The sequence below is a fragment of the Platalea leucorodia genome (genome assembly GCF_965183815.1).
Source record: "Platalea leucorodia genome assembly, chromosome: 1".
Lineage (NCBI taxonomy): Eukaryota > Metazoa > Chordata > Aves > Pelecaniformes > Threskiornithidae > Platalea > Platalea leucorodia.
In genome coordinates, this window is record NC_138823.1 from 86,968,166 (window position 1) to 87,112,344 (window position 144,179).

General features: G+C 36.8%; 1 protein-coding gene across 1 annotated transcript; it reads right to left on the bottom strand.

Moving 5' to 3' along the window:
- Nucleotides 1-4,775: 4,775 nt before the first annotated feature.
- CDH10 (cadherin 10) lies at nucleotides 4,776-79,491 on the bottom strand (the record flags this gene model as incomplete). The annotated part of the gene is made up of 11 exons (XM_082310056.1): nucleotides 4,776-5,269; nucleotides 6,136-6,387; nucleotides 8,351-8,459; nucleotides 19,299-19,420; nucleotides 21,724-21,860; nucleotides 25,179-25,432; nucleotides 28,972-29,159; nucleotides 33,750-33,917; nucleotides 34,534-34,653; nucleotides 47,517-47,811; nucleotides 79,261-79,491. The coding sequence occupies 11 exons, from the start codon at nucleotides 79,489-79,491 to the stop codon at nucleotides 4,776-4,778; spliced, it is 2,370 nt and encodes a 789-aa protein (XP_082166182.1).
- Nucleotides 79,492-144,179: the final 64,688 nt, after the last annotated feature.

The following is a 144,179-nucleotide window of genomic DNA, read 5'->3' on the forward strand; positions in this document are numbered from 1 at the left end:
GCCATTTTGATTTTGGTTGACTATATTCCTTTAAAATGAAAACAAAAATAGCTGTGAAGAAGAGAAAACAAAAGAAAATCTAAAAAAAATTAGTTCTATCTATCTGGCTTATTGTATTTATTGATTCCCATGTTGTTATTACTATATTTTGCATCTTCATTTACGTGGAAAGTGATTTTTCAACCAGTTCAACTGTATTAGAACAAAGTTTGTGTAAGCCCCTGAAAAACTGGAGAGACAATAGAGAAGGCCATGACATTTTGTTGGCAAAAAAGTTGTATTCACATGTCTCTTTACATTTGCTATTATCTCCTTATGTTTACTATTTACATAATGGTTTTGAACATCATAGCTAACACTGTTATGAATAAGTGAAATTGTTTTAGCTTGAACATGTATCTATCTGCTCATCTTGCTGTGAACAGATTACTGTTGAGTGATTTCTGTGCTGTTCAAGTGAGTCTGATAATGATAATACAGTGTTTGAAGGCTTCTGGTAACTTCTATAGTCAGATCTCTAGTTCACTCATTTGACAAAAAGCAAGGAAGCCTAAACTCTTTTGTTGACATGCTTATATCAGATACATGTTATTAACTAGCTTCCTAAAAAGTTCATTGATTTTTCTTTTGAGCAGTTAGTGACAGGCCAAAAGAAAGTATTTACTTTTCCCAGATGTTGGATAAACCTAGAGGAAGACTGTCAAAGAATTTGACTTCTGTTAGAATAAAGGCAAACCAGTCTGAAACAACATGGAGCAATAATTGGATTTAATTGTCTCCATTATTCACGATTAGCATAGTGAGCAGCTCTGTAGCCCTTAACAGGTATTTTAATAGTTACTCCAGTAGAAGCAAATTATAAGAAGAGGTTTGAAAGAGAATAACGTAGCAAATTTGGTGCTTTTTCTTCTAACTTTGTGTTATAGGTAGCATAAGAAGAATTTAAAAAAACATTATAGGAACATCAGATTCAAGGGCAATAGAGTCACACTGGACAATGAGTGAGAGGAATGAAGGGTAGAGTCTTGACAGACAGTAATGAAATTGATAAATAGTTTGGCCTGGGAATAGTATTACATGCAGTTGAAGGAGAAATGATGGAAATGTGACACCTCGTAACAGTGAATGAGTGAAAAACATCTGCATATACAGAGCTGGCAGCTGGTGGATACTGACCTGATGATGAGCAATGTGAGGATTTTGTTGATTTAGGTGCTTGTTTTATTCCCTGGGTTTTTTCAGTCTGCTTTGACAGTTCTTACCATCAACCTTTTCCTTGAAGGCCTTATGAAATATTACTATTTTTGTTGTTGTTAACATAAGATCTTGTACACACCTCCTTTCACAAAGTCCCTTTTTTAAAAAAAAAAAAAAACACACAATAATTTTTTGCAACAGACTCTAAGAACTCACTGTTTCCTGGGGGTCCAGTGGCTGCAATAGTTTTGGTAAGTTTCTGAATTTTTAAACATTCATAAGGTCTGTCTTGTAAGTCATTTGTAGGTTCCACTTGAAATGCAATATTAATGTATTTTCTCTTTGTTTCGCGTAGTCCTGTGGCATTTTTGTCATAGAAAATTCATTCAGACTAAGCAAGACCTGGGTCTTGTTTACTACATGTTGTTACATTTTGTTAAGTTTCACACAATTTCATGTGGCTAGGCTTAGCAGGTACTACTTGGGAAGCAGGTGTCCTATTTTACATTTTCTCCACTTTTAATTGTCTGGGAGTTTCATTTTCCAATTCCTCACTAGTGTAAGGGCGTAAGAAAGTCATTGTGATAGTGCCCTTGATTCCTTTCTTATGCCTGTCCATGACATCTGATACTCATGGCTTTTATGTTTTACTATATGGCCTTTCATTTGACTAAGCTGTTATGACTCATCTGCGGCATGTAAGAGCATGGAGAACATTGTGGACTATTCTGTGACTGTGTGTAATATTAAGGACTAGACTCAGTTGCTTAAATGATCCAGTTCCTAGAATAAATTAGATACGACAATGAATTATGACTTCCTGAATGCTTTTTTATGATTTGCCTGCAGAGGTGACTGCATGTTCCTATGCCCACTTTCACTAGGCTGAAGTATTTGTACAGTAAAATGGTATATATTTGTACAGTGAAAAGCTATTTACACAGCAACATCTACAGTGCTGAAATGGACTTTTTTTTTTCCTTTTCCTAAAATGTATTGGGAAATAAAACTCTAAGGATATGGCAAGTGGTAAAAAAAATTTTCATTTATAATATTTATATAATAGCTTCAGCGGTATGTTTATATATTATTATATACTTCCACAATGTATAATACTATTTTATTTAATAAAGCATACAGGATTCAATTTTAAACATTAGGTTCAGATTCTACTGAACAATTACAAAATGACTTCCTTAAATGTAGTGATAAGATAAATATTTCCACATAATTATTGCTCAGAAATAAGTACTGCAATGCAAATCAAAATAATAGTGTCTTATTTGACATTTGCTTATATGTTTAAGGAGTGAGGGAGCTGTGTGTGTTTGTTTTTTCTTTCTGGAAACAAAACAGAGATTCTTACTGAGTTATACATAAAAGTGTTGGCTGGACCTCTTTAACCGAAATCTTTTTTTTTTAACAAAGAGCTAAAAAACAGCTGTATTACAGCCTATTTTATTTTCTGCCCTAATACATGCTCAGTTAAATATGTAGGGTGTCACTGATCTCAGTGCTGCTGCAGACAGAAAACAATATTGGAAGAGTGCCTTTTGGCTATTTATGTATTTAATGGATGCATTTTGTTTGTTTGTTTCACCCTATTACATACTGTTGAAGGACAAATGGAGATTAAGAAGGAATTAAAAATAAGGTCCCTTTCACTAGATAATCATAAAGAAGATCAACTGTTTGTACAGCCTGTAAGACTTCTACAAAGCTTTGTAATGCTGATTATCTAAGATGCTTCTTAATATTCTCAGAATTATTTTCTGTTAAGGAATATAAAAATTCCTTAGTTAATGAAAGTATTATTGAGTGAGATCAAGAAAAAATCCATAATCTTCACAGTTTCGTGATAGATCAAATAGTTTAACTTGTTATCAAGTCAATAAAAATTTGGTCTCCATTGCACCAAAATAGCTTGCATAATGGCACTGTATTCAGCTTTCAGCTTCATTGGCTTTAATCACTCCATTAAGGAGAAGAAATATCTGATCAAATAAGAATGCAGCATTGAACTTTTCGAAGGACTAATATATTTTCGATGTCGATTTTATGCCAGTAAGAACTTAAGAGAGACAGAGGAGGGATTATCCCTCAGATGTGTTTCTTCTACAATAAATAAGTAAATACAGACCCTACGACATCTTGCTTTTGCTCTGAAATTTTCATCTCAGCAATGTTTCAAAATCATAGTGTTTGTTTACTAAGTAGACTAGTGCAATCTAAACATTGAAAGAAAAAAGAGACACCTTAAAATGCCTTGGGATACCTACTTTGTTTTGTGATAGCTAAAGTATGATTTCTGTTACAGTTGGCTAGTTGCTCAGGTTTTTTACTAGACTTTTCCAACCTATCTGAAAACTTAGTAAATCGGGTGGGGGGTGTGCTAGTTTTACTGACACTTTGTCAGCCTTCAATCTGACAGCTTTAAAGGAGATTAGGTTACCCTCAGATGGTTGCAATACAACACACAGTGGTTTGTCATCAAATGACTTGTCTTCAGAAAGGATGGTGCTTAAAAATGATGATTTGGACATCTTTTTACACTTTATCCATTGCAGTTACAGATCACCCCTAATGATGCAATTATGATTCAGAACAGAGAACTATGGAACAAATAAATTCAGTTTTTGAAATTAATTTTATGTGTTTGGCTGGATTAGTTGCACTAGCACGTTTTTAGAATAAAGTAATTCAAGTGGAGACAAAACAGTAGTTCATCTTTCTAGAATCGAATATCATTAGTTCAGCTCAAAAATAAAATAAAATTTCTCTTAAACATGACAACTGTAGGAAGTAGCACTTTTGAGCAAGCAAATAAGTCTATAACTTGTTCCTCTCCCTGTGAGCACAAACACTTCAGAATGTGTTAAATGTATATAGAATATTGCAGCATAGAAGTACTAGCAGTTGGCTGTGCTGTCATCAGAGAAATTTCATGTTCTTTTCAAGCCTGGAATTGATGGCCAGAACAGGCAGGCAAGCATCAACATAGTTGTAAAAACTGGTTTATTTCTTAAAAATAAATACAAAAATATAAATATAAAACATTGGCAGATAGAATTTGATGAAATGAAGTTGCACAAACTTTTTTTTAAACCAGCTGCATATTACACTTATTAACACCACGTGTACATTTTGTTTCAATTTTAATGTACAGAACAGGACATACCGGATTTTTTCTTCTTTGCCATCTTAAAAGCTGCACTTGCAAGGATAGGACATGTACCTAACAGAAGCGGCTTGTACATGAGGTTGCTTAAGGGATTATCACCCTGTTCAAATTTCTGAAGGTAAGATATTGTTTATTTTACTTACTAAAATGGACAACACTGAATTTCCATAGCTTTGGCTCTTGGAAGGTGATTAAATAAAATGCTGTATATATTCCAAGTGGCATCCTACTAGAAAGAATGAATGACATTAATGGACAAATTTAAAACAAAGTTTAAAAGGAAACCATTGTGCTGAGTGGCAGGAAAATCTTCCTGAATGTTAAATACTGTTGAGTGCAGAAGGTGTCTGTAAAATTACTTCCGCTCAAAGGAAACAAAAATGTAGCCTACTGTAGGTTAAGAAGTGTCTTTGTCACTTTCTCCTCCACCATACATTTCAGCTAGCTTATTAAACCGAGGGCCCCATTCTCGGAGGTAATCATAGTTTTGGTCTCCTTCGGTAGTACCCGACTCTAAGGAGCTCAAGGATTCAGCTATTGAATCATTTCCTTCATAGGCATAGGTTGCAAGCGAGTCATACGGTGGTGCAGAAGGATCAGTATCATGCTCTTTTAGCCTTTGGTTAATGAAATCTCGGACATCTGTGTTATCTGGTGCTGAAGGAGTCCTCCGTGGTACAAATAATGTTTCGGGGATAATGTCTCGTCGAAGCTTCTTATCTTCGATAGCTGCAGGATTCCTCAGTGTGCCAATATCAAAGGCCTGGGTGTCTTCCTCTCCACCGCCTTCATCGTTATAACTCACAATGTTGTCTCTGATGTCCTCTTTAGAGAGGATCAAAGGCTCCTTCTTTCGTTGCCTCTTCAGAGCAGCAAACAGCACCACTATAACTTAAAGAGAGAAACAAAGAATGGGTAAAGATCTCTATTTAACAATTTATTAGTAGCAAATCCACCAGGTACAAGAGCTTTATTTCAGCTACACTTCAGCAATTCATTTCTGATAAATGGATAAACATCTCTATCTGTATTACGGTAGCTCAGTAAGGTCTATATCAAAATGTGCTATTTTGCACACACATTGTCTGCTCTGCTTTACAGAACTGTGAGCTTGTCTACATGCTCCTTCTGTATCTTCAATGAGTTTTAAAATAGCCAGGTCTATTCTGAAGACCTTTTCCCTTTTTAAAGCTCAAAGTATACTATTAAAAACTCATTTTGAGGTGAATTATAGGTCATTAAATGATATTCTGAAAACTTCAAAATGGAGGTTTTACAAAATTTACATTTTTTTTATTACAGCACAGAAACCTCTGGATAGACAGTGCTTTAATATAGTAAAAACACTATTTACTGGCATATTCTGTGTGAAATATATACTGCATATTGTCTTCCGATAGTTATTTAAATAAAAAATATACATTCCCTCAAAAAATTTAAAATGAGAGACATGAAAGTGATTTTTGACTATGCTATTCTTCCTCTCCAGTCTTCTTTTTTGGACAACTTAACAAAAGAACAAAAACGAGCGTCTGGTTCCACACTGATAGTTTTAACAGTTTGGGACTTCTTACTTATATTGTCCAATTCCCAGACAAACAGATTTTGCCTTTTTTTTTTCTTTTTGTTTTAAGTTGCAGTTAAATTTTTCTTGCAAAATCCATGATCATTAATTTTACCAATCTGCATAGTTTTGTAAAATGAGTCGGGCCTGAAGCACTTGTTCATGGGGGAAAAGATGCATTTATTTTCCTTACCTAGCAGGATAATGATGCAGAGGAGAATGGCAACCAGCGCCCCTGTGCTGAGGCCAGCAGGGAGGAGCAAGGCCTCAGCATTGCAGGACTGCATGTTACCCCGGCTGTCGCAGGCACACACTCGAATGGTCAGTGTGCCAGTGCTGCTCTGGATCGGGTAGTCATTGTCTGATATCACCACTGGTAGAAGGTAAGTACTTATTTCATGTCGACTAAAGCCATTCCTTCTTGTCAAAATTCTGGCAGTGTTATCTAGATTGATTAAAATATACTGTTGTATAGTATATCAATATAAAAAGGGTATCATTTATAGTACATGAAAACCATCATATTTTAGAACACTGGTAGCATTTTGAAACTGTTCCTGATATCATAGTGATATCTCTCTTTCCCTAATGACATTTCCATTTGATCAGAAAGTTATTTAAATTTTTTTATGTACATCTGGCCTGTGCCTCTGTGCCTCTGCAGCACCTTCAAGTGTGATTTGAGAAGAGGATTTCTCAAAGCTTAAAATGTTTTATAGATTAATGCATGCAGTGCATGACACAGTTCCAGTTCAGAGCTAAAGCCCTGGAACAAAGTGGCCAACTGAGAAAAATAACCTTCCACTTCATGCTGTTCAACAAGTGCTCTGTTTTGAAAGATTATTTCTATGGATCTTCTGTGACAACACCCATGGGAATGCTATCTGTAAACTCAGTATGAGATTTTCCACACCAAAACACTTTCAACATACTGTAGAACCATGAATTATGTACCTTAGCACATAGAATAAATTTTCTGGTGAAAAATTGTCTTAGGAACTCAGAAAATGTGAAAGACAGTAGGTATTCCTGCACAGTTTTGAGACGTGAATTTACTAAACTGTATTTGTAGCAGACAAATCTTAGCTCTATGCAGTATACTTCAGCATCAAAAGTTGTTCACTGAGTGGCCAGAGGGAAGGGAAGGAAAGGAAGGCATGAATAACAGGGAGAGACTATTTCTTCTATTATTAGGGCCAGTACACTAGAGTGGGAGCCAACACTAGAGCTGCTAACTTTTTAGTCCAAAAGAGAGAAAATACAGATTTAGTCTCCATTAGGAGGGAAAATTAATTTTCGTCATACTTGTGGATCTCTTCAGGTAGGTGGTTAGCTATCTTGCCAGCCAACTTCAGGCTGAAGATGTGCAAACAGAAAGAAAATAATTACAGACAGAAAAGAAATAACAAGGTCTATACCTCTATACACTCAGGACCTAGTCACCAGGATATAATCTTTACTTAAAATATTAAAAGATGTATTTTTTTCATAGCCTCTATGATGTGAAACACAAAGTTTTCCTTTATTGCATCTCTTCATTGGTTTTGGGTATTTGAATGCTATTTGTTTTCACTCATCATTAACAACTGTGTCTGACAGATCTTTAAATACCTCTGCTGCTAGTGATTTTATACGGTACCCAAACAATTTGATTTCAAGTCTTCATTTTCCCTACTGTTAGAATTTTTTCCTTTATCTAACCTAAAATTCTTAATGTTGTTTGCAGTGTATTACTTCCTGAAATCTTCATCAGGAAAAGAGGATTATTCTGATTGCCTTTATGCTTTTAACACATTTGAAGGCTGCTACCATGTTCCCCCTCATTTATTTGTTCTGTACTCTAGAGCCCTCTCAGTTAGTCATACACATGATGAAGGCCAAAATGGTTGTATAGTCCCCCTTCTCCAAGAGAATCTTCTGAAAATTTTCTCTGATAAAGAAAGATTGACAAAGGATCAAAAGAAAAGCCAAAGTGGTTATGCACTCAGAGCCATTAGTTTCATTAGTGGTCAGAAAGAAGCAAAGCAGAAGACCAGGGGAGTTAGAACTATATGACAGAAGGCTAAAGTGAAAAATCTGAACTTGTCAGCTGAAGCCATTTTTTAAACCTTTTTTTTCCTCCTTCAGTCAAGCATTTCAGCTGGCTACTCACCCCAAACCAACACTTTTACTGATTTTTTTTATAATTTTTTTACCCCATTTTTGCCATGATAATTTTTGCCTCCCTTACACAGATGAAAATGCAGAAGTCCTAAACCACAAACATTCAGATAAAATTATTATTCTTCCTAGCAGCCACTTCAACGACTTCTCTACGTATTGATAGACATCAAAAGCAAATATACTTCAGGAATGTATGCCAGGCAGCAAAGATAAAACTCCTTCCCTGGAACAGGCATGGATTTTACCTTCATTATCCTGAACAGTGAAGTTAGGGTTAACAGCAGCTAAACTGAAGAAAAATTTTTGTCCACCAAGAGGGTCATCTTTGTCTACCGCACTTATGGTTTGAATAAGCTGCAGGAAAAAAAGCAAGCAAACAAACAACAAAAAAACCAAATGCACCTAGGTTTTTGATACAGCTGTCTGATTACTTTAAGTAGACTAGAAGTGTTAAGACAACTTCATATTCAAACTATACATGTATTGACTTAATCTGTAGAACATATTAACTGAACAAATGTTAAACGAGCGTGTCATATAAGTTTTTCCAACAAGAGCATCCATACATGTTTCGTGTTGTGGTACATGTACACGTGTAAAATGGCCAGCTTCTGCCTTAGTCCTCCTCTATTTCTTTTTTTCAATACATATTTATATATTTTCGTAACTACAAAGAGGACTACATTTGCCAAAAATAGCTTTATCCTTGGCCTAGGTCATTTATATTCTTCATTTTTGATCCATCATTTTAAATTCAAATCAATACCTAAGACAGGAATTCAGAGGATATTTTATATTTTCGTGATAAAAATGGTATTTTATCAAATACATGTTTCTGATAGGGATGTTAAAGTTTCAACTTAAATTTCAAAATAAAAACATTTGTTTCTAAGCCAAGACTTTTCTAGTTATTAGTATAGCAAAATACACCAATAAGATCCCTGAGATGAAAAATGCCAGTTATATTATACAGATATATACTTCAAGTCTTGCAAAACATTGTAGCATACTCTACAGATGCACCATCTCAGAGTGGGATGAGAATCTGGTGTCAAAATTCTCAGAGTAAGCTGCATCAGGTCAATTCAATGCTTGGATTGAGTGCTTCCTGCAATGTCTACAAAAAAGTTTGGGTGTTTTCGGGGGAAGTAATGGCAAGCCCTTTATCAACATTTGTTTATCTGTCAGGTAGATGAATGTGTAGCTTTTTTTCACTGAAGTTTCTACACTTAAGGGTGGCAAAATGTCATTTCCCAAACAAAATCCAGTTTTTGATATCTTTATTTCTTTATTTCAGAATGTTTTTTTCATACTGTAGTAATAAAAACTGTACCTATGGCTGAATTTTTGTGCATGCATGCATGAATGTTCAGTTATGTTCTTAAGTTTAACTTCCAAAAATAGGTTAATCTTTAGCCTAGGTCATTTTTATTCTTCATTTCTGATCCATCATTTTAAACTGCAATGTTTTTTCAAGCATGGAATTACATTTAATTTTTGACACTACTCCTTCCCTGTGGCATACTTGTTAAACCCCATTTGTTTTTCCTCTTCCAGTTCTTCCAAATACAGCCATTTCTCTTCATATCACAGCTTTTGTCAGGACTGATCATCTTTAACATCAACAATTGCAATGTACTACTCTTTGCCTTAAAAAATGTGTGATTAACCCCTGACTTTTCTCTTGTCCATCCAGCATACAGCAACAAATTTCTTCATGAGACAGTATTGGAATTCTTTTAATACAGCAGCTTGCTTGCTTTCTCAACTGGAGTTTTGTCTTTCTCTAAATTTGTTTTCCCACATAAATCTTCAATAATTTACTGGATGTTTGCCTTAAAAAATGTGTGATTAACCCCTGACTTTTCTCTTGTCCATCCAGCATACAGCAACAAATTTCTTCATGAGACAGTATTGGAATTCTTTTAATACAGCAGCTTGCTTGCTTTCTCAACTGGAGTTTTGTCTTTCTCTAAATTTGTTTTCCCACATAAATCTCCAATAATTTACTGGATGAACAAAACAGAAAATACAAGCATAGAATATTATTTGTTTTTAAAGAATGACCCTTTTAATTATTTAGTGATTAGTCAGTAAATACATCTTTAGGGATTTTTGCAAAATTAAGTCAAGAGAACACTAGTCCATTTTACTTCACAAGTGGAGATCGTGAAAGCAGTCAGTTGTTGGTGTTAAGCTGATGAAGACCAACTCTTCCACTTCTGAGTGTCCATACCCGTAGTTTAAAAGGAGCATGTAGAATTTTTTATAGCCTAAAATCTTTTCTGGTTTACAGGGACTGTTCGCCTACTATGGCACTGACGACCAGTGTCCCTTAACATAGAATCATTTAGGTTGGAAAAGGTCCTTAAGATCATTGAGTTCAACCATTAACCTAGCACTGCCAAGTCCACCCCTAAACCATGTCCCTAAGCACTACATCTACACATCTTTTAAATACCTCCAGGGATGGGGACTCAACCACTTCCCTGGGCAGCCTGTTCCAATGCTTGATAACCCTTTGAGTGAAGACATTTTTCCTAATATTGAATCTAAACCTCCCCTGGTGCAACCTGAGGCCATTTTCTCTTGTCCTATCACTTGTTACTTGGAAAAAGAGACCAACAGCCATCTCTCTACAACCTCCTTTGAGGTAGTTGTAGAAGGGAGTCTGTAGCGAGGTGGGTGTTGTAGCAATTGAAGGTCTCTGGGAATTTCTCTGTTCAAATACTGATCATGTTTAACTTTATGATACATTTTGCAAGCAAATTCAGCTAATTTGCTTACATTAGGGATAAAAAAAACCTTGCTTTTGTTTTTTTTATTGCAAGCATCATTTAAATATTAAAATGTAAGGATAATTTAAAAATGCCAGAAAACATTTGACTGACTAAATATTATGCAATTTCAAGTTACTTGCTGATATGTTTCTTTAAAAGGCAAAGTTTTAAGGATGGTCTTAGTGAAACAATGTTTACAATGTCACATTTACAGCATCTCTAAATTAAATCGTAAAATACATCACAAACAAAAGCATGATTTGTTTTCCTATTCTCAATTAGAACCTAAACTTTTAAAATATTTCTAAATTTTTTTGCAAATAAGGATATTACTGGAAGTTCACACAGGAAGTGCATTACTAGCTCCTTTTCAAATGAGACTGTGTACACATTCTGATAGAGCAAGTACTCATCACCTCCTGTGTGAGCCTGGAAAGTTCCCTTTGCTGTATCGCTGGTGCACTTGAGTTCCTCCTGTATGTCATCACAGGGAACATGCTATTCACCAGACTGAAAGCTCAGTGTGGATGAAGTTTATTTAGAGTTGGCCTTTGGTCTTTGGAGGGAGCACCATCTTCCTGTTAACTTTTTGAAGCACTGCATGAACTTTTGGGCTCTTTCAAGGTCCGGATGTAAAGCAAGCTTCAGACAACACATGAACACAAAATACAAATGAGGAAGGGGGAAAGCAGATTCCTCCTGCATTGCTGAGAAGCAGTAAAAGTACAGCTGTAGGTCACAGTCAATGATATAGGTTGTTTTTGTGATTTCTTTGCTTACCTACTCCATCTCTCTTGCAGACAATTACAGCAGTATCACAGGTTTGAGTGTCCTAAATAGGACGTATTTGACCTGCTGATTGTTGACTTGAGCAAAAAGAGTTATCACAACTTCTGTTTGAGAGTACATTGAGGTCCGGAATCCCTCTCAGCTGCATTCCTTTTTATTTTTTTTTTCTATTTATTTTCTTTTTTTTTTTTTTTTTTTGTGATCAAAATGAAGGTGAGGAGACACTAAGGATCCCGGTGTGGCACAGGGAATTTTGTTTTCATGACCTTTCCAGACTACCCATTTGGAGTCTAAGGATTCTGCCTCTTCTCTAAGACTTGTCTAATCAAGACTTGGAGTGGAGTCAGACCTTTCCATCCCATAGTATTTATATCAGACAGTTCTTTGTGTCTGACTCCTCCTTTTGTTCCCTAGTGCAACCAATTGCAACATGTGACAAAAAGTCTTTCCTAAAACTGATACACTATATTATCTTCTGGACTTTCAGTGTATTGTGCTTGCTGCTCCACATCTTGTTCCTCTAGCGTTCCAGTCTCGGCCACCTTGGGGCACCTTATGAATCTCATGAAAGTGGGTCTTTGTTTACTCAAATTTTTAATTATTTTCACAAATCTAACCACTTTAAGCAGACTGTACCACAGTCTGACAGGTAAATCCAATAACTCTACAGTTTTTATCCAGTTATTATCCAGTTGTTTGTGGGCACAGAACTGATAGGAGTAATTAAGATTGTAACTAACCATGGGAACTGTTTTGCACGAGCTTTCCCTTTTGTGCAGTTGCTAGGCAGCCACTTGCAATACTATCTGTGTTTTACCAAACCTGGACTCATATTGAAGCTTCAAGGACCAATAAAGCCTTCAGTATACTAGTTTTTAGCCATTGCTTGCTTGATTCAACCTCTGGGCCATAATTGATGGCAGGGTAACTACTTAGAGTCTCTTAAATATATGCAAATCCACTTGAAGAAAAAAGAAACATTTCTTACTGGGTACACCTCTTTATTTGTAATCAATATGTACATTAGCAGCCTTTTCTCTTTGTCAGTGGCTTTCAAATATAAACCTACAATTGAGAGGAATTGAAATGGCAGAGAGTAAACTCTGCCTTATAGGTAATCTACCACCCAGTGTTACATTGTAAATATAGACAATGGGTATTGCAGATAATCTACTACTGTTAATGTACAATTTTTTTTATTTCTTAGTAAAACTGAACAATACTGAATCATTAAAGGTTTTAGTCCTCAGTTTCTTAAATTTGTCTATACCGTTTTGTACAATGGTTTTAAAAAATGTAATCAAACAAGCAGCAGTAACTATCCAGGAAAGAAGTACTTAGGTCTCATTAGAAAATCCTGTTTGGTTATCAGGGATCCTTTGAAGGAGGAAGTAAATGTGATTAACTTCTACTAACACCCTTCCTTTCCATAAGAAACTGACTTAAAAAACCAGACTTTTAGAAAGAAAGTGACAGACTACCAGGAAATATCTATTTGTCTGAAGAAGGTTAAAAGTTATCAATACTGTTCCACAAATGGAAATCTGGGAAGTCTTTCGTTTCCCTGGAATTCTCATAAAATTATTCTCCATAGCCTTTATATCTAAAGCACCTATATTGGTTATTGTACTGACACAAACCAGTATTAATAATCTAAGGGGGTTCTTACATGACATAATGTATACCAGTATGTACATGATACTTGCACAAACTTATTTGATGTTGGAGTTTTGACAAGAGGCAAGCCTAGTTAGTATTCCATTGCTCCAGGCAATGTGTTCAAATACATAAGCTATTGTTAATCCTTCTTTGTTCTGTTTGACTCCCATGGGACAGGGCAAGGGGAGTGCTTTTGGTCTACATTAAAAAAAAACCACAAATAAACAGAAGTTGAAAGCATTATATTGCATGTTTTGCATACTATTTCCTGATGATATTAGTAACTATATTAATGTGATATATCCTATTTTACACGTAGTTTTATACAGTGCTGTTTTCCCCTTAGACCAATCAACCACGGGATATGCCCATTAGACCCACAGTATGTTGCTTCTTGCTAGCAATGCCACAAAACACTAACAACTGCAGGGAAGCCAAGGATGTTACTCGGTCAGAAAACAGCCAGGAAAGTACGGGCCCAAAAGTAGACAAAGAGGGTTGTTAGCCACTAAAAAACAATAAAAGAGTAGAAACAAATTTGCTGTGTAGGCTGCTTATTCCAACAAAATTCACCTTTATGCTTGGTAGCTCCTCTTTGAGCATGATTTCTACCCACTGTTTAAGGAAATGTTGTTTTTTTTTTCTAATAACACTATGTATTTTATTTTAAATTCTGTGCAAAGAACAAAAAATATAATTTGCTCTTAAGAAAAAAAAAAAAAAACAAAGCTATTTGGAAATCCTATATTGATTTGCATTACAAAAAATTTCTTTTACCAGGTTAAAAGAAAGTAAAACTTTGAGAGTTCTTGAAAAAAAGTAAAGCAAGAAGAAAATTCTGATACTACTAAAAACGCTGGAAGATATAAGATCTATGGAAATATACTGAAGGAACTAAAGTAAGAATAAAGAGACAGAAAAGGAAAAGAAAAAATATTCAAGTAAATTGAACACAAATTTTAGTACGACAAAAGAAATGAGGGAGATGTAAAAAAACAAAGCTAAAATAACCCTTCAGGATCAAAGAATATAAGAAAGTTCCATAAAAAAAATCTAAAGAAAAAGGAGGGAAAATTGAATTCCTAGAAAATAAAACAGCAAGGAATTTGGGTTTTCAATAGATACATATTTTAGCTATTTTTTCAATAAAAGGAATAATGATTAGAAAGACAGCTGGTGAATATAATAAGGAAATTGCTGGAAATATAAAGATACCAAAAGCCATATTTAAACAAGGTTATTGTGGGAAAAAAAAAAATCCCTGATAAAGATTTTTATATGGGTCAAAAGAGTTGATAAGAAGAGGAGCAACATAAAAAGAACTGGTTCAAGAAACCTAGTGTGTTTATATCATCTATGCTGAATTAAGATATAGGGAAAAGAAAAAAGAACAAACAATTTATATTTTAAAATGTCATTGAAAGAGAATCCATGATGAGCTAGACTGATTTATTTAACATTGGGACATGTGAAAAGGGAGTGGGCATGTATAGATTTGGTAAACTGAAGGCTAATAACAGCAAGATTGTAGCAAGCATGCTTGGAGACCCAAACAAACGAAAACACAACTTTCCTCATTACTTTTGAGGCTTTGAAAGCTGCAGGGAACCATGCTGTTTGGGCCCCTCACTACAAGAAGGACATTGAGGTGCTGGAGCGTGTCCAAAGAAGGGCAACGAAGCTGGTGAAGGGTCTGGAGCACAAGTCTCATGAGGAGCGGCTGAGGGAGCTGGGGTTGTTTAGCCTGGAGAAGAGGAGGCTGAGGGGAGACCTTCTTGCTCTCTACAACTACCTGAAAGGAGGTTGTAGTGAGGTGGGGGTTGGTCTCTTCTCCCAAGTAACAAGTGATAGGACAAGAGGAAACGGCCTCAAGCTGCACCAGGGGAAGTTTAGGTTGGATATTAGGAAAAACTTCTTCACCAAAAGGGTAATCAGGCATTGGAACAGGCTGCCCAGGGAAGTGGTTGAGTCCCCACCCCTGGAGGTATTTAAAAGATGGGTAGACGTGGTGCTCGAGGACATGGTTTAGGGGTGGACTTGGCAGTGCTAGGTTAACAGTTGGACTCGATGATCCTAAGGGTCTTTTCCAACCTTAACGATTCTATGATTCTATGTTTACCTACTTCCTACCTCTGGCTCAGGCAGGTAGTCCTTCAGAGAAGTACATGATCTTTGAAAGGAACTGAATGCCACTGGGCACCCATGACGGTATAGGTCTGTTAATGCAAGGCCTATGTGATTTGGTATATGTTTGTTACTCAGTATTTTTTAAATTTTATGTATATAACCACCCAGACACGTGTATATATATTACAATGACCAGAGTAGAAGAACATGGTGTATGACCAAAGAGAAATAAAATAAAACTAAACTAAACAGTTTCCCATTTAAACATCAGAACATACTTGTCTCAGGTGCAGGCGCCCAGCTGCTGGCGGCAGCAGCAGCAGCGGGGACTGCAGGGGCGGCCCCTGTGAGGAGCGGCCGGGGCGGCCCCGCGCCGGCCCCAGCCGGTTCCCGCCGGCTCCAGCGGCCCCAGCGCCGGGCCCAGCGGAGCCCCTCAGCCCCGGGCGGGCGCCTCGGGGAAAGCCTGGGTGAGGACGGGCAAACGCTGCCCGGCAGCCGGGGCTGAGGGCGGCAGGGTGAGAAACGGCCCTGCGAGCCCCGAGGGGGGAGCGGGAGGCGGGGAGGGGGGGCTCCGGGCGCCCCGGCAGAGATTCCCCTGCGGCCCCGGGAGAGGCCCCGCTGGGGCAGGTGTTTCCCTGCGGCCCCTGGGAAGGCCCCGGGCTGGGGCAGGGGAGAGCGTGGGGAGGGAGGAGCGGCAGGGGGGAGCTGCGGTGGGCTGGCCGCAGCCCCCCGTTCCCTGTCTCCCTGCGCCACTGAGGGTGGAAGAGGTCGAGGAGTTGGGGGGGTGAAGGTGAGTCTCGGAAGAAGGGGGGATGAAGGGAAGGTGATCTAGTTATTTTGTCTTTGTTTCTCACCATCTTACGCTGTTTTTAACTGGCAATAAATTAAATTAATTTTCCCCACGTTGAATCTGTTTTGCCAGTGATGGGAATTGGTAAGTGATCTCCCTGGCTTCATCTCGACCTATTTTCTTTTCCGTCTTATTTTCTTCCCCTGTCCTGTTGAGGAGGGAGGCACTGGACGAGTGGGTACCTGGCTGCTGTCCAAGCTCAGCTCATGCTTTCTTTTCTTTTGGCAGGTCATTTACAAAGGGAGAAGAAGGGTCCCTCTTCTGATCATTACTATAGGGAAAGTGAATATGTAGAAAAAACACACTAAGCTTCCATGTAAAATCTCTCTAAAGTAGGACTGACTTCTACTTTCTACACTGATTCCTGTCTTTTATATTGGAGGATCTTCAGAGGCTGGCTGCTGAGCTGCCAGAGGTGTGGCAGCTGGGAGCTGACAAAACCAGTGGGAATCCATCTGCCCAGACGCCCAGCTCCTGGCTCTTCCCATCTGGGAGTGGAGGACAGCTGAACTTTGCATACAGGACTGCAGCAGTCTGAGCATTTCAATCCTTTGTTTCCCTCAACTCCTACTGAGTCAGCCTTGTATAGCCCACGTGAATGCCTGTGTCCCCTTTATGCCATCACACCAAGATTGTCCTCATATTTGGGGGGTCAAAAGAACAACAGCCATCAAAATGGCATTCTGCCACAGGTGCTGCTTCTTTGTAGCTTGAGCTTTTTTGGAACAGGGTTTTCCCGTTGTTTGGAATGTCATGGTACAATCTGACATCAACAGTAATAGTAAGCAGGAACACAATCACAGGCCCTTTGAGTCACTCAGACCCCCAAAATAACATTTCATGAAAAGTACTCATCCTCTCTCTCTTGCTGTATATATGCGTGTGTGTGGATGTATACACACACGTGCACACACACACACACATATATAGTGTGTCTACAGATGTAAGTATATATATGTGTATATATTGATTTAATATATACTTCTATATGAATTAAGTAAATGGAAGTTTTAAGAGAAAATAAACTGGAAAACTCTCACATTCATTAAAATGTTTGTCAGTGGGAGATAGGAAATATTTAAATGAATACCAGAGGATTTGTGACTGATGAAGTATCATAGTAGTTTCAGTGACCTAATGAAAGATTTAAACTTGATCATGGATCAAATGTCATTATAAAAACCTGAAAGGAAAGAAAAATAGCATAAATGTGGGAGGAACCAAACTTAGAGAACCATGTTCAGTATGGATTGACTAGATTTAATCCCTCAAGACAGACTGAATTCCACATAATGTCTTATATATGGTCTACCAGTAAGCAAGAAGAATATAATTGCATTCAAAAAAATTATTGATGTTACCCTACACTGCATTTTTTCTCTTCCTGTGAATTGTTTTCTTTAGACAATCATTTGAAACTCAGCGTTTTTTTTTTTAAATGGTTATAATTATAGCCCTTTTAGTAAACTTGGCAATTTTTTCTTTTAAGTGAGACACTACTGAGCTTGATAACAATTTAAATAAACATTTATGGATACATGCACTTATTTAGCTTCTCATTTATTAGTCATAAATTATTAGTGTGTTTTTTTCCAACTTTTAAACTTACAGCCTTTTCTGAATGTAAACAGAAAACCAGGGTAAGGGAGAAATAACTTTTAGATTTATTTTTAAATTATTTCGACCTCAATATTCTAGACAGCTCAGAAAAGTAGAGTTCCTCAAAATATGTTTACATGAAAATATAACTGTTCTATTAAGCATTTCCTGTATCCTCTGTAGTTAGCAACCTGGGCAGAACAGATTCTAAACTTCAGAGTAAGATTTGTGGATTAATGCGTTTCAATTTTTTTTACCCAAGAAATTTTCTGTGAAACTGGAAGAGGAAAATTCAGTGTTCTACTTTTCCAATTCTTAATCCATACCTCATACTGGATGTGATTAAAATATTATTTTAGCATTTATAGAAGACACTACAACTATCAGAAATTCTAGATGTTTTGCCAGTGATTTCTATTTATCCAACAGCTTGAGTTAGCTTATAACTCTCGTAGCAGACAAATGCCCTTGCTCAGTACCAGTATATATTTTATGCATTATAAATTTGGGCCTTTAATCCTCTGTTCTAATTTCCAACTGATGGTACTTCAGAAAGAAGAATGGCAACCTAACTTTGATATTTCTAATACAACCTGAATGTCATACCTGTAGGACTGAAACAGTTAAGACAAACTGGCACTTCTCCCACATTCTATTCAAAGTTGTTAAAATGATTGCACTGAGGTACTCCTGCTACTATTTTAAAGGATTTACTATTGGCTGACTGTGCTCTGGGACATGCTGTACTGTAACAGGAAAACATTTTTTTAACAGTTCTAATAAACAGCTGCACATTAGGAACTAGATATTAAGCACTGCAGTCATTTCACTTAAATTGAAGTACATATTCTGTAGCCTTTAAGAAGCAAAACAAAATATTATGATGTTACCCATTCAAAAAATGTACGTTTTGTATTTTCTTTTCCAAAGTTTTTGGTGTGATAATAAAAGGTAAGCCTAATCAATCACAAAAAAAAAGGTGTGACGGATCTAGATGTTTGTAATCACCATCAGCATGGATTGAAATACATTTGAATTTTGCTATTTGAGACTTATTGAAAATGTATATCAAACTTTTTAGTAGCTACATATAACATTTTACTTTATGAAGATAACGGCAAAACTAATGACCATGTCTCTTGGACATATCTAGTCAGGATTTAACAGTAGTACAGGGTTAGGTAAAGAGAAGTGGTAATTCACACACTGATGCTGTTGTAACATACTGATATTTCACTCTAAGCCTCACCTACAGAGATACTTTGTTTTCATTTTTAACATTTCAAAAGCTATTTTGGACATGATTTCTTCCAAGCAACAGGCAAGAACTGTCTACAGTTGAGTGCCGTAGCAAAATTGGATAGTGGAAAGTGTTTCTCAAAGGCATACCTGTCCAGCTCTTGCATTTTCACAGACAAAAGTATCGTAGAATACAGCAAACTGTGGGGCATTGTCATTAACATCCAAAATTCTTACGTAGACAGGTACACGAGTAGTATCTTTGGGGTTGTCTGACAGGAGAAGAAAGAAGAAGAATGAGTTTGTTTTCCTACTAAAAGTTTTCTGTTTTCTTCCAAATTCCATGAGCAATAGACATGCAAGATTAGGCATGAAACTGGTCAAAATTTAGTGTACAAACTGATACCAGGTAAGAATCAGGCCTCCTGAAAAATTAGGAGATGTTTTGCTTAGAGTAAAAAATAAAGTAAACTATTGGTATCTAGTGAGTAATTAAGCTTTCACATGAAAATAGGGGCTGCAACTGTTAATAATCTATGCAAATATAGTATATGAAAAGTATGCCCATTACTGTCATGACAAATTTGATTATTTGGTGGGCTCAAGACTATGAGTCTGCTGTAAGGTTTTGATTTTTAATTTTAAAATTATTTGTGATCTGTTATTTTACACAGAAAAACACTGTTGACTTTGTGCATACATATTTTGAAAATTTTTCAAGCCTCACTTTCCTCTCTTGTGCCTTAATAAATAGGGAGAAATTCCAACAAAGCCAATGAAAGTATCCCCCAATAATCTGGTAAAGAATTTATTAGATTTTTTATGTTTAAATTGCCTTAAAAAATATGAATGTAGATTTTCAGACCTTAGGTTACGAAACAAGAGTAGTAACCTCACCCTTGCCAAATGTCAAAACCCTAGTATTATTTAGAGTGCCCTCTCATTAGTATAGGTTAATTCAGGAATACAAGTGTTTCTGTTCCCATTTGCTGATCTAGTTGCCATACCAAGAATCTGAAATAATGCCTGGGAGTAAAAAAGTGCAGCCATTTCTTGGAATTCTGCTGGCTGGTAGCTAAATACTATATGATTTTGCAACCTTACTGGAATAGGAAAAGTAACAGTAGAGATGATTCAAAATTACTGTGTTGGTTTTTTTTTCCCTTTTAGGCTGCTTCAGATAAAACAATAAGCATTTAGGAGTAGCTGGCATTAAGTTCGCTTGTTATTAATAACGCCTTTGCTAAAGAGTGTGATGTGGATCTTTGTGACATCCTGAATTGTTTAAAATGGCAAGTTTAGGGCACTGTTTTTCATAGTCTTTTGCATTTTTGTAGCAACTTTACAAATGAGTTCTAGTCTTAACACTGCTGTCCCATTGTGTCATGCTTCACAGGTAATATTTTAAAGATTTAAAGACCTAAATCTAATGTCCCTCTTCACTTCTTTCTCCAAAACTAATGTACCTCTTTGAAGAACGCTAGCTACTCCAACTAGGTCCAGAATGTAAATTTCCTCAAAGTATCCTGACAAGGAAATACGTTTAGCACTATGATATCAAAGCATACAAGGATACTAAGTTTTTTCATCATATAAATACTTCTGAAAAGTATTCTTACAACATTGGACAGCACCGTGAAGGATTGTAAGCTCAGGACCATGCATCGCAAGGAAAAAGAAAAAAAAAAAAAAAAAGAGTTGGGGAAAAAAAAAAGTACAGCTACGGGGTGTGCTCAGTACAACCAGCCTGTTGCTCTGGACGACAGAAATGGGGACAGGCAGGCTGAGTGGTTAATTGGCTGGACACGATGTTCCATTTAGTTCTCTGCAGTGTAGTTCTTGCCAGCCATGTTTCACTGCTGATCAGCAATTTTTTTTCTTTTTTTTTTTTTTGACTGGTGTAGAATTAACCCTAAAAAAACAGTGGCTTTGAAAGCAAGTGATCCTCACTAGCTGATTTCAAAGATCAGACCTTTGTTCCTTAGGACATTTTTTGTCAGGTGATTAGAGTTAATCTCAATAATGTAGCAGGTTTAGGAGGATCTCTGCTTTCTTCTTTGTATTTTTAACATGAAAATATCTACAGAGAGCTGATTTAAATAGTCCAGGAAATGCTACAGCTTAGGCATCAAATTGAACCTAACTTATAAGATATATCGATTCCAAGAGCTGTAGGTGTAGATACCATAGGAAGAGATAACGAAATTATTTCTAAGGAAATGAAAAAGACGAGGGAGAGAAAAACATAGATTACCATCCTGAACTCTGCTGCTTTAACAGAAATATCGTGTCATTGTCCTCACAGAAAAGGAAGAAAACAGAAGTACTCCAGTGTTATTATTTAATTGGGTCACGCTTCAGAAGTAACTTGGATATTAAAGGCCAGTGGTGGAAGTAGGTGAGGAAAAAAGCAATGAGGAGACAGCTGCTGTTAGCTACCCCCAATTTACTTTCCCAGAATATCTAATAGAAAGGGGTGGGTGGGGAAGGAAGGGAGCTTTTTTCTCATGAGGTCACAGATGTAACTATATGGGCTAAGGAAATCTGAAAGTAAATAGAGACCAAATTGGCTTACTGATCTCCGCTGCTATAACGCTAAGATTGTGCCATTGTGATATCTCACGGTCAAGTGGCTTAGAAGTATAGATGGAACCGTTTCCAGAATGAATATTAAATATCCTATCAAGGTCAGTGTGACGATCCAGAGAAAACCTAAATATGATAAAGAAAGAAAAAGTATTGTCAAAATGATAGAAAATGGAAGAAAGTATATGTTTCACAACAAGTCAGTATAGCTTTTAGGTTCTATGTGTTACATTACAAAGGTTAGTTTTGAGAAGATATATATTTAGTTTCTATAAAAACTTAGGAAAATTCTCAAGGTTAGTTCCACAGAATGAGGAATAAAAATTTCAAGAATTTCATAAATATGATACAATAGTATAAAATTTTATCATCTGAGCTTTTATAGACATATATGAGAATCATAAAAAGTAAGTCAGAGTGTCAATATAATAATTAAAGAATAGTTTTAATCCTGAAAGGAGAATTGTCTTTGATGTTCCTTCAGACTGTTCCTTCAGACTGACACTGACAGCTAATTTATGAGCTTTTTAAAAGTATTGTTATAAGCTCAACTTCTACACTTTAGGATATATTAATTTACTAGAGATCACATTAAAAAAAAAGTCTATAAAAATAAGTTCATGTGCAGAACTTTCACTGTCATGAATATACTGATGTTAAAGGACCTTCTATGTTGCTATAGTTGCTATACTTCTGTAGGCAAAACTACTAACACAATATGGCAGAATGTCAAACTAGAATCAGAAAATTGCTCTTTCCTCCATTTTTTCTAGTATTTAACACTGCCTTCAAAGTTAGGATTGAACTTTTGATGTGGAATTAAATGTAGGATTTTGCGAAGTACCATTTACCTAACTACCTGGGAGAATAGGGCCAAATTAAAAAAAAAAAAAAAGTCTGCTAATACACTTGTACAGTACAATAGAAACTATTGTTCATGTTTCTATGAACTTTTATGAGTGATCCAAACAGTTCATCAAGTGTATCTGTTTTTACTTACAGTACTTAACTAAATTGAGCCAAATGAAAAAATGCTGTAATATGAAAATAATGTCAATAACAGTTTGATGGGTTTTGTTTGCTCACTCCACTGCACACAATAACATAAATACGTAAAACAAACAAGCAAAAAACCCCCAACAAACAAGCCAACACCAAAATGAATACAAAAACAAAACAAAAGGAAATTAGACCAGCCAAAAAGACTTCTGAAAGTGCAGGAAAGGCTTGCTCAAATTATTTTTTTTACTACTAGCTGACTATAATAACTGCTAGTAAGAATTAAACAAAAATCTAGTATTTTTCAGAGAAATCACATTTAAGACTATTTGGCTTATATGATAAGCATTTTATTTTACTTCATCCATGGAAGGAGTTTTAATGAGGAAAAGAACTTACATTGACAGCACTCTAGCTAACTGTTTTTCAATAAGCAATAATCACTTCTCTAGCTAATGAGATCTATTCCACATTGTTTCATTAAAAAATTCTATACCATTTGATAATAGCCATGAGATAAGCATATACTTTTCCCCATCATATTACTTCTAATGGCCTCCAAATGCTCCCAAAATCATTATTTCCAGAAAATATCTCCATATTCATTGAATAGAAATAAAAATTAGTGCAACAGGAAGCTATTGGCACTCAATTTATAGGAAGCCAAACTTAAATAGAATTTTAATAAATAGAAACTAATATTTTAAAATAAACAGCTAAACAGAAAAAACTAAAACCAGAATCACTTCTACAACCTGAAGCTGTAATATTTTTTCTTAATAGCAGTATTAAAGTATTATACAAACTGCCCTAATTTCAAAATATAACAACTTTCAAAATACTTTAGTTTAAATGTTGGCTGTTCACTTCTGGGGTAAACACACAGTACTTTGTATTTAATATTGATATTCTAAGAAGTAAAAGCTTGTAAAAACTTATCCTAGGTAATTATTGTTTGAATGAAGACACAAGGTTCATTTGGAAGTTGAGGAACAGAGGAAATACTAAAGAGAATTCGATCTATGCTATTCAAATTGTTTTAAAGTTCTTATCTTCAACTAGATAGCATTAAATGAAAGCTAAAAGAAATGACAGTACTATGAAGAGCATTATCACATATATCTTCAATATTTTTCTTCAAGCAAACTAAATCTAGGTTCAAGGGTCCCTTTCAATTTTTTGGAAATTTCTTTGCCCTTATTACTATTGATTTGCTCCACCTGCCTCTGTTAAATTATGTTCTATTGGAGATTGAAAGAAACATCAACAGGAGAGAAAAAATATATAAAATAATCTTTAGGTTGCTACTCTGTAAATAATAGTGATGAGGGAAATACCTGCCACAGTTGTTCAATTCATCAAGTTGTGTCAGAAACAAAATGAGCAAAATCTCCAAGTTTGTTCATTTTCCAGTCATGATTAAGAAAATATAACTACTAAAATTGTCAGTTGTCTCATGCAATTAGGTCAGATAAAGATGCAATGTTAAGCTATTTATATGTTCTTAAATTTTAGAGGCTTGGTGTTATCTCCTGTCTTTTCCATACACACAAATCACCATAGCAGAAAATTAGATTCAGTTTCATTTCCCAATCCAGTTTTACCACCTGGGCCTCATTAAGAAGTAAGTGGCAATTGACTTCAAAGTCAGTAAATAAGGTTCTTTTGCCAGAATGTAATTTTTGTACTTTGTTTGGTATTTCAGACACACATTCAAATTGGATGACAGACACACATCCAAATTTCAGACACACATCCAAATTGGACAGCATTGTCTTACTTGTTTCTTAAAGCTTACGTATTATAGAAAAACAAACAAAAAACCCCACACCACAATATAGTTTCCTACATTCAGCTAGATGTGATGTAGCATGTCGCATCTAGTAGTATACATAGAAAAGATTTTTAAAGATATTAATCTTTCAATGTCTAACTTCTTGGGGTATTTGAGCACACACAAAGATAATTTTATTCTGTACAGCAATCACTCTGGCAAGCCTGCAAAGCAGGAGGCACCAACGAGAGCAGGTGAGATCTGCACTGCGTACTTGCCAGGACTGACCAGAGGAAGCATTAGAAAGCTCTGTCCCTTTCCTGGGTCATAGATTGATTTGACACTTTCTTACAGTGTGAAGCAAGAAGTAGTCCTGAAAAGCCTATTTGAAATCAATGTGTAATTTTATAAGTTTTCTGAAATTTGAAATACTAGAAAATATTTCCTGTGTCTCTTGTGTGCAAGTGAATGACTGTTTCCTGAGGTGTTCGGAAGCTTATGGATAGCATCATTCTCAATTCTGTCTATCTCTGGGACACTAATAAATAACAGAAAAAAAAAACATTAGCATCTTCTTCCTGTGTGCAATGTGTACGTGAAAAGTCATGTTGTATTACTATTTCTCTTAATTTCTTTAGCAAATGATGTGTTTACAGAGACTGGAGTATTACCTTATCGGACTTGAGGCCGAATCAGGATCCCGTGCCATTACTGTCCCTATTATTGTCCCCAACTCAATATCTTCGTGCACTTCAAAAAGGTAAGAAGATCTGCTGAAGACAGGAGGTTCATCTACATCTTCTACAGAGATTTTCACAATAGTTGTATCTTTGAAAGGCCCAAGATAATAGAAGCGGGGATCCACATGGGTATTCTCAGCTTCTACTTTCAAGGTATAAAGTCGTCTTGTCTCATAGTCCAGTGGCTAAAAATGAAGATGGTGATAAAGTTTATTAAATTACATTACATATTGACAGATGTGGACCTATATACATAATGGAAACTGAAGAGGACTCAAGCCTTGTCAGATCTTGCTCTGCGTAGGGGGAACCCCAATATAGTTCAAATTTTCCACAGCATAGGGATCACTTTCTCTAGTAAGAAATTTCCATTGTTTTTAGAGGAAGTTTCTCTTCCTCAATATGATTTGAATTAGCATAGCACCGATGACAAAAAAACTTTCAGTGCAAATTTACCAATTATTTAGTGAATTTTACAGGTGTTTCACAAGAATATGGATTTAAAACAATAATATAAACATTTTAAATACTTGAAATACAGACTTGAAATACTGACACTTCAGAACAAGGTACTTAATACTAATATTTCTCAGGAAATAGTCTAAACTCTTGGATACTCAAAATGGCCTGAATATCCTTATTGTCAAACAAATGTAGCTGGCCTTAAATATCAGGAATGTTTTAAGTTTCTTTTAAGGAGGCCATGTGTGTCAAATTTCTCTATATCTAGAGAAGCAGTAAGAGCTTAATCTTGTTCCTTTTCATTTAATTTAATGAATCCAACATCAGAGATTTTTTTTGCAAAATAGATTTGACATTTTTGTCAGCAGTTCCTTTTTAAAATGGAATGAGGAAAGGTTCAGGGTTATAATTAGAAACCATTTTGGATAGAAAAGAAGCTCTATTCCTTCAAATTTTTCTGTCATAGATGAAAACTGTTAGCTAATTAATGATACTGAGGAAATGAGCAAGCTGAGAATTTACCTTTCTGACACAAAGAAGACTTCATTAACTCTCCCAAAATCTCAGGGAGATATCAAACTGGTGGTTTTCATTCATCAGAATGGGTGGTAGAAGACTTGTTTTTTTCTGCCTAACTGCTTCTAAATACAAATTAATGTTCATGAAAGATGCCAGAGTGACAGCCTAGAAATCTAAATATTCTATTTAAGAGCAGAAGGATGCAGTCCAGTGAAAGAACGAGTTTCACCACTGCCCCAAACTTTTTTTAAAAAAGTAGTTAGAGCAGAAGGGAGAATATCTACGAATATAATTGAGAAATGCAACACAGTGCTGCTATTTAAGCTAGATCTCAGACTATTGGTGTGTCTATAAAGTGCAGCATGCTGCTATTAAGGGATGCTGGCTTCAAGCCTAGAAGCAAAGAAGCCATGTTAGTTCTGCTTTATTCTAATTAGCTGACTTAATTTGCCAGAAGGTGCGTGTGCAGATGTAGTTAACTTGCTACTAGTACATTCATATCCAGTTTAGACATCTCTTCAGGCTACGCTGCAAAACATGGATATAAAACACGTGGATTTTACAGGTATTCCAACATATCACCAATAATGAACAAAACTGTTGCCCAAATATATGAAATTGTGGTAAAGCAGTTATTTTTTCTGTGAGAACTTGTACAGAAAAACTTGTATAGAAAAAGTTCTTTTGCAGAAGGCATTAAATTCAGACTTAGTAACTTAAGGGCTCAGTAAATGAATACCAGCTATTTGTAGTTATTCACCATTGAAAACAGAAATGACAATCAATGTGGCTAAATAATAAAAAAAGATAATATTTTCATAAATTAATAAACTGAGCATATCTTCTTCCTTGCTAGTTAACGCTGTCGTCTGTGCTATCCGAATAAGCTACTTATTTATCAATATGAGAAAGCATCCTGAAAATTGCAAAATGTGTCAGAATGTTAATGACAAAATGAGAAGATCTTGTTCATTAGTATTTATTGGTGACATTTTTGGAGCTGCTGTGTTACAACATGAATTTTTTATGCTTGATCCTGTTGTTAGACTGTTTTTTCAAGGCTGTATTGATTTAATATAATAGCACTCTGTGTGAAAAATCTGAAGCAAGCAAGAAAGGAGCATCTCAAGAGAAGCCTTCACAAACTTCTAGGAAAAGGAAAAATATTGGGCCCCAAACTTTGTATTTTCATTCCTTCCCAGGTAAACTATAGTGCTGACTATGAGCATAGAAGAACATAGAGATCAAAAAGGAACACACTCTGATCTTTGCAGAGCTTATCTTTTCCTTGGTTGCCATTATCAAGAGATGTGGAGATGTACTTTATAGCAGTGTTTAATTCATTATTTTGTGCTTAAGGAGATTTGTTTTAAAAGCTAATATAAACAGTGCTTTATGTTAGAAATGCTGCTGTCCTGGTTTCAGCTGGGATAGAGTTAATTTTCTTCTTAGTAGCTGGTATAGTGCTGTGTTTTGGGTTTAGGATGAGAACAATGTCGATGATACACTGATGCTTTGGTTCTTGCTAAGTAGCGTTAAGCTGTTGCTAAATAGGTGCTAAGTGGCGCTCACACCGGTCAAGGACTTTTCAGCTTCCCCTGCTCTGCCGGGGGCACAAGAAGCTGGGAGGGGGCACAGCCAGGGGGGCTGACCCAGACTGGCCAAAGGGCTATGCCGTACCGTGTGACGTCATGCTCAGTATATAAACTGGGGGAAGAAGAAAAAGGAAGGGGGGGGACATTGGGCGTGATGGCGTTTGTCTTCCCAAGTAACCGTTACGCGTGATGGAGCCCTGCTTTCCTGGGGATGGCTGAACACCTGCCTGCCCATGGGAAGAAGCGAATGAATTCCTTGGTTTGCTTTGCTTGCGTGCATGGCTTTTGCTTTACCTATTTAACTGTTCTATTTTATTTTACTTCAGTTATTAAACTGTTCTTATCTCAACCCACGAGTTTTCTTACTTTTACCCTTCCGGTTCTCTCCCCCATCCCAGTGGGGGGGAGTGAGCGAGCGGCTGCGTGGTGCTTAGTTGCTGGCTGGGGTTAAACCACAACAGCTGCCTAAACTCTTTTGAAACACACCTCAAAATCCCAAAGACAAGGACTGAGGGACTTCCGGAAGGGAAATTGTTGAGCAGCAGGAGAATGGCATTTCTAAGTGTGAGATTTTATACCTCTAAAAGTGCTCTGAGATGCAAGACAGAAGGCAGAACTAAAGCTAGCTCTGAAACAGGGGCACCATCATTATTCACTGCTCATGTGTTAACCAGCTGACGTGTTGGAAACGGGAACAAAACAAACAATATAACTTGCGACTCAGCTTCCGTGGGTGTTTGTGTTCTGGCATACACTGGTCGCCTAAGTTGATGAGAATCTCCTAGAAAAGGAAAACCTATTTGTCTCAGTAGTGAGTGAACTGTGTATTGCTTGCTGAAGAAAACAGGTTACATGAATACTAAAGAAGTCTGTACTTGAAATCACAGAGATAATTAGTACTAACACATTGGGAATGGTCCATTTTTTACATTGCTGGCAATAATGCTTTAAACGTATGCTGCGTCTCAGGTATTGTTACCACCTGTTATTTCCAGTTCATCTTAAAGGGAAATAGTGCTCCTGGGGGATGCTTGCAAGTGTTAAGCAGTTAGAACATGTCATCATATGATCTAAACACTTTTTTCCAATGAACATTTGTGGCATAATGTTGACACTAAAATCATTTAGTGATTGTTGTTAATAGACACCTTTCGCACAGTTATGATGCCTTCCTGTGTGTCCTTCTGTGTCACAATATCAAACATATCTGTCCCATCGCCATCTATAATTCTGTACTCTACTTCTGCATTTTTTCCAGTGTCTGCATCTGTGGCTTTGACGCTGCCAATGGCTGATCCAACTGGGGAGGACTCGGGAATGCGGAGGTGGATGGTACCTGTCAAAGAGACAAAGAGGCACTCAGGAGCCCCACAAGCCATTACACATGCATTAAGTAACATTATGTCACACAATAGCTGATTACATATTTTTGTGTATCTTTTATTCTAGAGAACTTGCCACTTAATACTGAGAGGATGGGCACAGAGAACTATGCAGGGGAAAACTTTAGGTAGAAGATTGAAAACAAAATTGTAGAAAAACAAAATCATAGAAAAATAGAATTGAAAAGGACCTTTATTCTCCTATCTCAAAGAAGAATCAACTATGTCTGTACTTTTCTCGTCTACGTCATTCCTGAAACATCACCTGGAAAGGTTGCTCTTGTGTTCTTTTCAGGCTTCGCTCTGCTTTTTTCCCCTTAGTATCTAAGGTGAATCTTTTGGGATACATTTTGTGTCTATTTTATCATGGAAGCAATATAAAGAACAGAATCCTCTGACTTTGCTGGCCAGTTCTAAGTAGCAGACTGACATTTCAGCTTTCAAAATTAGATAGTGAGATACAATTTTAAATAAATTTGAATGACATCTTAATGCAGTGATAGGTTTTTGAAAATCCACAAGCAGAAGGTGTGCCTATGCTTGTTAAATCAGTAAAATCATACTTAAATAAGGCTTATGAACATTGCAATTTTGGTTTTGTGCTACTTTTCCTAGCTCATTTGTATCGCTTTATTGTGGTGTCATACAGCTGATAAAAACTATAGGAATAAAACTGTCATCATTCAGACATGCTGCAATAAATTGAAATAAATATCTTACCATATATTTTAGTATTCTATGTCCTAGCCTTACTGAAAAACTGTAAATAAGGGTTGAGATCTCTGGTCCCATCTGTCAGAACATACGGTAGGAAAACACATGGGACACATAATGCACTATGAAGAATTCTCAGAAAAAGGTTTTAAAATGAGTGCAGATACAGCTGTCATTCCAAAGATGAAAGTTAAGTCATCAAAGCTTTTCCTTCTCTGGCCTTAGTTAAGTGTTCCAAGATTTGCTGATTTTACCTAGAGATATTCTAAGGTAAGTAAAGTGAGTTAGAAAGAGAGTTCAGTTAACAGTAACACAAAAGTGGAAGTGGTAAAGGCCAGCAGCCACAACAGGGAAAAGATGGAACAGGCTACTCAAAAGGCAGCACATATATACTTCATTACAAATAAGAAATACAGAAAAGTCCATAAAGGGAATTATTATTTTTGTGCGATCAGGAAGAATCGTGGGGAGAGAGCAGTGGCAAGGCAGTATGGTAAGGCCAATGGCAACATAATCCTATCATATCTTCAGGAAAGCACAGGTGAGTTGTGAGGATTATCAGTATCTCTTAATAGACTATATTACAAGCCAGCTACAGAGTGATAAAGGAACTGTTTTTGGTTTTGGGAACACTCACTGAAAAAAACCCTATTATTCAGTGGGACCTTTGAGACATTCATTCTACAGAACTATTTTTTTCTGTTCTGTTTTGTTATAGTTTGCCAAAGCTAAAAAAAAAAAAAAAAAAAAAAAAGGGCAAAAATTCAAAAAAATAAACACATTCCGATATAGTTTGTAATTAAATGTTGAATGAAAAATATTGAAATTTGATTTCTTCATATAATTTTACTTAGGCAGCTTTTGATATGAAACTGATACACAGCAGCAGAATTAATATTTTATGGCCATATACATTCCACATTCTATTTATATGAATTTATTTTTACTCAGTTACATTTTGATGTTTCAATCAAGTGATTTATCTTGCATTTGCGCTGACGTTTTCATTACCTTTCTCTAATACCTAAATCTGTGTACTTTGCTACATTAGTATATAATCTCTCTGTAATCGCCTAATGGTTAAAAAAACAGAAGAAAAAATAGCCTCTGCTCCCATTTAATATTTATTCAGTACTATGTAAAGACTATGGTGAAAGACCACTTTTTTATTTTCCCCAATTCATATTTATATGTTATAATTAGTTTTATGGTGTGTCAACTATTCCCCACATTTTTTTCTGCAGTGCTTAAAACTACATCTCCAAGCTATGCCTTGTGGACACTACTTTGACTCCCACTGCACTACCCAACTCATTAATTTAGTCTACAAAGTGCTAAGAGCTCATATCCTGAATTGCTAATAAGGTAGTGGAAAGAGAGAGTGAAAATAACCAGAAACCTATCATCTGAAAGATAATTTTATGCCTAACCTATCAATTTATAGAAATCTCCACCATAATACGAGACATTTCATTTTATTATTTTTGTCACTGAAGACATTTAATGCATTGACTAAGTATGGGTTGCAGTGCAGCTTTAGACACTGTATCGGAACACAAACTACACCAAACTAGAATTATTTTTGCAAAACTCTGCTGTTAATCCTTTTTCTCTCGTTTCTCTTCTTCCTCAAGGAGAGTAATTTAGTGTTTGCATTTACTCCCATGAGTGATGTTCTTTCATTTGTCTGTGAGGAATAAAAATGGGAAGATCAAGGAAAGTAAAAGCTTTTCTATATACTAAGGAGAGTGGAAACCAGCTGGAAGATTAAAGTCTACACACTTGTGTCTGGAAATACTTCAGTCAGTCATAAAGAATGAAAAAGCAATCTTATTCAGGTTTACCCTTCATCCTATTTACTCTTGAATAGGCACATAATGTAAAGGTAAATATTTTTAGAGAGTAATAGAGGCTATGGTCTCACAGGAGACATGGGCTGCCGTAACTCAGATACACTGACTTTCAGTCAGACTCAGGTTCCTAAGTCCATAAACCGCTTTTTCCATTTATCATTGGTCAATATCATCTTGTTACTTCTAGGAACACTTAGAAAGATTACAGTTGAAACAGAGATCCAATATCTGAGGTCTTTGACAGCCTTTCTGTGCAGAACCTTGATAAGATTCTAGATTTTATCATGGTTCCTCAGAAGAACAGCCACTGCTACCTATATGGCTTTCAGGAGATCTTTAAGAAGAGAAAAATATTCTGAAGAGTCCTTGCTCTGTAATCTAAACAACAGAGGAATTAATGGCTTTTTTGGTTTTTTTGAGAAAGTATGATAAAATACAATATGTAGAATTTTCCACAATTCTAATATGAGTTTCTTATGGGAAAAGTTTAATCTGTTATGAAACATTTTATTGAAACATGTAGCTGTAATATGCTACTGAGTCCTGTGAAAATGTAATCGATCTTTTTATATTTTTCCTGATAATCTATAAATCTGATATAAATATGATTGTCTCATGAACCTAGTAGACCTCTGCTTTTTATTAATGGAATAAAATAAGAATAATTTAACTTAATCAGTATCAATTCCAGTAGTCTCATTGAACTCTGTTAAAATTGGGAATCATTATAATGTCTATTTGCACTTTGAGATTAAATATAAAGATTTTTTAAAAAGTCAATAGCTATTTTTACTTTCATATACCTAGTAAAATGAGTCAGATTTATAAATGTTTTGGTTTTCATTTCCAGTGAAACATACATTTATATCTAGCAAAACTATTGGCAGAGAGAAAGTAGAAAAAGAGAAAAACAACAAAAAAACAACAAAACAACAGCAAAAACCACCCATAAGAGTAAGACTAAAAGTTTCTTTAAAACAAAGGTCACATCTGATTTACATTGACATTAGTAGAAAAATGCATAGATATTTCTGGGATGCTACATCAGATCCTCATCTGACTCAAATATGATGTTGGACTGCCAGATAAGTCATGTGAAGATGTGTAGAAAATTGATTCCATCATTCTAAGTATCAATTTAACACACTGTTTAAGAAACAAAAAAAAAGAAAGAGTATAAATAAGCATGTTGGATGCTTATATGCTGTTGTAAATTTAACTGTTGAAATTAGCTTTTCTGTAAAGCTTTGAACATGACACGTCTTTGAATAGTCTTTCTCAATAGGTCCAAAGAGGAGTAATACAGCATTCCTCACCTACACAGCACTGGAATTACCAATAATCCTCTATATACAAATGGAAAGAAGAAAAATAATAAATCAAAAAAATGTGGAAATACAAAGAACATACAATGACAAATTAACAATAAATTCTGTCCAGAATAGGGCCTGTGTGGAAATGTCATTTACTTTACTTTGGGAAATTTTCTATCAGGTTTTGTAGCACTGTAACTGGAAAAGTACAAATCTGTTTGATTCCCCTCAAGTCATTTCCTTTTTGTGTTCTTCATGATTAAATATTTAAGCAGATACTACAATTCAAACATTTCTGCATATCTGGAATTACTACATGTTTTATTTTCCAGTGGGGGAGTACATAGGATTTAAGCAATAAGTAAGGGAAAAGAAAAACATTGCTCTAATGATCTTATGAGTCCACCTACCACCCCCTCTCATAGTACTGGAAAGTATTCCAGGTTTGCTGCAGTTATATTTGACCATGTAACTGTTTTCCTAACAAACAAATGCTGTAACATTTAATATACTGCTTTAATGATAGTGAATAAATCAGTACATAAGCCTTTTGTTCATGTGTGCCCCATAATCTAGATTTAGTCTAAATTAAACCAGATGGTGATTGCTTAACTCTTTAGTTTGAAGCTCTTACAGTGTAAGGCAACTATTAAATGCAGCTTACTCTGGGGGAATCGAGGTGGATTGTCATTGACATCAGTCAAAGTGATGTTTACGGTGGTGGTCCCTGATAATCCACCCATCTGGCCTCCCATGTCCTTTGCCTGGATAACTACTTGGTACTGCTCCCTGTTCTCTCTGTTCATGTTTGGCAAAGCAGTCCTGATGATGCCTTAAATAAATAAAGAAAAAACAAAAATTGTTAATAACCTCTTTATTTTTGATGTGCAGAAATCTGCTGCATCTTTTTGTAATAGTCTGTGAAATGTATTTTGAAAATATTCATTTCCTCTTTTAAAGTAGAAATTTCTGTTCATAAGCTTTATAAATAGTCTTCAGTACAGGCTACCTGTTTGTTAAACAAACTTTAGTTCTACATCACAGCTCCCTTTCCAGTTTACATTTCATGCTAAAAATGATTGAAGATATTTATGCACAAGGTTTACAAGTAGAAAGAACAGCTTTTATTAGTCCAAATATAACCATTAAGAAAAAAAGAACAACATTTTCTAGGACACAAACCTTTCTTCTTGCCTTTATCAGAAATGTTGTTACTTAGATCCTTAAGCTATCAATAGTACCACTGTAAAGTTATTTATGCTTCATAGTGTCAGGTGCAATAACTCTAAGTTTTTATATTTATTATAAGAATTATAAATTATGAGGAAAAAAGCAAGAAATCATTTCATTTAGTTTTTAAAATAAATTTTTAGGTGATTTAAGGTGTTTAAAATCAAAGAAAAAGTCTATAGTTCATGGTAAATGGAAATAATGACAATTTTCCTGACCTGTTTCTGGTTCCACAGAGAAATATGGCTGCCCCTGAAGTATGCTGTAAATTACTCTGGCACTGTTTCCATATGAAGGGTCATCGGCATCAGTAGCTGTGACTTGCACCACAGAAGTACCTGAAACATCCAAAGTCAACCTAGTTTCACATGTGGAGGTCCAACAAAAACAATTTCCATTCAAGCAGACCCCAAAGAAAATTTGGCTTTTCAAATACATTTATGATCTTATAGTCAACTTCAGGTACATTCTTCCCTATTTCAGGTTCTCATTATACAGAAATTGAATCTAAACTTCCCTAATCCCACAAGCGTGATTAAGGTCTGATTAGCAAAGCTAAACAATAGCTATGGTTGAGCTTAATTTTTATCCTTACCCAGCTACAATCAGTTCATACTTATGTACTCACTTCCTCTTTTCAAAAAACTTATTTGGTTTTATTACAATAAATACCTGCTTTCCATTACTTAGAATAGATTTTTTTTTTTGTCCAATGATGTCAATGTGATATGAAGCTACACATGCAGGAACGTGACAGAAAAAGATTATTAAATACATCATCAGTTCTTCCTACCTTCTAAGTGTTAATATAGATAGATACTACGAGAAGAAACATTGTCATATATGGACTTTGAAATCTGCTGGTTATTTAGTCTCCAGAAAATGTTTTAATCTTAAAGACCATGTCTAAATTTTAGTGGAATATACCAGTCCTTCAAAACATGAAATGCTTACCATTGCCTCTGCCATTTCTTGCTGAATCAAAATAGTTTCTACATCCTGTTTAACTCTTCCACCAGAGAAATAAAGTATCAAGAAGGGTCTCCCCTATTGTACCTCCATAAAGTGCAAATATCATTTTAAGTATATAGGAAAGAAGTGAAAAAAACAAGGAAAAGAAAATAAATCTTCATGTGCATGTGACTGGTTAGCCACGGCCTATTCTGAGGATCAGAAGACTTTCAAACATATTTCTCCTTTTATCCCAATTCTTCCCCTGCACCAAATACTGCCAAATATTGTGAAATAAAGCACCTGTAAATCCAAGCCACTTGGTACAACTATTTATTCCCTCTCATAGTTTGACTACATTACTTATTTATTCTAACATACATAGAAAGGCAAATAGAAGTAAATGCTAAACTTCCTCAGTTTGTTTGGGATTTCACAAGATGACGACAAATCTAGTTTTGACAAGTCAATTTTTTCAATCATGTGAACAATTGCACCAATATTAATGGAATAAGCACATGCCTAACTGTTGAATCAGAGATGAGTTCTCAGAAATGTTAGTTTTCAACTGTTTTAGAACAGAAATGCTTGTTTTAGTAAGTCCCTAAAAGTACTTGCATCTCATATAGAAGGCATAACAGGCAAATTCCCGGTTATTCCAAATTACTGATGTTAAAACAGAATGAATCACTGATATAAAAGAACAAAGCCTCAAACACAAAATAAAATTTAAAAAGATAAAAAAATGCTACACAAGTATAATGAAAAAATAAGATAAAAATGATGAATACTTTCCACTGTACTAATGATTTCTTTAGTGATCATCTAGCCTAGAGCTTAAACTGAGAATCTGAACATCTTTAAAACATAAGAATGTAGGAGTGGTAGAGCTGTCATAAAAACTTCATCTATTTCCAATTCACAAATGTCTTATATCTCCAGCCACACTGAACTCCATTTGTACATATATGTCTATATAACTATTCTGTTAAAAGATACAGAGGTCTTTCTGTTGAATATATTTAAGTTCTGAGGATTATTGCCTTGATTCTGAAATGGAATTTTTGGACCATCCTAGTATGTAGCAAATTGCAGTGCTAGAATATATACTTGCTCCTAAAGAGTATTTGCTCTGAAATAGCAAAGAGATGTCATAGAAAAAAAATTAGACCACCAAGTACACTGATCAACATGGCATTATCCAAGTAAAGTTTACAAATCCTCCATTTTATATCTCTAAAAAAAGAGAAGCGTCATCATCAAGGCATCTAGCACAACAGCACAATATATTAATCAGAAATTTCTACATTGCAAACCCATGAAAGGTGATATTTTTTTCTCTATTACATGTAACTGAATTATTTCTTGTTTCTAATTTTCACATTTCCTTCATATGTTCAAACTAGCAGTATTTATTAATAGGTCAATTGTATGAGATTTTTATTTCATTTTAGTTTAAAAAATTATGCAACTTTGAAGGATAATTTAGAAGAAAACTGAAGAACGTGTTTAATAGCTTTAAAATAAATTAAAAAATTTTCCATTTGCAATGTAATAATATGTGTCTAAGTTACTGCTGCCTCAGTTATGTGTCCTAATGCACATATATTAATTAGTGCTATTTTAATACACATGAAACAGAACCAATCATATCAGCTATCCTTCTCTCTAGCTGCAATGAACATGGTGCAAGGGTACAGCTACAGTTCTGCCTGCCATTCAGGATGCAGAAGTCACCACTGTGATCTTGGCTCTTGCTCATAAGAGGAAGTGAGACATGCTCTCTAGGCTTCTGCTGAGGGATCAGTGATTCCTATGAAAAACCTGACAGAAACCATGCAAAGAAGCAAACAGGAGTATATCAGTATATCAGTTATGTTGTGCGCATCAGCTGTCAAAACATCAGCTTGTTTTGCTTTGCTTCAGTTAACTGAAGTCACTGAAGACCACTGGTGCTCAGCACTACAAATATATTGTTTGCTCTGGTCTGAAACCTGGATCATAAATCCCAAGGCACTGAAGATGATCAGTCGTACTGGGGTTTAAAAGCTACAGTGTGGGTGTGACTTAGTCAGCACTAGGTCTGGGCCTCACTGTGTCTTTTACATAGGCACAGATTGCTTCTCATGAAGTTGATAAGAGTCTTTGGCCTTCAGGATCTAAAGCCTAATCTGAACTCTATAGGAGGGCATAAAGGAGACAGTGATAATATACTGGGGAATATGGCACCAGCTATGTTATTAATAAGACATATGATTCTGTGATTTTCTCCTTGCATATTTGCAAATTTTATTATATGATAAACCAGAATTATACAGTGGTGAGCTAGGCCCAGAAATAAACTCTCATTTGTCAGATTATTGTAGTTCTCAGAAGGCGTATTTCAACATAATTTTAATTATAATGTCTGAATCTCCCTAGGGTCTGGTACTATAATAGTAATTAATATATTTGGCCCTTTTTAATGTGTTCCTTGCAAGCATCTTCAAACATCATGCAAGTATTAATGACTTTGACCTCACAATGTATTTATGATATAGACGTATTAGATAAGAATCACTGAAGATAATTAGCTAGGAAAAAGAACCCACAGAATATCCATTGTAGAGCTGAAACTTATATTTCTTTTTCCTTACCCCCAACTGAGTTATGTGATATTTAACTACAGCAAGTAGCCTCCTTAGTAAATTATCCATACAAATAACAAGTCAAATTAATAGAAATTTTCTGCTTTTTCTAGTGGAAAAGAGAGGAAATAATGACACATGTTCTCCTGTGAAATAAACTATTTAATGAAGCAGAATAAGACAGAAGAAATGGAAAGGGCTGCATATTCAGAGAAGTCAATGTCAGAAAGGTCTTTGGCTACATGGTACTCCTGTAACTTGGAAAACAATAACCTGGAAACAAGCACGTCAGTGGATATTTCCAATTCTTTTAAGATGTCCCTTTTAAAGAAAAAAAAAGTGTTTAATCTTGGGAGTTTTTTTGTTTTGCTTTTGTGTTTTGTTTTTTTTTTCTTTTTTTGTCTCCTCTCCTTATGGCAGGATTTGTGTGCAGAGTGAAACTGGAGTTTGTAAAAAACCTAAAAATGTAATATAATCATTTCAGTTTTCAAAATCTGTCATTACTGATATTGTGAAATTATAAGTCAGAAGATGCAAAAGGCTTTGGTGAGAGAACTATAAAAAAAAGATTTTAAAAAATCTTTATTAATAAGAAACAAGAAGAATGTGTTATAAGATACATGCTGTGGCAGAGAGGACTAAGCATTGGGAAATGGTGGAACAGCACTAATGAGGAGGTGTACAAAAAGCCTATGGAGAAAGCTAAGCAATAGTAGCTCTGAATGCTGTCTGAAGAGAAAGACAAAAAGATAGCCACAGGTAGAGATGTCAGGCTAACTGTGGGACACCTAACCTGTAGTTCACACATAAACACAGAGGGAGGTTACATCTTATGAAGCATATATTATCTGTAACTCAGAACCAGGAAAGACCAGCTAGGGAGCATGGCAGATAGTAGAAATAGCGCTGAAGATACAGGACGGAATAAAGATAAGGAATGATTAGAGAATATATAGGCTACAACAGATGAATAGAGAAACATCAACAAATAAAAGAAAGGATATGATGATTAAAAAAAAAGGTCTAAACAGCAGAATGTTCTGAAAGCTTGTCTAAAAGTTACCAACAGGCAAAATCCACAGGAAAAGCTGTATAGAGGAAAATAGAATCATCTGCAGCTCTGAAAAGAAACCTTTGAATGAGCAGAAAGAGATAGATAGGTGAAGAATATGATGGACAGAAGAGAAGATTGTAGTCAAAACTATGAGAATATTCTGAATCATAAACTTTGAAAGTAAGAAAAGGAAAAAAGTGAAAGAAGAAAAAATATCTGGTAATCAGTACAAAGACTTCAGGAGAACAAGATGTCTTCTAGCATATTGACCCAACTGCAAGATCCTGAAGTTGGCCCATTTATTTCTGCCTTTACTGTGATTAATGAGCAGCAGAAGAAAGATGAACAAGACAACAAAGAATTTATGGGCTTTTGTCAAGACACTGTATTGGATAATAGAAATAGCCACATTCTCAGGTATCCAGCTGGCTAATACCACAGCCTGAGGAAGAAATCAAAACCGCTGTTTCTGGTCTGAAAGCGGCTGGTGTATGGCTACATCATTATTTGTTACTTTAAGGATGGGGGCAGAGGGAGTAGATAAAGACTTAATAGTCTTTTTCTTAACTCCTGGCCCCCTTTGTACTACCTTATAGTACAGGGCATTTTAGGATGGAGCAAACCCTGCACTCCAAGGGGTGCACAGATTTCAATTATTTCAAACTGATGCTTCTTGCCTGTTTTTTTCTGCTTGTGCACTTCTTTGGATGCTTTTGGTGAAGATAGCAGGACATTAGGCAATAACAGCCTTCTTTTATGAATTAGTAAAGAAATACTGGTGATTAAAAGTTTACCAATTTACTCAGTTATTAAGTAACAGAGATATGGTGGTATACCGATGAAATGCATGATGTATGCAATCTTGCTGAAAACTTAAAATGTATGAAGAGAAATCCAATAGCTCTGAACTCTAGCTGCTATCTACATTATACAGTATAGCTCTAAAAGCAATGAGGCATATGAGTAAACTTACATAGTATGTTATGCTACCATGTCTGTCTTCTTTCTGGTATTCAGATGAGTGCATATAAAGTTAATATGAACATCTAATCATTGTGATTGCAGTACAGATGTGTACAAATAGACAACAAAGTTGCGAAACTGCAGAATAGTTGACTATTTTTTTGACAGTTCTTAAAACAGAGATAAGATTAAGCCCATCCATTTGAAACAGTGATATTCAGTACTGGGATTGAGAGTGCAGGCACCAGATGATAGCAGAGGTCTTGAGAATGTAGTCCCAGAATAACATACCAGAGGCCCCAAAGGCATAAATACAAGTTGCAAGTTACTGGTCATATTACAGACTGACTTGGATTTAAAGTATAATGAAGAAAAAAAAGAACAAATATCTAACATCTGCAAAACATCTCTTGTACGGTGGAAATACAGAGAAGATAACTAGAGGATATAAAAAATGATGACAACCTCTACAAGAATTGGAACAAATGAACAAAATGAATTGTTCCAGTTTTGTTTCCCCCAATAAAAGCCATGACACCTGATCAATATTACCATCTATCTGCAGCAGGTCCTCTTTCACCTTTGGTAGTGAAAGAGCCATGCCTTTTCTTTTGCTATTGACCTCATTTTGTTATTACTACTCACCAATCATATAAAAAAATCCTTCTCTATATAGTTGGTTTAAATAAATTGTAATTTTAAAAAGCAGTGTTTGTATATGTGTATGTGCCTGTCTAGTGCTCCAACCTTCCCACCTGATTAAATGATTGATAGTAATCAAACTTGGATGTACACAGAGTAGTAGGAGTGCAAGGCATTCTATAAACATATAGATACGTTTTTAGTGAATAATTCTATCATAGAATCATAGAATATCTAAAGTTGGAAGGGACCCATAAGGATCATGGAGTCCAACTCCTTGGTCCTTGCAGGACTACCTAAAACTAAACGATATGACTAAGACCATCATCCAGATGTTCCTTGAATTCTGACAGGCTTGGTACCGTGATCACTTCCCTGAGGAGCCTGTTCCAGTGACCGACCACCCTCTCAGTGAAGAACCTTTTCCTCATGTCCAGTCTGAACTTCCCCTGATGCAGCTTCATTCCATTTCCTCATGTGCTGTCACTGGTCACCAGAGAGAGGAGATCAGCACCTCCTCCTCCACCGCCCCCCTGTTGAGAAAGTTGTAGACTGTGATGAGGTCACCCCTCAGCCTCCTCTTCTCCAAGCTGAACAAACCAAGTGACCTCAGCTGCTCCTCATAAGTCTTGCCCTCGAGACCTTTCACCATCTTGGTCACCCTCCCCTGGAGACATTCTAATAGTTTGAGGTCCTTCTTATATTGAGGCGCCCAAAACTGCACACAGTACTCGAGGTGGGGCTGCACCAGTGCAGTGTAGAGTGGGACAATCACCTTCCTCAACTGCCTAGCTATGCTGTACTTTATGCACCCCAGGACATGGTTGGCCCTTTTGGCTGCCAGGGCGCCTGTTGACTCATATTCAACTTGTCATCAACCCAAACCCCCAGATCTCGTTCCGTGGGACTGCTCTCCAGCCTCTCATCCCCCAATTTGTACATATAACCAGGATTACCCCATCCCAGGTGCAGAATCCTGCACTTGCTCTTGTTACATTTCATACAGTTGTTGGTTGCCCAGCTCTCTAGTCTATCCAGATCTCTCTGTAAGGCCTCTCTACCCTCGAGGGACTCTACAGCTCCTCCTAGCTTAGTATTGTCAGCAAACTTACTTAATGTACCTTCGACTCCTGCATCCAGTTCATTTATAAAAACATTAAAGAGCACTGGCCCTAAAATTGAGCCCTGGGGAACCCCATTGGTGACTGGCCACCAGCCTGCTGTAGTCCCCATTTACTATAACTCTTCGAGCTCGACCCATCAGCTCATTACTCACCCAACATATTATGGACTTGCCTAGCTGTGTGCTGGATGGTTTATCCAGAAGGATACTGTGAGAGACAGTATCAAAAGCTTTGCTAAAATCCCCAAACCCCACATCTACTGGCTTCCCTTGGTCAACCAGATGGGTGACCTTGTCATAAAAGGAAATTAAGTTGGTTAAGCAGGACTTTCCCCTTGTGAACCCATGCCTGGCTATGACCAATGACTGCCTTGTCTCTCAAGTGTTTTTCAGTAACCCCCAGAATAATATTCTCCATATTTTTACCAGGCACTGAAGTGAGACTGACAGGCCTGTAATTACCAGGGTCTTCCTTCTTACCCTTCTTGAAAACTGGGACAACATTTGCCAGCTTCCAGTCGACTGGGACCTCTCCAGATTCTGAAGACCATTGAAAAATAATGGAGAGAGGTCCCACAATGACATCTGCCAGCTCTTTCAGTACCCCTGGATGAATCCCATCGGGCCCCATAGATTCATGCATGTGCAGCTGGAGCAGCAAGTCTTGAACAAGTTCAGAGTCGGCTGGGAGTTTATCATCCCGCCCATCAAGGTCTTCCAATACAGGGCTCTGGGGGTCCCAGGGCCCATCATCAGTGTTGATCACAGAGGTGAAGAAAGCATCAAATGTCTCTGCTTTGTCTACATCCTTATTTGTGAGGTGAGCCACCTCATCGAGTAATGGACCAATGTCATCGAGTAATGGACCAATGTTATCTCTGATCCTCCTTTTGCTGTTAACATATTTCAAAAATATTATTTGTTATTCTTCATAATGCTGGTCAGCTTGAGCTCTAATCGAGCTTTGGCCACACAAATTTTCTCCCTACAGTGGCAAACAGCAACTCTGTAGTCCTCCCATGTCACCTTTCTGACACTTTGGAATTGCCTGCTCCTGCACTGTTAAGAGATGGATCTTAAAAAGTGACCAGCATTCATAGACCCCAATACTTTCAAAAGCAAATTCCCAGGGGACCTTACTGACTAGCTCCTTCAGCTGCCCAAAATCTGCTCTCCCCATATCCAGGGTCTAAGTCTTGCTGGCAGTTTTTCTCCGACCTCCAATGATCTGAAACTCAACTACTTCATGGTCACTGTGACCAAGACAGCCATCAATCACCACTTCACCCACAAGACCCTCTCTGTTTACAAACAACAGTTCTATAAAGGCACCTTTCCTAGTTGGCTCCCTTAGTACCTGCACCAAGAAATTATCTTGAACGTGCTTCAGAAATTTCCTGGAGCTGTTTGTGTCTGCTGTGTGATATTCCCAGTTGATGTCTGGGAAGTTAAAATCACCCATAAGGACAAGGGCAGTTGATCTAGAGATATCCCTTAATTCCTTGTAGAATAATTCACCAGTGTCATCGTCCTGGCTGGGTAGTCGATAGTAGACTCCCATGACAACATCTGCTTTATTTCCTTTCCCCTTTGTCCTTAGAGGCTTTCAACTGTATTGTCACTAACTGTAAGTGCCATACAATCCAACCCCTCCCTTACATACAGTGCCACCCCCCGCCTCACCTGCCCTGCCTGTCCCTCCTATAGAGAGCCTATAACTGTCCATCATGGCACACCAGTCACAGGACTCATCCCACCAGGTTTTGCTTATGCCAATGATGTTGTAGCTCTGGGAATGCACCAAAGCTTCTAGCTCCTCGTGTTTATTTCTCATGCCGCGCACGTTAGTATAAAGATATTTCAAATGTGCTCTGGTGTAGTCATCACATTGTTGAGCAGACTGAAGGACCTCGCTAGCACACCGTCCCTCTAACATTGGTGTGCAACACCCAGGCTTATCTCTAGCGAGCCTGGTTTTATCCCTTTCCCCTTCAAATCTAGTTTAAAGCTCTTTCAATGAGCCCTGCTAACTCCTATGCAAAGATTCTTTTCCTCCTTTGAGAAAGGTGTATCCCATCTGTTGCCAGCAGGCCTGGTGGTGTGTAGACTGACCCGTGATCAAAACCACCAAAATTCTGCTGGTGACACCAGTCTCGGAGCCAGGTATTGATCCGCTGCCTCTCCCTGTTTCTTCCCTCATCATTCTCTGCAACTGGATGGATAGAGGAGAACACTACTTGTGCTCCTTATCCCTTATCCAGTTGTCCCAAGGCCCTGAAGTCTCTCTTGATTGCCCTCGGACTTCTTGTTGCAACTTCATCACTGCCTACATGAAAAAGCAATAATGGATAATAATCCGAGGGCCGTACTGGGATAGGAAGTTTTCTCTTCACATCTTTAACCCAGGCCCCAGGGAGACAGCAGACTTCCCTAAAATCTGGGTCCAGTCTGCATATTGGGCCTTCTGTTCCCCTCAGGAGAGAGTCTCCTGAGACAATGACCCTTCTTTTTTTCTTTATGAAAGCAGTTTCGACGCAGGGCGTAGGCCGACTTAACCTCGGCGACACCTCCAACCTAGATGAGCCATCATCCTCGTCATTGTTTGGTTCCACTTGCAGAGCCTCATACCTATTATGCAAGGGTACCTGGGAAGGTGGGGTAGTCACGGAAGAGACACGCCTGCTGCGCCAGGCAGGAACTTGTCACCATTCCCCCCCTATCCCTTAAGTCACCGCATTCTGCGGGATGGAGAGAGGATAGGGAATCCTCCGTATCATGTGTCCTGTCTGCCTGTGGGTCCTGTCCCAGGGAAAGTAGGGTGTGGTTCCAGTAATCTGTCACTCTCTCAGACTCCCAATACAGTGCAAAGCCATACTGTGTCAACTATGATGGACTAGATAGTGAAAATATTACAGTCCTGATACCATGGTACTTTTTACAGAACAATACAATTCCTATCTACTTGTCCAGGTAAGAGTCACAGTAATTTGGCTTTGTAATTTCTCTTTCTGGTATCTATGACTGAGACAATATTCATATCCTAAACTCCGCTTAATATTTTCAGACACTTGTAGAAAGGTTAAATGTTCCTATATGGTCACAGAGGTGAGTACCACAGAAGGAGACAGATTCAATGCAACAGTACAATTACATTCAAGACTGCAATTTCTCTCTGCATTCCTTACATCAACAAGTCTGACACTTTCTTAGCCCATGGCCGACTGTACTGGGCAACTAATAGGCTACTCGCAATACTATAACTCAAAAAAAAAAAAAAATCTGGAGAGTGCAAAATAGAGCAATGCAGGAATTTCTTCCTATTTTCCTTTTGATGGGGTGGTGCTATTGTCATAACAAAAATAATTTTTTACGTTTCTTTTTTTCACAAATTTCTCATTTACATTTCTGTACAAAAAATTCTTGAATGGTAGGATGTCTGGAAAAAAAGACACAGATTTCAAAATATTTTGTAATTAATTATGTGATATTATATTTAATTATTATACAAACATATGAAAACTTTTTAACATGCTGACTTTAAAATTTCTAATTAATTCTATTTGCCTCAAAGGTTTGATGCAGTTTTTTTCTTTTAGAACATTTCTCCCCTTCTCCATTCAGCCTTTAGTTTTGAGATTGCAGAGTAGGTTTATTGAAGTTGGAAAATTAAATTAGCGTTACGAAGAAATGAATCAACTTTGAGGAATACCTTGTAAAATCACGTCATCCACTCATGGACTGCAGATGAACATATGCCTCTAGGGAGCGGCCATAAAGCTAAAAGCCATAAAGCTAAAAGTAAATTCTACCTATCTACCTACCAGTCAGTAGTCTAGCAGCTGAATGACCACATTTGTAAAATCCAGGAACATGATAGATTTTAACCTAGTTACAATTCTCTGAATTTTCTTGACAGAATAAAGTCTATTTGTTTCAGCATTTGTGCAAGATACAGGGTTAATACTCTAAATACATCCAAGCTTTTTTGGTTTTTTTTACCCATCAGTGTAGTTTTTTGGGTATTTTTCTTATCATCTTATCTCTTTTTCTTATTATGTTTTTATTTTGTTGCAGTGCAGCAAAATTTGCACTTTCAAAATTTGTATGATCTATGTGGACGTACAGATACACTGGAATCTCACATCCTGAATACTTTAGAATTATTGAAATAATGTCTTGGATGTTTGAGAACACTTAAGAAAAAGATTATCTTTATGTAATTGAGACTGACCAAATTAGGAATCAATAGATTATAATGGAATGTTATATAACAGCATAATATTTAACAAAAACACTGAATGATTTTCATAAAAACTTTCCAAGAATACTTTAAGCAATGCCTTCTGGAATTTATAGAAAGAACATGAGAAATGAAATGGAAGCTCTAAGACATCTTTTTTCAACCCTACTGTAATCTTGCCATATGCCTCTCTACAAAATGCAGAAATGCTCTTTGAAGATTCTCTGCCTAAAGCTATATACATTTACTGAAATTCATGATTCTAGAGAACGGATCAGTAAACTAATAATTCAGTATTACGTTTTGTTCTATTTTGGAACCATAAAGAAAGAAGACTTTTCAGTTCTCCTCTTTATATGGACTAGTTTGATGGGACTCCAGTACAGCCTTATGCAATCATCTGACAGATTTCTTCCTCTTTCTTTTTTTATTTTCCTTTATACTAAAAACTACTAGCTGAATATTGGGACTTTTAAAAATGATTCAATCACAAACTAAAAGCAGCTTGAAATACCTTGTTAAGAATAGAAAATTATTAGTATTATGCTTCCACACATTGCTGCACAGCCTTGCTGAGGCCATTCTCTTTCAATAATTATATATTTTCTTTCTCTTTTAACATTTTCCAAAGCCCAGGAAAGTACTAAATCTTCAATACCTGCATATATAAAATATCTTAGAACACTGTTTGATCTAGTTCAGGCAGTGTTAGTAATTAAAACAGTAATAATAGCCAAAAGAGGTATTGAAGTTATTGTGTGTTTTCTGAATATTTAGATATTAGTATTATACCTACAGTTATACAATGAATAAGTGAATATTAATTTTTAAAAAGAGACTCTATATATTTTTAAGCTTTTCAAAATTCTTCCCAAAGAATTGTATGCACTAATTAATAATAGCTCATATTCCAAAATGCTATTGTTTATGAAACTGACCAGCTGGCATGATCCAGGCTACAACTTTGTAGTTAAGATAGGAACTGAAAATACATTGCAAACAGAAGAAAGATTAACTCAAACAGCTGCTTAAGATTCTTGAAGCTGCCATTCATAAGTGAGTTAAGGGAGGAACTGAAAGCACAAGAGGATTTGTCCATACACTAAAAAACTGAAAGCAAAGAGAATAAAGATGTCTACCTTCAGGCAGTGCATCAACAACACATGGGTAAACATATCACCCTCCTCAACCACAGAAAGAGTGAAAGTAGAGACAGCTCTCCATTCAGTGCTTATCACCACTGGGGATCTCCAGTGAAAATGAAAGCAAAAATTCATTAAGCTTTCAACAGGTTAATCTAGTGACCTTATTCTAACAGTTCTTAAGGAGGAGGGTGATTTACCATTAACCACTTTCTATTTATATTTATATTCCAAATCACTGTAAATTAATAATTTGAATATTCTAAGTAGAAATAGATCTTAAGTCATAAAAAATCTGTTTCTGATTGCAATTCCAATATCTGAAGAAAAAAAAAACAAAATGAAAAATCCTTAGCCCGTGAGGTAGAATTCGGAACATGACTGACTTTTCAGAGGATGGGGAAATTATTTATCAAGTGACATAGAGCAGGCATTTGTGCCTCAGTGCAAAGTACTCACCTACTACTGACATTTCAGGAACACTAGCAGTGTAAATTTCTTCCGGAAATGTTGGTTCATTGTCATTGATGTCATGGATTTTGATGACAAACTCAGATTCAGGTTCCACTGGTCTCAGAGTTCTTCTATTAATAGCTTGGGCACGCAGGGTGTAAAAGGCTTTCTCTTCCCTGTCAATTCTCCGAGTAGCATGAATGTCACCTGTTTTCTCATCAATTATAAAAAGAGTACCAGCCCCATCTCCTGACAAAATGTATTTGAGGGATCCATCTCCCTTGTCCTGGTCAGAATGAAGCTGAAAAGGAAGAAAAATAAGAGCATTTTATTTAGAAGTAATAAAAAGGTTGGTTGTATTTTTTTTAAAATAATTATTATATATTAAATCATTCTGCATGCAACAAACATGCTTAATATCAATAAAACAAAGTAATTTTTAGTCACCATTGACTGGAAGTCATGGTGTCATACTGAGGCATTTGTTTCCTAACTTATCTCCACGAATCTTTCAACTTGACTGTTCTGGTACATTTTAGTTTTGCAGCAACACCTGCTCTCTGCTAAGAAACCTTTGCACCACAATTCTTAAAGAAGATTTTTATGTTAATACTGACCTTTTCCTTCCTTGAAGACATCCTATTAAAAATTCACAACCTGCTATGCTAGTTGTAAATTCACTAAGCAGATAAAGAACATGGCAGAATACATGACAATTAAGGAAAATAGAACAACTGGTTCCATGTCATACTATTTTTTTTTTTCACTTTATTTCATATTATTTATATTTCTCCTAAATTGGATAACATTTCATTTTAAGTCATTATCATTTTCATTCCATCAACTAATGTAAATAACCTAAAGAAACAAATTTATTAAGTATTCAGTATTGATTTAATACCCATTATGTAAGTAATATAAAGCTTAACTTCATCTATTAATGACCTGTAGTACTGACTGACTTTAGTACAGTCACAACAAAAAAAATGTTCAATTAGGTTGCTTTGTTCAGTACAGTAATGTGGTTGGCTCATTTGATCTTTTGGATACACTTACCATAATTTCTCTCATCACCTTGTTGGAAAGTTCCTTCCAATCTCATTGATTTCATAATTAACTGATAGAATCTGACAGGTTTATTTTCACCATGAAATGTGTACTGTTTTTATTTTTGGGTTCAGCAGAAGGATCAAATCAAGTAGAAGCTCTGATTACAAAAAATGAAGTGCAAATATAAAGACTTTTTAAAAATCACACTCAAAAAATAACAGAATGTTCCAAAAAGTTTAAGACGGAACTAGTGCATATTTTTCCTTTCTAAAAATAGTTATTTGAACACATATTAACAGCATCAGTTAGAACTTCAGTAAGATTATATTTAGTCATGTGAAGGGTTTTCGTTAATTTAAACTCACATTTCAGGTCATGAAAAACATTATACACATAGCTTAGTATAAATATCCCCTTGGCAAGCAGTCATGGAAATACTTCTTTTTTTTGTATATGATGCCTTCATATTGTCTTCCATAGCATCCATTTTAAGTCAGTATCAGAGGCAGAATATTCAGCTATTAGGGTTTTGAATGTGACTTTCCCTGCCTTTTGTGCTGAAACCAAATACACGCTGTGGACTGGTGGAATAAGCTGAAGTCAAACAGTAAACTTCTCTGCCATAAAACATTGTCAGATACTGAATGTTTCCCACACACTTGCAATATGTGGAACAGAAGGAGCTCACGTGGAATCTTGGATCAAAGTCTTTATGGTAGAAATTTAGAAAACTACCATTGTTCTGAACTTTGATTTTCTATATAAAGGTTTTCCTATTTTCTTTCAGTTCAGAAATAAACCTTGAGAAACACTGTAAATGTTTATCAAAGAATGACAAATTAAACTGCCTACATTACATACGTGTATGTTTACTTTACAAAACACACATTTTCTTACTACTTACTTTATTTCATTCTATAATAAATAAAGAAATAGGAAGCTCCACCAAACATGAAGAGTAGAAAAGTAGATGTTAAGAGAAATCTTTTGCAAATAAATCCTATTCTTTCTTTTCCTTCCATTTCTGTTGCTGACTTCAAACTAAAAGTTTCAAGCCATTCTTACTCTCCTTTTGGGGAATGAATTTTTACTGTGAACTTTAATCCCTCATGCTCCTCTCTTGATGGCCCATTAAAGTTGTGACCTTTCACCCTTCTAAGTAACATTCTTTTTAGGAGACTGGACAGTATCTTGCAGGCTGCGGCCTATTTTATAATGTCATTTAGTGTAAGTAGTCCTCAAAAGCCTTTTTAGTGTTTTCTTCTCCAGGTCTTCCTAGGATACCACCTTATCTTCAAAAACATTTTTGTCCTAAGAGCTCACTGTTGGTCCGTGACCACTAGATACAATATTTTCACAGCAGAGTGATGAAGAGCAGTTATAGGTAGCTGTTATTCCTTAGACATGTGCATGAGAAATACAAAATAAAGGCCCATTTGAGCAAGAAAGATGGGGGGGGGGGGAAGTCTTTAAATGGGCACATTGCAATTTTCCCATATGTTTTCCAAAGTCAGATCTGGTATTATAAATTCTTACAAAAGTTGACAATAGTACATTGAGACTGCAGTGCCTGTTCTTTACCTCAGAAATCAGTTAGCGGAATCTGGCAAAATCCATTCTAACAAGTTCTCTATCATCTCCAGAATAGCATAACTGCATGCAAACAGCTCCCAGGAATAGTATCTGGCCAAATTTAACTCACAAATCATGCATGGAAATTGTTTTGGAGAGTGATATTTAGCAAAAGCACATCAGGAACTTGTAAAATAATTTAGCAATGCCAATAACTGCATTCTGGTGCCTGAGAATGTTGCCTGGCACTAGAAGCACAAACATGGTGTAGTGAAAAGAACTAAATCAGAAAATGAAGAAAACCCCTACAATATAAAATATGATGTTTTTGAACAACTATATTTAGATCCAATTCAGGATGTAAAGATCTTTTAACATACTTATTTGTCTAATATGTAAGGTACTATCAATGTTGATGGTTTTCCATTCCTTCTCCTGGAGCTATGTGTATGTGTTAAAAATACTTAATAAGCTGATTTGGAAGTGAAAAATATTCTTTTTATACCACTCACAAAATCATTAACCTCTTAGCTCTGCCAAATTCAAACTTTATAGTTTTTTTTTCCCCACCTATATTAGCCAAAAGACTGGAAAGGGAGCTGAATATAAGATTCTGAGAAATCCACATGAAGGATTTTAGGGAGCTGATAGTTGCATTTGAGAGTAACATATTTATAAGGAATACTAACCTGCATAGTTTACAGAACACTTTAAGTTATAACACTTCACATTTTCTAAAAAAGTTTAGTAATTTCACTTTGGATTGGTAATCCAATTTAAATTTTATGTATACACATAACAGTCCACAGTTATTGCAGAAAAATTTCAAATTCAGAATGACATTTCAGAAGGTCTTCTTGGGGATCAGGAAACACAAAGCTATAGATACAATGAACAAGGCTTCCAGACATAATTAAAGGAGTGAAAATGTGTATTATATATAAGCAAGGAAAGATAATACCTCTCATTCCATTTTCTTAGCTCTTAATTTAATACAGTTGTTATTAGAGTAATCAAGATGGCTAAAGACCATCCTATGTGCTTGACAGCCTTGAACACTGAATCTTTACCCAGCTCTGAAATGCATGAGCAGTGTGTCAATCAGCACTGCAAAGTTTTGTCATTTTACTCCAGTATTGAAAAAAGTTCTGCAAAATATTTCTCTGCTATTTTTAGTATAAAGTGTTTCCTATAGTTATTTTGCCTAATGGGCATCTGTGATTCATGTCAGCCAAGCTGAGAAATAGAGACATCTGTTTCATTTAGCAATTTTATTGCACAAAATGATCAGCTGTGAAGATGTGGTTTTGTTTTCATATCTGTCACTGATATTTTGCAAACTCTTGTTTCAGTGAATTTCTTGCTGTTCTTCCACATAAATACTTCCCTTTTCAGCTGTCAGTGGTATACATACTTTATATATAATTTTTCTCACTGCATAGAAAATCAGAGTGTCTGTTGGTTTTATTTTATATAGCTCTGTTTCATCATACAGTAATTGCAATTACTGTGAAAGACAATTTTGCGTATTTGGTCATCTATCTAAACTGGTTGAACAAACTTTTAAATTGAGAAGGATTTCATATGAATGAAAAAGGAAGGTATTGCTAAACAGAAGATAATATTTAGAGAGGGTAACAGAATGGAGTGTAATATGAATACTTAAAAAAGAAACCGAGTTAGTTACCAGTCCAAGACAGAGAGAAAAACAGGTTTTGAAAGATGGATTTCTTTTTTCTTCAATTACAATAAAAATTGAGTTAATTAACGTATATTACCTTGTTCTTCAAGGTAAATGCAACCATAAACAAAATTAGTTAATGAAAAGACGCCACAATCAAATTCAGCTCAATATCTTTTTAGATCTGTAAAAGAACTTTGTAAAACATCTTTCAGAAGGCTTTAGATGAATAACATAATAATTCTACTTTAAAAATGACTTGACAGTTACAACGTGGGAATTCTATGTTAATTGACTTCCAATGATTCAAATCAAACCTGCCAATTACAGAAGTGTGGGCTTTCTTTACCCTCCTCCTATGAATTCCACCCAAGTCTGAAATCTCCTAATTAAATATAAAGGTCACGGACTTTTTTCTAATAGCATACAAAGTGTTAATTCCTATTTTCACCAAAAAGCCAGAAGATGCTTCTGTGAAAAACAGAGAACAGATTAGCTTAGTCAGACCTATTTTCTTCTACAAACTACTTCTGGAATTTGAAATTATTTATGACAATGCCAGATAAAGACTTTAAGATTTGTCACACCTATTTCTATTTGAATTTCAGATTCAGAAATCCCTCTATGAATTTTCAGTGATTGGTATTCAGAAAACTAGATACCAGAATATGACTGTATTAACAAACCAGCCTTTAGTTTGAATTCTTACTGTAGGCATTAATACAGTTCAAGTTGGTTTTTTATCTTAATTTAATATGCTGTGATGTATAGGAGACTTTCCAATACAGTTTACAGTTTTTTGTAGCCTTTACCAACTGACAGACTGTTCCAATATTACCTCACTAAACACATTTTTACTCTCCTACTTTATAATAGTAATTTTTATTTGTATAATCTAGAAAATGTTTTTGCTACTTTTTCTGCGATGTATTTGTCAACATTTCAATTTAATCCAAGTATCGCAGTAACAATGAGACCTCAGTACACTCCTGAATTACTCTATTTTTTAGATTTTATTGAAAAAGTCCTGAATTTCTCCTAATTGTGGGGACAAATTTCAGGGCAAATTGTAACCTATTAGCTCCTTTCTAAGTAATCATATTAGCCATGTGATGCCAAAACACACCTGTGGAAACATTCACAATTTCACTCTGTTTTCTACAGCACATATTATAATCTTAGCACCTTCACTGGATGCTTTGTAGAATCATAATGATAGCCTCTCTAAACATAATCACAACAGTGGGCAGATTTGATCTGAAATCACCAGAGAATAATTGATACAGAATTCCCACAATGGAGATATCTATTTTAAGCATCATGAACTGCACTATTAAATGATGCAGTTCTTTAACATTAGCTGCACTTATTCCAAAAGATTTGCAGACTAGCTCATGTCCTGTGCAGTATTCTCTTAGTTGCCAGATTTAACTGTCATGGCTTTGAGCCAGGTTTTACTCACCAAAGAGATTAACTTATTTCAATTTATCCTTAAGGTAACATTTAAAGCAACTTTCTTCAGTGATGCAGGAATTTGCACTAAGTTTTAATGAGACATGTCACACGTTTAATTTTCTGACTCAGTTATATTGTCAGTTTGCCAGTCCTGTGCTATTGTGTGTTACTTAAAAGAAGAGACAGGTGGAATGGAAAAAGGAACATTTCAAAAAGCAAATTTTGTGAGACTGGGAAAGATAAAGGGAGAGCAAACTACAATGGAAGCATAACAAGTAATGCAAGATGAGGAGTGCTCTGAATTTCTTTTGCTTGCTGAGAAGAAGCAACAAACTGAAATTAAAAACTCCAGTCTGCAGTGCATTTTCAGATTATATTAGTTTACTTTAACTTGATTCATCATCCAAAGGAAAGATAAAAATCATTGTTACCATTTCTATTGAGAAAGATTACAGTAGTTCCTTGCTGTTCAAGATTTTTGTTTGTTCCTACCAATGTTTTAAAATGGTAAGAGATGCATTAAAATTAATAATATTTTTAGGGTTCCTGGTAAAGCAATGTCTATTACAGGATTAGAAATATTATTTTCCCAGCTCCCTACTCTCGTCACTACCAAGCAATATCATCTGCAAGATTCTCAATTTCCACAAACTAATTGTACAGCAAAGGTATTTTTTCATTACTAGGCTTGCATCTTTTCCCCATTATTGTAGCTTATTCTAAAGGGAGGATTCATAATCTGGAGAAGGTAGATGGTCCTGTCACTGACAAAATCTTCTAGGATTTCAGCTGAGAAAGGCAGTTTCTTTTTTTATGACAGATCATATGAACAACAGAGAGTCTTATATACATGCACTGAATCAACATGCCAATAAACAAACTCCCTCCTCAAGCCAAGGTCTTTAGCTGATGTTCAGAGAGCTAGAACAAGAAAGCTGCAGTTTCATTAGACTGTTGCAGCTTCCACTCCAGAAGACACACAAGCATTCAGCTAACATGAACTAGAGACTAAATGAATTTCATACACCAAAGAGTTCTTGCATGAGCCAGTATGCATGTTCTCTCCCAATTTTAATGTAATAAATACAGCCCCCACATCAGGTGAAGATAGAAAGTAGAGAACTGTCACTGAAACTCAAGTGTCCTTACTTTCTGGCAGCTTGGCCTAATACCTCCTGTAGATGACTGGGCACGAATAGGCAGAAGGGAATTCTTGTGTTACAGGTACAAAAAAAAAAAAATCCTGACCTACATCTGCTCTTCAGGTTCCCATTCATTAAAAAAGTGGACTAAATGAAGAAACATTCTTTGGTCCTACTCCTACTCAGCTTGATGTGGCAGAAGCCTGTATTCCTACTTCCATGAGTAGTCTCTGTACACTAACCTATGTTCTCAGGATGGAAATATGTCTGATAAGGTTTTCCTCAGACTTGTGGGTTTTTTTGTTTTTTTGTTTTGTTTTTTTTTTTAACATATATATTTTTTATGTTTTATGTTGTCTGGGCTAAAATAAAAATCTGTACTAAATATTATATAAAGGGTTAAGTAGTTTCCACAACAATCTCTTTATTCCACCAAGGAATGACCTAGAAAGTCTAACATGCTAAAACCACACATATCTTTCATTTACTGAATTCAGAACAGCTTTTATGTATTTGAAAGCTTTGGGGTTTGTCTGTTTAGTTTTGGGTTTTTTAAATGAAATGTTAGCACTAATCCTCATGCTCTCACCATTAATGACAACAAAGAGGTAATTAAGAAGCAATTTTAAGTAATATTTTTTTTTGTTAACAAGAATTTTTTTAGTATAGCTTATATATGTTTTCCTAAAGTAGCCTATTTATTGTCAAAATAACCATTAAAACAGCATTAGTTTTTATATACCTTAATGTACAATTTGCACAATACATAAAAAGCATTGCATTTTTTTTAAACAAATGCTGAACACCATTAAGAATAGTGATGCTTAGTTCATTTTGCCTACTGCTGGAGGCCATTTAAAAACACGCTAAACAAGATTGTCTTTGTTTCCATCTGAAATCACTGCAACATGTAAATTGGTAAGAGCTGTGAAGATTTTTCTACCTTTATTATGTGTGCATTTTCTCCTCATGAATATACTAAAGTATATGTGTCTTTGGAAGAGGTATGCTTAGGGGCAACAACAAATATACCACAGAGAACTGAATGACAATGTCTGTCAACCCAGGAAGTGGAAAATGTCAGCTAAGGTGGAAGGTATATATCAGAATTAAGGAATAAAACACAGTAAGGGGATATTTTACTAATCTCCAAAACAGTGATATCCATGATAACATAGTATTATTGTTAAATTTAATCCAGAGAAAGGGAAGAGAGGGAAAGAGAGAGAGTAGACATATTTTTCACGTTTCAGGAAACTACTGATGAATCTGAACTGATGCTATATCTAATATTATAAGATTTCAAACAATGAGGGATGAAGATGTCTTGGATCAATCCTGGCTTCATTTTATATCCCAGTGAGAAAAGTGGGACTGTTCAGGTAATAGATGCATAGTCCAGGACAGATGTATCGATATATTACAACCCTACAGGGGTAGTCAAGGTATTAAAGGTAGATCTGTGAGAGAAGAGAGGTAGAATATGTTTAAACACTTAAATGCAACTCACATTTTTATTTGCCCATCAAATTTGTCTTTCCTTTTAGTAAACTTTGAAATCCATTATTCTAGAGAATAGTATTCTCAAGAAAAATCCTATCTATATACCAATTACTAAGAAAAGAAGTTATAGTTTAAATCTTTATATACAATTACATTACAGAATGGTTGAGGTTGGAAGGCACCTCTAGAGGTCATCTTGTCCAACTCACTCCTGCTCAGGCAGGGCCATCTAGAGCCAGTTGCCCAGGAACATGTCTAGACAGCTTTTGAATATCTTCAAGGATGGAGGCTCCACAACCTCACTGCGCAACCTGGGCCAGTCCTCAGTCACCCTCACAGGACAAAAGTGTTTCCTGATATTCAGAGGGAACCTCCTGTGTTTCAGTTTGTGCTCATTGCCTCTGGTCCTGTCACTGGGCACCACTGAAAAGAGCCTGGCTCTGTCCTCTTTGTACCCTCCCTTCAGGTATTTATCTACATTGATAAGATCCCCCCTGAGCCTTCTCTTCTCTAGGGTAAAGAGTTCCAGCTCTCTCAGCCTTTCCTCGTATGAGACATGCTCCAGTCCCTTCATCATCGTAGTGACTCTTCGCTGGACTCTCTGCAGTATGTCCATGTCTGTCTTGTACTGGGTGCCCAGAATGGGACACAGCACTCCAGGTGTGGCCTCACCAGTGCTGAGTAGAGGAGAAGGATCACCTCTCTTGACCTGCTGGTACTACTTTGCCTAATGCAGCCTTGGATACCACTAGCTGCCTTTGTGGCAAGGACACATTGGCAGCTCATGTTCAACTTGGTGTCCAGCAGGACACCAGCAAAGCTGCTTTCCAGTTGGTCAGCCCCCAGCATATACTGGTGCCTGGGGTTGTTCCTCCCCCGGTGCAGGCCTTTGGACTTCACCTTATTGAACTTCATGAGGTTCCTGTCAGCCCATTTCTCCAGCCTGTTGAGGTCCCTCTGGATGGCAGCATGACCCATCAGCCACTCCTCCCAATTTGGTGTCCAGAGCGAACTTGCTGAGGGTACACTCTGCTCCATCATTGAGATCATTAATGAAGATGTTAAACAGGACGGTACCTGATATTGATCCCTGGGATATACCACTAGCTAGTGGCCTCCAACTAGAATTTGTGCTGCAAATCAGCACCCTCTGGACCTGGCCATTAAGCCAGTTTCAGTCTGCTCATCCAGTCCATACATCAACAACTTCTCTATAAGGAGCTCATGGGAGATAGTGTCAAAGGCCTTACTGAAGTCCAAGCAGACAATATCCACTGCTCTCCCTTCAACTTTCAGGCCAGTTTCTTCATCACAGAAGGTTATCTAGTTGTTCAAGCATGACTTCCCCTTGGTGAAGCCATGCTGACTAGTCCTGATAGTTTTCTTGTCCTTAATGTGCTTGAAATGGTTTCCAGGATTAGCTGCTCCATCACCTTTCCAGGGATTGAGGTGGGGCTGACTGGCCTGTAGTTCCCTAGGTCCTCCCTCTTGCCCTTTTTGAAGATGGGGGTGACATTTGCTTTCCTTCAGTCTTTGGGTACTTTTCCCAGTCACCGTAGTCGGTCAAAGATCATCAAGAGTGGCCTTGCAATAAATCTGCCAGCTCCTTCAGCACTCATGGGTACATCTCATCCAGTCCCATGGACTTATGGAGGCCCAGTTTGCTCAGATATTCCCTGGCCTGATCGTCTTCCACCAAGGATACATATTTCTTGCTCCAACCTTTCCCCCTGGTTTCTGGGACATGGGATTCCTGAAGGCTGGTCTTGCTAGTAAAGACTGAGGCAAAGGCGGCATTCAGTACTTCCATCTTTTTCATGTCCTGTGTAGCCAGGTCTTTCGTCTTGTTGAGCAATGGGCCCACATTTCCCCTAGTTGTCTTTCTTTTGTCTCCTATGTACTTATAGAAGCCCTTTTTGTTGTCTTTGACATCCCTAGGAAGATTCAATTCCACTGGAGCTTTAGCTTTCGTAACTTCATCCCTGGATGCTTGGACAATGTTTCTGTATTCCTCCCAGGTTACCTGTCCTTGTTTCCACTCTCTATATGGTTCTTTTTTGTGTTTGAGTTTGGCCAGGAGCTCCTTGTTCATCCACACAGGCCTCCTGGCGTTTTTGCCTGACTTCTTATTCTTTGGGATGGAGATCTCTTGAGCTTGGAGAAGGTGGTCCTTGAATATTAACCAGCTTTTGTGGGTTTCTTTTCCCTCTAGGGCCTTATCCCATGGGGCTTTTTTGAACAGATCTTTGAGGAGGCCAAAGTCTGCTCTCCTGAAGTCCAGGATTGTGAGCTTGCTTTTCACTCTGTTCCCTCCCCTCAGGACCCTGAACTCCACCATCTCATGGTCACTGCAGCCAAAGCTGCCTTTGACCTTCACATCCTCAATGAGGCCCTCCTTTTCAGTGATTATGAGGTCCAGTAGAGGACCTCTCTTTGTTGGCTCCTCAGTCACTTGGAAGAAGAAGTTATCATCAATGCAATCCAGGAACCTCCTGGATTGCTTATGCCCTGCTGTGTAGTTTCTCCAACAGATATCAGGGTGTTTGAAATCCCCCATGAGGACCAGGGCCCATGAATGTGAAGCTGTTCCTGTCTGTCTTTAGAGGGCATCATCCACTTGTTCTTTCTGGTCAGGTGGCCTATAGCAGACACCCACCATAATGTCACCTTTGCCTGTCCTCTCTTTCTTTAATTTTAACCCATAAACTCTCTGTTGGCTTCTCTTCCATCCCCAAGCAGACCTCCATGCACTCTAGCTGCTCTCTCACATAAAGGGCAACTCCCTCTCCTTGCCTTCCCTTCCTGTCCTTCCTAAAGAGCCTGTATCCCTCCATTGCAACACTCCAATCATGGGAGCCATCCCTCCACAACTCCATAATTCCAACAAGATCACAGCCCTGAAACTGCATGCAGATCTCTAACTCTACAGGCACTTAAGAGGGGATTCTCAACATGTTGTGTTCCCATGAGATGGTTTGGGGGATTTGACCACAATGGTGCTTTGTAGACACCTTGTGGGCACTTCAATTACGTAGGGAATTAAAATTACATATGGAAATTTAACTGAATTTAATTGTGTTTATATTAAGACTGGATAGGTAGCTATAATTAAAATTTAAATTAAAAGTTCTCCTACCAAAGCAGCACATTTTATTCCTCTATCAGACTGTAAGATACCGAAATAACTAGATTTATATCCAAATCTTGGCACAAGTCATACAGAGCATTACATGTTGTGTGTGTATACATACAAGACAGCATCATCAGCCCAGTGAACTGTATTACTCAACTACTTTTACTGGAGACAGAAAGTCCATCCTGATCTTTGCTGCTACAAATTAAGAACTGTACTCTATAGTAATTACTTTCCCTTGCAATGTTAATTGCTGTTTTCAAAAATGTGTTCTGTGTACTACATCACTGATGAAAAATTATTTCTAACTTGAGTGAACTCTGGTAATCAGCTTATAGGCCCAGTCAATATTTCCATAAAGCTCCTGTGACGTTTGCTGGCATTTGTGAGATATCAGAAGCACTCCTAATCTCCCTTCTCATAATTTCCAATAAAATATACTATATTGGTTATGTTGTTGGTGTTTGGGTTTTCTTTGCATTTGTGGTTTGTTTTTTTTTTTTTAAATCTCCTTTGTTTGGTATAAATTAATGCTTTATAATTTATACTGAAACCCTCCATTCTTTTTGTTTTGTCTGTAGAACCACAGGGAGCTTTTACATTCTCTTTTTTCCAGAATTAGAATCATAGAATCATAGAATGTCCTGAGTTGGAAGGGACCCACAAGGATAATCGAGTCCAACTCCTGTCCCTGCATAGGACAACCCCAAAATTCACACCATATGTCTGAGGGCGTTGTCCGAATGCTTCTTGAATGTTGTCAGGCTTGGCGCCGTGACGGTCTCCGAGGGGAGCCTGTTCCAGTGCTCCACTACCCTCTGGGTGAAGAACCTTTTCCTAACATCCAACCTAAACCTCTCCTGGCATATCTTCCTGCCATTGCCTCGGGTTCTATCATTGGTCACCCAGGAGAAGAGATCAGCACTTGCCCCTCCTCTTCCCCTTGTGTGGAAGCTGTAGACTGCAATGAGGTCTCCCCTCAGTCTCCTCTTCTCCAGCCTGAACAGACCAAGTGACTTCAGCCGCTCCTCATATGGCTTCCCCTGTAAACATTCCCCTTCACCATCTTTGTGGCTCTCCTCTGGACACTCTCTAGTAGCTTCATATCCTTTTTGTACCGTGGTGGCCAAAACTGCACCCAGTACTCAAGATGAGGCCGCACCAGTGCAGAGTAGAGTGGGACAATCACCTCCCTCGACCAGCTAGCAATACAGTGCTTGATGCACCCCAGGACATGGCTGGCCCTCTTGGCTGCCAGGGCACACTGGTGGCTCATGTTCAACTTGCCATTGACCAGAACCCCCAGATCCCTCTCCGTGGGGGGGCTTTCCAGCCTCTCGTTCCGCAGTCTGTATGTACATCCAGGGTTGCCCTGTCCCAGGTGCAAAATCCGGCACTTGCCCTTGCTAAACTTCATGTGGTTGGTGATTGCCCAGCTCTCTAATTTGTCTAGATCTCTCTGCAGGGCCTCTCTGCCCTTGAGATTGTCTACGGCTCCTCCCAATTTTGTGTCATTGGCAAACTTAGATAGTAATCCAGTAATTAGTCCCAGTTTCATGAAACTTTATTTTTTTCCCTTGTGCACTATTAGCTCCTGCTTTCTTCTGTCAGTAGTAAAAAGAATTCTACACTATTCCTAGAAAACTTCCTAATTCTCTTTTATGGTACACAGTCTTACCTGGCACTTGAAACAGTATTCCTTGCTCCCTCAGTGACTTTGTTTTGTATAGCACATCCTTATCTCTTCCTAGCAAATACATCAGTATTACTGAAATCTCTACCATTATTCTTAAATGATAAGCCTTGATTAATCCCATGCAGCTCTTTCCAGTGTCACACTGGTCAGTAGTCCTCTAGCTATTACATTTATTTTACTTGGCTTTTACCAGAAAACATGCCACTCATGACATATAGAGAATGGACTGTCACATAACCTGACCTAACTAAAGAGATAATTAAGCAATCATTTTCCTTATCCTCCAAATGTATTATTTATGTAGCAGACTCATTATCCTTTTTGAATGACCTAAGACATCCTGCTGATTGCTAAAGGTATTTCTAGGTCCTCTAGGAATCCTCTGTGGAGCTGGCATCCTCAGTAACATTACTGTGTAAGAAAATGTGGCCATATTCCTGCACAGTAGTTCTTACAAGTGACAGATATTTTTAGAGAAGAAAAGGAGTGGAGAGTTCTGTGAAATTTTGCAAATAAAAAAATTAATATCATTTTACAAAAGTCCTTTCATGGCTCTGTCCCCTCATAGATGCATTTATCTGCTATTTGGCTATGGTCATTTAGCCTCTCCTGAAGCTCATATATTCTATTTGTCACATTAATTTAGCATTTCACAAGCACCTCCACTTCATTAAAAAATTTTCTGAATTTTAGTAACATGGCCTGGACCACTGCATTACGCTACCTAAATTTTCTGTTTCCTTCCTCAAAATGGATTGTTTCATGGCATTTCTTTAAATTCCTACTCTTTAAAATATAAAATTTATATAGAACTCTCATTTTTCTCCCTGTTTACTTCACCTTTTACACAATTGCATTAGTCATTTTTCTCACTCTCAAAATTTAAAATATCTATACCATTTTTATCATTAAGTACTAAGTTAGATAATTTATAACCATGATTGCCTAGGTAGTAATAGTTATTATATTCACTCCAAAGTAATATTTCTTAAATATTTCTACTTTCTAAAGATCCCATTTGTAGTGGAATAAGCAATCATAAACATGGAGACTCAGAAATTTTAATTTATGCATATTTTACATCAAATGCCATACCTCAAAAAAGGTTATGCAAAAGTTCTTGTTGGAAGATGGGGTTCTTAATATAGAAGGAAGAAAACTTTATTCCTACTATATGCCTTTGGATATCAAGTGCAATTTATTCTACTAATCACTATATTGTAGCATATGTACTTCTAAATTATATATAATTACAAAAACCTATTAAAACTTTTTAGGAAGAAAACCCAGAAAAACATTTTCATAGCATAAACAGTTTGTAAACTAAATGGGAAGAAAGAGAGGTTGTTTCTATACTCAGCTGTTTTTGGATGAGGAAGAGACAAAGTATTCTGCATGATCATCTGTACTGTATCTTGCAGCCACTTTACAAAATACTCAAAATGGCAGTCTTCCAAGTTCTTCTACAAAGTAGTTTTTTTGGGTTTGGGTTTGTTTTTGTTTTTTTTTGTTTTGTTTTGCTACCACAGTTTCACCCTAAAATATTTCAAATCATCAAGTCCAACCTCTATTTCCAACCTTGTTGTCTTAATAAATGTCATTTGCTTGAGAATTATTAAGAAGGGACAGCCATTCTTTGGGCAATAAAAATAAATCAGAAGTCACCAAAATATTGGCAATGAAGGACAGTATGATTAACTCAAACTTTACATGAAGAGGAAGCTTAATATGTTCATATCTTCCCACCACTGATTAAGAAATATAAGTAGGCATGTTGAAAGGAAAGGCAGGCTCAAAGGAAGTTCAGAAGCAGAGAGAGCACCTACAATTTTTGCCCAAAAAAAGTTAATTCCGTGCAGGTCTGCATTGTGTGTAAAACAATAATGCTAATCCAGGTAGCATAACTGTACTGAAGACCATAGATGGAGGAAATAGAAGAAAGGCACAGAGTACCAATGTAAGCCAATATGAAGGAGCAAGGCTTTTCTACAACTAGGAAAAGGGAAACAGAACAGATGAACAGAATTGCAATTGAGCTCTGAGGTTTTCTTCAATTTTTACATATTGTTGAAAGTATCCAGAATTTTTTCCCACAGAAATTTTGTGTGTGCAGCCATCTGATTCTTACAGTGCAGCCAGTAATCTTTGTAACTACATAGTTTTCAAATGTACAATATCATAAATATCCCAGAACATAATGTACCTTCTTTCAGCTTATATTTTCCATCTAGGTGCTTGCATACAGTCTGTTTGGTCATGCCTTTTAGCATGCCAAGCCACCTAATTATTCATTAATGCCTTTCTAAGTTGCTAGGTGTGTTCATACACATAAGGTACCTTGCACCTGTGTTCAGGCAACTGGATGGTCTGTGAATTGGATCTTTGATATGAAAACAAGACAACTTCTGTTCTCAGACTTGAAGAATGCATGAACTCATCTATGGTTGCACATTTAAAATTGATACAGACCAAAATATTGTCAAATTAGAGGGCAATTTTTCCCCTCAGTGGTCCAGTCCTCCTTTAACACTTTCAGGTAAATAGCTGTTAAAAGACTCAGGAAACAGAAATAATTTAGTTTGAGGAAGTAACACTGATGAATTGGAAAATGATGTCTGTTTACTCCTGCAAACAAATCCTACTCTGTCTGCCAGGGACTTCAGATACGTTCACTGTATAGCTACGTACTTCCTCAAAACAGAAGGCATTGGAGGGTTTGAAAGAACTTGCCATTACAGCCTTTTTGGTTCAGCTTATTTTTAATTACCTTCAAAGACAAAACCACTCTTATAAGGAAAAGCTTCCAGCAGGAAGACATTTTCAAAGAGTAATCATCAACTTTTAACTTCTTAGAACTCTCTCCCTCATGGGTATTTTGTTGCAAGTCACCGATTTTCCCTCAGTATTACCCCCGGCTCTTCCTTGCTATCTGTGTATATAGGATATTTAAAAGGTCATCTGCATCTGATTTTAAAAAACAAAAATCAAGAGAGGAGAAAAAAAAGTCCCTAAAGCATCAGCCTTTGAATTGCTGTTGAAACTACTGGCTATTTATACTTTTATCATTTCAAACAAGGTGTAGGTCAAACATTTCTAAAGCTCCTTTTTCTATTATGTTTTTTAATTCCTTGAGTGAATGAATGTACTGTGATGAGGTAGACTCTACTTTTGCCGAGCTACGGCTTTGAATATAAATGATTTCAGTTTTATCAGTTCTTTGCTTTTTGAAATATCTTTCTGTGACAAGCAGATACAATTTTAAATTTGAAAGAGAAATTGAACTGAAAGGACCTGGAGTGTTCAGACTAAATTACTTTCCTGTTTCTTATACTATTTTGAAGCATGATGCCATTTTAAGTGCAATACATAACCACGTACAAACTTTGAGTTTGGAAACCACCCAAAAGAGCTATAACTCTCAGCAAAATGCATCTTACTGGTGATTTTACACCAGCTGGAAGGATGACCATAACTTAAACTATCTTCCCTCTAAATATTCCTAACAACTGATCAATGTTATTGCACTTTATGCTTGCACAGAGCAGAATTGTCTCTTTTAGAAATTAGTTTCAAAATAGCAGATCACTGCTATTGGGATTATTAGGGGGAAAAACGTCAAACATTTTGAAATAGTTTTCTCAGAGACTGAGAGAGGCAATGGCAGGAAACCTACCCCAGTGACTAGTAGGACGATACTGACCACTCAGTCTCATTATCACTTCTCATCAAATTCACACCAGAACTGAGCCTTTGTTCAATGAATTATTTATATTGCAACTACCACCGCTACTGTTGTAGACATCTGCACTCAGAAAAGAAAGTCTTCCTTAGCTGCAACTTAAAGTGTGCTCATCAAAACAAAACACAAACACACACAAAATCTCTCTGACATTTTATATCACAGTTTGAGTTCCTGGGTTGTGATTCTAAATTATGGCCACAATGCATCAGAATTTAATGCTTCAAGACCTATTTCAATGAGCAGCATCCTCTATTTTGCACCTCCTTCAAGAAATGGCATGCAGTCCTAGTTTGTTTCCCTTAAGGTGAAAAAAAAGAATAATGATTAAAACTACCTCATGTTTTTCAGGATCTATTGCAACTTCCATGCTTTGAATTTCAATTAAAGATGGTTAACAGTGTTAAACTATATAATACTTATGGTCCTATAGAGGCCAAGGAGAAATTTCACCCTCTCAGAAGGAGCTCAGCTATGGTCTCCGCCCAGCAGGCGGCCATGTCCTCTACAACCACCAGAATGGATGTGGCAACCAAAACGGTGCTCCCAACAAACCATGAAGTCGTCCAGGTCTCAGGCTGCAGGGAGTGCCAGAGCCTTTCACTGGTAACAGTTGGCAGTAGCAAGAACAGCTGTGTGAGGTGTGACCAGGTGGATGATCTACTCAGCTTGGTGGCAGAGCTATGAGAGGAAGTAGAAGATAAAGAGCAGGAGGGAGGCTGAGCAAGAGATTGACTGGTGGAGCCAAGCTCTGCCCTCCCTGGGGCAGAAACAGGAGCACCAAATAGGAAATACTCAAGATCAAGGGAACCCTGTAGCCTCCCCCTGCTAGGCTGAAGGCAGCAGCTGAAAGGAAAGAAGTGAATGGAGGCAAGGCCATGCTCAAGGTGGAAGGCGAACTCCCTCCTTGCCCTTGAAAGGAACAGACGTATCCAGTCCATTAATACATGGCTCTGTAGCTGGTGTCATCATCACAATTTTGGGTTTTTCAACAATGGGATGGCCTACACAGCACCAGGCTTGCTGGCATCTGACGGAATTCACCTTTCTCAAAGGAGGAAGAGGGTCTTTGCTCAGGAGCTAGCAGGGCTGATTGACAGAGCTTTAAACTAGACTTGAAGGGGTAGGGGGCTGATGTCAGGCTTGCCTGTGATAAGTGGTGGGATGACACGTCATGGTTAGAGGGACGGGGTACTAGCGGGGGATGGGGTGTTAGCGAGGGGCCCTCAGCCTGTTGATCTGAGGCATGATGGAGACACTGCAGCACAGCTGAAGTCCTATGGGGATGAGCAGGGGGCTCTTGAGGTAATAGGAGCCAACAGGGAAATATCAGAGAAATTCCTCAAGGGAACCAAGGGGTGTTCCTCCAAGAAGGTCACATGGAAAACAGCCCAGCTGAAGTGCCTCTACACCAATGCACGCAGCATGGGCAACAAACAGGAGAAGCTGGAAGCTACCATGCTGCTAGAAAGTTATGACCTAGTTGCAATTACTGGAAACTTGGTGGGATGAATCCTGTGACTGGAGTGCAGCTGACAAAGGCTACAAGCTGTTCAGAAGGGATAGGTGAGGTAGGAGGGGTGGAGGGGTTGCCCTCTATGTCAAGAAATTGATAGAATGTGAAGAAGTGTCCCTGAAGAATAGCCACGAGCAGGTTGAAAGCTTATGGGTAAGAATTAGAGGCTGAGGCAACAAAGGGAACCTCAGGGTTGGTGTCTACTGCAGGCTGCCTGATCAAGGGGAGCCTATTGATGAAGCCTTTTTTCTCCAACTACAGGAAGCTTCACGCTTACAGGCTCTTGACCTGCTGGGGGATTTCAACCACCCTGACATCTGCTGGGAAAGTAACATGGCAGGCGGTAGGCAATCTAGGAGACTCCTGGAGTGCATGGAGGACAATTTCCTAAGCCAGGTAATAGCCAGCCCTACCAGAGGGGATGCGATACTGGACCTGGTGGTCACCAATGCAAGTGAGTTCATCAGTGATGTCAGGACTGGAGGCAGCCTCGGCTGCAGTGATCACACAACTGGTGGAGTTCACAGTCCTGAGAGATAAGGGTCAGGTGAAGAGTATAGTCAGGACCCTGAATTTTAGGAAAGCAAACTTCCAGCTCTTCAAGGAGTTAATCAACAAGACCCCCTGGGAAATGGCCCTCAGGGACAAGGGAGCAGAACAGAGCTGGCAGATCTTTAAGGACGCTTTCCATAGGACACAAGAGCTCTCAATGCCTAGGTGCAAGAAATCACCCAAGGAAGGGAAGAGGCCGGCATGGCTATGGGTCAAACTAAAGGGCAATAAGAGAATGCGCAGACAGTGGGAGCAGGGACTGGTATCCTGGGAAGAGTACAGGGATGCTGCCTCGTTGTGTAAGGATGGGATCAGGAAGGCCAAGGCTTGGCTGGAGCTGAAGCTGGCAAGGGACGCAAAGAATAATAAGGGCTTCTACATGTATGTCAACCAGAAAAGAGAGGTTAAAGAAAGCATATCCCCTCTGATGAGCAAAACTAGCAAGCTGGTAACAACAGACGAGGAGAAGGCTGAGGTACTCAACAACATTTTTGCCTCAGTCTTCACTGGCAACCTCTCTTCTCACACCTCCTGAGTCAATGGGACATTTGACGGGGATCAGGGGAGGAAAGTTCCTCCCACTGTATGAGAAGATCAGGTTTGCGACCACATGAGGAACCCGAACATACCGAAGTCTATGGGTCCTGATGAGATGCATCCCAGAGTCCTGAGGGAATTGGCTGATGTAGTTCCCAAGCCACTCACCATGATATTTGAAAAGTCATGGCAGTCAGGTGAAGTCCCTGGGGACTGGAAAAAGGGAAACATTGCACCCATTTTTAAAAAGGGTAAAAAGGAGAACCCTGGGAACTACCGACCTGTCAGCCTCACCTCTGTGCCTGGGAAGATCATAGAACAGATTCTCTTAGAAGCTATGCTAAGGCACATGGAGTTCAGGGAGGTGACTCGAGACAGCCAGCACGGCTTCACCAAGGGCAAGTCCTGCCTGACCAACCTAGTGGCCTTCTATGATGGAGTGACTGCATCAAGGGAAGAGCTCTGAATGTCATCTATCTGGACTTCTGTAAGGTCTTTGACACAGTCCCCCTCAATATCCTTCTCTCTAAATTGGAAGGATATGGATTTGATGGGCGGACTGTTCAGTGGATAGCAAACTGGCTGGATGGTCGCATCCAAAGGGTAGTGGTCAATGGCTCAATGTCCAGATGGAGATCAGTGACAAGTGGTGTCCCTCAAGGGTCCATACTGGGGCCAGTGCTCTTTTACTGGACCTGCTAATCACAAACCAAGAAAACCTGCTTTGTAATATCTCAGTCAGTAATAACCTTGGCTGCAGTGATCACAATATTGTGGCGTTCGGGATCCGGCTGAGCATGCTGAGGGTTAGCACCAAGACAAGGGTTCTAGATTTTAGAAGAGCAAACTTCAGCTCGCTCAGAGCTCAGCTGGGAGGGATTCCATGGAAAGCTTCCATGGAGGATAAAGGATCCAGTGAGTGCTGGGATTTCTTCAAGAATGCTCTCTTGGAAGCACAAAACCAGTTTATTCCCTATAAAAGACAGGGAAGTAAGCAGAGCAAGAGGCCCCCTTGGCTCAACCACGAGCTCCTGGGTCTGCTTAAAACCAAAAGAGATGCATACCAGAGATGGAGAGGTGGAAGATTATCCATTGAAAACTACAAGGGCATTGCCAGAGTGTGCAGTGATGCAGATGGAAAAGTGAAAGCTCAGCTTGAATTGGAACTGGCCAGAGATGTCAAAAATAACAAGAAAGGGTTCTTCCGGTATGTAAGATGCAAGCAGAAACAGAAGGAAGACATAGGCCCACTGTTAAACAGTAGAGGTGAATCAGTCATCAACAATGCTGGAAAGGCAGAGGTTCTCCACACCTTCTTCACCTCTGTCTTTTCCAACACTGTTGGATCCCAGGCGTAGGGAACAAAAATCCAGGAGGATCCAAACATAGACCCACCATCAGTGAAGAAGGAGTTAGTACGCAAAGTATTACAGGAGCTTGACCCCTACAAATCAATGGGCCCTGATGCCATCCACCCGAGGGTGTTGAGAGCTGGCTGATGTCATTGCGGGGCCACTCTCTATAATCTTCGAGAAGTCGTGGAGATCGGGGGATGTCCCAGAGGACTGGAGGAAGGCGAGTGTTACCCCTATCTACAAGAAGGGCTCAAGGGAGGATCCCAGTAATTATAGGCCCATGAGTGTTACTTCAATCCCCGGGAAAGTCATGGAACGGATCCTCCTGGGGGCCATCACGAGTCAAATGAAGCACGTGATTGGGAAAAGCCACCAAGCTTCACAAAAGGCAGATCATGCCTGACAAATCTGGTGGCCTTCTATGATAAAGTGACCTGCTCGGTTGACATGGGGCGAGCGGTCCACATTGTCTACTTGGACTTCTCCAAGGCCTTCGATACAGTTCCCCATGGCCTCCTCCTGGAGAATCTGATGCGTTATGGCCTGGACAAGTGGTCTGTGCAGTGGGTGGGGAATTGGCTGACGGGCCGCACCCAAAGGGTGGTGGTAAATAGCTCCTTTTCAAACTGGCAACCCATCACAAGTGGGGTCCCCCAGGGATTGATACTGGGCCCAACACTATTCAATATCTTCATAAGTGATCTGGATAATGGGATCAAGTGTAGCCTGATGAAGTTCGCAGATGACACCAAATTGAGTGGGGAAGTAGACACTCTGGAAGGGAGAGCCACCCTGCAGGAAGATCTGGATAGGCTGAAAGAGGGGGCTAACAAGAACCTTATGAAGTTTAACAAGGACACGTGTAAGGTCTTGCACCTGGGAAAACATAATCCAGGAATGCAGCTCAGACTGGAATCCACCTGGCTACAGAGCAGCTCAGTGGAAAGGGACCTGGGGGTCCTGGTGGACAGGACGCTCAACATGAGTGAGCAGTGTGCTGCTGCGGCCAAGAAGGCCGATAGGATGCTGGGTTGCATCCAAAAGGGCATCACCAGCAGAGGTAAAGAAGTCATTATCCCTCTCTACTTGGTGCTTGTCAGTCCACACCTGGAATACTGTGTACAGTTCTGGTCCCTGTTATACAAAAAAGATGTGGACAGGCTGGAGGGGGTCCCAAGAAGGGCCACCAAGATGATCAAGGGTCTGAGAAGCCTGCTGTGTGAGGACAGGCTGAGAGAGCTGGGTTTGTTCAGGCTTGAGAAAAGGAGGCTTAGAGGTGATCTCATCACCACGTACCAGTACTTAAAGGGGAGCTACAAAGAAGGTGGAGACTCCCTTTTTACAAGGAGTCACATGGTGAGGACAAGGGGTAACGGGTACAAGTTACTCCCAGGGAGATTCCAATTGGACATGAGAGGTAAATTTTTCACAATGAGAACAGTCAACCATTGGAATAATCTTCCCAGGGAAGTGGTTGACTCCACTATGCTGAACACATTTAAGACTCAGCTGGACATGGTGCTGGGGCATCTTGTCCAGATTGTGCTAGAAAGGTTGGACCAGATGATCCTTGAGGTTCCTTCCAACCTGGTATTCTATGACTCTATGATTCTATGATTAATATCTTCATCAGTGACATAGACAGCAGGATCGAGTGCACCCTGAGCAAGTTTGCGGATGACACCAAGCTGAGCCGTGCAGTTGACATGCCTAAGAGATGGGATGCCATCCAGAGGGACCTGGACAAGCTTGATAAGTGGGCCTGTGTGAACCTCACAAGGTTCAACAAAGCCAAGTGCAAGGTCCTGCACATGGGTCGGGGCAACCCCCAGTATCAATACAGTCTGGGGGATGAAGAGATGGAGAGGACCCCTGCCGAGAAAGACTTGGGGGTACTGGTAGATGAAAAGCTGGACATGAGCTGGCAATGTGTCCTCACAGCCCAAAAAGCCAACCGTATCCTGGGCTGTATCAAAAGAAGCATGGCCAGCAGGTCGAGGGAGGTGATTCTGCCCCTCCTCTCTGCTCTGGTGAGACCCCACCTGGAGTACTGCATCCAGCTCTGGGGTCCTCAGCACAGGAAGGACATGGACCTGTTGGAGAGGGTCCAGAGGAAGACCACAAAAATGGTCAGAGGGCTGGAACACCTCTGCTATGAGGAGAGGCTGAGAGAGTTGTGGTTGTTCAGCCTGGAGAAGAAAAGGCTGCAGGGAGACCTTATTGCAGCCTTTCAGTACTTAAAGGGGGCCTACAAGAAAGATGGGGATAGTCTTTTTAGCAAGGCCTGCTGTGACAGGAAAAGGGGTAATGGTTTTAAACTAAAAGAGGGTACATTCAGACTAGATATAAGGAAGAAATTTTTTACAATGAGGGCAGTGCAACACTGGAACAGGTTGTTCAGAGAGGTGGTTGATGCTCCATCCTTGGAAACATTCAAGGACAGGCTGGATGGGGCTCTGAGCAACCTGATCTAGTTTTAGATGCCCCTGCTTATTGCAGGGGTGTTGGACTAGATGACTTTTAAAGGTCCCTTCCATCCCATAGCATTCTATGATTCTATGATAAATAAGAACAAACTATCAAATTAGTATTTGCTTGAAAGCTGAGCAAATATAACTTTTAGAGATGACATCCCATTTCATTCACTATAACTCTTCCAGTTATCATGACTTTTAAAATTATGCAAACTATGTGTAAAACTGTACCCATAGAAGTGAAAGAGGTCCTGGACTAAGCTTAGTGTTTCACTTCAAGCTATTGTCTACAAGCATATTAACATGTGTCTACCTAAGACATAGATGTGTCTACCTAAGCAATTTAGTGTCTTACAGTTCTTTTTTATGTAGTTTGCCTTGCTTCTCTGTTTGGCATCTTGTAGTCTCAGAGAGTGATTTCTGCCTGGGCCATGGTTCAGTTTGTTCACTGGGGCGTCACTTGCAATGTGACTCAAGGTCCTCTGGCAATTAGCTATGTATGGATATGTGATGTGAGACTGGAACTGGTACAGACTTCATTGCCAGTGAAGATTTCATGCAGATACAAACCTGGAACCATGGTGCTTCCCCTCTTTTCACTATACCAGTTGGTAAATAAGACATATCCATTTGATTACAGCTAGTTAGTGCTGTTAGCTAGACAGTTTTTCCCTAACAGCACCCAAAGAGGCATTGGCATACTCTGAGCTCGTTTTCTTGTGTCCAACTCATACAGTAATAAAAGTATAGGACACGCTGCCTTTCAGTTCTGTCTTTCAGATCATCTCTGCTAAGCTAGAGTTTGAATGGCATCACTGTTAATTAGCCCACTTTTTAATCTTTTTAGCTTTTTTTGTTTCATTTTTCTATCCTTGCCTATATTCTTTCTTTCCTTCCTTTCTTTCTTTCCCAATGTGTGCTGTATGTCCTCTAGTACCTAACTTGACCATTTGAGCTACCAGCATTTGATGAGGCCCCACTGTTTTTATGAAACATGCAGCACTAGGTGGTTCTGGTTGGATGAACAGTCCTATTGACTTTACCATTTTAGAGAAAAAGCAGAAATCCCAAAGCAGTCTGTATGTTTAGTCTTTAAGGACAGATTTTAAGCAGAGAGGCGTTCAACATATTCAGCATTTCTCCTTAACAGAACAAATACTGATGCTGAACTCCTTGAGAAGGGCAAAACTGCCTTGGAACATCTACCCTCAGCTCTGTTGGATGTGGCCTGCACCCCTAAAAAAATGTCTAAAAGAACAGTAATCCATTCCAGTACTAGTTCACTGTGAAGCACTGGAGTTTCACAGTAGATCTTTGTTCTTCCTCAACCTTTCCAAGATTTGCCAGTCTAAAGAGGCAACTGGGAATGCTCACTTAGATCTTTCATTCACAGTGCCTGACACATCTGACCAAAATTACCATCAGATACTTTGGACACTGGGGATCATTCCCTTAAGCAGTTGGATTGAGTATGCCCTCAGTATGTCCTACCCAAATGACCCAACCCCTCTTCCCTTGTTATCAGACAACACTTTTGAGAAACACATATGCACAGACATCTGTTCAGGGCTGGGAATCTACAGCCTTTAAACAAATATATCTGACTTTGGATTCAGGCACACAACAACTGTGGCTTCTTCGGTCTTCACTAAAAGAATGGTGGATATTACAAGGCCTTTGCATTCCTTATCAACTGTCTGTTAACTCTGTCCTGTGTCATCCAGCAAAACCCAGTGTCTTGTAGGGATACATGCAATACAGTAGCTAACAAATAATTCATTCTTTATGGGAATAAAAACTTACTATTCAGCCAGGTCAGCTCTTTGCCACCAGCACCTCCTTCTGCTGTTTAAGGAAGAAGTCAGAGACTCCAACATACACTGAGGTTTCCAAAGGAATAGTCTTTTTGCAAACAGAAAATATAAACCCTCTGCACACTTCAATTTAGAGTAAATGAGGAATCTAACCAGTTATAGTCATAAACTCCCTACTAAGCTGGATCCCAACAGAGTTTGAGAAAGAATTTCATCTCAGCACTCACTGAGAATCAATCAGCCTCCAAGACAATCTTACAGGAAGCTTTTGATGACTCTGATGTTATGGAAAATCAATGGTTGTACCATGTGTTTTGAGAAGCCATCATATTTCCTGTGTTCTGGAGTACAAGAAGAGGTAGAAAAGAACCAGTCCTTCAAAAAGAAAAGAAACTGAAACATATTTCACTCTGACATTCTTGACCTGTGCTGAAATATCTAGAAGCCCACACATGTACCTCCAAAAGCAAGCTTTCATATCCTTGCCATAAATTGGTGCCTTAAATATCCCTCTTCACAGCCTATGTGTTAAGTCTTCCTGAGAAAGAAATTTCTAAATGTTGTTGTCCCTCAAGTGTCGATTTCACCACACTGCAGTATCTTCAATGAGATAAGATTTTTGAAGATACACAGCTGTGAACAACTTGGTTTTTGCATCTAGTAGAGTTACACCAAAAAAATCCCAAGTGGAAACTGTTAAAGGACAGGCTGTCCTCTTTCACCTTGACAGCTGATTCCTGACACAGCAGATCACAATTCATTTATTCAGTTTGCAGAATATCTTTCCTCCCTTTCCGTTCTTCTTTATTGATCCCTGTCACGAGAATCTGTTCTAGCTGAAAATTCAACCTCTACAGTACTACAGTGCCACAGAGTTGATTCCCTTCACCTGGAAGGGAAGGCATTTTATGCTCAATCAGATCTTCACACCAGCTGTTATGCCTGCATAGCAGCACTTTCAATTAAAAAATCCTGCTCTTTAGTCTCTCATGACACCAAAAGCCTTTACAAAACAAAGAGCTATGGTAGAAACATTATTCAGGAATCAAAATACAGAAGCTTTTAAAAGGGTTAGGTAAGTCTTCATCTTACCGCTACAACAGCAACACTTTTTTTTTTTTGTCCCACTTGATGGCGAACCCTTTGAAATCAAGACAACATGCTCTTTTGTATTACCCTCTCCAAAACCAGTATTTTTGGTAGCTGCTGCATCAGAAAGAATAGTCCATTTAAAATTCTTGCCCAGGATGGTTTCTGTCTTTCATTTCTTTCAGGAAATTATTTTGTTTAATCATTCCTTAAAACTGGCTGTTTCTCCAAGAGTGACAATTTTATGCAATCTGATGTTAGCTAACCTTTATCCTTTTATCTTGACAGAACATGGACTTTCAGGAAAATGCATCTTTTTACCTCTGATGTTGCCAAATTCCATGTAAAATATTTTCATTGTGTTATGGACTATATGAAGCAATACTAAGCAATACTAACAGTACTAAGCAATATGAAGGAATGCTAGCAATACTAACTTAAAACAGTGTATTTAATTCCAATACATATACACTTAACTAGAGTAAAAGCAACATTTGAGGCTTCCTTACTTTACATCTTTATGACTGGGTGGTAAGCTGTCCTGGGCTCCATTCACACTTTTGTTACACACTACACTCTTGATGCGGTGTCTGAAAGCAATGCCATTTGGGGGATTGCTGTCTTTAAGGCTTTATTGAGTTAAGGATGTGGGACCCTCCTTCAGGTACCAATTTTGTGGTATATCATCCACAGTGTCAACAGATGCAGATAGTTACTAAAAGGAAAAGATAGGCTACAAACCAGTACTGTTGTTCTTGAAACTGTGTCATGTATGCATATATTGATAGTACTCCAAGTCCTTTCCTCAGAATTCTGTCTGTGTTGGAGTTCTCGAACTAAAAGGAACTAAGTGAGATTGACATGTTCTGCTCTTTACACCATCAATGCATGCACTTAGAAGCATGCAATTGTGAATAGTGCCAGGATAATCCTTTCTGGTAACAGTTCTAATACGGCACACACAAAATTATATATAAATTTATGTGCAAATGTATGATAAATTATCTTTAGAGATACTAAAAAACACTGCAGTGTAACTAAGAACTTCACTCTCATTCATGTCAGTCGATCCTTTATGCAATAAAAATACTGTGATAAAAATTGCCGGAAAAGGTCACTATGTCAGAAAGCAAAGTGGGAAAAATATCTGCAAGAATGAAACAAATGGCAAGATCTGGTGAAATAATAAGGAAGGAAATTTTAGTGTGGATGAAGAATTTATTTGTAAATTTATTTTTGAATGACTATGGATTACAACACTGTTGGTACACAGTAGTGCTTCCTTTAGGTAACAGCTATTAGAGTATAATTTTTAGATTTAAAAGAAATAAGTTTTTTCTGGATACACTCAAAACAAATTGAAGATTTTCAGAACAAGTTTGAAACTGCATAATACTTTGTAATTGCACTACTTTATTTGAAAAATAATAAATGGGCCTTGAAACTATATACTAACATTCATTATTCATACACGTTTCCTGTGTACAAATGTGATAGAACAAAATTAAATCCAACCCTGCAGTTAAATCTTAATGCAGCTATATACTAACAAAAAGAAATAAAAATTACGAATCAGCTTTCAGTATGTTAAGAAAGAATAATAGAGCATATGTAGACTTTCTGCACAGAAAAAGACATAAAGGAAGTATTAACCATAACTCTAACCCCAAATATGAATAAAATGTCTTTTCTGATATAAGGTTTAAGATTCTTTTTGAACATCCCTGCAATGTTTCTCTGAAATTGGGAAAAGTACCTTTTCTCAGAATTACTGTCTCCTAGTATATTTTTGCAAAGATAGCTCAAAGATAAATTGTGTAATACATATATGGGTCTGGTTTCCCACACTACTCTTTTATGGCTTCAACCTTTACTAGAAACTACTGATGTAATTATTATTTGACATTCTGTGTATAAAAAATTCACTTATGTAGTTTTGATTTCTACCCTCAGGATGCTGTGTATTACATGAAGGAAAGGATGACCATCCTCCTTTCTTATAATAATAATAATAATAAATACTAACCTGAAGCAACCAGTGAATGTCCATAATCAGTCAATATGTAATTTGCCACCATTTCACAAACATGGTTGACTTAAACAAGGAACTCTTCAGCTGTTACTGGATTACATATCCCATTCATTCTTTGAACCTCATTTCTGTCATATTATTCTAGAAGAACGTTCTCAAGCTAACTTAAAAAGTGAATAAATGAATGCATAAATTGCATTGTGAATTGTAGGCACTGGATTCAAGAGTAATGTGATATTCAACAGTTTTCAAGCTCCTTTGACAGATATATAGATGCAGGATAAGAAACAAGAAAAAATATATCAATCATGAGCTTAGAAAGCAAGCAGATGTAAATCACAAATCTAGATGAATCTGGTACCTGAGTTTTGGAATTTCTGCTGATCATTTCACTGGCATTTTTGTCATGCAACTATTATTGTCAATTTTAAAAATGACAGTACTTATTTTTGACTGAAACCTCCCTATGACAAACATTCTCTCCTAGTCATTGACCACTCATCATTGCATTCTAACTTGTGCTCTTACTATCTCACATAATTTCCAAACATAATCTCCAAACATGTTGCAGAGAAACTAACAGGAAGGTGACATTTTATGTCACGCACCTATCCAAATAATTTTCGCTTTGGATAAAGTCAGATAAAAGGAAACATCCAGAAACATTTTGACTATACAACCCAGATGGCCTTTGGAAAGGTGAGTGCAACAGCAGGGAAAAGAGATAGCTACTGTAAAGTTTATGACTACAATTTTAATTCTTAATTATTTCTTTCTCTAATAATTTGAGAATTAGGACTATCGGACTGTTAAAACATTCATTAGAGTAACAATCAATTTTTAGCTCCACATACAATTTCTGTTTCCTTTTTTTTCTTTTGTGTAAAACTCTCCCCGTGCATGTGTTTTCTACACCTTTCCCAAACTTAGAAAATTACTATAAGGCAACTTTATATACTCAGGTTAATTTTAAATTTGCTTGCTCAAATTAGCAACTTTTTTCTCTAACCAGAGAAAAAAAAGGTGAAAGTGCAGTCCTAACTGCTCCTCGAGTTTCTTCTCAGTTCTGTACTCTTTATTTGCCATTTTACTTATCTTTTCTTATCACTTTGCATTTGCAAACACTTTTCTTTCAGCCAAAGTAGTTCTGTGTTTATCAACATCTCTCTCTCTTTTTCTAATGCGGATGAGTTAGCCTGTAGAAATGTTAACCCCTTCCCCTCTAAAGAGTCTTCCTTCACTCATCATGCCTGGAAGAAAGTTGTTAAGTGATACCACTCACACTTTATGATTTGGGATCATAAATATTCAAAAATAATGCAATAAAAAAAAGTAATCAGCAGGTTTCTGAAGGAGCTTAAATAATTTGGAATTCAGGGTGTCCTGCAAAGCTATTTATTTCCTAGAGCTTCTGGGAGCAATACCCTTCCAAATACAATAGCATAGTGCTTTGATACAGTGACACTTCTTATTTTGTGGGCAAGGTCAATTTTCTTAAGCTATCAGTCTGGCCTGGACTGAAGAACTGGCCTAGATACTTTGGAACACTTGAGAGACATGACTTTAGACTTTATAAGTGTATGAAATAAATATAGGGACTAGTTACAAGGCTCTCGACATGCTTTGGAAATGGCTGTGTCATTCAAATGCTAATGGTAAAGTTACAGACTCAAAGCAACAAATAAAAAGTGGAAACAAAGAGGCAATTTACTCATTCATAAGCTTGCACTCTTAATTTTTTACTTAGTATTTAAATTTGATAAATTTTAATTAGCATTTCCTTTCTTGACACCTCCAACATTCTAATCCTTTCAAAAAACATTTTATAATATAATAATCCCATGCACCAGTACACACTGGGGACCAGCTGGCTGGAAAGCAGTTTTGCAGAGAGCTTGGGGTCCTCATGAACAGCAAGCTCACTAGGAGCCAGAAATGAGCCCTTGCAGCAAAGAAGGTCAACAGCATCCTGGGCTCCATTAGGAAAAGCATCACCAGGAGATCAAGAGAGATGATCCTTACTCTCTACTCTGCCCTGGTGAGACACATCTGGAGTGCTGTGTCCAGTTTTGGGCTCCCTCATGGAAGGCAGACATGGAGCTACTGGAGAGAGTCCAGCAAAAAGACCCCTAAGATGATTAAGGGACTGGAGCATTTTTCATATGAGGAGAGGCTGAGAGAGCCTAGACTGTTCAGCCTGGAGAAGAGAAGGCTCAGCAGGGACCTTATTAATGTATATAAATACCTGATGGGAAGGAGTGAAGGAGACAGACCCAGTCTCTTTTCAGTGGTGCCCAGTGACAGGACAAGAGGCAATAAGCACAAACTGAAATACAGGAAATTCTCTTTAAATATAGGAACAAACTTTTTACTGAGCGGGTGGTCAAACACTTGAACAGGTTGCCCAGAGACATTGTGTAGTCTCCACCTTTGGAGATATTTAAAATTTGACTGGACATAGTCCTGAGCAAGCTCTAGCTGACCTTGCTTTGAGCAGGGAGGCTGGGCTAGATGATCTCCAGAGGTGCCTTACAAACACAGCTATTCTGTGATTCTGTGATTTTCAACAAGTCACTATTTCTCTGCAGTATTTTAAAAGTTCAAAACAATGTAAAAAATTAAAATCTGGATTATAGAAAATGAAATTTCTGTGTTTATCACCAACAATTGGTGCTAACTGGTACCCATTACGGCTGACGCTAACTTCCACTTTCAAGCAAATTACCATTTTGAATTAATTTCTTGTACCTGTTTGAATATTATTGTGGCATTATACGTTATATATTTTACAATAAATTGCAGAGCAAAACATGTCAACTGAAAATAATTTAAAGGACACTTTCAGTGTCCTTTATGTATGCATCTAGTACGCTATGCAGTCATATGTGCAGTTCTGTCGAATTCTATTGTAGGTCCCTTCCTAACCACCTCATTTCTACCACATGGCTGTCAATGAATTTTACTGACTGCAGTTTACTGAAATTCAGGGAGAGTTAAAGAGGAAGAATATTTTTTCTTCAAAATAGGTTGCATTCTTCAAACAAGCGCAGAAAAAGAATGCATTATCTTGTATGAAATGTGAAATATTCAAAGAGAAAGAGTTGAAAAAGAATTTTATAATTAATTATAAAATGTTATGTTTTGATACAGAAGAGAATCTGAGTGGGCTGCTGGTAAGAATGATGTGCTAAAGCAAACAAATTTGTCAAAGATATCTTCATTTGTTTCATTCATATATTTCTGAATAACTTTAACTAGCAATATTAATTTAGTAATTATAGCAGGATAAACAATATATATATAGCCTGGAAATCTGCTTCTTATGCATTGGAATAAAACGTAGAAAATAGAGCTCTGTAGAAAGATAAGTAAACTTGACAATTATACAGAAATCTTAATGAGAAACCTACCTTGCCTACGTACTGATAATCAGATCCTGTGTATTCCTCTAAAAGGAAAAACTGGTTCCACATCCAGCCTCGCTTCTGACGGTGAATTGCTTTTCCATCATTCCCTGATGCACGTCCCCCAAAGCTTTTGGGTCTGAGATCAGGAGTCCTTCTGAACAGCATTTCTGTATGGCAGGGATGCAGCAGCCGCATCCAGAGCAGCAGAAGTAATAGGACTTGCTGTATTGTCATAGTTCTCCACTGCTGATGGTCTTCAAGCTGGTCAGTGATGGAGTCTACAGTTTTATTTTTCTCGACTTGCTTTTTATGTCTCTAGTTGCTGATGCAGCCAAGCAGTTTCCAGCCACTCCTCTCTGAACTCTACATAGTATCCAAATCCTGAAAGTAAACAGAGAAGAGACTATGTAAGTTGAAATGCATTCACTCCCTAGTGTCCAACATCCCTGTTACTGCAGCCCACAGATACAAAACATTATGCCATAGAAAGCAACCTGGTTAGGAATATAAAGGTTATCCAGATAGGGAGAACATTATGAATATGTTAGGTAGCTGCTGTCAAAACACTTCCTAAGAAAGAATAAGAATGCTCTGAGATGATCAACTATTTCTCCATTAAAATCTTTCCATTTAGAAACTTCTAAGAGTGTTCTTTATGTAGACAGGGGGATTAATATTGCTGAAACTTACACATTAAATACTGCTGCCTTTGCTTCAAATGTTTTCCACCCAATTTGATTTACAAGAATTCCAGTGTTTTATTAATCTTGCTATCAAGAGGACTGAAAAGCCAACACAAAGTGTTTTAGAAATGAGGAAATGGTAAAACACCAGTTCTCCAGGGTGTTTTAAATGGTAAAAGAGAACATCATATGCATCAGAAGAAATACAACATGACAAGAAGCCAACTTTTAAATAGAAGAAGTTCTTGAGATGATCTTGCAATATGGAGCGATGCAAACTTAGCCTTAAAATGTAGGAAGTCTTTAAAAATGAGGGCCTGTTTTGCAAGTCCTGAATAACTTTAATTTTAGAAAGTACTGAAATTAATCTGATCGTGGGAAGTGATATTGCAGAGAGAAGGCAAGCGTCTCCTAACTCATCTTTGTTTTGTCTCCACTTTTTTGTTTTGCTTTGTTTTCTTTTAGTTTTTCCTTCTTCTGACAGAATCATGAGATGCTATTTCAGCAAGAAAAATTTAGTCAGGTTCTCTTCACTTTAATTCCATCCCAGCATTTAAAGAGTAACACTTTTTGCTAGCGAGATCATTTGGTAATGTTTTCCTTCAGTAAATCATGAAAACCTATGATTTGTCTTCATAACAGGGTATAGTTTCTGCAAATTTTAATCAGGGTGGTTTTGTTGGGTTTTTTTTTAGCATGCCCACAGAAAACAAAATGCATGGATGGTGGTTACAGTTCCTTGTATATTCTTCCATATGTGGCACAAAATTCAAGTAGTAAAAAGCTTGGGTTTTTTTTTCCTTCTCTTTTCTGATTTTGATAGATAACATTGCACACAACAATCCCTTGTGTCCTCTGTTTTCAATAGCATTATACTATAGGTCACTATCATCTTCAAATTTTTTTATTTTTCAAAGTAGAGCTATGTAAAACTTTCAGAAATTCTTTCTGAGTTTCAGTTTGATATTGGTGTTCTACTTAAGATATTTCCAGTAAGCCTGTGATGATTAAAAGAGTTTGCAATAAAGTGTCGGGTTTAGAGTGGAAAGCCTATGAAATGTAGTGATTTCTTACAGTTAAAGGCTCTGTATTTGTGCGTGCATGTGTGTGTTTGTCTGTTAATAACTGAACAGATTCAGTTCAGGAACCAGCTTTTGTCTTCAGAGTTAAATTCTCTCAGGAGAATCTCTTGCTTCTCCTCCAACATTTGGACGACTGAAGAACTTCTCAAAGCCACTGCTTTCAAGTACTTTAGCCTCAAGACTGTTCACAGTAACTCATAGATGCTCATTTTCATTTGTCGAAATAAACACCAGGCTATGCATCGACATTTACTTGATTTGTAAACTTTGAATACTACCCAGAACAATCTGTTCTAATATCAAGCACTAATAACATATGCTGAATTAGATCAGAATGTACAAACTGGAGATGTCCTCCACCTTGGAAATTGTTTATCAAAACTCATATTTATGTTCTTTCGAAACAAAGGTATACTGAGTGAGAGAGGAGGACTATGATTTATTCTCAGATACTTAGAAATGTTTCTTCTCAAAGACCATAGGAATTTCAAACTTGAAATTAGCTCTTCAAGATATTATTAGTTTCCCTAAAAATTGAAAAGATATTATTTTGGTAGTTTTTTTGTGTTTTTTTTTTTTTTAAAGGAGGGGTTTTTTTGAGTGGGTTGTTTTTTGTTCTTTTTTTGCTTTCATGTTGTCATCAGTATATATATTCCATTATTCACACATTATTATTTGATGTAGAAGTGTTGTTAAATTCCTCTTGGGAAATAATGCTTCAGTATTAGGGGTTGTTATTGAATTTCCTTCTTGTTAAATCAGGTCAGCAGAATGAAAGATCAGATGAAATTTGTTAAAGTTACAAAAGTAGCTAATGCACATGGACTTGGCAAGCATGGCTGCTTAATGGACGTACATACTAGCAAGGTCTTTCCCTCCTTTTCCCTGACTCCTGTTGGAATTCAACTTCCTGCTTTAAATGTAATGAGTTTGATAGTAATCTACACTAAAGCAATAACATTTACCTTTAAAAATAAGCTAGCAAACAAGAAAAAACACACTGAACTAATAACAATTTAATAAAAAACACTGGAATAAAGGAAATGTTTGAAAATAATTAGATGAAGGAAATCTTTTAATCTGTAATTACAGTAGACAGAAGTCCCAGTTCTGTAATATACTGCATATTTGGGCTCTGTACTACTCTGCCAGAGCTGGAACAGTCAATGGAGGAAGATAAATTTATCATCCTTTTTTTTTTTTTTTTTTTTTTAATTCCTTGGAAAACTAATTGGAAAAATGCCTAAATTTGGTGAAAATCTTATCTTAGAAGAGGGTCTGAGACCTCAGCAGAATTGTAATAGTTTTGCTGGCTTCAAATGTTTTTTTTTTTAAAGAACTGAAATAGTTTTCAATTTTTTTAAATAGTTTTAAATGAAACTATTTCATCAGTCTTTCTCCTCAAATCTCTCTTCTTCCAGAATATCACTTCTCAACGTTTTCTCATGATAGAAAACAAACAAAGAAAAAAAAAATCATAAAAAAATGAAAGCTTTCTAAAAACTGTCAAATATGTGCAAGGTTCCATATTTCTGTGTAATATCCTTCTAAATTACATTAAACTTACTACAGAGGAACATTGCGCCCAACTCTGTTCTTGTTTATACAGGTTTTTGTTTTGGAATTATTTTTAATGAGTTTTCTTGGAACAATCTCTAGTATGGAGGAGATGAATCAATCATCACTGAAGCTATTAATCATTTCACCATTATCTTTCAGCTAACAATTTTAAAACAATTAGGCAGTTATCACTTTCCACAGGTTAATCACTTCTATATCTCTCAGAACTTAGAAGAAAATGTTTTAATGCAACTCCTATTATATTAATGCGATTTCAAATGTAATTTCTGCAAAATTTGGAAAATATTATATTTTGCTTGCTCAGTCATGAACCCCCCCATATAATACTAAAACATACTTCATACCATTTGACACTCATGGGATTCAACGGACACATAAGATGGGCCATGAATACCTTTAGCTGATGCACTTCTTCTCAATTAGACTCCCATTTACTTGTTACTCCAGGAGGTTGATCTTTTACAGCTGACATTATTTCTTTAGCAAAGGATTTCCTCTTTTTTTCTCTTTCTGTATTAATGTATAGCTGCTTTTGGAAGTCAGCAGAATTGAATTTAAAGTAAAAAATGTAATATGGATCAAAAGCTTGTATATTTTTTTGTTATCAAGAAATTTTAGTAAACTTCTTTCTCTCCTGCGAAGAGCAAATTTGAACAGCAAAAAATTTTAGTTGAGATAGCTACCATTTGTGATTTTTGTTCCATATTTAACCTTGCTTGAACTTGAACTGAATTTTAATTGTGTAACATTTCAAATAACTTGTTAAAGAAAGGTATTTATTCAGTACCGTTTCTGTTTTCACCATTTCTGTTTCAGTTGGGAGCCATTATCTATTCATATCTCTAATCTTGTCTTTCAGTCCTTTTTTGCTGTGATTGTACAAAAGATAGATATTTTTGGAACCAAAGATGCTTCATGACAAATTAGGTTAAACTACATTGGAATTTTGTGAGGAGAATAATCTTTAATTTTATTAGAATGGAAGACACTGAAGCATATTTTGTTCCTGTTTTGTTCTTGCTCTGCAGAGGTGACACCAATAGAGCTATTCTTACATACACCCACAGTGAGAAACTGTTCTTATTTTCTGCTCCGTTTCTCCAAATCTTTGGTCCCCCTCCAGCCACCAGTATAGAGCTACCACCACAGGCTGCAGACCCTCTTTCAGAGTGGCTACAGCCATCAGCCATGAGACAAAACTGCTACCATTTTTGTTTCCTCCTTGAAGTAGGTAACTTGGTAAGATGTCTCTCTGTTTCATTAGATCTCTGACACACGGCTTATGATGCCATAAACAAAATTCAAAACTCTGGCTAGGTTTTGAAATAATAGGAACTATTTAACAAGCTAATAAAAATGGAAGTAGGAAGGCAGCTAAGTGCAGAAAAAGCTGCATTTTCAATGAGCCTCAGAAGAGCCTCCAGCCCAGTTAATTTAGTTGTTTTAACTTATTTGCCATCTCTTTATCAAAAACAGGAAGAAAGTTCTAATGCTCTAAAGCACAGTATAATGAAGCAAGTACTTTAAACAGGCACCTTGGCCAGAGATTCTTATTCAAAACACAACAAAATATTTCCCTCTGTAAGTGTAACATATAGGTGTAAGTTACCCCTTAAGGGAAAAAAGAACACCACTTTTTATAAAGGTTTTTAAGAGTACTTGAAGCAAACAAATGAGCTCTTTCAAATGATCAATTCTTAATGGATTCTAATCTCATCATTCCTTGTGTTATAGATTTATGTTCCTTGCTTTATCTATTATATCCCAATGAAGTTGCCTAAAGCCATTCATAATGTAATCGCCTAGTTCTGATATAAGGAGATAATTGGTAAATTGTCAATAAGCTGCTTATTTCATAGCCTCCAGTGGAACACTTACACACTGCAGTGATTAAATTATACCATGAATTCACAAAGTAGTCAGCTATACCTTTGAACTTTAGAACTCACTCCTCTTTATGAAGTCCTGCAACTCTTGATCCACTTCAGAATTTCAATTGAGTATGCATGGTTTGATGCTAAACTAAAAAAAAAAAATCAACTAACATTTCGGGAATTATGTATTTTAATTAGTAATAATAATCATATTTACCAATTGTCAAAACTACTTCACTAAAATAAGAGTTTTTCATATTATTTTCATAGTTCATGGGGAGAAAGACTGAAAAACAAGCAGATGAAACAAAGGAAAAGGAAATACTGAGCATTATAACTTTTGCTACAAAAGTTAAGTAATATTCTAGGCAACAGAGAAATTACATAGAAGCATACCTTATGTCTTATTTTTAAGCATATTTATATAATACAAATCTTAATTGTTATTAAAAAAATAAGTTAACATACACCATACTGATTTCAAAGTGGAAGGTTAAAGATTCAGTCTGCCTTTAACTGGTAGTTCAGTAAATGTGATGTCCAAAAAGTGGATAAAATAACCTCAAGCGGACGTTAAACTGAGGAGGAAGAAAGCATTAACACCTCACTCCTCCCAGCTGACCTGCTGCAGGGAACATTATTCTCCTCCCCGTAAAGATCTCCGGATGCCTCACCACAACCCTTCCTTGTTCTTCTTAGGGAAGACTGAAACCCTCAGTCTTGAGACACAGCTGGACATTGAAAGGGTAAGCAGAACACCAGAAAAAAGACAGAAGATATTAGTAAGTTATCTTGCATAACAATTTTGACTCTTTATTAATGAAGTTTTTCTGTATTAATTAGATTATTTGGATACCTAACAATAATTCTTAGCTCTCTATATATGGTGAATTCACTTTTTCTCACAGCAAGACATCGAGAGTAGTGCACTATTATGGAGATTCTCTACTTAGACATTTAAATTTACCTTTGTCCCTAAAATTTTGTTAGGGAAGTTACGCTTGCAGCAGTGACAAAGTGGTAGGTGACTTGTGGACATGCAAAAGTTATTTAAATCTTTATCATTTCTGTACCCTGTGAGGTCCCTATAGCATTTCATTTCTTGCTGTGTCCTGTTCTCCCTTCTAGATGACTCTTTCCTATCTGATTATATATACTGAGTTAACTTTCACAGGTCTTGGTAGCTACCCAATGTTTTTCTGCATAATTTGGATGAACAATTAGAGAGTTAGTGTATTAAATTTACAGAGAACATTAAAAAAAAAGGCAGAATTAAAAAAAAAAAACACCCAAAAACCACTAGAATTAAAATTCAAAGTATTTCCAAAAAATTAAAGAAATTATTGACATGTGCAGGATATGATTTTAAAAAAAAAAAAAAAAAAAGAAGTGGAAAGATCATAATAGGTTGCACAACATAGGAAGAAACTATCTAGGCGCAGTTCTGGAGAAAATAATTGAGGAACAGGAATATAGTAGTTCTGAACAAGCTCAATATGGTAGATATTTTATCACTCATCTTAAAAAAAAAAAAAGAAAAGGGGAGAAGAAGATATGTGAACATGAATATTATTCTTAAGAAGTATGAAATAATTCTTCCTCTCCACTCAGTCTCATTTCAAATGCTGTGTCCAAGTTTGAACCAGTACCAACATGTAAATAATCAGAAATCAGGCTAGCAACAAAATGTTTAGGAAAAAAGTGTTATTTCTGAGGAAAGAACAACTATACCTATTTGCCTAGTCTACACGAAGAAAAAAAGATTAAGAAGGTGATAAGATTGTAGTTTTCAGAAACACTGTTGAAAACAAGAAATTATTCTCAATGTACACCACAGATAGTATAAGCAATTGATTTCAATCACAACAATGATGATTTAGGTTAAGCAAGAAAAACTTCCTATATATTTGCAGGGGTAGTTGGCAGGTAAAATAAGATGCGACAGAAGGTTTGGAAGAACAGTCTGAGCAAACTGCTTTCAGAAATGAGCTGCCTGCAGCTGGTGTGACCAGAGGATTTCTCAAGATCTTTTCAAGCTCCATCCTATAGAACTCTATCCCATCTTTTTCCATGTCATTGTTTCTCCTCATTATGTCTTCCTGCCCCTGGTGCCACTGTTACCAGTGGCCACCCTCTTCTCCTATATGTGAATATGTACTATTTATTCGAGCTCAACCCCATCCTTTTCCATTTATCCGATTTAATCTCAAAAGCAGCTGTAGATGCTGTTGTGGGTTGGAAACAACTTAAATTCTCTTGCTTGCCAGCCAGCATAGCATGCTCTTCCACATCAAATGAGAGAGTCCTAGCCACACAGTTCCCTCCCATTTAGATAAGGTCTCTGCCAGTCCTTTGAGTCTCCCTCCATAAGATTTTGGAGTTGCATTTATCCCCTCAATTGTCTGCTATATTCTCCCAGACAGAGAGTGAATTTAGCTCTTTCTTACTCCACCCTGAATTCACTCCATGTACTCCTTCCTAACTGATTATCCCCTTTTTGGTTAGCCCATGGCCATGCTGCCTTCTGAAACATCCACATTCTATTATTAGTAGATTTTTTTTCTTTTATAAAGAAGGTAGTCCTATACTTCATCTATTAAAAAAAAAACCCATACCCAAAAACCAGATATAGCTTTTAGTATTTGATTATACTTTCTTTTCCCTTTCTTTCTTTCATTCAAAAAAAAAAACAAAACAAAACAAACAAACGAAAAAAAACCCAAAACCACCTCTCACAATTTAAAAAAAAAACAAACAACAAACTCTTCTGATATTTAATATACATGCTAGGGGAAGGGGAGAAGAGAGTGATGGTGGAGAGGAGGACAATGACCCGTTCTGATGGGAAACAGCAAACAACAAGTTCCAGAATCTTGTTTTCTTCCCTGAAGAAGTATGGAGTAGGAGGAAAATAGTGATTTACCAGAGAAAGTTAATCTATTTGCATAACTGTAACATTGTAATTTACACACAAGAGCATATACTAAAGAGAATTTGTTAACACCCCATTTTCTTTTTCTTATTCATTCCAGTCCATCTTTGACAGACCATGATTTTTCTGGAAATGAAAAGATCAGAAATTTCTGTCTGGATTTTGCCAAGAGCCAAAACTGAGACATCATTTAAGGTCTAGACCTGGGGACTTAATATTCTTTATCCTTGTACTGAAGGGTTTTCCTGAACAGGGTGAATTGTAATGAATAATGCTGAACGGTTACGAAAAAGACATTCTTTTCCTTCAGGGCAGGTAGAATTTTAAATCTCCTAGTCTTTAGTATCCAATGCTTTCACCTGCCAGCAAACTTTAAGCCTTATTAGAGAAATAGAATAAGCACAGAAGCGTGCCAAATATCTAAAAACTCACCATAATCTCATCAGGAGTTTATATCTTCAGCTCAGGCTGAAACCTTAGAGCTTCAGAGAGCAGAGGCAGTTCACTAAAGCATAAAGAATTGGGGCATTGAGAGACCGTGCCTGCTTAGAAAACTGTGTAATTTAATAAAGTGTTCATTGATGTCTACACAGTGGCTCCTCAAACTTGTGTTAGTGCCTGTGCCTACAGCATAGATAGTCCCATTCCTGCTAATTAGATGATAGCAGAAGGACTGCATTCTTCCTTAGCAGACAGGAAGAAATGGAAACAACCATTTCTCATGGAAGCTCATAGTTGAAATATAAGAGGGGATCACATTTTAAGAAAGTTTGTTAAAGCATATGATTGTACCTCTCACATTTATTAGAATAAAAGTGTAAGTGAAAAATGCATTTTATTATTGACAAATCCCATACATGTTATATTTGGCATTAAAAAAAAAAAATCTTGAATGACAAGAAGGTATAATTGCAATGCATTTGAAATTTTTTACTATAAATATTTCTTAAAGTGCTTGGAGTTTCACCTTGCTTCAATTCCTTTATAATTATTTTAGTCTATTTAAAAGTCCTGCTATGGCACTTTGTATTGTTCTCAGGTTATACAGCAAAGTAGAAGTCCCTTTATGGGGTGACTGCAGTTTGTAGGGCCACTATGACCTGAAATTATGGAAAAAAAAAAAAAAAAGTATGTAGTGGTAATATCATTTATTACACTGGTTTGTTACGGTTGGATAAATAGATCATAATTTCTTCACCGTTACTGAGTCAGAATTATAGACCTTCCTTTATAACTTGTTTGTAAGTTGCTTTGAAAGTTAACCCATGACAAGAAACCTCTTACGAATATACCACATATATGTATACTGTATAACAATCTGTAGCCTTTTGTTCCTAACATTATACTGTCTACAGTGCATTGCAATGAGATGAAGTACTACACATCAGGTATTCAGTTTAGGCACTATAATAATTGATATTTCCTATGCAATGTGAAACTATGAGTTGTACAATGTATGCATGATAACAGCTAATTAGAAGACTACATCCTATTTTCTCCCAAATGGTCCTTGCTTAAAACAGTACACAGTAGGCTAAAGCTGACATCTTTTCAAGATTAGTTTTGCACCAGAATTAACTATAAAGACCTGCAATTCACATCATAAAAATTCACCTTTTTTGCATATCTCAATAATGAAAAGGATGTGTCTTAACTAGTTTTGAAAAGAGATACCTGCTCTTAAGTAGCACATCACTCTTACAGTAAGGCATCACATAAGGGCATGATAAACTGCTGATGGACATGGGTCAATTAGAAACTTTGGAGGTAAGGAAATTTTCTCTTAAGAATGCTTCTGTGTACTGTAAAACTCCACCAGCACTGTAATTATACTGACACTCGGAGAGCTCTTCACACTCAGTAAACATCCTTTATACATATACTGGCACTACTGTATAAGAACAAAGAAGCAGGCATTGATCAGATAAATGAAATTATGTGTATTCTGACCCTGGACTCCAAACTTGTGTCAAGACTGTTCTGAATGTCTCCTGCAATACCTGTATAGTTCTATGCTTTATACAATCTCTGTTACTGTCTCAGTCTTCAAGGTAAAAGAGATTAGGCTAACACAATAGCTTCTATTGGACTAGCAAGCTTAGCTGGAAAAGTCAGATAAACTTGTGGATTTCAGAAATATTCTCTGAGCAAATCTGATTACATTTAAGAACATGTTTGTAGAGTACAGCTTTTTTGGTAATGTCTTCCATGGTTCCTGGTTATGCGGAGATGTATATATTGGTTTGCTGGTTTTCTATATGCTGTAGTTTAATGGCTATGTTTTTTGATGTTGACCATAGCATGCGAGAAAATGGTAATAATATAGGACTATTACAGAGATAGTCTGAAGATAGTTACTGAAGTTGTGGTGAAGGCCAATAAAGAGGTGCCTAGTTTTCCCATCCGGATGTCATCTATGTAGAACACTGCTTGACAAAACAAATACTTAAAAATTATTATTTCAGGGGAAAAAAAAAAAAAAAAAAAAAAGAATGTGCTGAAGAACACTTGTAATACTCACCTCAATAATGTGAAGAGGAACTCTTCCCAACAAGAGCACTCCTCTGGAGAAATAGATCACTGAATTCTGCATGTGTTTTTTCCCATAATGTAACGTTTCACACACTGTGCTGTATGTTTTTCTGATAAATACATGGGTAGAAATCAGCAACCACTTTGCACTGGAATGAACTTGCACAGGTAATTGGGGAAGCTGTCACAGGAGACACAATTTTTCAAAACAGTCATTCCATTTCTGATCTTTCATGCCTGATTTTCAAGGGAAACCAACAAAACACCTTTCAAAGAGAAACCTAGAACAGAACTTCAAAACTCAGCTGGAAGCCAAAACCAATGGACTCAAATGAGTTTCTGGTTTTATTGAACTTTATAACCGCTCTCCATTCCCTTCTAACTGTTGTATGTCCTCAGGTTATAAACTGCTTAACTCTCTCTTTCTTTTGAGAGTTAAATATCTCTTTTGTTCTCTTCAGCACCCTTCTCATACCAGACTATTTCATTGGTGGCAACTATATATATATATTTTTTTTTTTTTCTCTTTACAGAGTTCATGTAATTGATCACTACCTAATTAAAATTAGAGAAATTGTCCTCAACTTTCATTTAATCTTTAAGTTCACTTTTTCTATTTCAGATCTAAAAAAAGGGCCTCTATGCCTGAAAGAATGTAATTTTTTTCCAAATACAGCCAGACAGGCTAGTAAAATATTTTGGCTTTATTAAAAAAGCTATACCTCATCTGTAAGTCCTCGGATCATTACAGTTACAGCAACACTAGCAGTCTTTATGGCATTCATTATTGCTTCATCCAAGATGCAGAGAAGGAATATACACTTTTGTATTACTCTACAGAACACAATAATAAAATATTATTCTATTATTCTAGTCTGTTATTCTAGGCTGTATGAATAAGAAACTCAGGCAAAGACAAAGCGATCCCCTGAGACTGCAGCGCAACTATGTGACAGGCAAGGAGGCAAATTGCATCTTTTGAAGTCTCAAGGTACAATACTGAGTGGTCTTTCATTTATCCTCTTCTGAGAGGCTTCTATTCTGTACCCTGTACTTATCTACCCTGTTTCAAGCCTGTTTGATGAGGTCATCAAATTTATGAATAGTAATGGATTTACTATTATCCAAGTGAAATTCAGGTCCTCAGTGAGAGGGGTGTGGGGTAGACAAGAAAAAAAATAGTAAGCTCCTACCTGTAGGCTAAAGCTGTGCTCCGAAGAGCTACAAATACACTTAAGTTATTATAGCTGTATAACTGAAGTAATAGAGCATTGACATAATAAGTGTGGACTGATGAGCTACTAGAAAATGGAATAACAAGCAGAATCTCCTTAGTCCATAGGAAGAACTAACAATGTTTTACAGAAGTTTTCTATGCTATTATGAGAGATGATGTGCAGACCAAGAAGTGTCCATATGTCACTTTCAAACATGAATAAAATTAATTTAAAACTTGGTGCTGGTTGTCATTAAGGTTTGTGAGACTACATATGAAAAGATGAAGTTGGTAAACTATTAGAACATAAATGCCAAGGACTGATAAATAATAGGAGAATGAATCATACAATATATAAGGAACTGTTAAAGAGATACACAGGAGAGACATTGTTCTCCAGAAAGAAGCTGCTGAAAACTGAAATCACTGAAATAGTAAATGCTTCCTATGTACAGGTGACCAAAAACTATCTGCTTTGCTGCTTCAAATGAAGAAACTTATGTGTCAGATGAAGTATTGAGTGAAGTTGTGTGGGTAAGCACGAGCAGGCCTTGTCTTCAAAAGATGCGAGACATGAGGCAAATTCAGGAAGCCATTTGTAATTGGTGCATAAGCAGTTGTATCCTGAAGGTCTAAGTGTGGTTCACAGTGTCTGGAGAATGAATAGTTAAACAATGCACATATTGGCAAGCAGGAGAAAGTGGAGAGTGAGTGGAATAAAAGACTGTAGAGAATCAGCACCCTCCATTTCTTAATCTCCTCCCCCACCCCCAAACCTTGCTTAGCAGCAAGTAATGAAGTAACAACACCCATTGTGTACAGCGTGAAGATATTCCAGGGTAATGACATTTGCAAGGGGAGGGATCAGGTAGCAAGAAAGAAAGTAGCTCTGACTCATGGTGCAATTTAAAAGGAATGATTATCCCATATTTGAATGTGTGCATATTTATTTGTTTTAGATTGGGAAATAAAGATCTTCCAGTGTAAGTGAAAGTGAACTGACACAGTGATTGGACTTAAGAATCCCTGGATTAATACCATGTAATTATAGATAAACTTGTTCTTAAAAGAGCTGTAAAAGGAAGAAAACAAGAGAACATCTGGGAAATTTCCCAGACCTTGACATTCATCTGAGATGTTTTCTGGTGGCCTAGTTTCTAATTTATTGGCTTGGCCAAGAGTGCATTAAAAAGAAAAAAAAAAAAAAAAAAAAAAAAAAAAGAAAAAGCTTTACTTACAGTTGTGGTATTAAATTTTCTTTTCTTTTCCCCCAGTTTGTCCTATATCATGGCATTAAGCCATTAGGTGCTATGTGTAGGTTAAACATTGTAAAATACAAGCTTTAAAAATTGTTAGTACAGGAAAGGAGGATTTGTTTAAAAGGTAGGGTTTTTTTGTTTTTTTCCCTCAGCATATTTTCTCTCCAAAGTGTGACTTCATTAACTCCAAAACCATTCACAAATTCAGTACAGATGGCAGCTAATCAGGTAGAGATGTTAACGGAGGCCACTCTTCTGTTCTGATCACCAGGTCTTAGGATCTCTCACAGCCCCTCTCACTGAAATTATTCAACACTGTAGACTTTTTCACAGTTAATGAAATATAGAAAAAAAGGTAAGAGAGAATGACAGCTGCCCAGTAGTCATGCCATTCAAGAAGGCCTCAGAGTAAGAAAAATCAAAGTGAAGCAGAATATTATATTATAGTTGTTGCTAATCTGCATTCTGGCAATCTCTCACTGCTCTTGCCTTCTGCTTGCAACACCAATTAGTATCTCTAGGAGCCAGAAAAAAAAACCTGAATAAAACAGTGCTTTCATCAATAATTTCCAAGGTGCTACCACAGTTTGAAAACATATTTTGAGACTTGTAAGACCTAATTTTTCATGTAGCAATCACAAAAAGCTCCAATTACCCATGAATTTCAGGCTAACCTCATTGTTCTATTTAGGGATTGAAAACTGAAGTGGTCTGAACTTGTGGACACCTGCACAGGTTGGTCATGATCTTTTTGACAGAAAAGATTTTCCTCCTTCTTTTCCCTCTCCCTAGTGACCACTAGTATTGCTCTGAAGCAATCATCCAACAGACTGTATTAAACTGTTTGACACTAGCTAACAGAATATAACCTTCATTGGGTACTATTTTTAAGGTGGTTTTTTTATTATTTTGGTGGCAGAATGGCATAGAGTACCATCTGCAGAGTAAATTAACTTTATTTTGTAACGTTCTGTACTAAAAAGAAAGAGGCTTCACTATCATTTGCAGATAACTCAAGAAATTTCATACAGTTTCTTTACTAGAGACAATTCAGACAATAAAAGGAATTTACTATTTTTACTGTGGGCTTTTGCTATTTTTAAAACAACGATTAGAAGCTGACAATTTAGGCAAGGATTACTTTGGTGACAGATGTTACCTTTTTGTTTTTACAACAGTTTTTGGCCAACCAGACTTCTAAGTTGGAAAACTGGAATATAGTGAGTTGGCAATCAGCACGCAATATACAGCAGCTATAGTGCCTATCAGTGTATTATTTAAAACTAGCATCCCCTGGAGAGTTTTCATCCTTTCACCCAAAAGAAAGGAAAAATTCTCCTTTTGGACAAAAACTAAGATTGAAGGAAAGGAAGAAAATAGTCATATAAGCAAAGCAATGGTCTATAATTACTTTTTAAAATCACCGGGAACTAGAATAACATAAAAAGGTCAAGATGAAAAAAAAAAAGCTGGAGGAGTACAGATACAATTAGATTTTTTCATAGATTTTATTATTACACTGTTTCTTTCTCAGCTGAATTCTGTGAGATAATTTCATGAAAGGCTTTGGAAACAGGATTACAAAACTGGAGCTCAGTAATGGCTTTATCCCAAGTGCTATCTGAGAGGTTGTTGGATGGCTGATAAAGTTCTAAGTTATCCAGTTCAGGGTGCAGTTGCTTGTTTAGTTTTTTTCCTACGTATGTATGTATGTATGTATGCGTACATGTATAAACTTTGCAGACATAGGGATGCTTATTCAGCAAATTATATAATAGTGGGAATATGATATGGAGGTAGAAAAATATCTGTTCTGAAAGGAAACTAAGAGAAAACTAAAACCATCCAAGACTTTGTTTTGCTTTTTAATTTATATTTCATTATTAATTGTGTTCAATATTCTGTTTCAAGTAAACTCAATTCTGTTCTGTTTCTCTGATAAGTCCACTCTGACCAGCTGTGCTTCATTTGTTCTTCTGGTTCCTTTTTTTTTTTTTTTTTTTTTTTTTCTTCTCCCCTGTATCGGTATAGTCACAGATTCCTTTTACATGGCTGTTGGACATCGGTAAAGTAGCAACCGATATTAACTATTCAACCAATAATGACCAGCCCTCCATGTCACATATAGTGGCATAATTTTTTGCCTAACAGGTCTCTTTACTCCAACAGAAAATGCAAAGCTGCAAGGGCCTCTACTAGGTAGAATCTTTGCCTGTCCACACCATATCCAAAGTGACAATGAGTCTTGCTATTTTGCTCAAATGATTCTCCAACTGCACCTACATCAGCCAGAAAAGAAAATGCAAACACTCGATACATTTAGCTACCAAGCAAACAACTAAACCAGGCTGCAATATGACTTAAGGATATTGTATTACAATAGCAAGGTAATTGTCACGGTTAAGTGAAAATGCATTCATATTTTATAGGTTTATCCCATTCCTTCTTTTGTTGAACAACAAATAGTTAAAATTATATATTTCTACAAATAGACTTAGCTAGAAAAACAATAATTACCATGATGGATTCTGGTGTAGGGTTACCTTTAACCCAGTAAAACTCAATGATTTATATCAATATACCTGTCAATCAATTCAATTCAATATCAATTTATATCAATATACCTATACTTTTTTCTACTGTGAATTCTGTGGTTTTACATAAGTAAAGAAATTATTTTATGATGCATGCAGTATTTATAAAATTTTACAATTATCTCTATCCTTTTTTAAAATTTTGAATCTAAGATGAATATATTACTATTATAACTGGAATCCAAATGTTTATAGTTTAATTATAACTGGAAGTCAATTAGGAGTCAAAACTTACACTTCTGTGTGAAAAGATGCTGTTTATTTGTATTTAATGTGACCAAATAATAATTGTACAAAAGAAATACACGACATTTAGATTACTGGAATTCTTTATGTCTGTCTATTATTATCTAGTCTCTGGTTTTTGTTTCTTTTTAGAATTACGGACTGTTTCATCACAATGTGCACAGCTAATAATTTAACTTAAGGGTTTTTTTAAACAACAGTCTTTTTTCAGAGAACACTCTTTTTTCAGACTGAAAACAAATTATCAATGATTAATGATGTATTGATCTTCGAAGTTTACAGATTACAAAGCAATTTTTTCTACACAAAGGTTTAAAGTGTTTTTACAGGGGTTTAGTCCTACCATGTGCTGTATTACATGCAAAATTTTAATATAATTTCTGAATGCATGATGCTGTCTCAGGCAATATGTAATATTTTTCTCTACAGAATATTCTTCTGTAAACTTACCAAAGGTCTAGAACAGTAAGTGAGGAAAAATCTCTCTTGTAAAGATCACAAATAGGTAACCACAAGGAGACTGAAGAAAAATAATTCTCTAATTCCAAGAGTCAACAGTGTACTCAAACGAAGTGTCTGCTCAGTGATAAAGAGACTTCCATCCCATCCTATCCTCATAAGTGCAAAAAATAATGATGTAAATACCACCTAGTTCCCTGAGAAAACTGCCTTGAACAAAGGTGTTATTCTTAGGACAAAAGGAATTTGATGGCTCTCCCATATTTAAAGGCAAACCCTTTCAAATCTGCATATGTGAAATATATATAGATATAAGTGGCATATAACTAAGATATTTTACATAGAATTTCTTGACACTATAAATTAATAGCTTGGACAGAAACAAAATATTTCTGTAACATAGTTAATACTTTAAAATATTCACTCAGGTGTGGCAAAAAGCAAGGAAATCTCACCACTTAATCTCACTAGATACATACAATAACAAACTAGAATGCTTCAGTTCATTTTCCCATTGTACTGATTTTGGCTGGGATAGAATTTACTTTCTTCACAGTAGCTCATATGGTGCTGTGTTTTGGATTTATGACCAAAACAGTGTTGATAACACAGGGATGTTTTAGCCTTGCTGAGAAGTGTTTACACAGCATCAAGGCCTTTTCTGTTTCTCACACCGCCCCACCAGCAAGTAGGCTGGGGGAGTGCACAAGAGGTTGAGAGGGAACACAGCTGGGACAGATGATCCCAACTGACCAAAGGGATATTCCATATCATATGATGTTGTGCTTCAGCATATAAAGCTGAGGGAAGAAGAAGGAAGGGGAGGACATTTGGAGTTATGGCATTTGTCTTCCCAAGTAACCATTACCTGTAAAGGAGCCCGGCTTTCCTGGAAATGGCTAAACATCTGCCTGCCGATGTGAAGTAGTGAATGAATTCCTTATTTTGCTTTGCTTGTGAGCACAGCTTTTGCTTTCCTTATTAAGCTGTCTTTATGAGTTTCTTCTTTTATCCTTCCCTTTTCTCTCCCTCATCCCACTGCAGGGGGAGTGAAGAAGCAGCTGTGTGGGGACTAGCTGCCTACCAGGGTTAACCCATCCATTATTTTTCTCATAGAAAGCTATCTTAAATAAAGGTAATCTTTCAGGATAACAAGAACCAGATGACCTGTACATTTTTACCAACAGATTCCTTCAAATCACGTGCACTATAGAAGATCACAGAACTATTTGTAATGGACTCTCCTTACCATTCTTGGCTTGCAAAGTCATCAGGAATATCTGAATCTCATGTCTTCTACTAACACTATCATCTAAAAGCTGGCTAGGAAATAAATCCACAAAGACACAGGTACAAGAGTACATATACAGATATAAAATACTCAAGATACCTTCTGCAAAAAAATATTCTGGGAAGTGTCAATATAAGAAATGTTGACCATCTGTGATTAAAATCACTCCTGGGGAAGCAAATCCATTTCTGTCCAAAGCATACCATGACTTAACTAGTAGCTAAAGAATTACTGTTTTATACAATCTGCCTTGATATTTTTACAGAACGGCATCCAGCTTCTTACTTCTGGAAGGCTTATGTCAGGCTGAATCTCTGTCATACTGCTACAAACATTATTTGTTGCACCTACGAAGAAAAATGCATGGACCCAATGCTAGTGTCAGCATGGGAAGAAGCAATGCTGAACATTTAAAGCTTCCTATTCTTGTTTATAGCTTGCTTTACAGTAAAGCAAGCAATTACAAGAAGCTTGGGATTTTAGACAAACAGGAGGAAGGTTACTTGAGGTCCTACATCCATTCATTAAGGTCAAAAAGAACAATGGTTCCAAACTGGAAGTAAAAGTGATTCTTAGCAGGCTGTAAAGGTTACATACATTAAATGGTAATACGTCCCATTGACAGTTTTTTTCTTCTGACTCCTCGTGTTCACTTTTGCAATTTCCATCCAGTGTCATTCATGAGTTACTTGCTCTAGCCTATATTTTCAACATGGCTTTTCATTGGTATGTTGACAGCTATCCATTCTTTTCCTAACATTTTCTTTTTATCCCAGGTGTTTCTTTTAGTCCTCTTCCAAACACTTGTTTGAGAAAGGCAGACTAGCATAAGAATCTGATGTCAATGAAAGTGTTATATTTGTGTTACTACAAGAATGTCAAGGATCTGTTCTCTGTTTCAGCATCAAAAAGCCAGCTGCTTCAGTGACTGAAGTGTACTTGCTGAATATATTCACTGGTGTCACTCAGAGCACAATGTAATATATATTTAAAGTGTATATTACCATATTTAAAGAAACTATGGGGATTTTTTCCTAAGTAATGAGAAAGACAGAACTACAATCCTGTAATATATATATATATACACATTAGCAAAACTTACAGAAAATGTCAAGCAATTACTTCCTCCCTCTCCTTTAAACACTATTATAAAGTAAAATAGATACATCATGTCTAATAACTGTTATATGTCACATTACTCAGTGCAACTCTTTAGGAAAGACAGCTGTATGATAGGGAAGAAAAAAAAAAAAAAAAACAAAACCATAATGAATACACCAGGTCTAGAAGAGAGACAGGTGTTTAAAAAATGGCCATACACTGAATATCATATAAAGTCACTGTCACTGTTGAAAGTTTTGCACCTTTCTGGCAAGTTGCAAAGTAAGATGTCAAACACCACCTGACAGACAAAGTTTTTCTAAATCCTATTCTGCAACCTTTTTCAATTAATTTGGAAACTTTCTCCCCCCAAAACTCTATTTATGCAAACTGCTGAGGTCTGCCACAAATGCTCACCTGTGCCAAGGTGTGCACGTTTTGTCCACAGTATCAACACCTGTAACAACCTCTTACTCTTTTCATTAGCAAGCTCCTTTTATTCACTATCTTTTAAAGAACATTCTCATTAGGAAAGAAACATCAGTTCTATAGAATAATATTCTGGAAATAAATTAATGACTGATGGTGTCATCTGGACTGCTTTGGCTTGCTCACTTTGGGGGTATTTTTCATTGAGCTATTAGATAAAGATGAATTCTTTCTTATGTGACCTGGAGTGAAATAAGGAAGGAAGATTCAGTTACTAACTTAGTAAAGAGGATTTTAAAGTAAGATGAAACATGGATATGCTAACATAAACATGTAATTTAGGTATAAACAGGAAATACCTGGAAACCAGCCTAAGGGCAAGGAGGATAAAAAGAGCAGGTGACAGCAAGTCAGAAAGGATGAAGGTACTCAATTAGTTGTCTCCCAGATGTCTTTGACATCTGTACATTAATACAAAAAGCACAGTGAACAAACCTAGAAAATCTTGAAGTCTTTTGTTTTAAATGTTGAAAATCATATAATAAGCATAATAGAGAGCTGGTGAAGTATCCCATAGGACTGGAAGATTATGATAATATTATGTGCGGGAAAGACAGGAAGACCAAAGGAGGAGGTAGTTTTTGAAAGAAGCTATATGGCACAAACAAAAGCTTTTCTAGTGCAAAAGTGGGATAGGAAATGCAGTAGAGAACAGACTTTTGCTAAGCCACTGTCATTTAATTCAAAACATAGGGAAGCAAGCATGTCAAAAATACAAAATATATTGTATCGCTAAATATGAGTATAAAGGAATAGCAGGCAAAGAAAGAGGTAAAATGGACAAAGTCGAGGCACAAAATGAGACGTCAGACATCTAGGATGAAATAATTCTGTAAGAACATAAGAAACAGCAGCAAGTTTAAAAACTTCGGTTCAATAATCAATGGAGAAATAGTGCTTTTACAGATAGAATGAAGGAAGCTGGAGAACGCAGTGTCTTTTCTCAGCAACATTGTTTCTAAAAGTAAATTTAGGACAGGTAGCTAATACATTTAATATTGGCAGCAAGATGATATGATCTCAACAGTAAGCAGGAAAAAAAATCAGGATAAAGATTAACTGAAGAACTCAGATGAGAATGGTCAGCCTTTGTGATCCTATTAGCTGTGTAACAAGCAGGGTTTGCAACCAAAAGCCATGAAACATTGGAGAAATCCATAAACAATTCCTAGGTGGGAAGTGATATGAACTCCTCCTGAAGGGGACGGAATGACACTGGACAAGGTGTGCAACTATGAGCAAGGCAACCCAGTTATGTTGTTATGGGACTCTTCTTTCAGTGACAAGACATTCAGAAAACCCAGCAACCCTGTATCAGCACATTCATGTGTTGATAAAATAAAACTACCTCAGCATGGAATCAGGCATGCTCAAGGACCACATACTGTTCAGTGCAAATTACAGGTTTTTAAAGCATTGGGCCCAATGAATTTACTACTAGTATAGAACATGGCTGAAGCAGGTTCTGAATAATTAGTCATTCTCTTATTTAAAAATATATTTTCCACTCCAATTCCACTCTAAATTCTTTCTATAATTGAATAATTATCATGCCTTGTGGACAGAGAAAAATCAGTAAATGGCAACCATCTTAATGCTAGTAAGACAAACAGACCACTGAATATGATTTAACAGCATCATCTGGATCCAAAAAAGAAAGTGATATATGAGAAGGATTACTACATATAGGAAAAATAAAGTATATCTTCTCTACTCAGGCAACAATGGGAAGGGCTCAGCTAAAGTAATAAATCCATTTTTGAACACCACACCTTAGGAGAGGTGTGGAGAAGTGATGGTAAAATAGGAATTGTCACGACTATCCTGGCAAAAGTGAACAAACTGGTGCCACTAGGTTATAACAGAAAAGCATGTGAGAGGAGAGAATAAGTTACAACTTTCAACTATGTAAGACTTCTGTAAAGAGACGGGATAATCTGTTACCCATATCTACTGAACATGACAAGAATTAATGGTTGAGATGATTTGTAGCTGGGAAAAAAACCCACAAAACCCAGCCCAGTGAATGAATTTTTGTGTAACTTTAATGATAATTACATCTACAGACAGAACTAGCACACATTTACATAGTACAATTCATCTCTTAAGACTGTCTTGGAGATTAACTTCCCTTTCCACCTCTATCCATCCTTAATCTTGTAAGTGCTATACCCAGAAGACCAACCCTGAACTTCATTTTATTTACCCTGAAAAAAGTAATAAAAGGCTATTACATAATATATACTTTCAGATATCTTTCATTTCCACACAGTAACTGAACAAGGTAGGAATACCAAATTTTTTGAGCCAGTCTTAATCATACAGACCCTATTTTGTGAAATAAAAAATAATAAAAAGTTCTGTTAACCTAGATTCAACATAAAATAAGTAATATTTGCAGGCTGGCTTCCACAGCCCTCTAGGGATTAAACATAATTTGAAAAACTAAATGCCTACTCATATTTTGTTTAGTAGTAGCTCACCCTACATTTGCTTTTTTAGAGTTGTCACTTTAGACTACTGGATTTTCAGAAGTACCTTTTAACATCACTGGAAATAGGAAACATAGCCCAAGGGCCTGAACACACAATAGTTAATGCTTATATACCCTCTGTGTCTTCAAGGAAAGGAAGATGGAATGATTCCAAGTATGCAGAAGAAATGCTGTCTGAAAGAGGAAAAATAGTATGAAAACTGTAATCACATTGCTGTTAAGGATGACCTGTCTCCAATATGATGTTTGATTCTTTTAGATGTTTCAGCCATTTCAAATCACACTTAGCTATGATGTGATATGTCATTTATCATCAAACATAAAACTTTATGTTTCTGAAGAGGCTGTGGTGGGAAGAAGCAGAGGAAACAGCAATATTGTTTAATTTAGAGAAAAATTCTGAAAAAAAACCCCAACATCTTGTTAAATTGGTAAACTACTTCTTCATAAGCCTTGAAAGGTCCCAAGAAATTATCTTCCTTTTCCCACATTTGTTTTATTATAGATGTTCATGTTTTTTACTTAAGCATAGTAATATGATACATAGCCAGTGGACAGGGATGAACCTGAGAGTAAGAGTTTCTATTCCTAAATCTTCAAGCAATGTGAAGTGTGCGTTAGGGCAAGCTGTTTCAAACCTCTGTGAGCTAGCCTTTTCCAGTCTTGTCTACTTAGTTTACAAATGCCTCATATCTGTGACAGTCTCTAACAGGCCACATTTCCATACAAAGAAAATTCAAGCAGCTAGACTAGACAGTTTACACAGGAATGCTGGAAGCCCCAACACGCTACAGTAAGATGTTTTTGTTTGCTTTTCACTCCTGTGCAGTGCTAAATGGGTAAAGCTGCACATCTTTAGAGAACTGTATGCCCCTGTACGCATTATGTGTACCCTGGGTTACATATGTCATCTCCCAGTATGTAGCTCAGGCTTCCTGGTTCTTCTCTCCCCCATAAACACTTTTTAATCAATCCTTCCACAAGCAAGTATCATGGCACAGGACTTCAAGGCAAACAGAAGGTTTTTGTAACAGGCTAACCAAGTTCCACCAGGATGTCTTTACAAAGAAGGGGCCCCAGTGATTATATGTAAAGCAGTCCAATTAGTAGGACAAATTCCCAACATGAAACTGAGATAGAATGCCATTCTCAACATCTATGCACTCATACCTGTATTACATGTTATTTGGTAATCCCAAATAATCAGGAAGACTTGATTTTAGGTTTTACTTGGTATACAATGGTAGCAGCAGTGCTCCCTGTCTAGAGTGAATACTGATTGTTAGTTCAGTTTGGATTCAAAACAAAACACATCAGTTATGGAATTATGAACTATTTTATATTTCACTAAATAATCTTTGTACACTGCCCAACCATCTGTATAACTCAGAAAATTTCTAGGAGTTAATAGGACTACAGACTAAGTAGAAAGGATATAGTTTGTGGGTTTTGTTTTTTTTTTTTTGTGTTCATTAATTATAATGTATTATATGGACAAAAAGAAGGCCTAAGCTCTTCAGTGATGCTGAAGCTCTTGCAGTTCTGCAAACAACCAGGCAGTGCACAAATAGATAAGAGGACAGTGCCTAAGCACAAACAGTGTTGCAACTCAAAAAAACCCAGTACTTCACATACCTATTAATAGCTAATAAATGATACATGATAAAAACTAACTTTTCTTTATCATCAATTAAATCTTCATAAATAATATCTGTTATATACTGAAAATTATCCAGGAACTACAGCTGTACAGCATGAATATTGTTGATAACATTGAATATTCTTAAAAGGTCCAAAGCATACCGTAAACCCCATGTTTAAAAATGAGTAAGAGACTGAAGAAACACAAGAAAAAAAAACCTATTTGTAAGGATATCCAAAGTATCATAGAGTATCCAAGAGGTATCTGGATGTGTGTACTGTTACCTAGAGATAGTCTATTTTTATGGACAGATGTAAAGGGACTTGTCATTGAGTGTTTATATCTGAACAATTTTTCCTTGCTAGTATACCACATTGTCACTTACATGGCATGTTTCTTCAGGGCATTGCTACTCAAATTAGGTTTATCAAAGTTTAACCCATTTTTGTGGTTCCTGGGGATACAGCCCAGGAAAAGCATACCTGGAAGAGGTATGACACAGTACTTAGCCACCCACTGGAACAGAAATTTTATAAGCCCAGCCAGAGTTCATATATTTTGTTTTAAAAGAGAGTTCTATGTTTCCACTACATAATAAAATTTCCCACAGAGGACTTCAGGCTCCTTTTAGCCTGTCACAGTGAACCCCAGTCTTGTTCACAAGAACTGGGATTTCAAAGTATTCAACTTTTATTTTGCTGTATCACACAGATGAAAGTCAAACATCTCTGGTTGGCAGGAAATACAAAATGAGAAGCAAAGAACATAAGGAGGGTGTCCTAAGCAAAGAACATGACACGTAAAAGGAACAGCAAAATACCAGCGCCTGCACAGAACAGAAAGAAAGCAGGTGATCATGTTCTGAGTAACAGTTAGGCAACATTAGAATGTACGAAACATTACAAAAACATTGTTTATAATCAGAAACACATAAAGGATAACACAAAAAAAAAATTTAAATTTTACGTGCAAAATATGTGTATTAAAAAAGCACAGAAATGGAAGCTTATAATTTGATTTCCTTATAATTTTATGTCCTAGTCTTATGTTGAATATTTAATAATTCTAAAATATTTGCCAGTGTTTGACTTACAACACTGCAGCCTTTTTAGTGAGATAACATGTTGATATTTTATTAAATATATAATTCTATATATTGCTTTGGATGTGAAAATTTCTGCTTAATGCACCCTGAAGCAAAAGTGCAGTTAAGCGCTTCCTAGGTAATAAGAATGATCAGCTCAGCGTAGGTTCTCATTTTGCACTTCTCTTCCAGGACAAGCTCTGATCACGTGTTCTATATATAAATTCATTCATTCCAACTGTCCTCTGCATTTCATTACTAAAGCAGAATGCTCATCTTGGTCTTTAAATCAATTAAATCAACTACCTGACAAATACTTATTGGAGATCATTAAAATGTTATGAAAAAAATCACTGCCTTCTAAGAACTACGTGAGGGATGAAGATTGCCCTTTTATTAAAATCTAGGTGGAAATCAATAAAACGTCTGAAAAAATTAGAAGTCCTGAACACAGTACTGCTATGCCCAAACTGAGACAAAGACAGATAAGGTTGACGGTTAACATCCAATTAATCTCAGAAATACAGAGACATTTTATTCTTGTTTTCTGCTAGGAAATTAAAGTCTCAGAACAAGGCACAGCTTTGATTAAGGACCAAGTTGGCCAAAGCACATGAGTGTGTACATATCTGCACAGTGTTAAAAACAATTTAAATGTGTTTAAATTTATATATATGATCAAATCCTGTCAACGGTAATGGAAATTAAACACAAGCTTAAGTCATTTGCAAAATGATGGGGTCTCCCATGCAGAAAAGCACATTAGGTTAACAATGTATCATGGCCCTCAAACTTCTGTAGTTTAGTACATCCTCGAAGACTCCAACACATACTAGGAGGTGGCTTTTAATCCTACCTGTAGGGAAGCTCTTTCCTTCGAATTAGGAAGAGGGCATCAGAAATCCACTGACAATGAGGAGCTTCTGCAGTGCTGCCCAGCCCTGCACCTTCTGGCTCTTCAAATGCGTGGCTCTTATGCGTGAACAAGTACATGCTATTTCAAGCGTGGCCTAATTGACAAGAGCACCTGACTGCTGCTGTTAACCAAAATGCCTTTCAGAGAAAGTATGAAAACACATAGAAAGAGGTAGTGTAAATTAACTCTTATTTACTCTCCTTCAGGATTGTTTTGGTTTTTTTTGTTGTTTTTGTTGGGTGTTTTTTTTTTTTTTTTTAAATGAGGAGCAAGAAAGGCTCTAGTATGGTCTTTTCAAAGGGCAAAAACTGTAGAGTTCTTGTGGATAGCAATGTGGACTAACAAAGAGAAAGCAGGAAAGCTGGTCATTGTTACCATCCCTTTCTCATGTAAATCAGCAGCCACAAACGCTTAGGAGCTAGAAAAAAAAGCTGTAACCTGGTCTAAGACTATTTTGACTACTGGAATATCTGGAGATATTTTTTTTTTCCTTTGGCTGAGGAAAACTTGCTTGAATGCTGTTGGAGAGAGACAGTTCTAGAAACACAAGGGTTTAGTTTCTCTAAAAATTTTTCTTTCCTGCACAAGATATTGCGAGGCTATTGCCAAATTTTTGTTAAATAGGTGGAAAAAAAAGTTTTAAAATTTTTTAAGGCAGGACTTTTGGCTCCCATTTGTAAGGAACTACAATTTCTTTTGTCTTTCGTTTCCTGAATTCTCTTTTCAATACTCAAAAGTGACAGCTATCTCACAGTTTGCTCTGCATCAAAACATGGATATAAATCCCTTGCAAGAAAATGCAAGTTTTATTTCTGAAGTACATACGCTTCATTACATCAGTCCAATAAAATATAATTTTCATTTTTGTCTTATTTGTATATTCATACCTCAAAGACAGTTTAAATTACTTCTACACTGTAAAAGGTAGGGAAGGAAACAAGTGCTTCATTTGCAGATAATGTATACATAGGCTTCTCTGTTTATCATCATGAGAAAACAACCAAGTTCACTTTGGCAAAAGAAAGATCTTTTAATGTAATGCCAAAAAGTACATAACCTGAAATATCAGTGTCACTACTCTTATTTTAGCAGTTCTGTTTTCGATTTAAATAGCACTTCCCGGTTTGCCCTAAATACTGTAATCTCTGAAGGACAAAGTCATAGTAACAAACTCATTCAAACAGCTTCTGCAGGTGTCTGAAAAGATGGTACACCTACGTCTGGTATGCAAGAACAGCATCCATGGTTGTTGGGATCCTGTGCTTTTGTGACCTTTATATTGTGTTTAGAATTTCTCTAGGCATTCAAGCCCTGAAACATGTCAGTTATATATTACTGCAGTTGTACAGCAGGATGAATTTTCTTCTTTCACTGCCACAGCCGAGGTGCGTGTTGCTTAGACTACTGGGTATTCACACTAGACATAAATAATTTTGACAGTCAGGAGAAGAACACACTAAATATACAAGTTCCACAGATCAGCAATCAATCTTATCTGACAGACTAACTCCAGAAACAGTTTTAAAAGACATTTTTTCCTTTTGATCATCTAGACAAGTTCTATAACAGACATTTTTCAGTCTCTCCTTTATATACAGGATCTAACAGTTTCCAGCATAAATAATGTATTCACTTACCTAACTAACTTTCTAACTAAATTAAGCACACTGGGATTGAAAGAGAAAAATCTACTATTCAACAGGTATAATTTGCAGAGAGGGCATACAAGGGATTTGGCAGCTGAGATGAAGAAGTTCTAGCAATTCCACTTCTTTCAAAAACATATTCTGAAATGCTACTATACAGATTTCCAGGTGTTCCTGGCTATAATCACAAATTAATTAACTTCCTCTGTTTTCTTTTCACCTCCAGAAGCTCCACAAATAAGAATGATCATTTTAATTGACCATGTTTCCTCTTCCCTCTCTAACTTCAATGGAGACATTGATACTTTGGATTATTTCATCTTTCCAAGAAACTTTCCTAACTATCTACAGTCTCTTTTTATCTCTTAAATTTATTTTACATCCTTCTTATCCACATAACACTGTCTGTAAATTCTCTTAATCTCATGTCAACATTATTTCTGCTCAAATCCTTGGCCAAACCATCATTTTTTCTATCCTTGAACATTATTCTTCTTTTAGCACATGGCCTCTTCCTTCACCTTTGAAGGCTGGTGCAGTATGTCCTCACGTGAATTAAGAGATGCAACATTTACAACACTTTCTCTCCAAATTTCAAAACTCTTCTCTTCAAATAAGCATTCACTTAATTTCCTGAAATGCTTCAGGTATGCATATCAATCAATCCAAGAAACTCTGTTCCTCCACAGCATCCATTGACTTATCACAGTTACATTTCTGCTTTTTGCACTGCATAAACACAACCACTTCTCATTGGAGAATTTCTCTTTGGTAACTTACGACATGCTATGTCATCTTTCTATATCTGTGCTTGATTTGTTGCCTGTCTCACTCCATGTTTCAGGTGAAGCATGCTGCCTGCCTTAACCTGCAGCTTTTATAAGTAAATACATTTTAAAAACCCCATAAACCAAATTAACAAAAAATTTAATATATATAACAGAATTCTACTTTTCCCCTCTTGAATATTCTTTAAAGTATTCTGTACTCAGTTTGCATTAAATGTAATGACATGAAAATTACAGTGCCATGCATACAAAAATGAAAAGTATTCATCCAGAATAAGATGTTAAGAAGACATACTTTTGGTAAGTACCTTTCTAGAAAGCTTTTTAAGATTTCATTTTTACAGACCACTAACAGGTTACCTTGAAATAACAGAAAATACTGTTTAATGACTAAATACTGGGTATATTTTTTGATGTAAGAAAATGCAAACTCTACTAGGCCTAGAAATTGTAGTTATAGAAAATGTCTCTATCAGGGCTAGAAAGCAAATCATAGAATGATATAGAAACTGATTTTATATGGATTGCAAAAGGTACAAATTATATTTTGGATTTTAATGTAATTATTATTAGCATATTATATATGTCATAATATCATATCTTTCTTTATACAAATATTCTTTAGAGTCATGCCTTAAGCTTCACGTCTTTCTGTCAAAAAGACTATGACACATATATAGATTTGTCTTTCTTGTAAGGGAATTCACACCATGTGAATTCACTGGAATGAGCAATTGCAATTCTTTTCTTTAGTTAATTCACCTACCACTTCAATATTGTAGGCAAAGTATACTATAGAAGGCACCAAAAGATACAGGAGAGAGAAGCATTCAAGTGTGTGAATTGTCAAAAGAATTTTACTGGGATTGGGAGGAAATATTCTAATAAACACATCATCACATATGTATACAAAACTGTTGAAATTCTATATCTTATTGCATTAAAGTTGTGATTCTTCTCTCCATTCCTGCAAGTAGGCAATGGAGTTTTATCTCTAGCTAACCCTAATCAGAGAAATCACACAATTTTTACCCATCCAAAAGGAACCCTTCAACTGTTGACTGATTTATCACAGTCACAAGCTGGCGCAGCATACAACTGTACCTCAGCTAGTGATCACTTATTGAAAATCACATTCTAGTGACTAACATTTTAATGTATACCATATAATTGCTAGAAGACATATCTTGTATTAACATCCTTATCATATTTTTATTTTCTGTATAATTTTGGAAAGACTGTAATACACAACAAGGCAGTATTGCCTGTGTGTACAGAAAGTGATGGAAGTATCTGCCATTGCAAGAGCATTCAGTTGGAATACTACTTCCATTTCAAAGGTGAGATCTTAAACAGCGTTCTCATTTGGTAGTCATTTTGATTGATAGTATTTCCTCCTTCAGCCAGGAGGATATACTGTCAAAATACTGTAATTTTTTTGGGGGGGTCTTTTGTGGCTATAGTACTGGACTGAAATTGAAAATTTCAGTCTGCTTTCTAGCCCTGCGGTATGAGCACTTTTAATCTTTATATGCTTTCACAACCCTTGTCTGAAAAAAGGGTATTAGAATATCTCACAAAGTTATAATCTGCAATTGATCTTCAATGACTACAAGATATTTGGATGTTATTTGGACCAGACTATAATAAATGTGTTTCAAAAAAGAAAAAGAAGGAATAAAATCATCCTTACTTTTGAAAGAATGAGAAACACTAGCTTAAGTAAAAACAGAACTGACATCTTGCTTTTCTTTCCAGCTATTGACAGCGAATAATATTTCTGCATCTAGAGGCCTTCAGCATGACTAAAAGTCAGAGATAAATAAGCAAATATGGATTATCAAATAGAAAACGCCTTAGTAAATTGAGCAAGAATGTGATCTGTACTGATTGCAGACATCTTCAAACATTATCTTAAAATAAACCCCAGGTATTAAACTAGTATTCATTTAGCACAGATCGAAAACCACCCATCTTGCTGAATCTCAATGAAAATATCAGGAAAATAAACAGCATTCCTGTGCTGTTATTCCTTTTTTGGATGCAGGCTAATATGAATTTTCCAAAGCCAAAACCAGAAAATAAATGAAAAAGAAGAATGCTAGCACAGGCCTTGGCTTTCTCTTAAATGTTACAGGATGTTGAAGTAAATATTGCCTTGAGCTAGCCAAGTATGGAAGTATTCTACAGAAATCTAATGCACTAATACAATAATAATCTATTGACAATTGCCTTGAACTAGTTAAGTATTTAAGTATTCTACAGACGTCTAATGCCAGACTAAAAATCTATTTCTATAGATTATTGGGACAGTAATTATTGTCAATTTTTGTGAGATTTCTCTAATCAATATTTACAGTAAGTCACTTGATCAAAAAAAAAAAGAAGCAACCAAAGAGAACTTTGTCCTGTGCATTACTTGGTTTGGTATTTTACAGTCACTATAAAAATTCATACCTACATATCTATCACCAAAGCAATATATTTTGCTAATAGGCATAGAACCTGTGGGCTGGAAAAGAGAGTACCGCCTGTTTTCATATAATTATCCTCTTGCCACAAGATGGCACCAAAAGATTAACAATAGCTGCATTCCTAAGGTTCCCATTTGAAAAAATGAAAAAAACTTTTCAGGGAATTGCACAAGAAATGTCATCAACATTTGACTTTTGATTTGGTTAGCAAGTTATGAATATAATTCTGCTTACTTTGACAAACCGCTGAAATGCTGAGACTTACCATAGAGTTAATGAATATGGAGGAAAAAACATGTTTTACTAAAGCTTAAGTTTCCTACAAATTGCAAAGAACAAGCAATGAACATTTAGAATTATATATTTCCTTTTTAGGACAAGGAAGTGAGAACATACGCAAATGTATGGATATGAACTAAACAGACACAAGAAAAAATAACTCCAAACCCATCAACAATTTATAGTCTCCTGAAAGGTTTTTTTAATCAAAGTTCAACAACTTATACATTAAGAATTTTCCTTTTACTCCACTCAATTTTCCCTCCTAATTACAATTAAAAAAAAAGTTGATCTCAAATTTAGTGAACTCTTAAAAAAGCTGCGTGTTATAAAATGTGAGAAATACTGAAGAAACAGTATTTCTAGCTTATAGGATAACTCATTGTAAACTAAATGCTTTTCTATTCCCACGGCAAAACCTCATCCTTCACAAAGAACAGTATGATATGATAGGAACAGGTCAGAGTGCACTAACTGCATAAAACCAAAGCAACACAAAACCCCAAAGCCTTGTGGTGGAGGAAATCCTTCAAATCATAGTTACTTCACCAGCAATTATTTCATGTGGTACATTTCATTTATCTATTAAAAACACCCAACAAAACAACTATTAAAAAAGTGTTCACAGCCTTCAGCCAGAAAGAAACCGAGCATCTCAGAACATAAAACTACTAATTCACCAGCAAATTTCTTTAAGTCACTATAATTGTTTCCTTTAAAGAGAAAAGACCCTGAACAATGTCAAGATTATAAAAGAATTATTTTTGTGTCGGTATTATCCTGATCTTCATTGCCAGTATTTCTGATTGTACAGAAACATATTAAGCTACCTTCAAGTATTTTTTCTGTACATCACTTCATTTTAGCTCATATATTTTAAAGCACTAATGGATTAACCTTGAGAAGTCAGTGCTTGATTATACATTAGAATCATTGAGATGAATTCTGTTTACTTAAATAGAATTTAATCCTTTAAAATATGCTTTTTTTTTGCAGTCATCATGCCATTATGACACAGCATTTTTTCATGTTATTGTCCCGATCACCAATAGTCCAGTTTTAATCCACTATAATGACAACAAAATAGTTTCTAAACTAGTTGAGAAATCCTTTTTTCTAGTGCTGAAGTATCATGGTTTTACTTGTGTGCCCTTTTTTATTGAAAAGAATGGTTTTAATACGCTAGATCTAGAAATGGACTCCAGCCAGCATACCCAGAGTAACAAGGAACCAGTCACATCACTAAAATGACCCCATAGTCATGTATACCTGTAAGACAAGACTGTCTGGGTGCTTTTCCAGGGACTGGCCTAGAACCATTTAATTGGGAGCTGTGGGACTGATCCACTTGGGCTGCTTTTATCCCATTAGACCTGACTTTCACAGGCTCTCCAAGTGGCAAAACACCTCCAACTGTACATACATCAGCACTTACTGGTTGGATCTTGATGGCTGCAGCCATGGAGGAAGGAAAAGGTAGGTATTTCCTCTCCTGAATGTACATAACCCAAAATTTAGCAAGAAGTTGCTGCTGTGCTAACACAGGTTTTTTTGGTCCTGTAATTTAGAAGGCTGAACTACTTTGAGCTTTACCATTTGTGTTTAACTTCAGCTAAGTGAGTGGTGTTAGAAACGAAAACCTAAAAAACTCATTTGTAGATGGCTATTTGTAAGTTCTGTTCAAAAACTCTAGCATAACAAGTATAATTTAAAACCCTGAATGTAACAAATTGTAATTATACTGTTACTTTAAAAAAAAAAAAAACTTTGCATTTCAGTACTTAAATAATTGATTTCTCCTCCTTTGTCACAAACTTTTAGGTATCCAATTTAGAATAGCTCAAGCCCAGTGACCTTTGTTATTCATATTGTAGATTCCTAAATTCTGTTGAAGATTTATGCTCATCAAAACTTTAATGGGATTATTAGTATAATACACTATGTCTTAGTTCATAATTCTTCTCTAATTCTCATTATTCTGACCTCAAATAAAAAGCTAGAGGAAACCAAGCCACAATTCGGAAATATTTGGAAATAGTATATGTGTTTCAGAGTGGGTTTAGATGCCTTGCCCTGCCAAGGACGGGAATAAGAAGAAATGTATTATTTTGTCTTAATTTTCCATTCTGTACAAATATTCCACACACATACTTAGAGTTTAAAAAAGAGATCAGTTTCTTCTGATCATCAGAAGAAATTCAACATTAAACACTGTATAAATATAAATTAAAAAAAAGTAATACATTTTGACCTTAAGAAAGATTTTCTCAAATCAGTCAGTCAAATCAGGTACTACTTCATTTGAAACTACTTAAGAAGATAAATGGGAATTAATTGTATAAGCAAGGAAAATAAGTATATATTTTATAAAAGAATAATGTTACAGAGGAAAATCCATCTATCTGTATCTGTACATCTCACATTCAGATGTAACCACGAGAAAAAAATGGATCTAGTAACATACAACACATAAGCTTTTAAGTTCTTAATCACAAACTGTCAATAAAATGCCCCCAAGTATTAAGTCATGGAGAGAACCAAATGTACCTAATATGCCTGGGGCTTGGTTCACTCATTTTAATCAAGATGTGAGCTTCAGTGATATCTTGACCATGAGCACCATACTCTTACTCAAGCGAAAGAGCACATCTCAGCATGCTAATGACAGAAAAAAATTCATCCAACAGAGGGGAAAAAAAAAAAAAAAAAATCACACTTCCCTAAAATGGTTCTCAAATAGTGTTCCATGTCCTGCTCTTTTATGGACAGTACATTTCTGCCAAAAGCCTGTTGAAGCTATCCCAAGGGGAGACAGAAGTAGAAGACAAAAATACTATTTAAAACTTGGCCTTGGGAAGTGGGAAGCAGTAGCATGTTTAGGGAACTTGGATCTAATATGCTGAAGCAGATCTTAAACTATCTTTCTTGTCATAATGAAATGTCTTACTTTCCTAATCTTAGAAATGAGCAATTTTTTTCATATAGCTGCAAAATGACTGGGTATACTCCAGTAACTCATTCATAAATTGAGATCTATGCTATTAATTACCATTTAATACAGACCTATTTTGATTAAAGACAGCTGATTAAATGGCTGAATGCTGTTGATCTCTGCTGAAACTCGCCTTATTCTATGGCAGTGGTTTTATAGATTCTGATGGCTTTTTGTTTTAAACTATGTATTTAACTGTAATTCACTACTCAAGGGTTAGTTAGCTCAATTAACTCGTTTTGTTCTGATTTTTTTAGTAGAAAGTCATGAGGGCAGGCTAGTAGCTCTACATGCTTACTTTGCAGGATCAAGATCATAATGAAGGAAAATAATAATATAACATACAACAGTACTGACATGTAAAAGTTCTCCCCCTACTAAATGAAATAAAAAAAAAAAATTAGAAGGCATCTATACTGATAATGAAAATACGATCTAAAGCATGATGTAAAATTTTTCTGAAAGGTTATTTGCATAATTTGTTATTAAAATTTATTCTTACAGGTAGAAAGAAAAATAAGAGCTGAAATATTGTCATTCTCCTGCTTCAATTCATCATGTTTTCAGATTTTTTGTTTTAAACATACTGTGCTTTTTTTTCTTTGTATTCTTTCTATTTTTCTTGTATTTTGTTTTGTAATTATTTCTAACAACTGTCAGTCTGCTACTGAAAATTCAGGTCATCTTCTGAGTAACCTCAACATAAAAAAAAAAAAACACCCCACATCATTTTAAGAATTAAGTCTTATTCACCTAATTAGCACGTGTACACCTCTAGTGAATGTATTACTTAGAATCTTCATGATGTAGAGGAATCAATGACATTTAAGGCTACTTTTAATTAATTTGCTGATGACACACAGATAAAATGGATCTATAGGTGTTCAAGGAATCTTCTTATGTACATAAACCAGAAAGGGACTCAAATAGAAACTTCTAGATTTACACCTTGTCTGATATGTTTAGGCTCAGATAATTCTCCAACAAAGAATGAAACATGAAAACATTATTATAAGTGCATGTATTTACAAAAACAGAGAAAACAACCTGAGGATTGAAAGAAGCCATTTTTTTAATTTCAAATTAAGTATAGTAATACTATCTACAGTTTTCAATCAAGACTACAAGGTTAGGTACACATTTCTCCCCTTTTTCTCTCTGCCAAAGGCGTATAAAGATGTGGAGAAAAGATGGGTATCCTTCTCTTAAAAAATAAGAACTTGTAAACAAAACACACTACAGTCCCTATTCATAATGAAGTCAATATGCCTGTCAAGGCCATATCTAACAGCATTTTAAGGTCTAGTGAGGGACAGTATTGTTAAAAGAACATTATGAGAATGATAACCATATCAAGAAAAAAAATATTATGCCTATTAAACCACTTGGACAGAGTCAGGAAAATCTCAATGTCGTGAGAGAGGAAGGCATCTCTTTTTTCCCATCTCTCATCACCTATTTTCAAAAGGGTGTCCAGATCCTTTTTTAGGAGACTTCATTTGTGGTAGCAGTACCAGTACAAAGACTTTTGCAGGGTTACAGGAGCCTTGGTGCTGGAGATTCCACTGCCCCAGGACAGGGGACAGAGGCAACGATGATAACACTGTATGCATAGCAACATTATTGATATTGAATGAGTCTTGCATCTTGGACATTACATGCATTTATGGTCCTAGTTCCACTCACCATAGAAAAGGCATCAGGAAAATGGCAGGTGACTGTTTGTAAGAGAAAGGATTTTATACATGTAAGGGATATTTTTTATTAGAAATCTTAGAAGCAGGATAAACTTGTCCATCCTCCCTCTGTCCTGAATATAACCACTAAATAATTACAAATACCTTGGGTTCCTATCTCTTTTCTCACCCTCATTTAAAAAAGCACAGATTTTGTCCATGTATTTTGTCTTATGTGTAAGATATGAAACATATTCAAGAAAATCTACATACAAAATTCTCTTGATTCCAGAGGAAGTAAAAATCAGCTGTACACTTGTGATACTTAGAGGAATCAATGACAATGCACAGTGTCTAAGTTTCCTAGACACAGGCATATCTCTGTTTTATTTGTGCTTACTATTAGGTTAGCATAACAATTAACAAGATAATCTTTTCATTCACTAAACAGGTGTAAATATCATGTGAACTGCTGAAGTGTGGTATACACAAGCACACAATAACAGTTCAGTTATACATATTCTTATTTTATATTAATTTGGGGAAAAAAATTACCAGTCCTGTGGCACATTGCATTTTAAGCCTTGCTCATAGGGTTCTAAATTACATTGGTAGCTATTCTTTGTATCTTAAAAATCTGGATATTATTATAGCATTGCAGAGTTCATGGGGATTGCATTCGTTTTTACGGATCATGATCTGATCGGGCTAAGTGATGGTATGTCATGTTCTTTACGCTGTAATGCAAAGCACTGAAATAGGATAATACAATAAATCTAATCTGTAATATGGCAGGTGATAGAATATTAACAGTAAAATCATAAAACATACATATACATATGTACATATATATATCCCATAAGATACAGTTCTTCATGATAAAATATTTTTGAAAGGTTTTTCATTTTTGTAAAACACAGAATAACACAGTTCTAGCTTTTGAGAATTCTAGAAACATCTATTTTCAGTTCAGTTTTTGAATCATTACCTTTACATGAACATACAGAACACATGCTCTCTTCGTTACATGATTTCCTACTGTTTGAAATACGATTCAAGGTTCACTTTGAGTTACAATTAAGAGATGCCATAATAAAGTTAGAAATAAAAAAAAAAAAAAAGGTTGTGTGAAGAATGATGTGCATGTGGGAACAATATTACAAAGAACACCTGCCATGTTGTTTTTCATTATATCCAGTTAACTTCCTAAGTCTTTGTATTCCCCTGATGCAGCCTGTTGGTACAGACATAGTACGACACACTTCCAACTAGCAGACTTGAGTTTATATACCAGATCAGATGCCCTGTGACAGTACAAGCTGGGGAGTACCTCTGAGATACTGCTAGAGCTTTATGCCTTCTGCTGGACACGCTTCTTTATCAAAAAAGTGATAAACGTTATCTATTTCATATAACTTAGTAGAGGCAAGAAACGGTAGTGGGAGCTTAGAGAAAAAGTGAAGTAATAAAAAGCTGATATAAATTAAGAGAGAAATTGTACAGTATTCTGCTTGCTAGAATGCTATCCCTGTACAAGACAAAGGTTTTCCCCGTTTTGCCTCTACTGTACACACACACACACACACTTGAGATAACTGGCTCTGACATTTAATAATCAGGAAGACTGCATGTACAAAGAAATGTGTATAAAGCTTCAACTGGCAGGTTTTTGGCAGATCCTCCACATACTAAAAATTAGACTGATAAACCAGTAAACAGAACGTATAAGCTCAACAGCTCATTGGCTGGGTGGTGTTCTGGCCTCCCACCAGATGAAAACAGAAGAAAAAAAGAAACAGTGCTCAGGTCTAGTTGATTTTTTCTGTGTGTAGTAATACAGCCTGATAACTGTAACACACTCAGCTCCTCAGAGATGAGGATTATTTTCTTTTGCTCTATTGTAGAACTTCTAACCCACAGAAACAGGCAAGTTAGGGAAGTTGTCATGCCAAGGACTCAAAGCTGAAGAGCTGTAAATCCAGGGAGGGAAAAGCAAGCAACATTCAACGTAGGAGTTCCTCTGGGCCTGAAGAGAGTTTTGAAGAACAGTTAGTTCAAGACAGAATCCAGAATACTATTGTTTCTTCATTGTTTCTTGCTTTCAAGTTTTTCCAGAAGCTGGGCAGTCGAGGAAGCATGTTTTTTTTCAAAAAGCAAGTGTTCACATTAGTAGATTTGAGGGTGCAAGATGTGCAGTGCATGTGTTCTAGAGTCAACCAAGGTTTCAGTGAACTGTACCTTTAGTTTGCATGAGCTTTCATTCATAGTTGCATGCTATTCAGAGCAATTGAAAATGTGCTATGGTATGGCATCCTTATGTGCAGTGAAGTCACCCTTCATAATGTTTTACTTTGGAATACTTAAACTGCTCATAAGAAAAGAAGTTTTATTTCTGAATTTCCATTTTCCTCCTTCATAATAAATGATACATCAATTAGTATGCTATCAGAAAGCCCATAGCAAATACAATGGTTATACAGAATATATATTTATGTGGTTCACTTAAGGCACTCACAAAATGTTTCTTAAACCTTTATATTCTGTCTATTTACTTGCCCAAATAATCAGTGTTTTCCTTCCATTTCTGTCTATCACTTAATATCAAAGAATTAACTGTACGGCAGATTTTTTCAAATCTATGAACAAGGACATATTGTGAAGTCCAATTAAGATGTCTTGGTGTTTACAAACTTCGTTTCAAATTATAATAATGAATGAATTAAAAATAATTTATGATAACAGTCAGAAACTTCACCCCATTGCTACCATTCAACAATATTTCAATCTTAATTTGACCCCCTGCACCGGTGCTGCAACCTAGTGGTGTGATAAAGTATAATATTATACTAATTCGAGGGCAGTGTGTTAGCACCTGCGACCTGGCTGTAAATATGGTTAACAGACACAGAAACTAAAAGTCAGCTGCACAGAATTATCCAGATGAGACAGGCTCTGTTTCAGTCACTTGTTTCCTTGGGAAATCACGTTGAGATCACGAAATTACCTTCTCAGAATCAGAGGTAGATATTATTTTCAAATTAACCTTTTCTGCCTTTTACATGTAATTATTTAAGAAGGAAAAAATAACATATTACTTAGCTGAAATTTGTATACTGGTGTGCATGTATAGATGTGTACCTTATGAATATCTCTACATTTAATTAATGATGAGCTTATTTGCTTTGACATATGACATTATTGTTATGCATTTTTCAACTACAGCTAGGCACAGAAAGAACAGTAACCACAGTGTCTACTGTGAGCACATTTCAGTATTTCATCAGTTTCTTCACAGATCCTTTGTCTATTGAGAACATGCAAGTACAAAGTTTTAGTATATCTACACTCATTTACTCTAATAGAAAGCCAACAAGACCATTTAAGAATATATAAATTCCTACCTACAGTCCCTTTAAGATTTTTGCTATTTTCTTTTCCGTGAACTGTTACAAAGCATTATAAATATAAACTTTTGGCAAAGCAAGCAATGAAGACATATTTTCCAATGCTACCCAAAGTAACAAAAAATCAAATCCTCAGCAGCAGTTTCAACTTTAAATATCCATATTACAATCAAAACTCCTCAGACATTACAAAGTTCCTATTTAAGTGTACAAAATCATCTTGACACCACACAAAGAAAACACGGACATAAAGCTAAACTAAAATTAAGAGACACTGCTATAGAAATGACCCCTCAATCCATACTTTTATTTAACAAAGTATACAAAAATACAAGAAGACTCCCTCAGGCACAAACTAGATTACCAGTTTATAATCCAAGAAGTATTCCTCACTTGATGTAAGCCCATATTGACTCTAAAAAACTGTTTTTCAACTCTTGAGAAAGGTAGCTTGTCTTTTCTACTTGCCTTTCCCAGTTTCCTAAGTTCATTCTTTCATCTCCTCCTCTAATATAGCACAGACTACTATTACATTCAAAAAGCAACCAATTAATATAAAAGTTTGAGTAACTGGAAAATCTCAAGAAATGTTTGTACCAGACTCATAATATTCCTAGTAAATGGCATATTTAAAAAGGATTTGGAGATTCAGAAGTATGTTCCAGACTCCCACTCCCTGCTTTCCCCCTCCAGTATATCACCATGTAAATTTAAAGCCTGTTAGCTTAAAAAAAAAAAACCACATAATTTTTTACAAACCTGCTTCCTTACACCGTGCACACACTCACACACTCATATATGCATAGACACATGCATGCACAACAAGTTGTAGAATTCAAAAAATACCTTAAAAGCAATGGGTGTGCAGTTGGGGTAATACAGAGGCTTTTACTGAAATGAAAGATGAAGATTATAGGCAACAGCTCCATTTGTGTGGAAGCAACAGAGATGATAGGTCAGTTTTAAAATGCTGGTTGCTATTTGTCACTGTTTGCACGTGCAGATGCATTCTCTTAAGCTGAAGGACTGTTAGATTTTTACGGCTGCAACTAGTATCATATGCAGTATTAGCCTTTTGCAAATTTCTAATGCAGCTGACAATGCCATCAATAGTTAGTAGCTGGGAACATGGATTTAGGCTTGCGTTGTGCTGCATTAATTTAACACCACATCAAATATGGATTTTATTGCAGCAGTGACAATAAATGCTCACACAGGTGCAGACTAAATTTTTCCTTCCTCCACCTTTTCCCTTCTTCCCCCCTCCTCTTTACTGAAATGTCAAACCTGGCAATATTTTGCCCATTTGTGTGTCTATAGCTCTGTAGAGATATTTGAAATGTTGCCTGTATCCACCCTGCTATCCCTCTCCGCAGGGATTTCCTTCATAAGAAGCATTTGCTCTGAGTGTGTATAATTATTCTGAAATTCAATTCAGGGCAGAACAAATAGCATTGAAAGCTGTAGCAGACTTGCACTGGTATACAGAAAGTGAAGGCACATATGTGTATGTTTCATGCTATGTTCATAACAGTTACACTATGAAACATTGTGCTTTTTTCAATTCAAGTAGTATTGTTCCCCCGCACTGAATTTGCAAGAACTGAATACAGATGGAAACTGCTGCTCAAAAGATAGCCTGCTTACTAGGAGGAAAAAAAATTATAAAATGCTTAGTGTTTCAATCTTGAATAAATATGATATCGGTTTACTTTGAGGAGAGAATACACAGCAGTTATTTCTTATCCCTTGTCTCATTACTCCTGAAGGATATTTATAAAATGTAAAAAGTTGTATATAGTAGAACAATTCTATGCATTGCATTAAACACCCTACTGTTCATACTGTAATAATAATAAACAACAACAACTACAAAGAGCTTAAGGAAATAAAAATAAGAAAGGCTCCTACCTTTTATTCTGCTTCTGAGAAAGTGAAGTAGTGTCCACCCCAACCAAACTGAAAAACGAGATATTAGAGTCCTTTTTTTGTTTGTTTTCTTCTGTTATTTTCTAAGACTGATCCTACTTGGATCTAACTCAGGCTTTTTCTCCCAGCATCACTTAACTCTGGACAGCCGGGAACCAAAGCTAAGGGGGAGCTCTCCCTCTGACTGGCTTTCATTCAGAGCTCCTAATTAAAAAAAAAAAAAAAAAAAAAAAAAAGAAAAAGGCACACCATCACCACCACCACCCACACACACCATGCACGGGCACACGGGCACTCTCCCTCCGAGGAGGAGAGCGGGAGAGAGGCGCTGCTGATGGAGCCGCAGCACTTACCCTGGGAAGGTTGGAGACTGGGGAAGTGCAGGCTTTTCCGAGCACACAGTGATTTGCAAGTGAATGCTGTGGGAGGGTACAGCAAACGGAGAGCTTTTTTGTTAAAGCCTGTCGCCCTCCCTTCTCTGACAGAATGGTTCTCTGTTTTTGAAGTCTAAGGTAATCAGCCTCATCTGCTTAGCTTGTCGTAATAATAAATACTGAAAACACCACCACTTTTTGTGGTGTATTTTTCTTGATTAAATACAACCGCTTTTCTATACCACCAGTCATCTTACAGCAATGCTTACAAAATTTATATATATATATATATTTAAAAAAAAATTAGCATGGTGCCAAGTTGAATTACAACCTCAGAGGGCTCAGATGAAACCACAGAGACTAGTTATTTTCTTCACTGAACTGCTTATGCTATTACATTAGAAACATTTTTCCTCATGCTTCACCAGTTTTATGTTTAATATAAAACAAGACAGATTCTTACAATATTAGGTATTTTCAAATTTCTAGAGGTTATCCAAAAAAAAGTCAGCGTCACTACTAATCCTCCATTAGTATTTTTTCCCCAGTTGATACTTGCGATGCCTGTTTTTATTTCACTGTATTTGAACTTCACATTTTGCAATGTGCTCCTTTTCATCAAGTTAATCTGTGTTGGTTTCATGTTTCTAATACAGCAAATTGGACTTAGCACAATCCTCCTTGGATCGTATCAAGTCCAATCCTTTCATTGTGATACTGTAGAGGGTTATGTGTACATTAGTTAGGAGAGATTTAACAAATAGATAAGATTAAACCAATGGATGTCAGTATTGCTCTATCTAAAAAGTGTCACAAGGGACTTTCTCTGGTTGTAAAAAAGTCTTTCTAAAAAAAAAAAAAAAGCTAAATTTTCTTAAAACAGGAGCTGAAAAACATTGTACTTGGGAGTGAGGAACAAAGTAACAATGAAAACTATTTCATTATTAGAAAATCCAACACAGGAGTAGACAGATCACTGGCTGTTGTTAGGCTGCTCAGTGGTTAACTACTTTGCTTGTTTTCAGCTGCTAACTATCAGTCGAAAAGACAATAAAAAAGGTAAGATCCTTATTGTGCCTAGTATCACTTCATAATGTAACAAACTGCTGTCATTTCCCCAGATCTGTAACCATGAAGAAATGGGTGGGAAGAAATGACGTACCACCTAAGTACAACGTTTTGGCAGATGAGCAAGTCAGCATTTAAGTAACATGCTATACTAGCACATGAACCCATCATCTGGAGACAGAACAAGGCAAAGCAGCAAAATGCCAGGGCATGGGGCGGGGGGAGTCTCTTTTTACTACCATGTATGAAATTATTTGGTTTTGAAAAATTTATCTACCATAATAGATTTTTAATCTTTCAAGGAAAGACAATGAAGTTCATTGGCTTTGGCTGCACTTGGGCACATAAATACACAGCGCAATGCATAACACATCTGTAAAAAAAATTCCATTGCTTTCCTTCTCCCTTTCCCATTGTTGTATCAATATAAAAATTAGAATTGCTGTATGTCCATCTGCTCCTGGTTTTCACAGACCTTCATTCTCAGTCCTTTCACAGGAAAGAAGGAGATTGCAGAATCTCAAGCTTCCTAATCTCTGTCACCAATTGACGTTACACTATGTAAAGATACATTCACAGTTCCCACTGATCCATGTGGAACTGACAATATTGAGACATCTGTGCTGTCTTCCAAGTTTACCCATTTATTTGTGCAAAACTGGAAGCGTAAGATTCTCTTATTTTGGGCAAATCCTCTCACATTGATCTGAAGGTAAAATTCATGGAACTTTCTTTTCTGGCTGTACCAACTGTGCTTCTGCCTCCTAAAATATTAGGTCTAGGCTTGGACCCTATAGTAGAAAGCTAAAGATTGTCTTAGAATAAAAGTTGCACTTTCCATTTGGTAATACAGACAAATTAAATTATAATGAAAGGAGACACAAATATGTGGAAATATATATACATATCTGGGAAGTAGCTTTTTAAAGCTGGACTGCTTTTTGGATGAAAAACAAAATATTGAGTGTTGAAAATTAAGTTAAAAGCTTCAGTTCCTTTTTACATTTTGTCTTCCGTTATTTAAGTTGCAACCACGAAGTGGGAAATAAATGACAATTTGTGTATATATAGAAAAGTTTACACATGTGCACACACATACACACACGCACAGACCTACGTTAAATTCTGAAGCCAAAGAAAATAAATGATCTCGTGGAATTATTCAGGAACAAGAACTTCAGAGTCACTGCATGTGTGCTTACTCCCTTTTCTGCAAAGTATTTTGGTATATTTCTTCTAGGGTTTTATTCAGAATATATTTGGAATGAACCAATCTTATCTTAGAGATATATTAATTTATTCAGGCATAGTTACAGCAAGTCACACTTGCACCCTTAAATTGGACTAACTTTAGGAGTTAAGGTTTAACTCTAGAGAAGCCATACTTTGTCACTAACACCTATTTCTGTTGGTATGGTGAACTATTTAAAAGCTAGTATTTATTTATACTGATAGCTTATGGATATCTAAGGCAAAACAATTATTCAGCCATATTCTTACTCATACACATGACAGTAACTTTAAAACAAGGTGGCATCATAACCTATTTTTAACAGTGCCTAATACTTCCCATTAGAAGAGTCCTTTTATAGTTGCTTATAAATTTACCAAACAAATTATTTAGGATTAAATTTTCTACGCTGATGGTCTGCCTCAGGCAGAAATCATTTAAAAAACATTTCAGCCAAAATGATACTGAGATTTTAGAGAACGAAGAAAAATTATACAGCTGGAATTTTCTCACAGGAGTAAAACAACCTTCATGCTTTGAAGGCAGAATGTGAAACTCCACAGGGTACAGCTGGCCTTTGAGTCAGACAAGCTTACCAATGGGGACAGATTAGGTCAAGGAGCATTAAAATAAAGGAAGAGTGGTAGGAGCAGAAGGAATGGAGGCTGGACAATGTATTCTTGGCCAGCAAAGAAAAGATGACATATTTGTGATAAAGAAGGAGGAAGGAAGGAACAGTGGCAGAATAGGGGTAAAGACATAAATTCATGGAGACTGAACAAGGAAACCTGGGGTGGAGGAAAAAAAAAAAGAAAAAAATAATTAAAAAAAGGAAGCACACAAGATAAAAAGTCAGAGAGAGATACAGACCTTACCAGGGACTGTGGGGTTGCTTTTTGCCATCTCTGTCTTCAAGGTAGGCAGCTTTATCTTCTGAAATGATAGGTCTCGTACGATACCTGCTCAGACTACAGCAGAGATGCTTTCCTTGCTTTTCATTTCTGGTTACAAACTTGGCAGAGATCCCAGAAGCCAACAGTTACATTTGTAGGAAGATGATGAGGTGTAAGAAGGATGAGAAAGAAAAAAATCTGGAATGAGACCCCATTTTCCTAAGTATCACTATCAGCAAATGTCTGTCAAACCTACCAGAGTTCTCCCCACTCAGTGTTGGCCCACATGGAGTAAGAGAGCACATTAGTTGCTTCATGAGCTCATGAAATAGTGATCAATGTGGTGTTTTTAAAGACTCCAAACCTAGCAATGAGCTCTATGGAACCTGATGATCCCATTTCTCCTTCTTTTTATTCCACATTTGATATATTTTTAACCTCTGTAAAATTGTACACAGAAACCTAACAATAAAACCCAAGTACTCCAGAATTAACAAAGGCCAGAATTGTTTATCTATGTATAATGCAAACTAAAAAAATAGCACATCTATGAAAAGAAGCCAAATTATTACACGTCTCCTAATTACTTTCCATTTCCCTTCATACACTCCCAAAAGTACCCTTCCTCATTGCACAAGATGGATTGGTCTATGGATAAGTCACAGCATGGCAACAGCTGTCTAGAAAAGATTGTCTTTTATGGTGTAGAAGCCAGAAAATTTGTAGTGAATGAAGGTGAATGGAGGGGAAAATAGAAGCTTTCACAATGAAAACATTCTCCTTTGAACTAGACCATATCTAATCCTCTGCCACCTACGCCTGTATGATGCTGAGCATGTCACTTGAACCAGATTTCTTTCATGGGTGTTTTCCTGTCATGTGCTATTACTTCTAAGTTTCTGACTGAAGAGCTGCGTCTGATATAAAGAGGTGCTGAACACTCACAGTTTCAGCACATAGTGTGCTACAATAAGAGAAAAAAATTGTAAAAATGAAGTCTGGTGCTCTGTGTCTTGTCACTAAGTCAGCTTGTACTTCTGACCATGGTCTGTCTCTATGCCTCAAATTCTATTTTGTGGAAAAGGGTAAACATCATGGCCTCACATCAGACACTAAGAGGTTAAGCTAATGATGGGAAAACATTGAGCTATTATAATGTTAAGCACTACAGAAATCCTTAAGAAAGTCATACAAAAACAGGATTTGAAAAGTGTGCCTCAAACAAAGCCATAAACTACATTGAATAATGACACTGAAGCAGAATTGTTGTTAATTAAGAAAATATTTGTGCCTTCAATACAATAATATAGCAAAATATTGTTATTCTTATGCACCACAATGTTAGCTGCAGGATAAGCAGATAATTTTAGCATTTCCTAATTTCTGCAAACTTGAATCTGCAATCTTAGTAATGTTCTTTTACAATGACTGCATGCACATCAGTATTTGAAATTTTTATTATTTATTCATTAGGTGACCAGGAATGTACTAGGTACTGAGGTACGAAGTCTAGTTGGAGGCCACCAGCTAGTGCTATATCCCAGGGATCAATATTGGGTACAGTTCTGTTTAACATCTTCATTAATGATCTCAATGATGGGAAACTGTGGCTGATATGCCAGAGAATCGTACTGCCATCCAGAGGGACCTCAACAGGCTGGAGAATGGGCTGACAGGAACCTCATGAAGTTCAATAAGGTGAAGCCCAAAGGCCTGCACCTGGGGAAGAACAACCCCAGGCACCAGTACATGCTGGGGGCTGACCAACTGAAAAGGAGCTTGGTAGAAAAGGATCCAGTGGTTCTGCTGGACACCAGGCTGAACATGAGCTGCCAACATGCCCTTGCCACAAAGAACGCTAATGGCTACATTAGACAAAGTACTGCCAGCAGGTCAAGGGAGGTGATCCTTCCCCTCTACTCAGCACTGGTGAGGCCACACCTAGAGTGCTGTGTCCTGTTCTGGGCACCCCAGTACAAGACAGACATGGACATACTGCAGAGAGTCCAGCGAAGAGTCACTACGATGATGAAGGGACTGGAGCATGTCTCATACGAGGAAAGGCTGAGAGAGCTGGAACTCTTTACCCTAGAGAAGAGAAGGCTCAGGGGGGATCTTATCAATGCAGATAAATACCTGAAGGGAGGGTACAAAGAGAACAGAGCCAGGCTCTTTTCAGTGGTGCCCAGTGACAGGACCAGAGGCAATGAGCACAAACTGAAACACAGGAGGTTCCCTCTGAATATCAGGAAACACTTTTGTCCTGTGAGGGTGACTGAGGACTGGCCCAGGTTGCGCAGAGAGGTTGCGGAGCCTCCATCCTTGAAGATATTCAAAAGCTGTCTAGACATGTTCCTGGGCAACTGGCTCTAGATGGCCCTGCCTGAGCAGGAGTGAGTTGGACAAGATGACCTCCAGAGGTCTCTTACAACCACAACCATTCTGTGAAACCACACAGACAAAAATATGGCAACAACAGATCCCACAAAAAGGTATTTTTTCCAAAAAGAAGACATGAAAATATGGACAACAGAACATAAAAAGGTGGATAAGTAAAAAAAAAAAAAAAAGACAACAAAAAACCCCCACAAAAACAGGGAAAAACAGGGAAAGAATAACAAAAAATAGTAGAGGGAGGTGGTGGTAATAAACAAGCAGAGGCTCCCATGTCAAACAGCCTAAGTGCTGTGGAGGAACACAGAGACAGTACTAGGAACAAACGGCTGTTCATGAAGGAAGGAAGAGCAAAATATTTCACAGTACAAGCATTAAGAAAAAAAAAAAGTCAACAGAGCAGTACCCAGTCCAAACTGTTACTCTTCTAAAAGTAACATCACCACTCTGTTCCATTCAGTAACGTTCACACCAGCTGTAGCTCCTGCTCTGACAATAACATCATTTCCTCTAATTCTCCATACAGTCTCAGCAATGCCTTGCAGTGCCCTGACTTGTGTTATAAATCTCCTTTGATCTATTGTGATGGGAAAAAACCCAAGAAAGTTGTTTGAGTCCTTTGACTTTCTGGCAACTCATTTTAACCCAAACACATATTTTTTTTCCAACTACTGAAAGCTGTAAGTACATAGCTGTCTCCAAAGAATCGACGACCCATTTTTTCATTCATTGCAGTTATTTCAGAGCACACACATCCTGGTATCTGGTAAAAATCTTTTGGGTTTGTAAATCATTTGCCCTCCTACTCCTGTATCTGAGCGTTCAAATGTTTTAATGCTAGAAGTGAATTTTAGTACAGTAAACTAAAAAAGTTTATAGTTACCTAAAACACATCCATAAACATGGTATAAATGGAACTTAATTCACACAAAAGACTACAGACACAAAAGATGAAATTACTAAGAAGGTTGTCAATAAAACATCTATATTGTATACAAACTTGTCTATGGTTTATCTAGTGATTATGAAAAAAAATTAAAACAAACATAAAGACAAATCTTTATAGATTACTGGTAGCACTCTTCAAATTGCCTATCATGTTTTTAGCAACATGAACAGACAGGGTGCTTTTCAGAAATAATGCTGTATTAATATAACCAAGTAGAAACCCTTTGATAGAACAGATATCTTCTGATTTGGACAAAAGGTATTATTTCTGTATAATACTATGAAAATAAATATAACAGAAGGTATCTTTACTTGACTTCACTAAAATTATTCTGTGGATTTCCCCTTTTCAAGTCAGTCAGTTGTTTGTTATTTTTCTGTTAGTATTGGCTTAAACATTCTTGAAGTTTACTTGCAGATATAAGTCATTACACTGTGTACACACAACACTGCTATGCAAGATGTCCTTAGTAACAATAACGTCAAAGTTACCAGATCTCTCTTTTCCTTGGTCATTCCGTTTCTTAGTCTCCATTCAGTGACAACTGCACCAGAAATACTATGAACAATTCCAACAACTCGTTGTTTGATTCCCACCTAACATTAACATTTTTCTCTGTATTCAGAAGTAAATAATATTTTTATACGTTGAGTTTACTCAGGTGTTTGCTTTAGCTGCATGGTTCTAATTTTACTATTGTATACCAATGCTGTTATACATATATCTGTCTCTGCAGGTTTGTCAGGAGGTTTAGTGCCATCCCATTACACTTAAATAAGAATGTGCACGTGTATGCAATTGCAAATAAATGAACAAATACACAAGAAATCCCTCCTCCCTTGATAACATATCTGGAAGAACACAGATTAAATTATCAATTTTGCATTTGGCAAATGTGATGGTGATACGTTAAGAACAGCTAAACTACTAAACAGCTTTAGATCAATTGCTCACACTTGAAAGAAGCTATATTACTGCAGAGAACAAAATCAAATTAAGCATACTTTTTCAGTCTAAATAATACCAGGAATTACATTTGTAGACAAAAGCAGACAGTAAAGCATAACCCTGCTCAGAAAAAAAGACAAAAATACAAAGAAATGTTACTTTTCAATATGTGTATAACATTGTAGCTATATCACATTTGGATTCAGAGAGACTTTGGGACATTTTAAGCTCCTTATTCATTGATGTGTTCATATGCAATTAGCAGGATACACATTGACTCTCTTTTCAGCTTTAACAGATTATGAAAAGTGATACTCTTATGCTACCTTCTTATTTATCAAGAGGTACACCTTAAAACTAGGATAGCAGAAGAGAAGTGAAATAAAGAAAGGACCTGTTCTTTCTTTGTCCCTGATATGAGTCAACCTTCTAATGTGCAAAGCAGTACACTTGAGAAAATGCTTTTTTCCAATGAACCTCTCTCACAGAGAGTGACAGGGCACAAGCCAGGTGAAGAAAAAAAATTAAACAAAACAACAAAAAACCCAAACTCCCCAATCCCCAATTCCTTCCTAACAGATCTTAAATGATTTGCAGTTACCAAGTCTAGCTGCAACCAGAAGGTCTGGAAGTCCCATTACTAGTCATTTCTACTCCTAAGTTTTCACCTATAAATTCTCCTAATAGAAACCAGCCCTGTACTTGTAATCCGCCTTTATTTTGAAACACCTCCTTAGCAGAGCTTAGACTAGGGACTGGATGAGAATTCATCTTCTGACTCAGAATACAAAACTATGAAACAGCAGAGGTTGCAGAATTTATTATTCTTATTAGCAGTGATTCAGGTATTAGTTCCTGGTTTGCAAACGTAAGCATTTTCACAGTCTCTTCTTTGGTATCTATAATTGCCCAAGGATAAACTTAACGGTTAGAGAAGAAAGTTGTCTAACAACAGAAAAGCAACATGGCATTTAATGTTTCATGTCCTACCAAAAATAACAGTAATGATAAATCCCCTGGTGAAGGGTACAAGATCAACCTGGGCTCTGGTTCCAAATAATTCAGGCAATATTTCTATCTATTCTGGATAATCTGGGCAATAATTCAGTCTACTTTTGACAATAGGTAGAAGGGGAACTTCACTGTACAATTTCTTACTCAGTACCATAACTCAAAGAGAAAACCATGAATTTCAGATCATACACTTAAAATACATGCACTTTAATACTACCGAAGCAATAAGACCAAGCTTAGGATCTTTACCAAAAAGCAAATCAGATTAACAACATGAAAATCAAATACTTCCAGATTCTGGTTATAGCTATTTCATGCAAGTTTTTTAGAGGCATCACACACAAACTCACAACTTACCTATGCATAAAAACACTTTGTGTAGATAAACTGACCAAGACATAGTCCAATATCCAGACGTAAGAACTGCGCGATTGGTAGTAAATTCACCTACTTAACTTCACCTCGTGGTGCAGTCTAGATAGCCAAAAGTAGAAGCAGATAAAAACTTATCCTTAGCTAGACTATAGGTATGAACAGCAAATATGATTTTCTTTTAATTTTGGGAAGCAAAGGTTGAATCCTTTCAATTATTACCATCATTATTGAAGGTTCAATTTTATATTTCAAGACTCACATATTCTATGTGAGCAATGGTATTAGCATGAATTCCAGAACTGCCAGATCGAAAGCCAAAAATTTTTGGCAAAAATCCAAGCAACAAGAATTTACACATATATCAAGTATAAATCAAACTGGGATGTTGTAGAACTTCAATGAAATTCTGTTTAAAAAAGTATTTTACTGAAGGACATGAAAATGACATGCACATCTCTTAGAGCACAATATGACAGTAGTAATTGTGCACATGTAGTCTTACTGCCAGTGTCAGAATTCTCCCGGACCTCATGGAATCTGCTCCACTGCATAAAGAAAAGGGTTAAAGAGGAGGAGGAAGGACTACTGCATGTTGAAACTGCTTTTTTTTTTTTTTTTATTCAGTGCAAAATCAGATTCTAACTGAGGAATGTGATGTTCAGAATGTGGAAGCAGTCAAGATGCTCAGAGTTGTTTTCAATGAAATGCATAATTATTACTAGAAATTTTTTATCTCTGTGCTTAAATCATTCATCTGGGAGACAGAAAGTATCAGTAACAATAGATTTCTTATGTTCTAATTATGTCAAAACCAAACAAACTAATATAACTATATTGCGGAAGTGTGTTTCTGTTCTCCTACTGGAAAACGTATACAGGTTTTATACCTTTGACTCCATTAAACTCCAATATTCTGTCATATTGAAAACTATTTCTTGGTCTGATCTTGTAGCCATCCCTTATCAGAATTCTTGGAGCAGATCTTCCATCTCCATCCCACCAAATGTCCCCACTTTGGCCAATTTGGTCTTAATACAATGCCTTTCCCAGCCAGGACAATATATCTTCAGTGTTTACTCACTTCATCATCAGAAGCTTTCAAATTGCTTGTATTTTGACAGGGACCTCAAGAAGCTAGTACACTATTGTGTGAGACCCCAAATGTAACCAGATAGTCTGCAAACAAACAAGACAGACAATGGGTGAAAAAGAAATAATGTAAAACTAGTCCATGATAGAACTGGGAATAAAATTCAAATTTTCTGTTGCCTAGGCTGAGGCACTTTGACTTCCTCCTAATCTAAAAGGCTACAATTGCCTTCTTCCTTTCTGCTTGGACTGTCAGGTGACCTCACTTTTTCACAGGTAATGATGAATTTCTCCTCAGAAGGATATCCTTAAGGCCATTACTGGTCCTGCTGGTTTTCAAGAAACTGAAGCATCAAGAGATATTAAATGCTGTGCCCTCTGCAACTTAGGTTAGACCATGACAGTATCAGGAAGAGCCTTATGAGCCCTATCAGACTGCTGGAACTGTCCTCTTCTCCATACATGCCTCTCTTCAGTTTCCTCTGCGCTTGTATTAATAGGATAAACAATCCTAAAGAAGTTATGCTTGCAATAGAGACTAGTTAATAAATCTAAATCAAGATTGAAGATAATATCTCAAAAGAAATAGAAATAAATAAAAGCATTAATAAACTATAAGTATCAGAAAGGCAGAAAACTTGGGAGGGTGGTAAACACGGTAAAAAGAAGAGTAATATACAGCGTTACTGATATATTTTAGACTAGAAGTAAAGGAAAACAAAAGGAGAGGAAAAGTTAAAGTCCCATGCTAAAACAAAAAATTATATCTTGCATAGATATATGTTAAAAGACATGTACCAAGCCGCAGAAGGCAGTTTTAGTATTCTTGTAGTAAAGGAAACAAGGCACCACAGTAAAAAAATTAGCACCTTTTGTTAACATTGATGTTCACCCTAAGTTCCCAATCACAAAGCCAAATCTCTCATCTGTATGATTTAGTCTGAATTAAGGGAAAAAAGCCCAACAACACGTTCCCATAAAATAGAAGGATTATACTTTAAAAAAAATTTGCCAGATAATTCACTGAAACACTGCATCTCTCCTAAAATAATGCAGCTGCTGTTGCACACAGCATCTTTTTTTTTCCCCTCGTAGTAACATGTCTTGAACTTCCTCAGGTGAGCAAATGTCTTTGCTACAGGAATAGCAATATCTTTCTCTGAAGAAGGAAGAAAAAGACAAAGTCATTCCACCCATTATAATTTGCAAAACCATTAATATCTGTGAGCAGAACTGTTTGTTTTCTAACCTCTGTATTCACCTATTTTACATATTCAAATTATATTTTTCTTTTCTGGAAAATGTAGTCAAATCATCAGCTCTTCTATTCCAAATACAAGACCAGAGGCAGATCAGTCAGGAGACTTGTAGGGATTTAGGTATGCAATAGCACCTTAGATTACAGATCATGCTCGTAATATTTCAGTGGGATGCAAAAGAGACACAGAACTCCAGGCTGCAGAAGAATGACTGTCCTCACCTGGCAGGAAAGACTTCAGAGTGCAGGTATGTGCTCAACTCTAACCCCAGGGGCAAATTACCTGAAGTCAACAAATGTTCCCATCCACATTTGGATGACACAGTTGCCCCTCCTCAAGCCTTGAAATCCGATCTTTCTGTATTGAGAGAAGAATCCTACTGAAGTGTCACCAAAAGAATGTCACGTTTTCAAGCCGGTCTGTCCTTTATTGATTCCAGCTAAAAGATCAGCATCTACATTATGTGGAGAACTTTCTTCATTAAGCTTTCTGAAAAAGAAACAAGTTAATTGTCAAAAGATAACTTTTAGCCAAATAACAGCCTATTAAATTGCGATTCAAAATCATGTGATAGCTACAGGCAAGTCTCATTTTAGAAATGGACGTCATCAGAATAGGCAAACTATATAACCGAAGCCATGACTATGCAGGTACCTTATACTAAAATTTAGTCTGTAGTTAATATGAGAAATCTTCATCATTTAATGTCCAGTTAGTGGCTTACATAAAATCACTTTATTGCCTTGGACAACTGCCCAATGAGTAAGTACCCACATCATAAATATGCACACATAAAAATCGTTATCAGTACTAATTAGAGTAGCAACCTTGTTGGCAGACTCAACAGAAAAGGAAAGGAGATTTGCTTAGGTGACAGCATAACATCTGATGCCAAAATAAAAATGGATGAACAAACGTTGGCACAAAAAACGGCCTATGAAATCAGATGAGTTTAAAATTAATAAATAAATCAATCTGTTGCATTTGGTTGGCCATAAATAGAATGAAAGCTAATAAACACAGTGTGTTGCTTCCTTGCTGATTTGCATGGCTTAGTCAGAATAAGACAAAGGAAAATTCTTGCAAATAATATAATAAGACACAGTTAAACCTATGCTTTAAGATTATTGTATATTACTTTTCTGTATGGATTTATGCTTTCTTCTATAAAATTGTACAATTTCAGGCATAAGCAAAAATGAAAGTGTTATTTTTGTGTTTTGTTAGATACTTTGATAACAATAAATGTGGATTGTTTTCTTTACATTACTACTTGAAGCTTAGGAATTGTTACTTTGATATTAATCCAAAAGTAAAACTTTTCTGGGCTTTATATACATATTTTAACCATAATGCTATTTCTAACTATTTCTTATCCTTTGAAAAATACACTGATACATAAAAGGAAATATTCTGAATAAAATTAAATATATGCTTTTCTAGAAACATATTCCTATTTAATGAGATATTTTTATGCAGGAGTCAGGAAGTGACCTAGAAGTTATTCACCTAGGAAGTGAATTTACCTTCAAGCTCTAACTGTTCATCCTTTCAGCGCTATATGGCCTTTGTGGCAAGAATAGTAACATAAACCTCTAAACAATGATTCACACTTCAGTCATTTAATGCTTTCTCTTTTCGTTCAAAAATGTCACAACGTAGCATGAAATGAGTTTTGCATACACCTTTCTAAAAGACCATAACATTTATCCTCAGGACAGTAGCATTAAAAAAAAAATAAAAATAAATAACTTAAACAAGGAAGACCCAAAACAGCCAACAGCCTTTTATAGCTTATCTTCAAACTGGACATCAACCAAGAAGCTTGGGTACACTCTCTTGTTAGGTCATTTTTTGTGCTACATTCTCATCCCCAAGAAAGCAAGTATTCGAGAGTTCCAAGTTCTGGCATTTTTTAATTATGCTTCTGTGCAGTATAACATGAAGTTATAAGGTATAATGAAGGCCTACAGGAGACTATTAGCACAGGTTTTTTAGGACCTAGCAAATAGTTTTTAATATTCATTTTGCCATAAATGCCATATGCAGAATTAGTAATTAAGAGATGCAGATGAAAGAACAGAACCCTGAAAACCAGAATATCATTGTATAACATTTTTAACATGCTATGGTCCTTGATTAGTTTTTGCTTTTAAGTTTTAAAAAAAAAAAAAAAGGAAATTTCTTCAAATGTAGGCCTCAGGACAGTAAAGTTCAGTAGAATATACAGTGCACTCAAGGAGACTACCATGACAGCTTCCTAGGTTTCACTGTGAAGAAAAGAACACTCCTGAATTTTTCAAAAATTGGCATAACTTAAATGAGTCAAAAAATGTAAAATTTAACACTGGACTATGAAAGCTATAAGATGATGCATGGGACATCAGTCACTCTTAATGGGTTTGCTACAGGAAAAAAATGAGATTAGGAAAAAGCTAACAGAAAATTCCTTCTATAGGTATTATACGGTAACTTGTAAACTGTAAAGGCTGTCTAGTCTAACAGTAACTATGCATGGCAAATTCTAGAGATAATCACCTCGATTCCATCTGTATCATCAATGCCTTTTGTGAATTTTGGCCAATCACTTACCTGTGTTCATCACTACGATGGAGATATTAATTACAGAATGAATATACTTCACCTTCAATTTGCAAATTGCTCATGAAAAGCTTACAGTTTCCTTGCATTTCTTCTGCATAATTAATCATTTAGCTTCTCAGCTGACGAATTTTTTCCACTGAAACTTATGTAATGCTGGGTAATTTTGTCTGGAAACATATATGGTACTGTGTTTTTTCCCCTAATTAGGTAAGTCTAGCTTTTAACCAATTAAACTTTTGTTACCAGCCACACATATCCACCAATTCCTAATTACCTTCCACAAAATATAGGCAGAAATATAATGGGAAATAATGCCTCAGTTGTCATTAAATAACATGAAATAACTTCAGTAATACTACCAAATAATAATTTTATTTATTTATTTTTTATTCATTGGCTTTCTCAAGAACTGTAAGAAGTGTCATGCTAATGTTCGTACCATGTTATTAGAAAGCAATTGGGTGTTAACAATAATAGTAATAAACAATAATGATTTACAATGAGTATATGCTTTCTACAAAGGGTACTAAAATACATAATATTTTTGTATGAATGTTTTAATATTTGTGTTTTACTTGGAGCTGGAAGAACAATTCTAAGGTTTGCAGTAAATTTGACAAATTTGAAAGGTCACCACCCCCATTAAACGTCAAAAGATTTTCCCCAGAACCCAGGAATGTCTCCAGAACAATCTTTTACTCCACAGTGAGAACCCATACAGAGAGAGATGGAAACAGTGCCTGCAGAGAGCAGCAGTTAACTTTTCACTGTGTCAAGGAACATATAGGCAGGAAATACTGGCCAAAAGAAAAAAAAAAATCAAAACAAAACATTCTGGCTAACAGAGTTGAGGTCACTGCAAAGTTAGGATTAGAAAAACCTGCTATGGATCATCAGAAAGGCAAAAAGAAATCCAAAATAAGACTACTGTTGTGTTCATTAGAGACATGCTGGTTTTCTCAAAATGGCATTCTTTCTGGGTCAGGATAACAGAAAGTCAGGTTTTCCGGAGAAAGCAATATGCCTTGTTGGTCTAACTTTCATAACAGCATGCTGTATTTCAAAGGCATTTTGGATTTAAATCCCTATTTCTCACTTTAAGTCTTTGCAGATATAAAAGACAGAAATTAACCTTGTTAAAATATCCAGAATATCAAAAGCAACACTCTTAGATTACAGTCATATTCTGAAGTTTCTGTCCTTTTAGAATCAGTATTTTTTTACTTTCAAGGTATAAATTAGAAATGTCCCTTCAGATTCTGAGAAAATAACAACTGAGAGATGCAAGAACATTGTGTTTATTAAAAGATGACAGGTATTGCTACAGAATTAGCCTTGTAGGCTAATCTCTGTCATATGACAGAGATAACACATTTAGATCATGTACCTACTGACTTTCCTTCTGATATGCTGAGAATGTACACATAAGTGAATAATCATATCAAGATCTACTTTGTTTCATTGTTTGTTTTTCTGTGCATCTCCAATGTGATATATTGTTAAAAATAAACCCCTTTACTTTTCTTGGAAGATTTCAAAAAGGAACCTTGAACATACTGTGATGGAAAGCAAAATCATAGAATCATAGAAAGCTTTGGGATGGAAGGGACCTTTAAAGGTCATCTACGCCAACACCCCTGCAATGGGCAGGGACATCTTCAACTATATCAGGTTGCTCAGAGCCCCATCCAGCCTGACCTTGAACGTTTCCAAGGATGGGGCATCTACTACCTCTCTGAACAACCTGTTCCAGTGTTTCACCACCCTCATCGCAAAAAATTTCTTCCTTTTACCTAGCCTGAATCTACCCTCTTTTAGTTTAAAACCATTACGCCTTGTCCTATCACTATTGGCCCTACTAAAAAGTCTGTCCCCATCTTTCTTGTAGGTCCCCTTCAGGTACTGAAAGGCCACAATAAGGTCTCCCCGCAGCCTTCTCTTCTCCAGGCTGAACAACCCCAACTCTTTCAGCCTTTCCTCATACGAGAGGTGTTCCAGCCCTCTGACCATTTTTGTGGCCCTCCTCTGGACCCTCTCCAACAGGTCCATGTCCTTCTTGAACTGAGGACCCCAGAGCTGGATGTAGTACTCCAGGTGGGGTCTCACCAGAGCAGAGAGGAGGGGCAGAACCACCTCCCTCGACCTGCTGGCCACGCTTCTTTTGATGCAGCCCAGGATACGGTTGGCTTTTTGGGCTGCGAAAGCACATTGCCAGCTCATGTCCAGCTTTTCGTGTATCAGTCAGTACCCCAAAGTGCTTCTCCTCAGGGCTGCTCTCAATCTCTTCATCTCCCAGCCTGTATTGATACTGAGGATTGCCCCGACCCAGGTGCAGAACCTTGCACTCATTAGGTGCACACAGGCCTATTTCTCCAGCTTGTCCAGGTCCCTCTGGATGGCATCCTGTCCCTCACGTGTGTCAACTGCACCACTCAGCTTGGTGTCATCTGCAAACTTGCTGAGGGTGCACTTGATCCCACTGTCTATGTCATTGATGAAGGTATTGGACAGCACTGGTCCCAGTACAGACCCCTGAGGGACACCACTTGTCACTGATCTCCATCCAGACATTGAGCCATTGACCACTACCCTCTGGATGTGACCATCCAACCAAGTCCTTATCCACCAAACAGTCCGCCCATCAAATCCATATCCTTCCAATTTAGAGAGAAGGATATTGAGGGGGACTGTGTCAAAGACCTTACAGAAGTCCAGATAGATGACATCCGTAGCTCTTCCGACGTCGACTGATGCAGTCACTCCATCATAGAAGGCCACTAGATTGGTCAGGCAGGACTTGCCCTTGGTGAAGCCGTGCTGGCTGTCTCGAGTCACCTCCCTGAACTCCATGTGTCTTAGCGTAGCTTCTAGGAGTATCTGTTCCATGACGTTCCCAGGCACAGAGGTGAGGCTGACAGGTCAGTTGTTCCCAGGGTCCTCCTTTTTACCCTTTTTAAAAATGGGTGCAATGTTTCCCTTTTTCCAGTCCCCAGGGACTTCACCTTCACTTTTCAAATATCATGGCGAGTGGCTTGGGAACTACATCAGCCAATTCCCTCAGGACTCTGGGATGCATCTCATTGGGTCCCGTAGACTTAGGCATGTTCAGGTTCCTCAGGTGGTTGCAAACCTGATCTTCTCTTACAGTGGGAGGACCTCTGCCCCCCTGATCCTCGTCAAATGGCCCACTGACTTGGGAGGTGTGAGGAGAGTGGTTGCCAGTGAAGACTGAGGCAAAGAAGTTGTTGAGTACCTCAGCCTTCTCCTCGTCTGTTATTACCAGCTCACCACTTCTGCTCATCAGAGGGGTTACTTCATTTTAACAGTAATTTATGTAGCATATTTTAATGATTTCAAAATGTATTGATCTCAGCCTTATTTGTAAACTTTGAAATTTTCATTTAGCTTTATTTTCAAGGTAGAAATCAGCCTTTAACACTCTGTCTTTGAATAAGGCTTCACAAAACCAGATGCAAGTTAATCCTTAAAAAAGACTATTTCATTATCTACTTACCTTGAGTATGAGCAGCTCTATTCCACGGATTAGTTCATTTCTGAAGAACAACCACCCAGTCTCTGCTTCAAAACTTCTGTTGGATTTGTATTTATCTGTGGAAATGAAGAGCAAACAGGGATAAGGAGGGAAACTACATTACAATAGATGTATTTGTTAAAACATGGAAGGATCAAATTTTGACATGTTAACCAAATTTAGGGAGTGTCTTCATCTAAATCATACACTGAATTAAAAAAAAAAAAATAGAGCATTTCTAGTCTAAGCAAGTGTGCAGAAATCATTCCATCTCTCTCCAGCAATGCATTAGCAAATCAATAAGTAACCAGGGAACACAGGCTTATTTCTTGTGTGTGAGTGAATGAACCATTCAGGACAATGGCACAGTGTTTCTAATTTTAGTTGCTGTTACTTTTTCATCTGAATCACAATCGAGAGAGCTTCTGCATGGCAAAAGAACTTACAAAATTATTTGGGTTAAACTATTATAGTTGTGACATTTTCTGTAACAATAATGCTCTAATTACTATTCCTAGAGCCCCAAGTTACTAGTCAGCCATACAGGATACCTGCAGGCACATACAATAGGTTAGGACTAGGTTACATATGCCCCAAAGCCTCTTCTTCCATTTCAGAGTAAGGTGAAAAAAGTCTGGTAAAATGGCTAAGTATTTGTTACACCCGTGTGTCCTACAGAAAACTGATACAGACACTATATCTCTTATTTTCTGGTTCAGAGGATGTATAGTGTGTTTTTTTCTCTTAAGAATGGAAGAGGAAGTGAGTGTATGTGAGAGTGACCATGACTTTTTTTTAACTCTTACTAGGTTTTGTTCTTATCCTTCACTTACCAGTTAACTGAAAGATTGGGGAATTAAAAAAATATTGGGTCAGGATGATTATGTATGCAGCAGTAACTAAGTTCTAGTATAAAAACTGAACCAAACAAGGATGCAGTAAGGAACTGAAGATAAGTACACACTATACTGCATCTTGAGATGCACTCTCATCTTGAGATGAAAACACCCACAGCTTTTCAACAACCAAAAAGACATACTTTTGACTAAAGTAAACCTTTTAGTGATAAGGTGGAAGGTAAAATAAAGTTTCCAAATAAGCTATACTTTTTTAATCAAAGAAAACATGGCTAACTGCATATACAATTTGTCTGAAACTGTTCAGAGGAGATTTGCCATCATTTTTCAAGGTATTTCTCTAGTCTTTTCAAGTCATTTTTATATATATGCACACATCACATTTTGTGCTACGTATCATTTTGGCAGTTTACAGAAGAAACCACAGTAATGCACAAGCTCTTACAAAGGTTTTATTTCATGATATATTAAAAAAAATTATGTGCATAAAGTAAGATGGTTATATACATGTACATATACACACACATATGATCTATGAAATTTCACGTAGAAAAATGTTATATTACTACACATATAATAAAACATCCCTATAATTGTCAGCAGATTTTGGGGTGGAGGAGTGGGAAGCTGTATGATCTGCACGTCAGGTTAAAATAAACAAAAAAAACCCTACAGGAATTACAGATACAAAGGTTATGCAAAAGGTGATTAATACGGAATGATTCTTATTCCAGGACAAAATATTAGCCTATGCATCAAAAATGAAGGGGAGAGTGAGGCACCTAGCAACCAATGGCAGTGGGAGTGTATAACTCTGATTGTGCCAGGAGAGATGCTGACTGAAACTTTTCTTGGTGTTATGACATTTGTATCATCTCTCCTGAATGAGCATTTTCTTGTATCTAATGAAGGATGAGTGCACACTTAATCTTTAGTATAATTTAGCTTAAAAAGTCAACCAACATGAAACAAATGCACTGGAAATTAGCCTCCTGCAAACTTACAAGTCTTCCACCAACTCAGAGAACTGTTTCTTTAAAAAAATGAGGGGGGGTATTTACTTGATCCTTATAAATATGATTTCTTATTGTCTATTGTTTATGTCAGTGTAACATCTAGAAGGTCTTCAGTTTATTGACTCTCTGAAACCAAGTTCTCCCACTAATCATATATCATTCTCAGTCCATGAGAATCTAATTTTATTTCAGCTCTGAGGTTAAATTTCAAACAGAATGAATGACCAAAAGAAAGAACTATATTCTCTCCCTTGACAGATGCATAGCTTTACTTAAGGATCATTAACAAGTCAAGAGATCTTGAATATTTATCTCAGTCTACTTTAGTAGAATGAGCCATTAGTTACAAAAAGCTTTAATGCTATTACAACAACTAAGATGAAGTAGGGAGGCGGCACCTATCTTGTTTGTCAATTTAGTTTCATAATTTAAAGAACATTTATTCCAGAAAGAAATATAGCACTTTGTCGGGGGGGTGGGGGTAGGGGGTGGGGGGGTGGAGGGGTAGGGATGGGTGTGTAGAAATCTACAAAATGCAATTTGCAGGAGGTATTATTACAGTAGCCATTCAGTAATGACTGAAAAAAATCAAATTATTTGGCTGCCCAGGAGACATCTTCAAACTGATAATACTAGCATGCCAATTTATTTTTTAAGTTGAATTTTTGGTAAATATATAATAGTAATATAATAGTTAAATAAAAACTAAAGAGGTTAGGACACTGGTATACACCACCAGCTGTCACTTGTCGCTAACCATTGCCTGAATTTGTACAGCATAGTGTTAGGCTACCAAGCACAGTAGACAGGGTATTGATATTAAAGTGCCATTAATGATCATGTGCAATGAGACAAAGATGATATTTGAATCTTGGTTACATTATTAAAAAAGATCAAAAGGACATTTCACCTCTCCCACAGGCAAAACTTGGTTTAATTTAGTCAAAGGTAAATTTTTTTGAGTGGGACATAATTTATCATCAAGTTGCTGTCTGTGAAAACAGTAATTTTTTCACTAGGACAGCAAGAATTTTTTCATTCTGTTCTGTTGTGGTTTGTTGGGGTTTTTTTGTTTTTGAATTACAAAATTAATCCATTTAAACTTGATATATGCAATCTCAGTATGATCTCTTCACTTAAATTTTTGTTACTTAGAGGCCTGCTCCCCAAAAGTCCAGTACTGTACATCTTAATGACCATCTGATTATTTTTGTTTTCTGAGAATATTTATTAGTGATGTGGAATAAGAACACTCACAGCTATCTGTTGCTTAATCAGTGACTATCTTCTGTATCTATGTTACATAGCTGTTTATAGTCTATTTGGACAAGTCATTGGTTCCTATATTTGAAGCTGCCTGGAAAGGCTGCTGGCAGTATTCAGCTTCTTTTTCAAACTAGCAGTGCACTCTAGGGTATTTAAAGTCCCTTGAGACACATATTCTAGAATTTAGAGAAAAAAATAGAAGACTGAAATAAAACTGATACCAGCAAGTTATTCATACATTTAATAATGCAGAATCTCTTGCCCTGTAACCAAAAGGGAAAATATTTACACTGTTACTGGCACCTTCTCTTCCCTCATTCTTCATTTTTCAAACCAGAAATATCTGGGCACATCAGAACTACTGTACATTGCTCAAAATAAAAAGAAAAGGAAAATGTGTCACAATGGGAAGCTGATACCCACCAAACCCAAGGTTATCAGATAGTTGTTGGAGGGTAAATAATCATAGAATCATAGAATACCAGGTTGGAAGGGACCTCAAGGATCATCTGGTCCAACCTTTCTAGCACAATCTGGACAAGATGCCCCAGCACCATGTCCAGCTGAGTCTTAAACATGTTCAGTGTAGCGGAGTCAACCACTTCCCTGGGGAGATTATTCCAATAATTGACTGTTCTCATTGTGAAAAATTTTCCTCTCGTGTCCAATCGGAATCTCCCTGGGAGTAACTTGTACCCGTTACCCCTTGTCCTCACCATGTGACTCCCTGTAAAAAGGGAGTCTCCACCTTCTTTGTAGCTCCCCTTTAAGTACTGGTACATGGTGATGAGATCACCTCTAAGCCTCCTTTTCTCAAGCCTGAACAAACCCAGCTCTCTCAGCCTGTCCTCATACGGCAGGCTTCCCAGACCCTTGATCATCTTGGTGCCCCTTCTTGGGACCCCCTCCAGCCTGTCCACGTCTTTTTTGTATAACGGGGACCAGAACTGTACACAGTATTCCAGGTGTGGCCTGACAAGCACCAAGTAGAGAGGGATAATGACTTCTTTACCTCTGCTGGTGATGCCCTTTTGGATGCAACCCAGCATCCTATTGGCCTTCTTGGCCGCAGCAGCACACTGTTCACTTATGTTGAGCGTCCTGTCCACCAGGACCCCCAGGTCCCTTTCCACTGAGCTGCTCTGTAGCCAGGTGGATTCCAGTCTGAGCTGCATTCCTGGATTATGTTTTCCCAGGTGCAAGACCTTACACTTGTCCTTGTTAAACTTCATAAGGTTCTTGTTAGCCCCCTCTTCCAGCCTATCCAGATCTTCCTGCAGGGTGGCTCTCCCTTCCAGAGTGTCTACTTCCCCACTCAATTTGGTGTCATCTGCGAACTTCATCAAGCTACACTTGATCCCATTATCCAGATCACTTATGAAGATATTGAATAGCTTTGGGCTCAGTATCGATCCCTGGGGGACCCCACTTGTGATGGGTTGCCAGTTTGAAAAGGAGCTATTTACCACCACCCTTTGGGTGCGGCCCGCCAGCCAATTCCTCACCCACTGCACAGACCACTTGTAAATAAGCCTGTTGGAAAACTATATTTTCATTTATTGTCCTACTTTGAATCTAGGCCTCCTTGGCTTTCCATTATTCTCAGTCAGATATCTAGTTAGGTGTATGTCACCTCCATTATTGTCCCAGTCTGGCAATAGGAGACTCAAAGAGAAAGAGTCACCAACCCAGAACAGCTGTATAGCTCCCTAAACATGATTTCTCAACATTAACCGTACTGCTCTGCATTGCAGAAGGTAAAGCAATTTTCTGAATTATACTAACCATCCCAAAGAGATGCTGTGGGGAGGCTGATTGGAGTTGGCATTAAGTAGGAAGGAAATAAACCAGAACAGTTTAATCTCTCCAAGGTTCACTCCACTCTGAATTCCTTCTCTGTACCCTTACATTGTCAGCTACTGTCTGCCACCCCCAAAGTCCCATCGCTACTGCACACATGGATACCTCGAAGCCAGAATGCTTTTTATAACTTAGGTTTTTCTCTTTGTCCATTGACTGACCTCTACTTTTCTAGTTAAAGTGAATGCTACTGTTACAGTTTCTATGACTCCTTTCACAAATCTCCTATGCTCCTTTCTCTGACTAAACACCTGACCTTTTCCAAAAGGAAACTGAAGTGAGAACTTCTCATTTCCTGCCCCACTTCATCTTCCTCCTCCCTACAGACACATGAATTTAATCCTTTTAGCTTCCCAATGACCCTCTTGGTCTCACTTACTTCTGGTCTCAAACTTTCCTCCGTATTTTATCACCTCATACTTTCTTTTGTGTATTCATTCACAACACATACATGCATAAATTTATCTCACCTAAGTCTCTTCAGTTATCACTCCACCATCTTTTGGTTTATACACTCCCAGACTTCCTTTATTTCGTGAAACAGCTCTTCCTAGAAACTTGTAAATTCTTCATTAACAAAAATTATAAATTTCAGTATTAGCTATTGTAAAAAAAATCATTAACTTGCTTCTGACTTAAGTTAGAGGGCCACACAGTGTAGTTAATTCCTTACCTATCTTGGAAAGGCATTTTAATTGTCTTGTTAACCTTGTGCATTTGGAAAGGCACATTAAATAATGCTGTACACTTTTATACAGTGTATCACATAAAAATTGTATATAATACACTGAAGAAAATTTTTACAAGAAACATTACAATAGTATCAGTGTTTGTCTCTTCTTTTCCAAAGGAACTGTTTGCAAGAATATGACACCTTGCATTTTATATCTGCATGATCTACACAGCTCAGCTGAAACGCTTGTTCAATATTGTAAAACAAACAATTTACTCACCCAGCACATATGTACATTTTCTAGAAACTGAAGATTATCCTTTTACACATAGGGTTATCAAATAATTGCTTAAACTTTACACAGTAAGATAATAAGGAAAATGCAAGGTGACTGTAATAGTAAAACTACTGCAGAAGTGCTGAGTCATCTACAAAGGCCAAGAAAGAAAAAATCCTATGCCAACAAAATGACTTCTCCATTCTACTAAGTTGTTTGACTATATTTCACTGAATTTCTGAAAATAAAGCCCAGATTTTTTAAGTTTTGTTGAATTTGTTTTATTTTGCTGAGTTCATTTTCAAAATCTTTGCCTCTATAACTCCAGTTACTAAGAAAACCTTAATCTCTTATGGAAGATTCATTCTAACCTCAAGACAAAAGAAAAAAATCCAAAGCAATAAATGCAAATGTAAAGAAATGTTCTAGATACAATTTTTTCCTTTATACAAAAGTCAATGTAAAAAAAAAAAATCTAATTAAAAATCAAAAAGAGGAAAGTTATCAAAATGGGTAACAGCACATGAAAAAATTAAACAATGACTGTTTATTTTCTTTTGAAAGGAAAGGAAAACAAGTG